Source organism: Gossypium hirsutum, chromosome A13 (assembly GCF_007990345.1).
Source record: "Gossypium hirsutum isolate 1008001.06 chromosome A13, Gossypium_hirsutum_v2.1, whole genome shotgun sequence".
Lineage (NCBI taxonomy): Eukaryota > Viridiplantae > Streptophyta > Magnoliopsida > Malvales > Malvaceae > Gossypium > Gossypium hirsutum.
Window position 1 is genome coordinate 4,575,979 of NC_053436.1, and position 144,179 is coordinate 4,720,157.

Genomic DNA, 144,179 nt, shown 5'->3' on the forward strand with positions numbered 1-144,179 from the left:
TTTGAGGGATTTCAAATGTCGTATCCTAACATACTGGATATGGTATTTTATTCCTTCGGAACGAGTGAATCTTAAATTCCAGCTCGAGTTATTCAACCACTCTTTAAGAGGGAGTGTATTTTAAACTTTTCAAATTTTCGGCATTAGGGCATTAGTTAATCAATTTGGTACCAATTTTGGGTGTTACGAGGGTGCTAATCCTTCCTCGTATGTAATCGACTCCTAAACCCGTTTTCTTGAATATTGTAGGCAAAAATTTTTTTTATAAAACAAAATGTTTTATAAGGTGATCTGATCACACCTAAACCAAAAGGATTGGTGGCAACTCCATTTTCTTTTTAAAGTTGATCCCCATTTTTTAAAATTAAAAAGGGTTTCGACAGTTCACATATTGTGTTTTTGTTGGAAATGTAAGCCCCTATCATTAATCTTTCAATTCCTTCTGCTTTTAGTTTTCGGATCATAGCCAAAGAGTCACCCTCAATCTTTACTATTGGAAAACCCAACTATAAGCCCATCTCTACTGCCTTAACACACACCATCGCCGTTGCTGCAAAAGGAGAAGCTATATTGACATGCATTATAGGTTTTGACCAAAGAACAATACCAGAATCATCCCGTAAAATAATCCCTGAGCATGATTTGTTATTTTGTTGACAAAATCCTACATCAAAATTTATTTTGACAGAATGTTTTTGTGGCAGTTGCTGGTAAACAAGAGAAACCTAACAGGTGGTTGGTTTTTCTTTCACACCATCCAGTTCACCCAAATTTTTTTTATAAAGCTCACAATCTCTGATGTTGTAGAGTTTTGACCTTCATGCAAAAACTTATTGCACATAGTCCAAATCCCCCACATTGCACAGCAGAATACACAAAAAATACATAGAGTTATAGCCAAAATATTGGTAAACCCAATCTATAATTGATATCTCAGTTGTCGCTGTTTGTCTCACAATACCAAGTTGACACCAAATTTTCTTTGAATGCAGGCAATCTGGGAACACATGTTCTACAGTTTTGATTCCATTATGGTACTGGGGGCAGACTACAGAATCAAGCAACCTCCTATAATTCAGATTAGAATAAGTAGGAATGAAATTGTTAATAATCCTCTAGATTGTAATTTTAATTTTGGAGGGTAGAGCTATTTTCCACAATCTTTTGAACAATGTTGTATAGGGTTGGGTAGTGTCATCGGTAGAATTCCCGTAATTATTATGTAATAACCACCTATAAGCACTACGCGTAGTATATTCACCTATAGCTTCCCCACTCCAAACTCGAAAATCATCATGTGGAAAAAGAGGTAGAATAATAGATAAAATTCACCTGGCATCATCTTCAATAAAGGTAGAAAGAATAAGGTATTCTTTCCATTTCCTTGTATCAGAATCAATTAAATTTGCTACTGTTTGGATAGAATTATTTTATAAAGAAGACTGAATTTTTTTATTTGGATTTCCAGGTACCCAAGCATCCGATCTCACCATCACTTTTGACCCATTGCCAATCCTTCAACACAAGCTAGCCTTAAAGATACATTTTGTGGCCCAGACACTCTTCCAGGTATAAGAAGGTAGATGCCCTAAACTCGATTCCATAAAACTTGTATTAGGAAAATATTTTGCCTTTAAATTCCTTGCTAATAACAAATTCGGATAACAAAGCAACCGTCAACCTTGCTTTGCAAGTAATGCTGGATTGAATTTTGATAAAGATCGAAATCCCAATCCCCCATAATTATTTAACTCGCATAAATGCTTTCAACTACACCAATGAATGCCATGTTTATTACTACTTTTACGCCACCAAAATTGAGCAATGATACTTTCAAGATCCGCGCATAAAGTATTTGGCAATAAAAAACATAACATCGAATAAGTAGGAATCGCTTGGAGAACATATTTTATAAATACCTTCTTTTCTCATTGAGAGAGATGCCGAAAAATCTAGCCACTAATTTTAGCTTTCAATCTATCATTCAGTCCTCTCAAAGCCTTTCATTTTCCTACACTGACCACATTCGGTAACCTCAAATATTTCTCAAGTTCAATAGACACACGAACATTTAGCAACTGAGAAATCAAGTCCTTACATTCATTTGAAGTATTAGAACTGAAAAAAGTTGTAGATTTATCAAAGTTAATACATTGCCCCAAAACTATTTCATACTCTTTGAGGATACCTTTCAACACATCTGCACATTCTTTAATTGCATCCCTAAAAAAAATGCAATTATTAGCAAACATTAAATGAGTGATATGTGGTCCTCTTTTGCAAATTCTTGCTCCATGAACAATACCATTCTGATTCGCTATACATATTAAAGTCGAAAGCCCCTCCCCACAGAATAAAAATAAATAGGGACTTAAGGGGTCCCATTGTCTTAAACCCCTTTTAGGCTGAAAAGACTAACTCGAATTCCCATTGATGATAATTGAATAAGAAATTGAATTGACCCATCTCATAATAAAATCCACTCAAGATCTTGCAAAACCCATTTGTAACATAATCTATTCAATAAAAGGCTATTCAACCCATCCTAGGCCTTGCTCATGTCAAGCTTTAAAGCCAGATGCCCTTTCTTACCAGTTCTTTTCTTTTTAAAAGCATGCAATACCTTATAAGCTAGAAGAACGTTATCCATAATAAGCCTACCAGGCATGAATGCACTCTGTGCCTCATCGATACAAGAGTCAAGAATTTTTTGAAGCCTTTTAGCTGCTGTTTTTGCAATGATCTTATACAGTACTGAACACAGACTTATGTTGAAAGTCTTTCAAACTGGTGGGGTGATCAATTTTTGAGATCAAAACAATATTTGTTTTGTTTATTCTTTCCATGTACGAGCCTTTATTTAAAACCTCTAAGCAAAAGTTAGTAACATCTTTTCCAACAATGTTCCAATAGCGCTGGTAAAAAAAAGCTAGAATACCATCTTCTCCCGATGTTTTTGTCAGACCCATTGTCTTCAATGCTCCATACACCTCATCCGTTTGAAATTCAGCCATCAATAAATCATTTATACAATCTGTGACACATCTCTTAACACCTGCCATTAAATGAGATGTATCACTAATACCTTTTTTAGAAAAAAGGTTTAAAAAGTAATCTCGCGCTACATGTTCCATATCAGTAGACTCAATGACCATTTGCCCATCTCCATCACACAAACCCATAATCCTATTAATACATCATCTCTATGTAGCAAAATTGTGAAAAAAGGAAGTATTCCTATCACCCAATTTTAACTAGTTGACCTTAGCCCTCTGTTCCTAGTATCGTTATTCTTTTTCTGCCTTAAAATTGAAATGCATTTTAACATCAACCATCTCAGCTAACAAACCATCAAATCTCTCTTAGCTATCCAGTTCCTCAAGTCGTTTGCTAAGCTTCTTCGTTAAGGCTTGTCATTTTGCCTTAATGGATTCCCCCTACTCCTTTAGCCCAACCATTGTTGCTTTTAACCTATTCAGTAAAGGGTTTCTATTAGTCTGCCACAAATTTTTAATCTTTGTCTCACAAGAATCCTCCATACACCACCAAGCTTCTAATTTAAAAAATTATTACGCTTTCTAACACTTTCATTATCAGTGGTGATAAATAACGGATAGTGATCAGAAAATGAATGAGATAAATGACGCAAAGAAAAATCCAGAAAAAGTTATCCTCACTCAGCCGTAGCAGCACCTCTGTCTAGACGTTCCCTTATATTTGTCTCCGGCAGATTTCCACGTTCCCAAGTAAACCAAGGCCCTATATTACCAATATCCGCCAACTCGCAATCTTCCAACACTTTATGAAACTCTTCTATCCGCCGTTCACCCCTTGGAAGACCACCATTCTCTTCATGAGAAAATAAAATCTCATTGAAATCACCACTCACAAGCCATGGTAAATTCTAATATCTTTCAAGCTTTCTAAGCAAATTCCACGTCATTTCTCTTTCTTGTCTATACGGGGAACCATAGAACCTAGTCCATCTCCAAATTGGACCTTCTTGATTTTTTTGAACTTCAACATCAATATGGTCTTTAGAAAAACTTCTAAGGGTTATCGAACATCCTACTTTCCATCCTAAACTTAAACCTCCTCTCGAACATACTGCCCTCACATCGACACCACAAAAATAACCACATTTCATCCGCACCTTTTCCATCCTGCTAGTAGAAATTTTTGTCTCCATAAAAAAGACAAGTTGGGGATTGTGTAACTTCAACATGTGTTGAGGACGATGAACACTTTGCAGATTCCCCAAATAGCGAATGTTCTAACTGAGGATTTTCATGGCGTCAGGCCAGCCTGTTCCTTGGCAGCCACCAATATCTGTAAGGCTTGCACATCCTCATCATCATTAAAAGTAGTCAAACGAAAGTTCATTCCTTTGAGTATCGGGTAATTGGGTCTGGGCCGTTTCTTACCCTCACTCACTTGAATTGGATTTTCCTCCAAATCATTTTCCATAGTATCGAAAATCAATCCACTAGAATCACCATCTTTTGGTAACTCATTCCTTTTGGAAAGTCCTTCTAAATTTACTCCTAAAATAGGATTAAATTGCTACCAATTTCCTTGCTTTCTATCCGCCCCCAAAATCACTCATTGGATTTTGAGTTTCATAATTTTCGCCAGCAAAGACACCTTCCCCTTCTTCTCGCAACTAGACACTTCTTCTCACGGATGCCCTCCTCGGTGGCACCCTCAACGTAAGATTCTATCCTTGCGGCATCTCTTCGCCACCATAATTGAGACAACTTGGACAAAAACTATCTCCATGGCCTAATACACCACAAACAAAGCAAAACAAGGATAATTTTGCATATTTAAAATTTGCATACGTGGTTCTTGTTGGAAAGATTATTTGCTTTTTCTTCCTTTTCAAAGGTTTTCGCACATCTATCTGAACACGAATTTTCAAAAAATAATTATTCCTTATTAATTGATTTTTTAACTAAATTACATAATATTTTTCATAATATCATAATCTCTAACTATAAATTAAGGATTTTATCATTACAAATATTATTTAGTCAAATATTACAAAAATTTCCATAAATAAAATTTCCAAACCACTATAAATAGCAGGCATGCATTGGCATTGTTAAGTAAAAAACCTATATTGTTTTCCTAAATTGAAGATAATGTTGTGATTGTTTTTAATATTACTGGTTTTTTACATCAATTTTATTAATTACATTGGTAATATTTAATTTAATGCAGGGAAAATACAGAAAACAATGATGACTAAATCCTAAACCGTAAAGCCCAATATTATAATTAAACTTAACTATTTTAATCGATAATATTACTATATATCCAGTGCATAATCCACCGGAGGAGCTACCAACTGTGATGCAAGAAGATAGGGATAACCACACTATAGCTTGAGAAATTGTGCTTAAAATCTTTAGTTTTTCGCTTTCTTATCAATTTTTTTAAATGCAAATTGCCATTAATGCTCATAGTGTAATATTAATGCTAGATCTATATCAATCAACTCATGTTGTTATTTGATATATTAAATTAAAAATGCATAGGTGAGTATAAGGTTGCCTATATGAATACTTCTTTTTTTTTTTAAATCAACTCTTAAATATTAAGTGTTATAGGCCAATTTTGGCCCAGTCCATTTACAAATAACCCAATTGTTAAACATCCCAAACCCAATGGTCTATTACATACCCAACTCACAAACCCTAAACCTAGCCCACTAGTACTAAACATTTTCCAGCAAAAAGAGAAAGGAAGAAACCCTAGCCACCTAGCCAGTTTCCTACTTGCCCCATTTTCCTCCCATTTTTGATATCCATTGTCTGCCACCATCACCTACAAAAGAAATAGAAAAAGAAATAATAGAAAATCATGTAAACGATGGCTATAAAAAGCCATTCAAAAATCATGTAAAAAAAAGAATTTTTGGCTATCAACACAAAGAGGATTTTTTTTTGCATCAATAGTAGTAGGTTAAAATACAAGAATAATTCCAAAATACCAAAACAGTGCAATGTCATCAAATCAGATCAAACCCTAAGGTGAATCTACTATTATTTTTATTTTTATTTTTTGTTCATTTTCGAATCTTTTTTCTTTCCTATCTAAATACATAAATAGAAATAAAAACAATATTTTAAAACATAAAAAAGAGAGAAAAAATTACCTTTTCCGGCCACCGGTGACCGGCCCATGGCCGAAAATCTCCTTCCCCCTCCCTTCTCTCTTCCTTCTCTCTCTTTTTTTCTTTCTCTCCTCACCAAATGATTTTTTTTTGTAAATTTTAGCCCTTTTATAGCCCCCAAAACGACATCGTTTTGGGGTTGGCCTTTAAACCCCAAAGCGATGCCGTTTTGGCCTAACCCGTTTATTGACCCGGCCCGCTCCAAGGATCCGCGTGTTTTTCATTGGAGGGGCTAATTGCACTTTTAGCCCCTCCGTTTTTTCATGCTTCTACAATCAAGTACTTTTTCAGTTTTTTTAATTTGGCCACAAAATAAGTAACGCTTGGTGATTTAGTCCCTTTTGTTGTGTTGTGTTTTGAGGGGAGGAATATGTAATGAACCGAAAGTTACGGTATCGGAAATTGAGTCTTGAGTACTGTTTCCGTGAAATTAATTCATGAATATTTATTAGAAATATTTATGAATTATAGTTGAATGGTTATTTAGTGTTTAATTAAGTGAAGTAGCTTGAATTTAGTTTAAAGGACTAAATTGCATACGGTATAAAAGTTTAATTATAGATTAAAGATTAGTAAAGGGACTAATCTAGCAATTAGACCCTAAGTGCCATGTGTGTGAATGTATGATATAACATGTGTAATAGTTGGTAAAGATATTAAATGTGTTAAAGTAGTTTTTCTTATAGATTAAGTTATTTTATTAGAATAATATTATATTATTAATATTATTATATTGAATATAGATTTATGAGTAAGTTAAAAAGAAAGAAAGAAAGAAAGAAAGAAAGATAGAAAGAGTTACAGAGAGCAAATGTGAGAAAGAAAGAAAGAAAGAAATAGAAAAGGGAAATTTGAGGATTAAGGCCCTAAAGCTTGATTGGTAAGATGTTTTAGCTTATTTTCTTATAATTTTTATGTTTATGGATGCCTAATTCAAAGTTCTACATGTATGAGGTTAAAATGAAGAAAAATAGAAAATTTTTAGATATTGATTTAGTTGAATAAATTGATGTTTTATGGGTTAAATTGATAGAAATTGAAGTTAGAAGTGAAAATTGAGTGATTTATTAAAAGAATTCTAAGTTAGGTTTAAATAGGGATTAAGTTGAATAGAGCTCAAAATTTATGTTTTATAATGAATTTTATGAGCTAGAAATTGTTAATGAGTTGATTAAAAGAGAATATGAAGCTTAAGTTAAAGAAAAAAGATTAGTAATGGAAAAAGGATGAAATTGGAATTTTTGTAAAAGTTTGATAGAAAGTGAAAATGTGTTTTATGAATTAGTATATTGATGATTTTTAATTGTATGATTGTTAGTAGCAAACGTAGCACCGGATACGTCATCAAAGAAGGGAAAAGAGAAAGTGAACGAAGATATCGATTAAATTCGATAAATAGTGGTTTGTATTTCTATAAACCGAGCTTAATCGTTATTGCTATATTTGATATTTATATTGTATGAAAATGTGAATGAGGTAAGTATTTTTACCATACTGAAATGAATGTGATTTTGAATACCCTATTAACAGTGTCGGGCTAGTCAGATATAGTTGACATGTCATAGGAATTGGAAGTATTGGGATATTCCGACATTGAGTCGATGAGACACTATGTGTCGACTACTGTTAAAGTTCCGGATTTGTTCCGATGAAGTACTTTGCGTACTATAATGTTAAAGTTTCGGATTTGTTCCGATGAAGCACTATGTGCTTATCCCGGAGTGTGGGTTGGATCCGTGTATCTGTTAGTGTTCGAGTTAAGTAAAGATTATTAAAGTACTGATTGATACTGAATAATAGCAATAATGTGTTTGAATTACCATGTTTTAAAGTTGATTAAGCTATTGTTTATAGAAATACCACTGAGAGTATTCTCAGCGTACGGTTTGTTTCCGTCCGCAGGCTAGGTACGAAAGTATAAGGACTCAGCATACAAGCTGATCCCCGAACTCAAATTGGTGAAGTTTCTATCTTTTTGGAAAATGGCATTGTACCTAGGATGTCTTTTGGTCATTTTGAAAGTATCTAAGTTGTTAAGTGATATTTTGGTATGTTTTGTAAATGTTACCAAAACCTTAAGTATGGTATGTTTTGATATGTTAGTGAAGAGTAATAAGAGGAAGTGTTGGTAAATATTGTAGAGAGAAGAAATGAAGATGTTATAAACTTAGTTATCAACATTTTATACTAAAACAGATTTGGACAGTAACAGTAGTCCAACTTTGAAAATATACCAAAAATAGTATAAAGTGAATTAGATTATGAATAAAATATTTAATTTGAGCTTAATGAATCTATTTTTATATGGAAGAAACAAAATAGGTAAAAGAGTTGTATTTTATGAGATATTTACGTTTTGGTGAAACAAGGTTAGAGCAATTTCTAGATTCCCTGTTTTGACTTTAGAAATTCACCATAAATTGTGTATTAAGAATTATGACTCAAAATTTATATGTATGGATTCATTATTGAGTATATTTTTAATTGAAATAAATTACATAGTCATTGGATTTCTGTACAGGAAGAAATTTGATTCGTAGTACACAAGGGTCAGAGTAGCCGAACCCTGAAATAGGGGAGACTTTTTCTAATAAACTATACTAATTGGCCTGACCAAAAATTCTAGAAAAAAATTAATAAGTAGATATATGAGTCTAGTTTCAGGGAAAATTTACGGAATTGAATTTTTAGTTTTGTAACTCGAGATATGATTTTTTTAGCGACCGTGACGCAGATGGATAGTTTACTACGAAAACTATTTAAGTGCTAAGATAAGTTTTGTAATGTCTCCTGCTTGACTCCAGCAACGGTCTTGGGTAGGGAGATGTTACAATATTGATTGGTATTAGAGCTAATTAGGTTTAGTCGGTTCTAGGACTAAATCGAATGTTAATGTGAATCTAGAGGTACATGCCATTACTGAGTCAAATTTGAGTTGGGATTGGATGCTGATATGTTTGTTGAATATTTTTGTTTTATAGCATTAAGAATGTCTGATAAAAGCATTGAGGATACTGATCAAGAGATGTATAGTGAAGATGATGAACCGTATAATGTGAATGAATCGGAGTCTGCAACTCCAAGTGTGAATCCAGTAGGAAATCAACCGAATGTTAGAAGTGATAATACTGAAGTCTTTAGAATAATCACCGATGCCCTTCAAAAAGCGGTAGGAACTATGCTTGCTACGTCCTCTATCCCTACTACCCGAAGAGCTCCAATTAAAGAATTGAGAAAATATGAAGCTACAAAATTTTTGGGTGCAAAGGGAATTGATTCGACTACTGCTGAAAATTGGTTAAAGACTACAAAGAGAGTTCTGAAGCAACTTGAATGTACACCACAAGAAAGCTTAGTGTGTGTTGTCTCATTACTGCAAGAGGAAGCTTTAGTATGGTGGGAATCAGTGATTCAGAATGTACTTGAGGAACAGATAAGTTGGGACTTCTTTCAAAAAGAGTTTCAAAATAAGTATTTGGGAGAAATGTACATAGAGGACAAAAGACAAGAGTTCTTAACACTGAAACAAGGTGAGATGCTTATAGTGAATTATGAACGAGAATTTCTGAGATTGAGCATATATGCCACTGAGTTTGTACCGACTGAAGACGACCGATGTAAAAGATTTTTAAGAGGATTACGTGATGAATTTAGACTACAGTTGATGCCTCTTAGAATCACTGAGTTTACGGATTTAATGGAAAGAGCTAAGATGATTGAACAAATTCTTGGAAGGGATAAAAAGTCTGAAGTTGCTCGTTCGACTGAAAAACGTCCCGGAATGGTTAGTTCAAGTCCGCAGCCTAAGCGGTCAAAGGAATCACGAGGTAATTGGAGATTTAGTTCTCGATCGGAAAGAAGTGATCGAAGTCGGAAAAGACAGAATACTGTGTCTACTGGCAGTATCCGAAGTCCAGTTCAGAATACTGAAATTCCAATATGTGAGCATTGTGGAAACCGACACAAAGAGGAATGTAGAAAGTTGACTGGAGGTTGTTTCCGTTGTGGAGCTACCGATCACTTTATTAAAGATTGCCCAAAGATATCTGGAACAACACCGACAGTAGTGCAAAGATTTGAATTTGCTTCCAGAGGCCGGGGATCAGGCCGAAGTAGTTCGTTTGCTAGAGGTGGTACTAGAAGAACGAGTGAGAGTGCTACACAACAATCTAAAGCTAGAGCTCCAGCTCGAGGGTATGTTGTGAGGACTCGAGAAGAGAAAGATGCTCACGATATGGTGACAGGTATATTCTTATTGAATTCAGCACCCGTTTATGCTTTAATAGACCCTGGGTCATCACATTCATATGTTAATATGAAAGTAGTTGAGACAAAAAAATTAGAGTCTGAATTGTCTAAAGTTATGATAGAAGTGTCTAGTCCACTGGGAAAAACTACTTTAGTGAACCATATATGTCAAAGATGTTCGTTAATGATTCAAGATAGAATATTCCCTGTTTATCTGTTGATTATGCCATTTGGCGATTTTGATGTTATTTTGGGAATGGACTGGTTATCAGAACATGGAGTGATTTTAGACTGTTATAAGAAGAAGTTTATTGTTCAGAATGAAAGTGAAGATACGATTGAAGTAAATGGTATTCGGACTAGTGGATCAATTCGTATTGTTTCGGCCATTAAAGCTAGCGAGCTTCTTCATCGAGGTTGTAATGCTTTCTTAGCATATGTGATTAATTCGGATTCAGTTGAAAGTCAGTGTAGTAAAATTCGGACTGTATGTGAATTTTCTGATGTATTCCCTGAGGAATTACCTGGATTACCCCCTGATCGAGAGGTAGAATTTGTGATTGAAGTCTACCCAGGTACAGATCCGGTATCGATACCTCCGTACCGTATGGCACCTATTGAGCTAAAGGAATTAAAAGTACAATTGCAAGACTTATTGGACAGAGGTTTTACACGACCTAGTACATCACCATGGGGAGCTCTAATGTTATTTGTTAAGAAGAAAGATGGGTCGATGCAGTTGTGCATTGATTATCGACAACTCAACAAATTGACTGTCAAGAACAAGTATCCACTTCCCCGAATAGATGATTTGTTTGATCAACTGAAAGGAGCTTCCGTATTTTCAAAGATTGATCTGAGGTCGGGATACTATCAGTTGAAAGTAAAAGAGTGCGACATATTGAAGACGGCATTTCGTACGAGGTATGGGCATTATGAATTCTTAGTAATGCCATTTGGACTGACAAATGCCCCTGCTACTTTTATGGATCTTATGAATCGGATTTTTCAGCCATACTTGGATCAGTTCGTAATAGTTTTTATCGACGATATTTTGGTGTATTCCAAGTCAGAAAAAGACCATGAGCAACATCTCCGGATTATTTTGCAAATACTACGAGAAAAGCAATTGTATGGAAAATTGAGCAAGTGTGAATTCTGGTTATTAGAAGTTGTGTTTCTTGGTCATGTCGTATCAGCGGATGGAATTAGAGTGGATCCAAAGAAGATTGAAGCAGTTATTCTGTGGAAAGTTCCTAAGAATGTATCAGAGGTACGAAGTTTTCTCGGATTGGCTGGTTACTATCGAAGATTCGTCAACGGATTTTCAAAGATAGCCTTACCGATGACCAAGCTACTATAGAAGAATATTCCATTTGTTTGGAATGAGTAATGTCAGAAAAGTTTTGAAGCATTAAAACGAATGTTAACAGAGGCACCGGTGTTGACTTTACCAGAATCAGAAAGAGATTTTGTAGTGTACAGTGATGCTTCATTGAGTGGACTGGGATGTGTACTGATGCAGAACGGGAAAGTCATTGCTTATGCTTCACGGCAACTGAAACCGCATGAACGCAACTATCTAACTCATGATTTAGAATTAGCAGCTGTAATTTTTGCCTTGAAGATTTGGAGGCACTATCTTTATGGTGAAAAGTGCTATGTTTATACGGATCATAAAAGTTTGAAGTATCTGCTTTCGCAAAAAGAATTGAATCTGAGACAAAGGCGTTGGATAGAGCTTCTGAAAGACTATGATTGTGTCATAGACTATCATCCAGGGAGGGCTAATGTAGTAGCCGACGCACTGAGTAGAAAAGCTGCGATTGAATTACGAGCAATGTTTGCGCAACTTAGTATCACTGAAGATGGAAGTCTTTTGACTGAATTAAGAATAAAGCCAGTAATGTTTGATCGAATCAGATCAGCACAGTTAGAAGATGATAAGTTGTTAAAGAAAAGAGAGATGATTCAGAATGGTACAACAGAAAATTTTAGCATTGATGGAAATGGTTATCTAAGATTTCAAAATCGACTTTGCATTCCAGATAATTCTGAGTTGAAAGAGTTAATTCTTCGAGAAGCTCATAATAGTCCATTTGCATTTCATCTTGGAGGTATGAAAATGTATCGTCATTTACGTGAATTGTATTGGTGGTCGGGAATGAAAAAGGATATAACTGAATATGTGGCAAAGTGTTTGACTTGTCAACGAGTGAAGGCAGAACATCAAGTTCCATCAGGATTACTTCAACCTATCAATTTTCTTGAATGGAAATGGGACTGAATAACGATGGACTTTGTGACGGGATTACCGACGTCTACAAGTAAAAAGAATGCTATTTGGGTAATAGTTGATCGACTTACGAAGTCAGCTCATTTCTTAGCTGTGAGAACCGATTGGTCGTTAAAGAAACTTGCTGAGGTTTATGTTCGGGAAATCATTAGATTACATGGTATTCCAAAATTAATAATTTCTGACAGAGATCCAAGGTTTACGTCAAGGTTCTGGAAGCAATTACATGAATCTTTCGGTACTCGACTTCACTTTAGTACAGCTTTTCATCCACAGACTGATGGTCAATCTGAACGGGTAATACAAATTTTAGAAGATATGCTTCAAGCCTGTATGATTGATTTTGAGTCTAACTGGGAATATTATTTGTCATTAGCCGAATTTGTATATAATAATAGTTTCCAGTCAAGTATACAGATGGCACCGTATGAGGCTTTGTATGGACGAAGATGCCGATCACCCGTATGTTGGACAGAACTGAATGAGAAGAAGATGATTGGACCTGAATTAGTTCAAGAAACGGAAAGTACAGTTAAGAAAATTCGGGAAAGATTGAAAACTGCTTTTGATAGACAGAAATCGTATGCAGATTTGAAACGACGAGATATTGAATACTCAGTCAAGGATAAAGTATTTTAAAGGTTTCACCTTGGAAGAAAATTCTAAGATTTGGTCAAAAAGGAAAATTAAGTCCTCGCTTTATTGGGCCTTACGAAGTTATTGAGAGAATTGGACCAGTAGCGTATCGATTGGCCTTACCTCCTGAGCTACAGAAAATGCACGATGTCTTCCATGTTTCTATGCTAAGAAGATATCGATAGGATCCTTCACATGTTATTAAGACCGAGAATGTAGAGATTCAACCTGACTTATCGTATGAAGAAGAACCAGTTGAGATTCTAGCACGAGAGGTAAAAGGATTACGTAATAAACGTATTCCTTTAGTAAAAGTGCTATGGCAAAGTCACAGTGTTGAAGAAGTTACATGGGAACCAGAAGAAACGATGAGATCTCAATACCCCCATCTCTTTTCAGGTAAATTTCGAGGACGAAATTTATTAAGGGGGAGAGAATTGTAATGAACCGAAAGTTACGGTATCGGAAATTGAGTCTTGAGTACTGTTTCCGTGAAATTAATTCATGAATATTTATTAGAAATATTTATGAATTATAGTTGAATGGTTATTTAGTGTTTAATTAAGTGAAGTAGCTTGAATTTAGTTTAAAGGACTGAATTGTATGCGATATAAAAGTTTAATTATAGATTAAAGATTAGTAAAGGGACTAATCTAGCAATTAGACCCTAAGTGCCATGTGTGTGAATGTATGATATAACATGTGTAATAGTTGGTAAAGATATTAAATGTGTTAAAGTAGTTTTTCTTATAGATTAAGTTGTTTTATTAGAATAATATTATATTATTAATATTATTATATTGAATATAGATTTATGAGTAAGTTAAAAAAGAAAGAAAGAAAGAAAGAAAGAAAGATAGAAAGAGTTACAGAGAGTAAACGTGAGAAAGAAAGAAAAAGAAAGAAAGAAATAGAAAAGGGAAATTTGAGGATTAAGGCCCTAAAGCTTGATTGGTAAGATATTTTTAGCTTATTTTCTTATAATTTTTATGTTTATGGATGCCTAATTCAAAGCTCTACATGTATGAGGTTAAAATGAAGAAAAATAGAAAATTTTTAGATATTGATTTAGTTGAATAAATTGAGGTTTTATGGGTTAAATTGATAGAAATTGAAGTTAGAAGTGAAAATTGAGTGATTTATTAAAAGAATTCTAAGTTAGGTTTAAATAGGGATTAAGTTGAATAGAGTTCAAAATTTATGTTTTATAATGAATTTTATGAGCTAGAAATTGTTAATGAGTTGATTAAAAGAGAATATGAAGCTTAAGTTAAAGAAAAAAGATTAGTAATGGAAAAAGGACGAAATTGGAATTTTTGTAAAAGTTTGATAGAAAGTGAAAATGTGTTTTATGAATTAGTATATTGATGATTTTTAATTGTAAGATTGTTAGTAGCAAACGTAGCACCGGATACGTCATCAAAGAAGGGAAAAGAGAAAGTGAACGAAGATATCGATTAAATTCGATAAATAGTGGTTTGTATTTCTATAAACCGAGCTTAATCGTTATTGCTATATTTGATATTTATATTGTATGAAAATGTGAATGAGGTAAGTATTTTTACCATACTGAAATGAATGTGATTTTGAATACCCTATTAACAGTGTCGGTCTAGTCGGATATAGTTGACATGTCATAGGAATTGGAAGTATTGGGATATTCCGACATTGAGTCGATGAGACACTATGTGTCGACTACTGTTAAAGTTCCGGATTTGTTCCGATGAAGTACTTTGTGTACTATAATGTTAAAGTTTCGGATTTGTTCCGATGAAGCACTATGTGCTTGGATCCGTGTATCCGTTAGTGTCCGAGTTATGTAAATAAGCGTAAATAAAGTAAATATTATTAAAGTACTGATTGATACTAAATAATAGAAATAATGTGTTTGAATTACCATGTTTTAAAGTTGATTAAGCTATTGTTTATAGAAATAACACTGAGAGTATTCTCAGCGTACGGTTTGTTTCCGTGCGCAGGCTAGGTACGAAAGTATAAGAACTCAGCATACAAGCCGATCCCCGAACTCAAATTGGTGAAGTTTCTATCTTCTTGGAAAATGGCATTGTACCTAGGATGTCTTTTGGTCATTTTGAAAGTATCTAAGTTGTTAAGTGATATTTTAGTATGTTTTGTAAATGTTACCAAAACCTTAAGTATGGTATGTTTTGATATGTTAGTGAAGAGTAATAAGAGGAAGTGTTGGTAAATATTGTAGAGAGAAGAAATGAAGATGTTATAAACTTAGTTATCAACATTTTATACTAAAACAGATTCAGACAGTAACAGTAGTCCAACTTTGAAAATATACCAAAAATAGTATAAAGTGAATTAGATTATGAATAAAATATTTAATTTAAGCTTAATGAATCTATTTTTATATGGAAGAAACAAAATAGGTAAAAGAGTTGTATTTTATGAGATATTTACGTTTTGGTGAAACAGGGTTAGAGCAATTTCTGGATTCCCTGTTTTGACTTTATAAATTCACCATAAATTGTGTATTAAGAATTAGGACTCAAAATTTATATGTATGGATTCCTTATGCAGTCTATTTTTAATTGAAAGAAATGGCATAGTCATTGGATTTCTGTACAGGAATAAATTTGATTCGTAGTGCATAAGGGTCAGAGTAGCTGAACCCTGAAATAGGGGAGACTTTTTGTAATAAAATGTACTAATTGGCCTGACCAAAAATTCTAGAAAAAAATTGGTAAGTAGATATATGAGTCTAGTTTCAGGGAAAATTTACAGAATTGGATTTCGAGTTTCGTAAATTGAGATATGATTTTTTTAGCGACCGTGATACAGATGGATAGTTTACTACGAAAACTGTTTAAGTGCTAAGATAAGTTTTGTAATGTCTCCTGCTTGACTCCGGCAACAGTCTCGGGTAGGGGGACGTTACAGAATAATTGTGTTTTTAGCCCTCATCTGTTTTGTGCGCGTCCAATTAAGTCCTTTCTTTTTGTTTTTATCGCGAATTCGCCCCAAACTTTCTGTTTTAATTTCAATTTAATCTTTTTTTATGGTTTAGCTATTTTGTCGTTAAATTAGTTAATTTTATCATTTTTTCTATTATTTATACTGCTGTTTCCTATTATAATTATTGTTACTAATATCAATCTATTACTATTATTAATATTACTATGTAGTAATGTATATTTTACATACGTATATGTATATATATATTTATATATGTTGTTAATTTATTACTTTATTTTAATATCTTTATTATATTTACTTTTTATATTTTAGTATTATTATTATCATGATTACTATATATTAGTATATATTTTTTATATTTTTATATATATGTATATATTTTTAATATATTTATGTAGCATTATTATTAGTCGTTTTTATCCCTAATATTTATGTATTATGTAAATATTTTAATATTATATTATGTATATCTATATATTTTTCGTATATATTATGTATATATGTTTTCAATATTGTATGTTATATATATTATTGTGTATATATTTTAACATTATTAGTTATACATCTTTTATACTATTTTATATATATTTCTAATATCATTGTATATTTCTAACATCATTATTATTTATATATATGTATGTATTTATATAGCGTATGAATAGTTTTTATATTATTATCATTTCTAATATATATATTATATGTATTTTATAAATTATATATATATTTTAATGTTATTAGTTACATATAATTCTTATGCTGTTCCATGTATATATTTTTTATATCATCTTATGTACATATATAAATATTATGTTATATACATATATGTAATATGCTTTTTAATACCATATTTTGTACGTATTATTATATCTATTTTTATCCCTATTATATTTATTGTTAATACTAGTACATATATTTTATTATATGAGTATATATATACTTTTATATATAGTATTATTTTCATACATTATCATATTTATTATTATACCTATTATTTTCATTATTATCACTTATTATTTTATTTTAAAATTATTATATATATTCATATATGTTATGTACATATTTTTTTTAATATCTATTTTATACATATGTATATATTATATATATCTTAACATTACTAGTTATATTTTCACTATTTTATGTATATACTTCAAACACTATATATAGTATATTTCTAACACTATTACTATTTATAAATATATATTTATATATTTTACGTACATACTCTTAATATCTTTATTATGTATATATTCGTTGTTTTTATTTCACATTGGATACTATTATTACGTTTAATATATCGCATGCATTGTTATTGTTTTAATATTGTTGTCATATTTATTATTTGTTTCAATGTATTTCCAACTCATTTATTTTTGTCTCCCGCCTATTTTATATCATTCTGTTGTTCATTACTTTAAAGATTTTTATTCATGTTTTTACTAATTTCAATAAATAAGGCAATATTTCGCATTTTGGAACATCGAAGAATTGTGCCCTAACTTACGGGGTTTCGGTTCTCTTGTTGGTTCTAAATAGCTAAATATCCTTTTGAGTTTTGAAATACACGGATTTCCAATTTAAATTAAAAGACGACCTTGTGCTCGGGAATTCATGGTATTGTGTCCTAACTTACGGGATGTGATACTCCGATATCTTGAGATAAGGAAATTTTTAAACAAATCGATTTAAGCTAATTCAAGAATTTTAAAATCAGTATTAATAGAAAAGATCGTATTTCAAGTCCCTTCCCGATTTTTAATTTTCAACATTAAGACACTAACTAATCAATTCGGTACCAATTTTTTGGGCGTGTCGAGGGTGCTAATCCTTCCTCGCACGTAATCGACTCCCGAACTCATTCTCTCAAGTTTCGTAGACCAAAGGCCCTGTTTTAGTAAACTAAAATTGATTTATTAAAACAAAGGCGATCCGATCACACCTGATAAAAGATTGGTGGCGACTCCCATTTTAATTTTCACTTTCAAACAAAGTCGATCCCCGTTTTCAAAAGAATGGTTTCGACAGCTTGACGACTCCACTGGGGAGCTCGAGAGTCGAGCCTTAAATTGATTATTTTTGTCTTTTGTCAAAAATTAAAAATCGATTTTAAATTTACTGCATTGCATATTGTCTGTTATTTTCGCGACTCTCTTCATAATATGCTTGATTTAAGTGGTTTAATTCTTTGAGGTATCTTTGCATATCGCATCGCATTATTGGTCAATTTCAACCTCTTAAGTGGAAGTGAAAAACTACTCCTTCGTGAGGTCTTCACCTCCGTATAGGATAGTGGATCGCTTTCGGGATACATCCGTACCTGCGTCTTCGTGAGGTTTTCACCTCCGTATAGCTGTAGGGAAATGTATTCCTCTGAATCGAACTTGGTCTGTATGAACCTATAATGGGTGAGGATCGAGGAATCTGCTGGTTCAGGTACCTTTACTTTAGAACCAAACTACATGTAATGAGCCCTAGGAGCCTACCCTAGGTAGAACCACACCAAACCCTAGTGCTTACCTGATTAGGTGCTTATTTACTCACTATTTGCTTTGAATTCTATTCTTTGTATATAATACTAACTTGTTGTATTTTGATCATTTTCGCATGACATTTCATCATAAAAGGGTGTTGATTTACGTTCGGTTACTAATTAGAATAGTTTAACATGGAAAAAGGATTTCTTGATAGAATGGAGGATAATGCGGCCGTCCGAGTGTGGTCTGAGAGAATGCAACAGGAGAAAGGAGATAGTTTGACCGAGGGATATGAATCGGAGTTGTGGGATTTCACTCGCATCAGTGTGACTCAGAACGACCTGCAAGAGTTAAGGGATATATGGAATAGTTGGAATGGCGAAGTCAAACAACTCTTTTACTGTAACTACGGTGACCTACCCTATTTGCTCGATGTAAAGGTGGACAAGTACTTGTTCCGAGCCTTCACGCAATTTTGGAACCCCGCTTACAGTTGCTTCACTTTAGGAGGAGTTGATTTAGTACCTACGGTGGAGGAATACATGGCGTTACTTAATTGCCCAAAGATTTAGGCCGATAGGGCCTATTCAAGACCTGTTAATGTCCCTCCCTTTTTGAAGAAATTGATGAATATCACAGGGATGAGCGAGCAATGGGTTGCGGCCCGCATCAAGCAAAAATAGGATAATAAATGTATTCCTTGGAGGAATTTGAGGGATTTTATTCTTGCGCACCCGGATTCGAAGAAAAGGGTTGATGTTTTTGCCTTAAGTCTCTACGATTTGATCATCTTTCCTAAAGCACTTGGACACATAGATGAAGTTGTCTCAGATTTATTCGATCGACTTGATAAAGGTACCACACCCGTCCCGGCAATCCTAACAGAAACTTTCCGATCCTTGAATACATGCCAGAGAGCGGGTGAGGGAAGATTTATTGGTTGCGCACAGCTTCTTTTGGCTTGGTTCCACAGTCATTTTTGGAAGGTGGAGAAGGTCTCCTATCGGGTATTCTCTAATAATCTCCATTAAGAGAATTAGTGGCCACATCGAGGCGGGACGACATCTCCGAAGAGAGGTAGATAACTATTCTCCAAAATTTACGGGCTGAAGACGTTGAATGGAGGGCTCCGTGGTTGATTCCTGACGAGATCTTATATAGGTGCGGTGATTTTGTCTGGGTCCCTCTGGCTGGAATATGGGGAGCCATTGGATACGCTCCACTGATGGTGTTAAGGCAGTATCATCAAGGCAGTTTATACCGGTGACACAAGGGTTGGCACAATGTGAGTTCCCCTATAACGACAACAATTATAAAAAGAGGGTTCGCGAGATATCAAATGCATGGAACCAAACTCGAAGAATGAAAAGATTCACTGCAGGCCCGATGACGACCCCCGAGTATGAATGGTGGTGGGGTAGGAGAGTCAACGACAACATCCCTAGGCCGAATCAAGGAAACACAGAACCGATAGAGGAGCATTTACGGGTCATCCCATCCAAGTTAGAGATCATTAAGTAAGATTTTGAGAAAAGAAACTCAGAGTTAGGGAAGAAGATAGAGCAGCTAGAAGAAGATAAAATGAAGTTGGGGTTAGACGTCGATATCCACAAGCTAGAGGTTGAGAAGTTAAGGAAAGGAAAGAACGAGGCCGAGGAAGATTTAGATAGTCTGAAAACCGATTACAAGAAGCTTCATATAACGATAAAAACTGCCAGATTAGGTAAAACATCAGAGCAATGACATCAAGAGATTAAAGAGGAAAAGACTAGAGCCGACCATTGGGAGAAAAGATTTCAAGATGCCCGAGTACGAGAGGACACTCTGAAGAAGAGTTTGTTAGAAACCCAAAACGAGAAGGAGAAGTTACGAGCTCGGGTGGCTGAATTGGAAAGATTACTTCAGCAACATCGTAGTCATAATTCGATAATTAAGCTAAAGGCTAGTCTGAGCAGGATCGAAGAGTTGAAAGGGAAAATAGAAGAACTCGAGACCGCACTGCGAGATAGCAAAATTCGAGTGGAACTTCTTGAGACAAACAACGACCATTACGAAGAACAGCTTCACCACTCTCAAAACCAGATTAGAGATAGAGACTATGTCATGTGCGAAGTTATAGCTCAGGTTCGGGAGATAGATGATCACTTGCAAACCTTGGCAGTTCAGGCTGATATATTGAGCTTAAAGTACGAGTCAGAATCAGACTGAGGCCGAAGCTTAGCTTGGCTTCTTAGGAAAGTTAAGACTTTGGGCATTAGGGCGAAGTCGTATATGTAATCATCCGTTCTATGTAAAGAAAATTTTCTTCTAGTGAAGTTCTTCTAATAAAATTGAATTGGAATTAACGCCTCTTTTTGCATTCATTCATTGTATGTACATGTCCCATAATTATTCGCTAAGGTTAAAACATACAATTTGCAGTTGTAATACCACAAGACTGGAACCACGTCATTCGTATAGAACGCGCCGACAAGCTAGAGTAATGGAGGCCGAATTCAACGAAAGGATTGAGAGGATGGAAAGAATTCAAAGGGAATTACAAGAACGACTGGCCAAATCGCAGCAAGAGACAAGAGACTTAATGGTGAGATCCTGAGAAGAATCGCTCGAACAGAAGGATCAAATGGCCAAGATAATGGAAATGATGTCAGCTTTAGTTAAGGGAAAGGGACTTATGAACCCTGACGTTGTGGAACCACGGTCAAGGGGTAATCTCGATCAAGATCCGCCCCATCCGCCAGGATTTACTCCACCGCACGCCCACGCAACACAAAGAGGATACACTCAATGGGAACCTACAGGCTCGGAGCAACGACCTGCACCACCTGTTAACTTGGGATAAGGAATGTTCGTGTCGAACCCAGGGGCTAGTCCTGCTGATCCATTAGTTCCAGATTTGGACGACCCAACAGAGATAGCTAGGTTGAAATTAGATAATCATGACGCAAATAAGAAGTATAGGAGTCTAGAGGAAAGACTCAAAGCGATAGAAGGTACTGAAGTCTTCTCCGCACTAGGTGCCAAAAAACTCAGTTTGGTACCCGATCTAATTTTACCTCCGAAGTTCAAGGTGCCTGATTTTGAAAAGTATGATGGGACAAGATGCTCAAAAACACATCTCATCATGTTCTGCCGGAAGATGACCGGTAATGTGAACGAAGATAAGCTACTCATACATTGTTTTCAAGATAGTCTAGTAGGATCGGCTCTATGGTGGTATAACCAGCTTAGTAGGGAAAAGATCCGATCCTGGAAGGACTTGGCATCAGCGTTCTGTGAGTAGTACAAGCATGTATCGGATATGGTGCCAGACCAGATGACCTTGCAAATGATGGAGAAAAAGTTGTCAGAGACCTTTAGACAGTATGCACAGAGATGGAGGGACGTATCGGCCCAAGTAGAACCCCCACTAACAAAAACGGAGATAACTGTTCTCTTTATCAACACCTTAAAAACGCCGTTTTATGATAAACTAGTGGGAAGTGCCACGAAGGATTTTGTGGATATTGTAATATCTGGTGAGCTCATAGAGAATGCCGTCAAGAGTGGCAGAATGGAAGGTTCAGAAGGTTCAAAAAGGATGGTGCCCATGAAGAAGAAAGAACCAGAAACCCACATGGTGGGAATGGAAAGCTGTTATGCCCCTAATCCATATCCAAACCAACCCCGACCTCGAAGTTATCCACCTCCAAATTTCTATTATCCCCCTCAAAACCCTTACTACCAAGCACCACCTCCTTCCTACCCCATATACGCCACGAACAACCAAAGACCCGTCACCACATTCCCACAAAACATGGTACCCGCTCAAAGCCAGCCCAGAAATGAACCAAGACCAGCAATGCCTAATCCCGAGAAACCACAATTTACTCCTATCCCTGTGTCGTATGGGGAATTGTACCCAAAACTTTTGGAAAAACAACTGATTTCTCCCCATTACATGGCACCCCTTAAACCTCCAGACCCAAAGTGGTACGATCCAAACGCTAGTTGTGCATACCACGCGGGGAACCAGGGGCATTCCACAGAGAATTGCCTAGCCTTTAAGAGGAGAGTTCAATGACTCATTGACGCGGGTATCCTACGGTTCGATTGTACCAGTAACGCAACTGGGAACCCTTTCCCTAACCATGCTGAAGGGAATGTGAGCACAGTAGGGAAAGAGGACTAATGGAAAGTCAGAAGATGTGTTTCAGAAATAAGGACGCCTCTGCAGAAAATCTAGAAGGTACTGGTTAAGAAAGGATTGCTTTGTCACCCCGATAGAATTCTCGGAGAAGAAGGTCAAAGTTTTTGCAATTTTCATGGAATTGTAGGACACGACATTCAGTCGTGTGAGGAATTTAAAAGGTTACTTCAAGACCGGATGGATAATAAGGAGATTAAGGTCCTTAACAATAGGGAAGAGACCAACGAAAGAGAAGTATGCACCTCTGACAACCAGTCATCTGGTCTCCCTTATAGTGCGGATCGACCGTTAGTAATTTATTACGACGCGATGAAAGAGCCGGTGAAACCAAAAATGATAATCGAAGTACCGTCTCTTTTTCCGTACAAGGACGACAAAGCCGTACCATGGAAATATGACATCAATATCGTCACACCGAAAGATGAAAAGCTCAACGCCATAACTGGAGATGTTGGAGAGGTAGGTCATTTTACCCGAAGTGGAAGATGTTATTCGAAAGAGGTCGAACCAGTGAAGAAGAACAGTGATTGGAAGCAAAAAGGGAAAGCAGTGATGCATAAGGCCGAAGTCGAGCAAGAAATTCCACTCGTGCAAGAAACTAAAAAGCTTGTGGATAAGGAGGAAGCACAGGAGTTCTTGAAATTTATCAAACACAGTGAATACAATGTGGTGGAACAATTGAATAAGCAACCAGCATGAATCTCGGTTTTATCTCTGCTGCTAAATTCGGAGCTACACCGGAACACTTTGCTGAAGGTGTTGAATCAAGCTTACGTGGCAAACAATATATCCGTGGAGAAGCTGGACAGATGGGTGAACAACTTGAATGCGGATAATTTCATTTCTTTTAGTGATGACGAAATACCACCCAATGGTAGAGGCTCCGTGAAAGCACTACATGTTACGACTCGTTGCAAGGGCTACATAATACTGAATGTGCTTATCGATAATGGCTCGGCACTCAATGTCATGCCTTTGGCCACGCTTTCCAGAATTCTGATAGATCTGTCCTATTTAAGGCCCTGTCATTCCACGGTAAGGGCATTCGATGGGACAATGCGTGAAGTTATGGGAAAGATTGATATCCCTTTAGAAGTGGGCCCTTACATTTACAATGTCGAGTTCCAAGTCATGGACATCACACCCTCGTATAACTGCCTTCTGGAAAGGCCCTGGATCTATTCTTCTGGAGTAGTTCCATCCTCTCTCCATCAAAAAGTAAAGTTCATCATGGATGGTTGTTTGGTCACTGTCGAGGGAGAAGAAGACATTATCGCATCTATCTCTGCTGATGCGCCATATCTTGAAGTAAGCAAAGACGCAGTGGAATGTTCCTTCTGATCCCTTGAGTTTGTCAATGCCACTTTTGTAGCTAAGGGAAATAGAATTTGGGTGTCAAAACTGTCGAGAAATACCAGAATGGGTGTCAAGTTGACTGTAGGAATGGGAGCTCGAGCGAGAAGAGGTTTAGGGAGATAACTGCAAGGAATAGTCAGGGCTCTAAAACCAGTGCACCACAAGGCCCGATATGGTTTAGGGTTCCATCCGGACATACGTTAAAGAAGAAGACAGTGGAAGAAAGATCAGGAAAGAAGGATCGCGAGAACCTTAGGCCGATAACCAGAATGGGAGCCTATGGAATTCCATCATTTGTCAAGAACATTTACGTTTGCAGGAATGATATACCCGAGGCAGGACAATGCACAAGGCACAATGTTAATGATCGAAAAGGGTTTTCAGAACATCAGTATAAATGTCATTGACAAAGGAGCTGACACAAGTAAAGATGTCTCAAGGATACGCTTTTGTCCCTCGGGTTTCATGTTGAACAATTGGACTGCCGATGACCTTCTTGTAGTTTATAAGTCTTTAGAGTAATGCTCAAACATTAACATGCTATTGTGTCCTTAGATATAATAGAATTCTTTTGTAAGAGTTTGCATTCGTTCTTTATCATTCAAATGAATATCAATGAAGATGCATTTTGTCATGATCTTTCGCATTATCACTAATTTCATAATCATTTTCTCATTTCATAGCCTGTCCTCACATTTGCCTCATGCCATGCCATAACATTTCGTTTGTTGGTTCCAATACTTAGATGCCCCTCTATAGTCTCCTTTTTCATTCAACTTTCAGGTGCTCAGATGTCAACAGCATGAACAAACCCGTTACGAGTCCTGAAATCGATTTTGAGAAGGCTGTTTGTTTAGGAGAATTCGAAGCCGAAGAAAATGCTGAAGACTATGTCTCGCCTCCTGACTTGCTAAGAATGGTGGAACAAGAGGATAAACAGATTTTTCCTCATCAAGAATCTGTTGAAACAATAAATTTGGGAATTGAAGAAATGAAGCAAGAAGTGAAGATTGGGACCTCTATTTCATGGGGCACCAGGCATAATTTGATTGCGTTGCTCTTCGAGTATAAAGATGTATTCGCATGGCCATATCAAGAAATGCCAGGATTGGATGAAGATGTAGTGGTTCATAAGCTCCCGTTAAAACCAGAATGCAAACCCATTCAGCAAAAGCTAAGACGGATGAGACCTGAGATGCTGTTGAAGATAAAAGAAGAGGTTAAAAAGTAATTCGATGCGGGTTTCTTACAAGCTTCCAAATATCCAGAATGGGTGGCTAACATAGTCCCGGTGCCAAAGAAAGATGGCAAAGTATGAATGTGCATGGATTATCGTGACCTGAATCGAGCAAGTCCTAAAGATAATTTTTCCTTACCGCACATTGATATGTTGGTAGATAACACAGCAAAACATTCATTGTTTTCTTTCATGGATGGATTCTCGGGGTATAATCAGATCAAAATGGCCCTTGAGGATATGGAGAAAACTACCTTCGTAACAATGTGGGGAACATTCTGCTACAAGGTGATGCCATTTGGGTTAAAAAATGCTAGGGCAACATATCAGAGGGCTATGGTGACGTTATTCCATGACATGATGCATAAAGAAATAGAGGTCTATGTCGACGATATGATCGCTAAGTCCCGAGGGGAAGAAGAACATGTGGTGAACCTCAAGAAGTTGTTCGAAAGGCTGAGAAAGTTTCAGCTAAAACTTAATCCAGCCAAATGTACGTTTGGGGCTACCTCGGGAAAGTTGCTAGGCTTCATTGTCAGTGAAAGAGGTATCGAGGTTGATCCGGATAAAATAAAAGCTATTCAAGAGTTACCACCTCTGCGCACGCAAAAAGAAGTTAGAGGATTTTTAGGGAGGTTAAACTACATCGCCCGATTCATTGCTCAACTTACCAACCAATGCGACCCAATCTTTCGGCTTCTTCGAAAACATAACCCGGGAGAATGGAATGAGGAATGCCAGGTGGCCTTTGATAAGATAAAACAATATTTGTCTAGTCCTCCAGTGCTAGTACCGCCAACTCTGGGAAGACCATTGATATTGTATTTGACTGTGTTCGAAAATTCAATGGGTTGCGTACTGGGGCAACATGACAAGTCAGGAAAGAAAGAAAATGTGATCTACTACCTCAGTAAAAAGTTCACTGAATATGAGGCAAAGTATTCATCCATTGAAAAATACTGTTGCGCTCTGGTTTGGGTAGCTCGGAGACTCAAGCAATACATGTTGTAATATACAACATGGTTAATTTCAAAGTTGAATCCAATAAAGTACATGATGGAATCACCGGCACTCTCAGGAAGAATAGCATGATGGCAGATCTTCCTATCGGAATACGACATTGCCTATGTAAGTCAGAAGTTGATAAAAGGGAGCGCAATAGTTGATTTCTTAGCTGCTCGAACGACAAAGGAATATGAGCCCTTGAGATTTGATTTTCCGGATGAAGACTTGATGTGCATTGCAGAAAAAGAATACGAGTCATCAAAAAAGAAGTCATGGAAGATGAGCTTTGATGGTGCATCGAACGCATTGGGGCATGGGATTGGAGCAGTCTTAGTATCACCAGAAGGGAACCATTACCCACTCACTGCCAGGCTGAACTTTTTCTGTACCAATAACATAGCAGAATATGAGGCTTGTATCATGGGACTTCGTGCCGCAATTGGACGAAACATCAAAACTTTAGAGGTATACGGAGACTCAGCCTTGGTGATATATCAAAACTTTAGAGATTGGGAAGTGAGAGATTCGAAACTGGTCAAATATAGTGATCTAGTGGCAGAGTTGATTAAAGAATTCGAAGAAATAACTTTTAATGACCTCCCACGAGAAGAAAACCAATTGGTTGATGCCCTGGCCACTTTGGCTTCAATGTTCAAAGCAAACAGAGAAATAGAAATAATGCCTCTTTAAATGAGCATATATGAAGTCCCTGCACATTGTTTCAGCATTGAAAAAGAGCCTGATGGACGGCCATGGTTCCATGATGTCTTAGAATATATTAAGAATCAAAAGTATCTCGAATAAGCAAATGAGAACGACAAAAGAACAATCAGAAGAATGGTAGCGAGATTCATTCTTGATGGGGATATCTTGTACAAAAGAGGAAAAGATCAGGTGCTCTCGAGATGTGTAGATGCTGTTGAAGCCAGAAAAATACTTGAAGATGCCCACGAGGGAATTTGTGGGACACATGCCAATGGTTTCACTATGGCCAGGAAGATTATGAGACTCGGTTACTACTGGCTGACGATGAAAAGCGACTAAATTAGTTTTGCAAGAAAATGCCACAAATGTCAAATTTATGGCGATAAGATTCATGTAGCCCCTTCGCCCCTTCATGTCATGACTTCTCCATGGCCCTTTTCTATGTGGGGCATGGATGTTATAGGGCCAATTTCCCCAAAAGATTCTAATGGACACCGGTTCATTTTTGTGTTTATTGATTACTTCACAAAATGGATAGAAGCTGCTTCGTTTGCCAAGGTGACAAAGACTGCAGTTTGCAGATTTTTGAAAAAAGGAAATCATTTGTCGATATGGTTTGCCTGAGAGAATCATTTCAGATAACGCCTTGAATCTGAACAACAAGATGATGAAGGAAGTGTGTGAGCAGTTTCAAATAAAGCATCATAACTCGTCACCCTATCGCCCGAAAATGAACGGAGCTATTGAAGTAGCCAACAAGAATATTAAGAAGATTATTGGGAAAATGACTGAGACATATAAAGATTGGCACGAGAAGCTACCATTTGCTTTGTATGCATATCGCACATCTGTACGGACATCTACGGGGGCAACTCCTTTCTCCCTGGTCTTTGGAATAGAAGCTGTGCTACCTATCGAAGTTGAGATCCCCTCTTTACGAGTCTTAATGGATTCGAAACTAGAGGAGGCAGAATGGGTTCAAGCTCGATATGACCAGTTAAACCTTATCGAAGAAAAACGTTTAAAGGTAATTTGTCATGGACAGATGTACCAGAAGAGAATGATCGCGGCCCATGACAAGAAAATACGGCCAAGAGAATTCCACGAAGGAGAACTCGTGCTGAGAAAGATTCTTCTAATACAAAAGGACTTACGAGGAAAATGGGCACCAAATTGGGAAGGACCATATGTCGTAAAGAAGGCATTCTCGGACAGAGCTTTAATTCTCATTGAGATGGATGGGAAGGAGCTACCTAATCCAGTGAGTTCAGATGCTGTGAAGAAATATTATGCCTAAAAAAAAGGGGGGATCAAGTTGAAAACCCAAAAAGGGCATCTTGATTAACACAAAAGATTAGGATGAAAACCCGAAAGGGCATTCTAATGAAGCAAACCCGGGCTTAAAGAGTAAGGCGGTTGAACGATGGGTTAAACAGCGAAACTACAGCATTTGAAGCATTTTTCAATAGCTCGAAATCTTCTACGCAAGAAGCCATGCTAGAAAAGATTCTTGATAAGAAACGTGGAAGAGTTCGTGTGTTGAATATCTAGAGCATCTGTATCCATTGAATGTGATCCGTTTTCTCTTTATTACACTTTCTCATTATCATTGGTTAACTTTCTTTGTTTGCCACGTTTGAAATAAATAAATGTGAGGTATCCCTTTGTCCCTACCTGACCATTTTCATGCATCTCATTATGTCATTTATTTTCATGATAAATAGTGAAATGACATACTCTAAACAAAAAAAATGTTAAGTATTACCTGGATAAGAACTTGATAAGTACAAGAGCCTCAACGCAAGGACAAAGTTCAACCAGGGGCAAAAGAGTGATATCTGAGAAATGTAGATTACTCATGAAGCTTGAGGATGGGTACAGGGCCTAAATAGAAAGTCAAGAGTCAAAGCAATGAACACAGATCATCAAAAATCATTACGAAAGAGGACATAAGACAAACATGCCAAAGGCGCATAGCATAATCATGTAGGCATAAAGGCATTTAAGACAAACATATGCATATCATGATAACGTTATGCATGACATCTACAGGCACTCCAGTAGAGCGAGAGGATGTGATGATAGCTGTACTGAATCATAAGAAAAGACACCTGAGTTCCAACAGTTGACATCTTTTGGTATTTTGATATTTTTTTATTTCTGTTTCAAAAAAATCAACTCATATTGCGATAGGTGAGTTGAGCCTTAAGACACGTTGATGTATTTTCAATCTATTTTTCAAAAAAATCAACTCATATTGCGAGAGGTGAGTTGAACCTCAGGACACGCTGAGGTAGTTTTAATTTTTGTTCATCAAAAAAATCAACTCTATTGCAAGAGGTGAGTTGAACCTCAGGTCACATGTCAAGGTGTTTACAATTTCCGTTTTTCAATTTATGTTTTTCAAAAATCCATTCATATTGCTAGAGGTGAATTGAGCCTCAGGATCACATGCCGAGGTATTTTCAATTAATGTTTTTAAAAAAAATTAACTCATATTGTGAGAGGTGAGTTGAGCCTCGGGACACGCTGAGGTATTGTTAATTTTTGTTTCAAAACTCAACTCATATTGCGAGAGGTGAGTTGAGCCTCAAGACACGTTGAGGTATTTTCAATCTATTTTTTCAAAAAAATCAACTCATATTGCGAGAGGTGAGTTGAGCCTCAAGACACGTTGAGGTGTTTTCAATCTATTTTTTCAAAAAAATCAACTCATATTGCGAGAGGTGAGTTGAACCTCAGGACACGCTGAGGTAGTTTTAATTTCTGTTCATCAAAAAAATCAACTCATATTGCGAGAGGTGAGTTGAACCTCAGGTCACATATCGAGGTATTTACAATTTCCATTTTTCAATTTATGTTTTTCAAAAATCAATTCATATTGCTAGAGGTGAATTGAGCCTCAGGATCACATGCTGAGGTATTTTCAATTAATGTTTTTTAATTTATGCTTTTCAAAAAAATCAACTCATATTGCGAGAGGTGAGTTGAGCCTCGGGGCACACTGAGGTTTTGTTAATTTTTGTTTCAAAACTCAACTCATATTGCGAGAAATGAGTTGAGCCTCAAGACACGTTGAGGTATTTTCAATTTCTGTTCAATTTATGTTTTTCAAAAATCCACTCATATTGCGAGAGGTGAGTTGAGCCTCGGGGCACACTGAGATATTTTCAATTAATATTTTTCTAAATTTATGCTTTTCAAAAATCAACTCATATTACGATAGGTGAGTTGAGCCTCGGGTCACATGCCGAGGTATTTTTAAAATCTGTTTTGCAAATTCTGTTTTCAAAAATCAACTCATATTGCGAGAAGTAAGTTGAGCCTTTGCTCACGTGCTGAGCTATTTTTTTCAATTTCTGTTTTTAATGACTATTTCTACGGAATCAATTCTATTGCGAGAAATGAGTTGAGATCAGGATCACATGCTGAGTAAAGAATAAAGATTGGAGCTGATTGAAGACATCAGATTTTGTTCCCTTGAAGTTGCAGAAGAAAAGACCACAAACCTTATCTCACTGAAGCGATAGAAGAGCAGACTGAAGTTGTAGATCTCACCTTTCAGAAGTTACAGTGAAGCAGATCGAAGCCACAAATTTCATACCCTCGAAACTACATCGGAGTAGGTTGAAGCTACAAGGCATATGTCAGAAGATGCAGTGGATTGAACCAAAGCTACAAGATGCAGTGGACTAGTATGAGGCTACCTGAACAAGAAGAGCACCAGAGAAATCAATACTTGGCAAGACCGGGCAAAATTGGCCTTTCTTTATGTCTTTGCTCTATTCCTGTTACACGATAATAAGCAAAGATTAAGTATTTAATACACAATACACGATTAATGCCATTAAATTAAACGAATTTATATGAATTTATATTAATTCACTTTTATTGTAAACCAATACCTATTTAAAACATTATAATAAAAAAATTACAAAATAATTAAATATTATTTTGATTCATACATATAACCAATTTTAATATATATATATTGAATGCCACATGTTGATATATTGACTCTTGCAGCAAGGGAAGCTGTTGTCTTGGTAATTGACAGTGTTTTTGTTTTTAAAATGTTTATGCTTATGATTTTGTATGAAGTGTGTGAATCAACGGACAGATTTTTTGCATTATTTGTACTATAATTTTTGTTGGCCAGGCAGGAAGATGGAGTAACTGCTACTACAATGATCAATTGCCATCACCATTTGAGCCTCTGCAAAATATCACTGCCAAATTCACATCAAAGATTCTTCCCCAAACATCTCAGTTACTTATATTAAAAAATTGCGGGTTTAGGTTGGTTTTGAGCTTAAGTTTGGGTTATATGGGTTGGGGTTAATTTTGGATTTAGGGTTAACTTCTAAGTTTGAATTATTTCATGTTGACGCTATTTCAAGTTCAAAATCATTATGATTCCAGGTAAACTAGATTTGTTAATTAGATTTTTCAAAACAAGGCATCTTAAATTCAAGTTTGAAATACTTCTTCAATTCATTTTAAATTTGAATATTTTGAATTAGTCTAAATTCATATTTTTTTCAAGTTTATATTGTTAACTATGATCAAATCGAGTTGAGTTGATTTTGAATTCAAGTTAATTGGATCAAATTTTTGACGAATTTTGGATTCAAGTTAATTGAATCAAATTTTGAGTTTAGGATCAACATTGATATATCTATTGTTAAATTTTCATTTTTCTTAAAATATTATAAAATAATATATTAAAATTCAAGAATTAAATCTAGAATTTAAGCATAATAGAGAGGTCAAAATCAAATTTTGACCAATATTTATTTTAATTTTTTGTGTTTCTTTTTTTTTCTCAATTCATACAACGTGTCAATTTTTCAATTTCATATGTGGAATTAAAAGTTTTCACCACAAATTTATCAAATTATTTTATAATATATATAACACATATTCAAATTTTAAAAACGATATTATTAAAAAGAACAGTTACAAACCCTAAACATGAACTATAAAATAAAGATAAAGAATACCAATATATATATAATTGTATATGTATATGTATATGTATAAGGACGGATGGATTGAAAGAGGAATATAAAGAAAAGCTGTAAGATTCCTGAAAAACCTTTCGTACAACCTCCATGCAGATATTTGTCTTGTGTCATTCACAAGCACCCAGCTTTTTTCTATACAATATCAACCTTTTCTGTGTGTTTTTAGGTTTTGTAATATAAATTATAATTATACGATTACATAATTTATATTTTAAAAAGTAGTAATTACTATAAAAAATTATTAGTAAGATAAAAAATCTAAATAAGTAATAAAAATTAAAATTAAATTATCATATGTAATATTTTAGTCTAAGAAAGTAGTTGATAATACCATTACTAATAAAAATAATAAAATCATATGCAATTTTATCTAATTTCTCTAGTTGTCCATATTTGTGGGTTTATTCTCTATTTACATTTAACATATACTCCTTATCATCATATATTGGTCCTTGATCGAGTTCTTTTTTTAAGTATAGCAAATGTTCTCTCAACAACATTTAGAAGTTTTGAACGTCTCAAATTAAAGAGTTTTTGAGTCTTCTTTGATGCTAGTGTTTAGTTTTATTCTCTCAAATGATATCGTACCCCACAATATAAAGCAAGAAAACCCTTTGTATTCGCATAAGTAGCATCTACAACATACTATTTAGGTTTACGACACAAACAGTCTATAGCTTTGATCATAAAAGCTTATATAAATTTAATTTGATGAAAGACTTATGCTAGGTGCATTTTCATATATGTAAATTAGGTAAAAATGTCTAATAACTTTCATAAATATAAATTTTGATCATAATTTTATAAATTTATTTTTATAAATAAGTTATGAAAAATTTATAACATTTTTTTACAAATAAATATATTATTTTTATTATATATATTATGGACACGTAAATAAGTTATACTCATGCTTTTTAGTCATATCTTTTTATAAATAATCACATTCTAACATGTTTTTGTAACATTTTAATGACACATAAAAATTTTTTTATCATAACTTTAGAATTCTTTGATGTTTAAATAATATAAATTTTTGTTATAACTTTATAAAATATTCATAATTATTTTTTATTAATATATATTTTAAGGTTTATAATATAATTTTTAGAATTTTTCTAACATAATCTGTTAGAAAATTTGGACATCAAATATATAATAAGGATAATTACATGTTATTATTTACTATCATGATAGGTTAGCCCAAATTAAAAGTGATCTAATTTGGTTAGAATTTTATTGGGCTTTTAATTATTAAATAAAGTATGGGTCAAATATGTGTAGATACTCTTCTAATCAAATTCTAATTAATGATGGGCTAATTAGAATTTGATTACAACTAATATGCTAAGGTTATAAATATTAGGGTTATGGTCCCCAAATTATACACAATATATCTTTTCTAATATCCCATCATTAGGAAAGAGAGAGCAGATATTTTCTGAATTTCTTGTGTGCTAATTTGGAAGATCAAATCCCCAAGTTCCAGAAAGGAATCCATGAATTCAGGTACGCTTCCGCATCTAGTTTTGTTCTTGATTTATTCTTAATGATTTGACATGACATATACTGGTTTATTAAGTTATATTGTAGATTTATTTTAAAAATTTTTAACAAGTGGCATCCGAACCTTGTCATATCGAATCATTGGGAATTGATTCAGATTCTTCATTTGAATAATTGATTCATGAAATTTCATGGGTTTTATATTTCGGATATATATGTTGTTTTTTGAAGATTTATATTAAAGTTTTTTATTATCTTGAATTAATATAAAAAAATTGGGTGATTTTCAAATTAATAGATTCAATTATAAAGTTCAAAATATTTGTGTAATATTATTTGATACCTACGTTTTTAAGCTTTATTTGAAAATATTGCGATTCAGTTCCTGTGTATTTGCAAGGCATGTGATTATTATTATTTTAATCCATATGAAATTTATATATATATATATAGAAATTGATTCATATATATGTTTTGTTTATTTATATAAATATATAATATATGCATGCTTTGATTGGTTTAATGTTTTGGAAAATTATATAAATATATATATGTTTTATCTTTTAATTTGATTGAAAGAAGAAATTAAGATAAATATTTTGGAACAACTAAATTCAGATTTTGGCTTTAAATTAAGGATATCTATTATTTTAAATAAATTAGTTGAAACAAAATGCCGCCAAAGTGACCTCTTTTGTGTAGATTAATTTATTTAAAATATTAAGATGGTTATATGTTTTTGTAATTCATGCGTTTATTGATTGACCCAAAGGTAAGTTAATATTTGACAGAATTACAACGACATCTGTGGTGATAAATGTGTGACAGTTATAAGGTATTTTATGTGAGTAATAAGTTAGTCCAAAGATTAATTCATTGCTTGACATAGTTTATTGTCAATGTTTGGTTGCTACAACAAGAGTACCGCTTACTGTTAATATTACTGTCCAAAGACTTGATATTAATGTAGTGTTTGGTATCTTGAGATGGGATTAGCCATTATCTTGAATTTATTGTTTACTTATGAAGCTTGTTTTTGGTCTCTATTCAGCTAATTCATCTTCTACTGCCACAATATCTGCTAATATAAATTATATACCCATGCTTAATGGAACTAATTTTAAAGAATGAAAAAGACATTTACTTAAAGTGCTTGGCTGTATGGACATAGACCTTGCACTAAGGGAAGAACAACCTGCACCTCTCACTGCGGAAAGCACCCCTGATATTAAGAGGGACTTTGAGAGGTGGGATCGTTCAAATCGCATGAGTCTAATGATCATGAAACACAGCATTCCAAAAGCCTTTAGGGGCACAGAATCTGAAGAGATTACTCAGGCCAAATGTTTCCTTGATGAAATTGAGAAACATTTTGCTAAAAACGATAAGGTTGAGATGACATCACTTTTGACTTCTTTGATGTCTATGAAGTATAAGGGTCAAGGAAACGTAAGGGAGTACATTATGGAGATGTTCCATACTGCTTCAAGACTTAAGGCACTTAAGATCGAGCTTTCTGAGGAATTACTTATTCTTATGGTTTTGGTATCGCTTCCTGCACAGTTTAACCAATTTAAAATTAGTTATAACTGTTAAAATGAGAAATGGACTATATATGAGCTCATTTCTCATTGTGTGCAAGAGGAAGAAAGGTTGAAGCATGATTAGTTTGAAAGTGCTCATTTGGCCAATGTCCTTAAGGACAATGGCAAGAAAAGAAAATATCAAAATAAAGCTGCTAAGGGTCCAGCTCAAAAGAAACAACAACAAGCTACAGAGAGTTGTTTCTTTTGTAATAAGTCTGGACACGTAAAGAAAGATTGTACCAAATATCATGCTTGGCGTGTAAAAAAAGATATAATTCTTAATTTGGTATGTTCTGAGATTAATTTAGCTTCAGTACCTAAAAACACTTGGTGGATAGATTCTGGTGCTAATACTCACATAAGTGTTTCTGTGCAGGGTTGCCTGAGTTATCGAAAGCCAAGTGATGGTGAAAGACACATCTTTGTGGGCGATGGAAAATCAGTAGAAGTGGAAGCAATTGGGTATTTTAGGTTGTTATTAGGAACTGGTTTTTATTTGGATTTAAAAGACACTTTTTTTGTACCGTCATTTAGACGGAATTTAGTTTCTGTTTCTTCGTTGGGCAAATTTGGATATTATTGTTCATTCAGAAAAAATCAATTTAATTTGTCTTTAAATTTAAATGTTATTAGAACTGGTTATTTAAATACTTATGACAACCTTTATTTGCTAGAAACAGTTGCATCCTATAATGAAACCTTGCATGTGGAATCACGTGGTATTAAACGTAAATTAAATAAGGAAAATTCAGCATTATTATGGCATAGGAGCTTAAGTCATACCTCAAAAGTTAGAATTGAACGCCTTGTGTCTAATGGTATTTTAAAGTCCCTTGACTTCACAGACTTTGATGGTTGTATCGATTGCATCAAGGGAAAACAGACCAAAACCAAGAGATTGGGTGCCAACAGATCTTCAAACATCTTAGAATTAATTCATACAGATATTTGCGGGCCATTCCCTACGGTATCATGGAATGGTCAACAGTATTTCATAAAATTCATAGACGACTACTCACGTTAGGGGTACCTATATCTCATTCATGAGAAATCTCAGTCTTTGGACGTGTTCAAAACTTATAAAGCTGAAGTTGAGAATCAACTCGACAAAAGGATTAAAAACGTCAGATATAATCGTGGTGGTGAGTACTACGGTAGATATGATGGCTCAGGTGAACAATGTCTAGGACCATTTGCGAAATTCCTAGATGAATGTGGTATTGTCCCACAGTACACCATGCCAGGATCACCAAGTATGAATGGTGTAGCTGAAAGACGAAACAGAACTCTTAAGGATATGTTAAGGAGCATGATTGCTCATTCTACCTTACCTGAGTCCCTCTAGGGAGAAGCATTAAAGATAGCAGCTTACATTCTGAATAGAGTACCCAATAATGCAGTTGCAAAAACACCTTATGAGCTTTGGACAGGTCAAAAGCCTAGTCTAAAGCACTTTTACATTTTGGGATGTCCAGCTGAGGCAAGGCCTTATAGGCCACATGAAAAGAAATTGGACTCCAAAACAGTAAGCAGCTATTTTATTGGCTATTCTAAGCGATCTAGGGGCTATAAATTTTATGATCCCATAATAAGGAATATTTTTGAGACAATAACTGCAACATTTCTTGAAGATGTTGAGTTTGGAGGGAGAAATAAGGTTAGAGACATTGCTTTTGAGGAGGAATTGGATTCTAACTCGATTCCTACTATCACTTTTGACGATGTTTAGGTTTTTATACCTATCATTGATCAAGAAGTGAATCTAGAACCTCTACAAGACAATGTTGAACAATTTCCTATTATAGAAGAACAAACTCAACAACCTCAAGAATAAGTGCCATTAAGGATGTCCACAAGAGAAAGGAGAAATGCTATTCTAGATGATTATATTGTATTTCTCCAAGAACATGAGGATGATAATAGAATGATGAGAGATGATCCAATCAACTTTTATCAGGCCATGAAAAGTTTTAATTCTCAAAAGTGGATTGATGCCATGAAATATGAGTATAAATCTATACAAGACAATAAAGTTTGGGAACTTGTCCCATTACCTGAAGGTGCAAAACCAATTGGTTGTAAATGGATATTTAAAACCAAGAGAGATACAAATGGTAATGTGGAAAGGTATAAGGCACGTTTTATAGCTAAAAGATATACTCAGAAAGAACGCATTGATTTTACAGAGACCTTCTCTCCAGTTTCATCGAAAGACTCTTTCAGGATAATCGTGGCACTTGTTGCTCATTTTAATCTTGAGTTACATCATATGGATGTTAAGACTGCGTTTCTTAATGGCGACATTGAAGAAACAATTTATATGGTGCAACCAGAAAATTTTGAGTCGAAAGACTCAAAGAATATGGTTTGCAAATTGACAAAATCCATCTATGGACTCAAACAAGCTTCTCGTCAATGGTACCACAAGTTCCATCAAATAATTATTTCGTTTGGTTTTGAGATGAATATTGTTGATGATTGTGTGTATCACAAATTCAATGGGAGTAAGTACATATTTCTGGTTCTATATGTTGATGACATTTTGCTTGCCACTAATGATATAGGCTTATTCACGAAACCAAGAGATTTTTATCCAAGCATTTTGAGATGAAAGATCTTGGGGACGCCTATTTTGTTTTAGGTATTCAGATACATTGAGATCGATCTTGAGGTATTCTTGGATTATCACAAAAGAGCTATATCGATAAAGTACTCAAAAGGTTTGGCATGCAGAATTGTAGACTAGGTGACACCCCTGTCGCTAAAGGAGACAAATTTAGTCTTACTCAATGCCCTAAAAGTAACCTTGAAATTCAGGAAATGCAAAAGATTCCCTATGCATCAGCTGTTGGGAGTTTAATCTATGCTTAAGTATGTACGTGTCTAGACATTGCGTACATTGTTGGGATGTTAAGTAGATATTTAAGCAACCCTGGTATAGAACATTGGATAGCAGCCAAACGGGTTATGAGATATCTTCAGAGAACAAAAGATTACATGCTTACCTATAAGAGATCAGATCTTTTGGAGGTCATAGGGTATTCTGATTCTGATTTCGCTGGATGCCAAGATAGTAGGAAATCTACATCAGGAGATATTTACCTATTAGCCCGAGGGGCTATATCTTGGAAAAGTGTCTTCGTCCACTATGGCAGCAGAGTTTGTAGCATGCTATGAGGCATCAAACCATGGAATATGGTTCGGAACTTTGTCACAGGGCTGCGCATTTTGGAGAATGTAAAAAGACCACTCAAATTATTTTGTGAAAATAAGTCAGCAGTGCTGTATTCCAATAACAACAGGAGTTCATCTAAGTCAAAGCATATTGACATAAAGTTCCTAGTTGTAAAAGAAATAGTGCAAAATGGTCAAATATCCATAGAGCACATTGGGACAAACTCCATGATAGCGGATCCGCTTACAAAAGGTTTAGCACCCAAGGTCTTTTATGAGCACACTGCTCACATGGGTGTCACATTGTTTGAGGATATCATGATTTAGTGGGAGTTTATATTTCAGACATTTATGTATTTGGTTATTTTCTGATCAGGAATGAAGTATTCAGTTTATTCACTCTATTTATTATTTTGAAATTGACCTCACTTAAGTTTAAGGAGGACCAGTTGGAAATAGACATGTTTAGATCATATTGCATGTAATTTCCATGCTACACATCCATACTTGATCTATGTCATTTGGTTGTGTTAATATATGTGATCATGGATGGATTTAGTTACGATATTTGTAACGAAAGTCGCCTTGGTTCTATGTTAACATAATTAATAGACGAGATTGTACAGAATGCCTTTTGAATATGATAGTAAAATTTTGAGCTCATAAGGTTATATAATGATATGTAATTATAAAGTAATTAGTATATATATGTGGTCCAAGTGGGAGATTGTTGGAAAATTTGGACATCACATATATAATAAGGATAACTACATGTTATTATTTACTATCATGATAGGTTAGCCCAAATTAAAAGTGATCTAATTTGCTTAGAATTTTATTGGGCTTTTAATTATTAAATAAAGCATGGGTCAAATATGTGTAGATACTCTTCTAATCAAATTCTAATTAATGATGGGCTAATTAGAATTTGATTAGAACTAATATGCTAAGGTTATAAATATTAGGGCTATGGTCCCTAAATTATACACAAGATATCTTTTCTAATATCCCATCATTAGGAAAGAGAGAACAAATATTCTCTGAATTTCTTGTGTGCTAATTTGGAAGATCAAATCCCCAAGTTCCAGAAAGTTTTAAGGAATCCATGAATTCAGGTACGCTTCCGCATCTAGTTTTATTCTTGATTTATTCTTAATGATTTGATATGACAGGTCCTGGTTTATTAAGTTATATTGTAGATTTATTTTATAAATTTCTAACATAATCATCCTAAACACTTATACATATTCATGCTTATAATATAATACTTTATAACTTAAACTTGTATAAAAGTAATTTTTTAAAGTTAAATCTTGCATGAGTATTTGGAAACCCATAAGATAATTAGATTTGGGTGTAATTATCCGCGTAATTACTTCAATTTTTACCCTCCCTTAAGAATTATAAAGTGTAATTGAGATGCTTCAATCCTCAATTACACTTAATTTAGTGAGACCCACCAATTACAATAATTACCCAAACATGCTACCCTACATAATTATAAGTAATTACACACAAATTTAATTATCAGATAACTTTTCAAGCACTACCTTAATATAAGAATTAAACAATAAAATATTACATTATGACTATAAAACTTGCATATCTCAACGTATAAATTTCACTTAATGTTTTATATTATATATTTATATCAATTTTTATCAAATCTATATTATATTTAAATTTTGCTTGAGTTTGTATCACCCATTACCAAAAGTATCTTATTTTTACAAAATAATAAATATCATTTTGAGAGTAATTTCATCTTTTCATATAAAATCTACTAATGTGATTAAAACTCAAAACTTTATGATTTTGATCTGAACTTTACCTGTTCAATAAAATCATTTTCTTATTATTATATCAATTTATTTTAAAATTTGTTACGCACATTTTTCATTTGCATAATGAGTACGCTATAGTGTATAATACATATTATATTTTGTAAATTTAAAAAATCTTATTAAAATATATAAAAATAAAAATGAAGCATTTAATTAGACTTGTTTATACATTGGTGGCATTCTTAGCTTGATAGATTTGGCACCAACTTGAGCAAGCAAGTTCAAACCATATATATACTATAGTAATATATGAAGTTACAATTTAGAAAATAATCCAATTTAGCACAGTTTATACGGAATAATTTGGCACTTTAATAACTTGACATGTGTATTTATATTGCAATGTAAGCGGTTTATATATAACTGCGAAATTAGAGGGTTGGCAGAGGTCTTGTTCCCTTTAAATTAATAAAAGGTAAAATTACACTTTAACTCCTTTAAAAATATAAAAAATTAATTTAACCTTTTAAAAATTATAAAGATATAGTCTATTAAAATAATAAAATTATATTTTTTTCTATCGTAAAAATTATATTTTAATTTCGCCCCTCCTAAATTTTTCTTTTTAATTTCACGTATGTACATAACCATTTAGCAATATGTTAACTTTTTTTAAAAAGAAGAAATTATTAAATATAATTTATTTAATGCATACAACAAACATGTGCGAGAATGCAAACTAATTTAAATTAAATAAATTTAAATATAATTATTAAATTAAACTTTTATTATTTTATTATTTTTAAACAATAAAAAATAGGCTATATGGAAGGGCGACCCTTGCACAATCCTTTTTTTCCTTTTTAGAATGAATAAGGCTATTACTTTACTCTAGACAGCTCTAATTTTTAGAAAACCTTAAAATGAATCTTGAAAATTTAAAATTAGATTCATGACACGCACCATGATAGGGGCGAAAAAATTTATATAATAAATATATTTATTAAAAATTTACATAAAAATCAATTAATGTTTTAGTTATAATACTAAAGTTAATTGTTTAAAATTCACAAAAAAAAAATTCAATTAATGCTTTGGTTATAATGATAAAATTAAACATTTATCATATATGGTGTTTCGATTTCAAAACTTATTATCAACAAAATTTTATTGATTTATTATATATAAAAAATAAAAACACCATTATAAAAATATAACTTAATTTGTCACTGAAAATATATTTTTAATAATTTTATAATTGAGTTAATGTCCAATTGAGATAATAGGAAATTTAACCTTTGGAAGCGCATTTATTGGGAGGGTTATTTTTTACATTTTCTTATAAAAGTAAGTAAATTTAAATATTTGTTAATAATTTGATATGTGACATATACTATAAAACATTTATTAAAAACCGTGTATAAACTTAAACTTTTGTAAATTATAAAAAAATTTGTAAGTGATGGAATAATTGACTCAAATGTAAAATTTTTTTTTCTCTTGTCTTTTTTTTTTTGGATAGAAAAGAACAACACTAAGCAATTACATTGAACAATCAACCCCTTATAGAGGCATTCCTATCAGCATGCAAAACCCCTTATACTGAACTTGGTGGGTCCTTAAGTAAATTTGGGGTACCATTGTTTGTGTAGTTAGTCATTTGATCAGCAGCATTGTTTTGAGACCTTTGGATATGGCGAAGTCTTATTCTCCAATTTTGTTGGAAGAGGCAACTAATTAAACGTAACTTCACCAACCTACTACAAGCAAGTCCACCAACTAGCAAAGTCTCGACTAGAAGTGCATTATTTAGAAGTGCATTATCACATTCTAGTTCTAATTGCCTGAATCATTTCTCCCATGCTATGCGCAATCCTTCAAGTATGGCACGTGCTTCAATTTGAAAATTTGTTTCCTTGCTTACCGTCATAGAAAATCCACATAACTACATCCGCATCTTTAAACATGCCTCTTATCAACGCCCAATTGCTAATGTATGACATTACTCCATCTGTGTTGAGTTTAATCTATCCTTCCTCGGGTGGTGACCACCATGTATCCGACACCAAAAGATTCGGTTGGGCGCAAGCTAAATCTGATTTTGCATAACTCTTTGTCCAAGTAATACCTGTATCTACAAGTTTTTGTACACAATTATGTCTGTTACAAAAAAAAAACAAAAAGGTTATGATCCTTCCATAGCAGCCAACATAAGATCAAGAAAATGGACTGCCACTCAAATTCCTCAGACCTCCATCTTCTTGAACTCTTCAAGTTACATAGCAATCAGTCACCAAGTGGCAATGAAAAGAACGAACTTTGAGCATTTTCTGGTACCACAAACAGCCATACCATTCTTGAGAAAGAGCAATCTCTAACGGCATGAAGTCTTGATTCCAACATTGCTCTGCATCTAGGACAATGTCCCTCATTAGTCATATGTCTCCTTGCCCTTTCACCATGCCATGTTATTATCATTTCTATATTAGCAAATATTCTATTTAGATTATAGGGAAAGGATTGTATGAAACAGTGACGCCATGTCATCTATATCCCTTTCCAATAGTTTTATGCCACATTAGTACTCTTATCCTGAATAAAATCAAATCCAAATTAAAATACTAAAATTCTGGATAAAACCCTGAAATTCAAGATAAGAATACTGATGTGGCATAAAACTATTGAAAAGGGATACAGATGACGTAGCGTCACTGTTTCATACAATCCTTCCTCTTAGATTATAATAATATAATAAAATAATTTTTGGTAACTCTTTGTTAAAAATCATGAAAAAATAGATATAGTGATTTATTTGACCCTCCAACTTTATTAAAAAAAATCATTTTGTCCCTCCATTTAATTTTTTGCTTCTTTAGATCTTAAACTTGTGTTGTTTGTTAAATCACCCAAAATAGATAAAAAGTTAATTTTTGTTAACTTTACTGATATGGTACCCACGTGTATGCCATGTCAACAATTAATTATTTTATTAAATTAAAAAAATATAAAAATTACTAAAAAGCATAAAATTATTATATATAAATTATTTAGTAATAAAAAATATAATAATATTATATAATTTTAAAAAAATTAATTAATTGTTGACGTGGCATACACGTGGATCGCCACATCGGAAAAGTTAACAAACGTTAAATTTTCTATCCATTTCGAGTGTTTTGACAAAAAAAAACACTAATTTAAGGGTTAAAAGAGACAAAAAAATTAAATGAAGAGCTATTGAACAACTAAATAAGTCATTATGCCTATAAAATATAAATTTTAAATATTTTTTAAATAATTAATATAAATTGTTTGTAAATCTAATTTAAAAATATAAATTACATTTATAACTTATAGTTAATATAAATATAAATAATGGACAAATTTTTAGATTTAACAATCAAATCGATTTTAAAGAGCCAAAAGTTAGAATATTCAAGTCTTTTTATTTGGCTAAAAAATCAATTTGAAAAATTGGTTCGACTCTCGAAAGTTATTTGTTTATTATTATTTTTAGTTTGATTTTTTTGGTAAAAAGAAACAATATATTGTGATTGCAGAAAAATAAAAATATTAAAATATAGCAGCGACAATATTATTCCAAAACTGAACTCGGAGAATCCTTAAATATTTACACATTATTTCTAGTGTCATTTGCAATATTTGCCATATGATCAGTAATTTTATTTTGGAATTGAAGAATATGATGAATGCACACATTCCAATTACGGTATAGAAATTGATGAATTAACTCCAATTCCTGCCATCTGTTATTGGCTGCACCTCCAACTAGGAGAGTCTTGAAATGTAATGCTAAACAATGCTTTAGTCTCAAGTCTAACGTGATTTAGAGACACACTGAGTTTACATAAAAAGTATCAAATGTCTTAAAATTTTAAGAGAAAACTCGTGTTTAAACTTTGAAGATAATATTATTATGAGGGAACAATAAATTTTAAAATAATTAAATTAACATAAAACATACTTTGTAAAAAAAAAACCCAGAAAAGGAAAAACACATCCCAAATTCGATGGACAACTTAACACCGAACAACACGGAGCGGAACTCCTTCACACGCTCTTTTGCCTTTTTCCCTTACCTTTTCTTCTTTTTGCCTTTTTGTCCATCTCCTTTGAACACCATTTTCTCTCTCTCTCTCTCTCTCTCTCTCTCTCCCCTAAATCCTTTAAATAAAGCCATTAATTTTTTTTAATAATTTAGTTTTTCATTTTCATGATCCAATTAAAACTTGTTACAGAAAACCAAAACCCCATTTCTCCAATCACTAAAGAAACAAAAAGAACCCTTCAAAATATTCTAATATTTCAAAGAAAGTTCCTTTTTCTTTTTCCTTCTTTGGTGATGTCTACACCATTAGAACAGCAGCAGCCACCACTCGTGGGAACGACCCAAGAAGCCTACACGGCCCATACGGGTCACGGGTCTGTCGGACCCGTCATAGCCGTAGTAGCAGTGATCACTATCCTCGGTATCATAGCTGGCATGATCGGGAGACTCTGTTCCGGGAGACCCATCATGGGTCATGGTCACTACGATTTTGAAGGTTGGGTTGAGAGGAAATGCTCTTCTTGCCTTGACGGTACGGTGGTAGACCCGCCTTCGTCGCGTCCGGCGGATGAGGAGGAGGAGCACGCGGCTGTGCCTGCAGAGGAGACCCAACAAGAGATCAAAGATGAAGAGCACGATGAAGCACAAAAGCAACATGGAAGTAGCAGTAAATCTTGATTATTGTTTCTTCTTCTTTTTTATTTTTTATTTTTTTTACCTTCATGGTTATACTCTCATTGTACGTGCAAAAAGAAAATGGATTCTCTTTTATTTTTCATTGGTTTTTTTATATATAATTTTATTATATCTAAATTTAAGACTTTCAGTAGTTGGATATCAGCTGGAATATCTTTAAGGAGGATGACATGAAAAAAAAAATCCTAGCTTATTATTTTTCGCCTATTACTCACTAAAATTCTATTTAATAGATTAATAATTGTCATTTGTATTAAGATTAAAATTTTAAAATTTAAAAAGTATAAGGAGTTAAAATGATCCAATTAAAGAATATAAACTAAATCTATAACTGTACGTATAGTATAGGATTAGTAATTGAATTTAACCATACAACTTTATTTGTTACAATTTGGGTCATGACTAAAATTTCAAAAGTCAAAAAGTACAAGAGCTAAAATTGATTAAATTAAAATACAAAGACTAATAATAGAATTTAACCTTTTATATAATGAATTTGATTTAATTATTTCAGATACTCTTTCAAACTTTTAAAATTTAATTCTTTTACTTTTAATTTTATGATTTTAACTTTCCTATTTGTTTGATTTAAAAATTAAAATCTAATTAATTACACTGTTAAATTTTAATATGCAGTTGAATTTTAACTTTTAAATATTAAAATGTCATGTATTTAAATTTCAATATATTTCATTAATGACATTTAAAATATATTAAATCTAACCATAAATGTTACATTAAATACCAGATATAAATTTAGTACATCAAATCAAAATATCATTTAATTGCATCTTCACTGATTTATTTGCATACCTCATTATAGTCTTTCAGTTTTTATTTCTAGTATATAATAAAATAAAGAAAACATAATAGTTACAAAAATTTTGATTAAATTCAAAGTTAAATTGACTTTCGTTTCATTAACATCTTGTTGAGATTAAGTCAATAACTTGTGTCGCGACGAGTAACTTTAAAAGTCGTAATGTCAATTCTATAATTTATAAATTTTACAATTTGATCCTAATTTAATTTCCAGTTAATAAAAGAGTTCTCGTAAGCACACATGAGATTCCGAAATGATTGTATAACATATTCAAAATGAGTAATATAAATATTAGCATGTATTCATAGTTGTATTGAATTATTTTTAATTGTAGTTGTTTTGATAATGAGTATGTCATCTCGTAGCTCGAACCTGACAACCAAATCAGATATGAGATATTATATAATTAATTGTTATTTTTTATACAAGCCTCAAACATATAAACTTATCTAAAGAAAAATCAAAATGGTTAGGATTCATAAGGTGTCAAATAGGTTCCTTTTCTCTCTTTTTTTTTTTAGTAAACTAATAGATTAATATTTTAAATAAATAATTACATTCCTTTGGTAAGAAACATGTTGGGTGTTAAAGCCAGTTTTAGGATTTTTTGGGTTCCCCAAAACCAAGACAATATAGAGCCATTAATAAACAGTGGTGAAAAAATGGTGTTGCATGCCAATGCTTTTTAGATAAAATACAAATCTGGTTACTTCCAATGTAATATGCTTTATTCTTCCTAAAAATGTCTCCAATTTTATGTAAATTTCTCCTTTCCCAATCATATGCAAACAAATCATGGAAAATATCTAGGTCAAATGTCTTGAATTCTTTTGAAATTTAATTTATTATAATAAGATTATGCATATTTAAACAAAATTTATATAGTATCTTGTCATACTATACGTCAATAATGACAATAGGAATGATCGCAAAGTAATAATAAAGAAAAAATAAGAATAATCAGATTTTACGTGAAAGATCCTCATCGAGAAAAATCACGGGCAGAGAAGGAGAAATTTACTAATGTTGAGAAACAACAATACAAGAGGCTTTTTGCTACACACATTTTAAGGGTTAAACAACCCTTCTATAATCAAAGTCGAATAAAAAAAGTATAGTCCTATATGGATTCAATTTGCGCGACAAAGTTTGTACTCTCGATCCTTTTCTCTCACAGATATCCAATTTTACCTCTCTATTTCATTTCTTTAATAAGTGAGTTGCACACAACTCTAACATATCTTAAATGCAATTATAACTTCACACAAAATTCTTTGGTTAAGTTTTTCTTTCAACATGGAAATATTTGGGTAAATGTTATTATCAAACTTAGTTAATTAGTGTAATTTTTAAAATTAATTGCTCACATCATCACATGTGAAACCTTATAGTAAAGCAATAATGTTTTTTTGCTTCACGTGAAACACTAGGTTTTAATAGAAAGTAGGTTTTGAATTTATATCATATAATATAAATGCAAATATATTTCAGTTACATACTTATAAAAATGTTTATGTGAAAATATAAAAATTAAAATTATTAATTAAATTTGATAACTTAAATTAAATCATCAAATTTTAATTTTTAAATGTAATTATAAAAAATTAAAATAGTTAAAATAAAAATATTAGAATGTTATTTTAACTAATACAAATCGATATTAATCGAAACACATCTAACTTAAACAATTTGATATTGATTTAAAACCAATATAACTAGTACTAAAACGGTACCTACTACCATGGTTTTACCTTATAAGGATTAATTTTGAATCTGATGTGATTTAGGCCCCATTCCACATTGCTTATTGGGGTCAAAAAAATGTTTTGAGTTTTAACCTCAAAAGTAATGTTAAACACTTGATTTTGGGGTTGAAAATGGGGTGATTTTTTTTTCACCCTTGTTTATGTGCTTTTAATTTTTGTGTTTTGAAGCTCAAGTTATCAAAATATTTTTATTTAAATTAACTATTTAAAATGTATTTAATAATATATATACTAAATATGTATTTAAAAATTTTTAAATATGTAAATTATTATATAATTTATCCTAAATATGAAAACCTAATTTTCTTTTATTAAATCCAAGATTTTAGAACACAAAACATGTTGGTTAAAAAAAATGGTTAAATCATTATTTGGGACTTGAACTTGATAACTATTTTCACATTGAGATTGAACTTTTTTTTGTTCAAGTTAAACTTGGTTAAACTTGAATTTGGCAATTATTCTCACATTTTGTGGCTTGAACTAGGCAACTATTCTTATATTAGGGTTTGAACTTTTTTTGTCCAAGTTAGATCATGAACTTGACAATTATTTTCATATTGAGGCCTGAACTTTGAGTTTTCAAGAAAATATCAAGGATTAATTTGAACAAAAAAATTTCAAGCCCTGATGTTAAAACAATTGCCAAGTTTAGGGCTTAACTTGGAGAAAAAAATTTAAATCCAATGTGAGAATAATTGCTAAGTTAAAGTCTAACTTTAACTAAAAAGAAATTCAAATCCCAATATAAGAATAATTAACAAATTTAAAGCGATTTAACCAAAAAAAAACACAAAACAAGTGGGACATGTTTGCCTCAAAAAGGATTAAAAACAGTGCGCGAGAGTTAAGGTAAACTACATCAACGGTCACTCACAAATAAAGCCATTTTTATTTTGATAACTCTAACTTTTTTTTTCAATTTATTCATTTTAATTAAGATAATTGCTCAAATTAATCATTGCTATTAAAACTTCTATTAATCCACTAATGGATTGCCAACGCGATATTTTTTTATTTTTTTTTACTTTTAACTAAAGACAGGGACCTCTCTATAATTAGTCTAAAACATTTTTTTTGTTTATTTGCAACATAAAAATTACCAATCCTCGTCACTGTCCATCTCCTGCTCCCCATCTTTATCCCTCCTCACTCTGCTGCATTCGCACCATAAGAACCACCTTACATGATTGCTTCAACATAAGTTATACAAGTGTTTAATGTGTATTGTTTTTGTTTAGTTTTATAGCTTTTGTGATTATTAGATATGTATCTAAGATGTGTTTTTTTTAGTTCAGTTTTAATGGATAAAAGCTCACAGATCCTCTAACAAAACCCAACATTAAAACAAATATTAGCTATTGGGTCTATTAAATTTTAGTTAACTTAGATGTTTATAAATCTAGAAAAAGAAGGAATCTTTTTAATTGCTTTACATAGAGTTATTAATTTCAGCTGTTGGGTCTTTAAATTTTAGTATCTTACTGTTTTTAGAGTGTAACACCCCAAACTCGGCCTAGGAGTTTAGACCGAATTCAGAATGCTACATTGATAACCAAAGTGATCTTGAGAAAATCTTATAAAACCAGTCGACCTTAGTTCCATTTCCAAAAGCATTGATACCAAAGTATTTAAAACCAGAATAGTAAAGCATTTAAGACTTAAAACAGAGGGGTACCACAGTATTAAAAACCTTACATTTCAAAACTGAGTATCAAATTGAAACTGAAATCACAAACTTATAATTTATTTCCCTCTAAGACTATCCGAAACCTCCGCATACTGAGTCCATCAACAGAATCCAGAACTGTACCTGAAAGGGGAAATAGAAGAGGGGGTGAGCTACTCGAGCTCATTGTGAGATCAAAGCCAACTACTATAGAATCAGAAACAATATGTATGCAGACAGATCAGATGAACTGTGCAATGCAGAAGACCGCGGTATAAACATGCAGTATGAACTGTCAAATCAGATATATTACGCAGCAAGGCTAGCGTATAAGCTGTACTATGCAATGCGGTAAACCGCAGTACAGACGTGCAGTATAAACTACCAGATCAGATAGTGGTACGTAGCATAGTTAACGTACATGCGGTACAGTGCAATGCAGTAATCCGCTATACCATTATCAGTAATGTCCACGACCCTTAGGGTATTAGGACCGCCCACAACCTTCTGGGTAATAGGGCTATCAGTCATCAGCAGATCAGTTGCCAGTTTCGTAAATCTCCCTTCTCTTCAAAATCTCACCCAAAATAGTTCATGCAAATGTATGTATGCAGACAGATGCACAAAACTTAGAATACCAATTCCAGATAGTCAATTAGAGATAGTCACTCATATTCAGTTAATCAGAATCAGAAATGTACACACTCATTACTTGAGTTTAGTATCAATTACAAAATAATCTCACATATCAATGACACGTAGTCAGATGGTCAGATAAAAACTAGTTGAACGCACGCTCACCTAGCTAACCGGGTTAAGAATCAACCATGTCACACAACCAATCACAAATATGCATTATCCAAACTCAAATCAGAGTTGTAAACACCCTTACTAAAGCTTAGCTAAGGGTTTAAACACACAAAGTCCCTATCGCACTTACATATGCCTTAAAATCAAAATATGGCGAAATAGGGCAACATGCCCGTGTGCCCTGGCCGTATGGGGGTCCAAACGCCCATGTGTAGGGTAGCACACGACTGTGTGCCTCGGCACACGCTCGTGTGGCCGTTAGGAAGGTCATGAAACCACCCTAAAACAGCACCGAAAGCACCACTTTAGCCACTAAACCATCCCCAACTTAAGTAATATCGAAAACATGTCAACAATTGGAGTATTTCTCTCACTTTCAGCGTTCAGAAAACCAAAACCAAAGCGTTAAAAATACTCAAACACAATAGGTCAAATCAGAATTCAGGAAAACTAAAATAATGCAGAGAAAGTTCGAATCCCACACCTGTTTTCGACGACGAAGGAAACAACAGAGGAGCGAAACTCCAAAATCCGCAATTAGCTCATTTTCATAGAAAGAAAATAGAAAAAAGAAAAAAACGAAGAGGGGAAGAGGAACACAAAAGAACGTAAAAAGGAAAAAGAATAAAATTAAAATTAAAATTAAAAATGAATAATAGTAAATAAATAAACTAAATAAGTATTTTAACTTAAAACAGAAATAAATAAAATGTTTTCCAAAACACCTACATAGAGACTCGAACCAAGGATCTAGAGTCAAACTAACACACACAAAACCACCAAACCAACAAGCTCATTTTAACATTAAAGTGCAGAGCTAAACACATATGTGCAACCTTCTCACTGTCACTACACTCAAAAACCCAGAACTTCTAGGCCCAAAATTTAGGGCATTACATAAAGCTAGAAAAGATGGGTGCTTTCATTACACTATGCTTAGGGTTATTTATTTTATTGATGCAAGTGTATTGACCTCTGTGGAATGGAGTTGACTTGAATTCATGGCTTTTTTAGCTTATGAGATTAAGTATACAAAAATTTTAGCAGTTGGGCTTTTGTTTTTAATGCTAAAATTCATTTGATAACTGCATCACTCTTATGGGTGAAGTAGTCGTGTAAAGTTGTTTTTATGGTGTGGGGCAGAGGAGTAGTTTTTATGGTTCTTATGGTTAGTGTTGAGTAGTGATGATAATCGGTAGTTCTTATGTTGTAAAAAAATCGAAAAAGGTATTTTGAAATAATTATAGAAAGGTTCTTAATTTTAGTAAAAAAAAAGATACGTTAACAATCCTTTAATAGATTTAATGAGATTTTTAGCAACAGTTATCAATTCAAATAATTATTTTAATTAAAGTGATTAAATTTAAAAAAACTTTAGGATAATAAAACTAAAAAAATTGCTATTTTAGAATGATTGGTGATATAGGTTACCATTATAATTAATAAATTGTCTTTTCATATGCAATTTTGCATGCCCTCTTCTTTCTAGTCAATCTTTTGTAGAAAGAAAGGAAATAATGACAAATTTGACTTAGAAATAACCCATTTTGGAGGATGGGCAAGCAATGGCAGTACTTCAATATAGCATCACGTGGCTATCAGGCCACCAAAAAAAAGCATGTGATTTGGGCAGCTTTTGTCTCAGCTACTACAGTCTCCATTATCAACTATCTACTCAATGGTCTCAAAGGTGAAGTCTCTCTCATTCACCTCCCATCCTTACCTCAAATGATGAGGAGTTTATATCATTTTGAGTTTAAATTTTATTAATAAAAAATAATTTTGAGAGAATTTTACTCTTAGTTAAAAATTTGTCTTAATTTTGATTCCAAATTTACTTAAAATCTAATGTCATCATTGAATATCGACATGTCAAAGATAATTTTTTTTTCATGGTACAAACGTGTACTGCATCGGTATGGCATGCCCTTTTCCATGCTTAGAGCCTTTAATTATTATTAGGATAAATTACACTTAATATTATTAAACTATTAATAAATTTATATTTTAGTCACTTAATTTCAAGTTATAAAATAATCATTAAATTATTTAAAAAAATTTCATTTAAGTCACTGAACTATTAAGTTCATCTTTATTTAGGAGGTCTTTCCCCTTTTTCTTCTACAATTTAATTTTTCAACAAATTAATGAATCCAGCGTGAATAAAAAAGGTTATACTAAGTATAATGTAAATAGTTGTGTACTTTTTCAACAAACTTGAAAGCGAAAAAACAGGTGTACGCATCTCCTTTCCAGGGGATGATTTTAATATACGTAGGCATAGATAGATGTGTCTAAGAAAGGAAATTGGGCTTTCTTGGCTGCTGCATGTCTTTCTTCTTCTACCCGATTTCAACATTCTAGTGGCATTTTCATTGCCCTTATATATAACCAACCCTAGATTTATTCAAGAAGTCGGATTATTTTTTCAAATCTAAAGATACGTCTGTTAAAACATTAGGTCTGAAATTGGGTTTAGAAAAAAATAAATTAAGCCTTTTGATATGTAAACTAAACTTGAGTTGTAATATTTAAATTTGTTCAAATCAATATTTGTAATACAATATTAGAAGTAGGAGATTGAATCACATGGTTCGAATATGTATCATTCTTTTTTCAAGTTTATAATATGCTTTATATATATATTATGTAATTTATATATGAAACTGTTGATACATAGTATCAACAGAAGTGGAGAAGGAGGGGACAGTGTCGAAGGAGGCCAATTCACCCATTTTAGGGCCAAGAGGAAAAAATGTAGCAGGATGAATTCTTAGTGCATTAGGATTTTGAGTGGAGAGGAGTCCCCCTACTATGTTGCTACCTTTGGGTATTTACAAGATCAGTGAGGGCCTAACGGAGGGTCCAATTGGGTCCAAATTATAGTAGGGATATAACAATAGTCTCCCCTAGTTGAGAGGTAGGTGATAAAGTGACATTGACTTGAAACTATTCGCAAGTTCTCCTCGCGGGTGGTAGTTGTTGCAAATAAAGTAACGAGATGAAAGGTACAATTATAGGCCCGATGACCTGTGAATATATGATATCATGTAGGGCTATTGGAATTCATGTGCACCCTTTTAGATAATGTGTTTACGAATGGTATTTCTATTCATAACTAACTCATATAAATTTCACTTTGTGATTTAGCGGGTAGAATGCCCATTGGCTCGACAATCCAAAAATGTATAATGTATGCTCGAGTGGTGTAGTTGTCAATTAGAAGATCCAAATTTATACAATGAAGACGTGTCGTATGTATATGGCAAATGCGATTATTGAAAATGTAAAATATAAGAGGTCTAAGCTATCCGTTGGTAATGTAAAATGTAAGAGATTCGGCCCGTTAGTTGGTACTATATAAAATGTAAGAAATGCATACTATCCTTTGGCGATATAAAACGTAAGATGTGTGAAACCGTTCATTGATAGTATAAAATGTAAGAAGTGCAAATTGTTTGTTGATGATATAAAATGGAAAGGGTGTAAACCACTCATTGGTGATATAAAATGTAAGCAATGCATACTGTTCGTTAGAATATGAATGTAAGAAATATGGACTATCTATTTGAAATGCATACTCATTGGTAAAACATAAGAAATGCATAATGTCCGTTCAAATGTAAGTAGGAGGATTATTCATGTTATAAATAATGTTAGCCAATGTAGCTTTTGGCCTTTAATTTTATACAAGTATTATTAAATAAGTGTTTATGAAAGGATGGCGGATGTGGCAACCTAACCAAGTTGTTGATGAGTATGAAGACTTGACTAGTAAACACAAGGATGACGAGTGTGGTGACTTGGCTAGGTTGTTGATGAGTATGGCAACCTGACTATATTCTTGACGAGTATGGTAGCTCAACCAAGTTGTTGACGAGTTAGGCGACCCAATTAGGTTGTTGATGACTATGACAACTCGACCAAGTTGTTAATGGGTGTGGCGATCCTACCAGTAAACTTAAGGATGATAGATGTGGAAAATCTATAAGTAATAAAGTGACTCTGCTTCCAGATGCATGGGGAGAGGCTTACGAAAAGTAATAAAGTTACCCTGCTCCAAGACACATGAGGGGAGGCTTACGAAAAGAAATAAAATGGCCCTACTCTAGATGCATGGGGGGAGGCTTAAGGAAGATAATAAAATGACTTCTCCCAAATGCTTGGGGGGAGGTTTATGAAAGGTAATAAGATTACTCTGCTCCCAAACGCATGAGAGAGGCTTACAGAAAAGATGGTGGTGCTTTTTCGCACGTGGTAGAAGGCTTACAATAGATCATGCTCCTAGATGCATTGGGGGAGCCTTATGGTAAGAATCATAAATCGATTCACTATTATGGCTCTCGTAGCCTGTAATAACGTAGAGAGTAAGGTCCTCCCACATTGAATCACAACCGCTAGCCAAGTCAACTCCGCTTGGATTTATGTGACGAAAATTGTATCAAATCACTACTATTGACCAAATCAACCCGAATTATGTGAGGCATGTAGAACTATAGGTATGATATGTAGAATTTATAGTTATGATATAAAGATAAACAGTGGATGTGAATATGGATGTGAATATCCTAGAAGTCTTTCGTGGGCTCCCTCTTTAACAATATACACTATATGAACATACATATATGCAAGAGGGGTATAACTACTCGTGGGGACCCTTCACGGGTTCTCCTTCTCAAACTCATATAGATATGCATGTATATGCAAGTATAAATAAGTATATTAGGTGTTAACTGTCCATGGGGTGTAACCCCTTATGGGTTTTGTTATAAACCTTTCACGGGCCTTTGCTTCTTCTGTAAATGTGATCAAACTACCCTCCTACTAGAGCAGTCAGGGAAAATAAATAGAAACCTGAACAAATGAGCAGAAAAATCATCTAAAGCAACGTACCAATCTTATAACCTCCATGACAACAAGTTCGCAAATTTCACAAACTTGTTATATCCACTTTAGGTGAGAATTGTATATAAGCACACGGTGAACAAACTTGGGTGTTTTAATTGATGGAAAAGCTCCATAAATTTGTCAATGAACCCATGAAACACATAATTATAAATGTGTTGGTCACTTCAAAACAAAGGAAAACAACAACAATTTCAAAATAAATGAGAAAAATTCAAATAACTGGTAATATCAGTGTAACATCCTTATTATGCCGCGGAGCTACGTACGGTGCTATGTCGAGTTAAGAAATATTAGTGAAATTTTTAAAAGAATAAACCATGAAATTTGAGTGTTAATCTAGAAAGTAGTTAAAGACGATAGGAAATTAGAAAATGCTTTTTAGATGAGAAAACTTAATTTAAGATATTGACCAAATTGTAGAAGAATACAAAGTGTTGTGGCAAAAATAGGAAATTAAAAAGTTAGGAGAGATTCCATGGAATTGGTGGAAATAAGGAAGAATTAGAGATGAAATTTTACTAAGTAGAATATGATTCATATATGGTGTTATGAAAAAGATAAAGGATATAATAGTAATAGGTTAAATAAGATAATTATGGAAACTTAATGATTAAGGATTGAATTGTGCTAAAAGATGATTGGAGGGTCAAATTGTAAAAATTAATATTTAATTAGAAGATATTTTTAAAGAATTATGTAGAAATATAGAGAAAAGATGAAAGGCTTTTATCCTTGCTTGGGAAGCCAACAACATCACAACCCATTAAGCCTTCTATCAAACTTTTATTTTTATTCCAAATAGGTCTTTCCACCATTTTTGAGCCATTCTGAGCTTAAATTCTTCCATTTCTTTGATGTTTTCCTAATAAAAATAATAGAGAAGACTAGTAGACAGCTTATTTTAATGAGAAGAGTTTCTATAGATGTATTGGAGGAGAGAGAAAGTAAGAATTAGGTTTTGATTTCAAGAGACCAAGGTAAGATATGATGAAATCTTCATGAATTCATGTTTATTTCAATAAAATAGTATCAAATTGTTATTTGACTGTGATTTTAACATGTAAATGTTATGTGTTTTGATATGGAATTGAAGAAAAAGAGAGAAAAGATAAGGATCAAATTGAAAATAAAGGAAAAGAGGTGATCAATGAGTAAAGAGAAAGAAAAACATATCATCCAAGCCTTGGTTGTAAGTACTTCAATAATTTTACCTTGCCTAATTCCAATTTAGTTATATATTATGTTAATTAAATAGTTTAATTACTAATCTATTAATGTCATGTGTAGAATTCATTAATGAATATTAATGGGCGTGATTCAAATTTTAGTTTATGTTCTGAAATTGTAGTAATTTATGATGATGGTGGAAAAGGGACTAAATTGTAAATTAAACAAAAAATTTTATGATATTTTAAATGTTTAGAAGAGGGCTTAAATAAAGAATATTAAAGATATGATGTTATGGACATCAAATGTGTAATGAAATTTACAAATTATAATGTATTTATGCAAATGGGGACTAAATTATGAAAGGTGAAAAGTTATAGCATATTTGCTAATTGAGTAAATGTTATGGTCCAAAAGCATTGCCTACTAGATGAGATAAGAACCATTAGGATATAGGTGGCATGTCATTAATGGAAATATAGTGCACCCTCCGTTCTGTATTACACTATGGTGCCCTCTTTTCTAATATAGCACTTTGTGTATCTCTGTTCTATTAACGCACTTCTGTGCAGCTCTACATATGTTCTGTATATCCTAACTTTCTACAATGGGCAACGAAATAAAAGAGTGAATAACATGAATGATTAGTGTGGTAAGGCAAGTTAAGGTAAGTTTTTACATTGAAAAGAATTAATTTAATGATGGCATTGAGTATAGTTGATGTATGAAATGTATTATGAAATAAATTATATTAATTGTTACTTTAATGGTTTTAATTCTTGTTGTACTTACTAAGACTTCACCGACTTAATGCGTAGGTTAAAGATAGAATTCGAAAGTTAAGACCGAGGTCGTGGTTAGTTCATCTCATCACATCGCCAAGTTTGGATAAGAGTATGACACAAAATTTTGGTCTAGTTTGGCATGTACATAGGCTAAATAGTGTGAGAATGTGTATGAAAGACTAAAATGCAAACTTTAGTAATTTGAAAACTTAATCAAAATCTCTATGCTTGTGGTGTATGATATTATGTTAATGTTATGAGTGATTTATATGCTTAAATTGTAGATTGGTTTAGTTTAATTTGACAAATTGAATAGGGAATGAAATGGGAAAAATATGAAGGATTAATTGGGAAAATTATCCCTTAAATTTCAAACTTAAACACGGTTCTTGAAATCCACATGGGTCAACCACACGACCATGTGACCCACACGGGCTAACCGCATGGCCATGTGGATACTGGAAGAAAATATTGTTGAACCACACGGTCATAGAGATCCACACGGCTTGGGGACATGACCATGTCCCCTGATTTTCACAATAGTCCTTATTTCACTTTATATTGTTCTAAATAAAAAAACGGTTGAAAATTTTTATCCTTAATATATTGAAATAACAAAATCAATGTGTAAAATATAATGCTATATTTATTTTGATATTACTATTAAAGTTTCTTACAATCAATGTTGCATTTCTATACTTGATCCGGTAGTTGGGCCGAGTATAGGGGTTTTACAATTGGAAACTTCAAACACAAGCTTAATTAGAAAAAACATGCAAATGTCATGAGGCTAGAACTTTAGTTTGGCAAATTGCGCGGCTTTAGACGATTCCTTTACTTCAAATCCGCTTAAGTTAGTCTATCTCTCAAAAATGCAAGAATTCTCGAGGGAAATTCTCTAACGTACCAAAATAAAGCGGAAGTAAACTCTCAAGCGAAAAAACAAAAAAATGAACTAAACAACCATAGGAAAAATAAGCAAACCAAGTGTTTGAGTAAATGCTCTCAAAGTATTTCTATTAATTTTGAAGAATTACAATAGAGTGATTTCAAATGAAAGGGAGGACCTCTATTTATATTTGAGTTCCCAAATCTAACGGTAAGATTAAATTACATTGATGGCCGAGATTAAAGCCTATCTGCAAGATGAGAGTCTTAAGAGATTTAAACACTATACAATCTTATCCTTTAGGATTACAAAATATTAATCATGATAACTCTAGTTTTATTGGAATGTTTAACCAGGCCACCAAAGCTTAAAGTAGATGACTTTCTCCATATGTTTCATGAATTAGGCCAATTAAAATGGGTCAAATGAGCCCCATTTAATTAGTTGACCTCCATAAGACATTTTGTGTGCATTCATCACAAGTTTCAATCCATGGCTCATGACACAAGGCTCTCGATGACCAGACCTTAGATAATAGTCTTGTATAAACCTTAAATTTAAATAATATTTTTAAGAAAATTAAATATATATTGATACATGAGTAATAAAAATTAATTATTATTCAATTATTAAATATGAAAAAAATTAAATATATACATATGCATATATTGATAATATTTAAGTGCAAGCAACTGCATTACAATTGTGATAAGAATGGGTTACAGAACTATAAATCTAAATCCACACAAAGTTATCACTAAACTAGTGTAATTAGACACCATATCAATAAATTTTTAATTTAGAGCACAAATGGTAATTTGAAAATGAAAATGTGCACTCTGGGACATAGCAAAAGCATGCATAATAGGGGGCCGTCCATTTGAAACCATAAAAATCATTAAAAATGATGATAGGAGAAGGATTTTTTTGAATATGAAGCTCATACGTATCATTATGTCAATGATGAAATTATAAAATCAGAGAAACTATGAAATTAAAGGACAGAAATTATACACCAAATTTCAGCACAGTAAAGAGGCTAAATGGAGTGATATATTGTTGCAATATGATCAGCAGCTGTTGGCAGCTTGAAAAGTTGATTGATAGGGAAAAACAAGCCTAAAATGCCACCACCAATGTTAATATCAACGATGTGGAACTAAAAAGCATCGCAGATTGAACCGAAATAGAGTATGACGTTGATCTCAAGGCATTGAAATTAAAGTTGGATGCTGTACCTACTGACTCATAACAGTATATTCAAGATGTTGGTTTCAACATGGAAAAGAATATATGAGGGTCCCTTTGTTTAATATGAGTGCATGCAAGTTTCCAATCAAACCAAATTTCTTAATATATCAGCCTAGAGAGCAGTGAGAACATCAGAAAAGACAGATCCTTCAAAACAAGATGTTATTTATTAGGAAACATTATGCCAAAACAATAATTAGTTTATTAATTATCATAATTTCCCACAAATCTTGAAATACCAATGAAAGTGGAAAGTTCATTGTCATCCCCTCCACTCTCTTGTAAAAGGCAATAGGGCATGTTAGAGTCAAGCTTACGTGGACTCAATATTCACATTCATAACATAGGCCATCATTATTCATAAGTGGGCAACAAGCAAAGTTGTTAAAACCCTCCACCACCTAGCTAATTGTAAATCGGGTTAGCCTTTGTTTTTTTGTTTTTTTCCCGGCTTTTTGCCTTTGAAAGCCCCCACAATTCCACCTTGGGTGGGCTTCCCATTCAATCGCATTCCACTACGTACATATACTTTTGACAATACGATTAGGTTAAACCATGACAGTAGAATCAGATTGGATTGAGATTTAAATCACTTAAGTTGGATATTGGGTAGTATACAAGATAAAAATGGACGGTTGAATTAGTTAAATTAATTTTTATAATTTATAAATATTTTTATATTTTATTTAATTAAAATCAAATTAATCATGTTGGAATTGAGAATTGATAGTTTAATTGGTTGAATCACTTGTTCGATTTTTAAAATCATGGATTAAACTAGTACGTTACCTCATGTTTCCCACTGGGTTACTTTCTTTTTGTTTTTTAAAGTAAAAAGTTGAAAGTTAAAAGTTAAAATAGGTTTCAAATCCTTATATTCTTGGTAGATTTGAAATTTGGTCACTCATATTTTTATTTTTAAGAATTTAGTCATTTACTTTTCAGATTTAAAAATTCAGATTTAGTTGCTAATATTGTTAGTTAAAAAAAAGATATCAATTTTTTTATGAAATCAAAAGATAAATTATTGTTTTAGACATAGATTGTTTTAGGTCAAATTATGGTCATGATCCCACTACTATGTTTAAATTTTGGATTTAGTATCTATATTTTAATATGGTTCTTGTACTTTTATAATATCAAGTTAGTCCAAAGAGTTGATCCCTTTAATTATTTTAATTAAAATACTCATTCCGACTTATCATATTCGAAATAGATTTTTTTTTTGTGTTGAATAATGCTTTTAAAAAAAATTTACGTCAATATTTTAATTAGAAAAATTAAAGATGTTAACAATTTGGATTAACTAATATCATTGTAAAAGTAAATGACGAAATTATATCAAATTAAAATATAAATACTAAATTCCAAATATGAGCATAATAAAAGGATCAATGAGAGAAGTGGGCATTCTTTTTCTATATAGATACATAAATTTCCCCTCTAAAAACATCTTTTTAATATATACAAATATCTATATCGCCACCATAAGTTAAAATGTTCATTTTTAAGAAAAAGTTAGCTTCATTATTTTAACCGAAATAATTAGAGATAATAGCTATTTGAACATATTAGTGCCATTATTTTTAAGAAAACATTTTTTAGAGCTTTAATGTTAAAACATATTAAATTGAAATATTATTTTTTTAGGAAAGACCCAAAATTAATTTTTTTATTTAATCGAGTGGTTAAAATGGATTAGATTAAAACATTATATTTTAAGAGGAGTTAGAAATATAATTAAACCATGTAATTAAGTGGTTTTACGAAAACAAATCGTTTAAAATTGAAGTCATTTTGGGTTCGAATATAATTTAATTATTAAAAAAATTATAGAAAAAGCCAAAAATGTGGCAGCTTATCCAAACATCTTACATTGACATATTAACAAACATGTTGTGCGCAAAATTCCAATCAATTATAAGTTGATTATCTGAAGCTGACAATTTTGGTGTAGGGTTTGATGAATTAAAAATCTATCAACAAAATCAAAAACAAAATCCCAAGATTTGTCTTTGCGTACAAAGTACAATACAAAGCAGAATCTCTCAATCATGCTGACATCTCTCCGTATGCTGCCTGTCCTATGAGGTGTAAAAACAATCAAATCATTTATAGAAGGTAATCAATGCCCCCTGAAAGAAAAGGAAATACATAAAAAAGGGGTTAATCAATGAAATAACAAAGTGCAATGTATTTTATTGTTCAATTATTTTATACACAAAAAAAGAAAAAAAAATAAGCAGTGAGAGAGAGAAGGGGGAGCCGCAGACCAGTGCCTCGCCGAAACTTCAAAGAGTCACAGACCCCAATTTTTTTAATGGATAATAAATAAATTAAAAAAAGAGAAAATAATGGGACTAGGGTTTTACAGATGGAAGTCTCTGGAGAGAAAGAGTAGGTAATTATTTATTTATTTATATATGTGTATGTATGTATGTATAGGTACAAAGAGAGAAAGAAAGGAAAGAAAAGGGAGATTATTATAGTATGAATATGATGAGGAGGCAACGATGTTATTTGGATATAAGCATTGGAGAAGAGCTTGAGGGAAGGATAATAGTGGAACTGTTCAATGATGTAGTACCCAAAACTGCAGAGAATTTCAGGGCTCTTTGCACTGGTGAAAAGGGCATTGGCCCTAACACTGCTGTTCCTCTCCACTACAAGGTCCCTTATTCTCTTTCTCTCCCTTTTTGTTTTACCTTATTGTAAGGATTTTGCTTTCTGGGGTCTTTGCTGGTTTTGCTTATGGTTGTATGAAATGGCTTTTGTGTCTTTGAACTTGTCCAAAGTAACGGGGTTTTCTTTTCTTTGTGTTCTTGGAATGAGAGATTGATTTTTTTCCAGATGTTGTATATAAGTAATTCATGCTGTTTATTTGTTGTCAACTTGAATCTTGTTGTTGTTGTTGTTACTTGTTTCCTGATTTTGCTGATGGATCTTTTGAACAAGAAAATCTGGAATCACTTGGAATTTTGTTTTGGTTGTTTACTTGTGTCAATCTCCAAGTTTTTGAGGTTTTTCTGTGATTGTTTCTTCATTCTATAGTAAAAGCTTCAATCTTTTTGATCATCCTCAACATACCTTGACATCAGTTTCTGGCAACCAGCATGTCATTAAGGTTCAATTGTTCTCATCTTTTTTGCTTTAGTAATGCCATGTTAACTCATCTTTAATCAGATGGAAGAAAGTAGAGATGTCATCTAACTTTTTGTGATGCTACCAATGGTTTGTCTATGAAATGCTCTTACGCTGTAGTGCTGGTTTTGAGACCTAGAAATAGAAAAACTTAGGGGGTACTTGCTTTGACTTAAATCATATTCATGATCTTGATTTTAATTTCCATTTTCCAGAAAAGTTATTCCATATTCATTCTTGGACTCAAACAATATGATATAAGCCTGTACTTGTGATCTTCAAAAATTGGATATGTCATTGTAATGCAAGTAGCATATTGCATAAAACGTGCATGAATAGGAATTTCAATGTTAAGTGATTATGCATGACTTTGGATGGGAATTTTATTTTTGTTGGGATTGAACGATATATATGTTTTCATTTCAGGGAGGTCGTTTTCATCGGGTTATTAAAGGATTTATGGTACAAGGTGGAGATATATCTGCAGGAGATGGTACTGGAGGAGAGTCAATTTACGGTTTGAAATTCGAAGATGAAAATTTTGATATGAAACATGAAAGGAAAGGGATGTTATCAATGGCGAATGCTGGTCCTAACACAAACGGTTCTCAGTTCTTCATCACTACAACTCGCACTTCTCATTTAGATGGGAAACATGTTGTATTTGGCAAGGTTGTCAAAGGAATGGGAGTCGTTCGTTCAATTGAGCACGTAACTACTGGTGAAGCTGATTGTCCCACCGTCGATGTTACAATTGTCGATTGTGGAGAAATCCCAGAGGGGGCAGATGATGGGATATCCAATTTTTTCAATGATGGTGATGCTTATGCCGATTGGCCAGCTGACCTCGATGAGAGCCCTGATGAGCTCTCTTGGTGGATGACTGCTGTGGATTCTATCAAGGCTTTTGGAAATGAATATTATAAGGTAATGGGATTATGCATGCTTATGTTATGTGCCTTGGCATAGGATCCAGTCAGAGGTCTAGACGAGAAAGAATTTTTGCTTCGACCTATGGTTACTCAAAAGGCAGATTCGTCCTTGACTGAATCCCCTCTCAAAATAACATTTCTTTATGATAGAATAATTGTTTATCCCTCTCAAAATAACATTTCTTTATGATAGAATAATTGTTTATCTCTTTATTTCATATTGGCAAGAAAAGAGTCCTAATAGAATTCATAACTTAGAGTTTATGAAGGAAATAAAAACTTAATATAATATAGAAAATAAGTAAAAGTAAAAGTCTTAATAAAACTTGATATAATAAATAAATAAAACTGAAAACTTCTATTGCAATAAAAGCGTCCATATCAGTTTATTAGTGCAGTAATGGGTTAATTGCCACATAGCAGTTGCGCGCAACCTTCTTGCTTAACTCGAAATTTCAAGATGGTCTCTTTTTGTGCTAATGGATGTCCTTTAATAGAAACAAGACTACAAGATGGCACTCAGAAAATACCGAAAGGCTCTACGCTACTTAGATATCTGCTGGGAGAAAGACGGGATCGATGAAGGTGATGTCTATTTTCTTTTGCTCTACATGGTATCATCTTTCACTTATTAAGTAGTATGAATCCTAACGCACCATGGTCGTTCTATGTATATTATGTTGTGGCTTTGCAGAGAAGACTTCAAGTTTGCGGAAGACAAAATCTCAGATATTCACAAATAGCTCTGTAAGCTTCATTCTTCACTCTTTGACTGAATCCATCAATTGTTGGGCACTATATTTACTTTCTAAATACCATGTTAGAAAATAACTTTATTCTTTTCTTGTCCGTCAACTTGTAATTTGGACTGATGGTAGTCATCTTACAACATTTTTTCTAATACTTGGTAAGTTATGTTGCTTTAGGCTTGTAAACTGAAACTAGGGGATCTTAAAGGTGCACTGTTGGACACAGAGTTTGCTATGCGTGATGGGGAAAACAATGTGAAAGCCTTGTTTCGCCAAGGCCAGGTTAGTATCTCTCCTTGGTAATAGTTTTTGATCCCTTGGATGCTGTCGGCTTTGGTGCATACTTGGTCTGAGTTCATCATGTCAAGGGAAAAAAATGTTTAGATGCATAACCATAGACCTTCCTTAGAAGCTACCTTTACGGGTTTGCTACTTGGTTATGTTTTTTATGCTCTGCACTTTTGGTCCATTCAAGCACATTACGGTCCTAATGATTTCCAAAACTTTCTGCAGGCAAACATGGCACTTAATGATGTTGATGCTGCTGCTGAAAGCTTCAAGAAAGCTTTGCAATTGGAGCCAAATGATGGTTAGTGGTGAACCTTGATTTGGCTACAATCGTTTCATTTCCTGTTTTTTGAACTTTTTGAATGCGAAATGGGATTGACTAGATCAAGGCAGCTTGTATCGTTATGTTGTTGATGTTGTTAATTTGTGGAACTTCTCGAGACTTTTTTTTACGACTTCTGCAATATATTGTGTTTCAGGTGGTATAAAGAAAGAGCTTGCTGCTGCTATGAAAAAGGTTAGCAAATAAAATCGAATTACTCCCATCTTGTAGCATTACATATTTTACAAAACAAATCTGTTTATGCAATAAAACTTGATGAGCAGATCAATGATCGGCGCAATGAGGAGAGGAGGCGATACCGTAAGATGTTCCAATCAGACACCACTGGTACGTTTTGTCTGTCGGCTCTTTGGCATGCTTTTATTCTTGTCATGTCTTGTGATGGATACCTGATGTTATCTGGGAATGCGCAATGCAGGTGCAGATAACCAATGATAGTTAAGAGCTTCAATTGTCTTTTTTGCCATTTCGTATTGAGATAGTGTTGCTTGGTTCAGGCTTTATTGATTAGGATCTCTTTACCTAGGTATGGGTTTTCCAGCTAATGAAATCGCAGACGAATAATGAAACCGTAGCCCTTTATCGTAGGTGTCATGTTGATTTAACTAAATCTTCCTCGGGTTTCAACGGAAGCAGAGGAAGAATTCCAGCAAAACTCAAACTGTACAAAAATCCGAGGCTTGAACCAATTCTTGATTCTAATGAGGCATTTCATACATAGGAAATTTAGACCCAGACTGATCAATTCCTTCTGTCTTTCTTACAGAATTTGGTATAAAATGTAGAATCTTGACTTGGTATGAAAATTTTATAAAGCCTGCTGTTCTTTTAGCACTTGTTGGCCATGAATTATATAAGGCCTGCTTCTATTCTTTTAGCACTTATTCAGGTCATTTGGGTTAGGTTATTTCAGGTTCAAGTTAGACGAGTTTGGGGAGAATGATAAATTTTTCCTTTCTTTTATGTTAAATCGAATTCGAGTTGGAATTGAAATTTTCAAGTCAATTTTAGACATACACCTTGGATAATAATGAACATTTAAGACCTTATATAACTAATATAATCATACAAGGTGGAAAAGCAGCTTGCCTACTATCAACGTTTCTATACAGTTTTACATACATATACCATAACAATGAAAACAGCTGCCACACAAAACGCAACACGAGTAGTGCCCCCGTTACATACATACATACATACATGCTACTCAATCACATCCACAGTCAGAAGTCTGAAACCACATTCCTCTTCTGTAAAAAACCTAGTGTAGCCTTCTTCACACATGATTCATATTTACAGCTATTTTCAGTAACGGCAAGGGGAAGGGCATAAACATGTTACCGATCATAGAAACTAAGTTCCTTCCCGTAAAAGTTCAACAGTTGCTACCTGCCTCACACGTTGCATAAGTTGCCTTCTGCGATAGATGCCGACCAAACGCAGGATGAGTACTAGAGTAATGGCCGAAAAATCAAACACTCTTCCGATTCCAACGCCCCCTGCAAACATCATATTCTAATGTAACAATAATCATCAAATCGTCTCCTACGGTTGATAAGTGTCTCAGTTTTAAAAGAGGATACCTGTTGGAAGGAAATCAAAAGGTGTGGCTCTGTAGATGATACTTAATAGCATCTGCAAACATGACAGATAGATGAAAAGAGTTTTAAAAAGCAGTAAAAACAGTCATGAAGCTTGTTTTAGTGACATGACCAACTCATTCAACGTAAATACGCATGATGCCTATTTTGACCGATACATTTACAGAAGAAAAGGAAATTTCTGGTAAATATTGAATCAGCTTAACTGCAAAAAGGCGCATCTCGGCAATATATGTGTCATTTGCATCAGGATCCATCAATCCTTGGAATATTTTCTTCATGAAGAATGGTAACTGACGTAGTTTCTGCTAAGAAGAGAAGGAAAAGAAATGTTAGTGGCCTGCTTGCAATGAACAAAACATTCTCATAATGTGGCGAAAAATAAACAACAAAATCACTTTGCAAACTCAACCTATTAAAGGCTAAAGACTAGCAGAAATACCTGAATGTATCCGAGCGCACCTCCTACAAAGAGAAGGTTATACCTCTGTACGCTTTTAAGTACCTGAGTAACTTCTTGGTCCTGCTGTTGCTGCAGCGATGCCTCGGGCATCAAGTTAACAATCTTGCAAGCACACATGGGGCACTTGCATGGCATAGATGCTGATGAATAGTTCCAGAATTGCAAAATGCAACTGCCTGCCAACACCAGAAAGGAGTGGGGACAAGTTGAAAGAACCGAATTGAGGAAAGTTGATTCAAGATCATATATGTATATCGTTCCCTGATCGGGAGTATTTATGGACAAATAACTCAACCCTTTACTCCAAAAGCAAGTCCGAGTTTGCTATAGCAATAACTATGTCAAATGAACAAGCTTTTGGTAGAAAAATGACAGCAATGTCAAACACAGAACGCAGCAACAACTCAGTTAAATACAAACAGCGCAAACGCCAAACTCTGTGACACCTCCCCTTCCTCCTATGATCCGTAAGTTGTGGTAAATTTCTAGCATCTAATCATGTTCACATGATTGAATGTCAATCCCATTAAGTTACACGGACTCGAATGTATCTGACATCAGCATGGTTAGAATTTTTAAAAATTTTCCGTGTATTTGAAAGATCTTGGAGGCCCATGGTCATATCTTTATATCCATATGTCTAAAAATGTGTCGAACGCGGATGCTTCAAGAAGAAATGAAGAGTCCAAGCAAGAGAACCAATATATATAAAGAAAAGGAAACAAATCCTCGCTGAAAATGCTCGTACATTGTAACTTATACGAGAAAGAAATATGCAGGCAAAGGTCCCATAAAAAGCGTCCACCTTCTCTATAATTCTTTAAAAAGTTCTTTTTTTTAAAAAAAAAAAAAGGAGAAAGCAATGAGGCAAAGGAAACTTGTTTCCTAGTAGCACGGATTCTTTTCTTCAAGCAATGTACCGCCTTATTCATGCCGCAAACAGGACATTAGCCCATAAATAATATGACAGCAAATTTAATATTCGAGCTTGAAATTTTAAGATCACATAATGTCTATACTATGTATGTATTTTCTCCGAATTTTATCTTGGTTTAAGTCTTCTCATGCATGTCATGTCCGGTGATTATTAGTTTGGAAGCTGATCTTGGTTATCAAAAAAAATTTTGTTTGAGAATGGTTTCCTACAGGTAGCTTTCTATGAATTCAAGATGTTTAAGTAATACGAGAAAAACTCTGATGAAAAAAAAAAATATTTATATATATTCACGAATCTTAATTCATGCTTGCAACTAAAATTTGAACATCACTTGCAAATTTCATGGCACAAACCCTATTTCCTTTGAAAATTTTCTCAAGGACCAAACCTAAGACATGTAACATCCAAATAAAAAGAAGAAGGAAATAGAAGAATTACCACAATACCAATGGCCACAATTGGATCGACAAGGAACGGTGAAAGAACCAAAGCAAATTGGGCAGCAATCATCATCGGGAGGGGTTTCTGTAAACCTCTTGTTCCCTCTAGATTCCTCAAAGTTTCTTTCTTTTACCTCTGTTTCCATTATCCTCTCTGTTCTTTCTTTCTTTCGTTTTTCTTTTTCTTTCCGCTTTCAAAATGTCTTGCGCAAGATATTTTCCACCACTTTCTCAGGAAAATGCGGCGTGCTAAATGTAAGGAGTGTAAAAATGTAAAATGCGTGCCCCTCCATAGATATATTCCCGAGTTTCCGCTTAGAATCGCGTAAGAACTGTTTTGGCCTTTTGGTAGGCAATGCCAAATCTGCTCTTTCTTTTCCATTATTTTTTAGTATTTGCATAATTTAATCCTTTGGCGGATTTTTTACTATGGTCAATTTTTTATACAATTGCTTAAAAGTAATTATAATTCTTCTCGATCCTTACATAGAAAGATAAATGCAATTCAGTACGCTCAAATTTATGTCATCCTATATTGACAGCAATGTCGATGCCAACATATATACTATATACTATATGATATATATTAGTTTTTGTTTGTTTATCTCATCTAGGGGTGAGTATTCGATTGAGTCGAGTTGAATCGAGTCAAAAAATTTCGAGTTAGTCGAGTTGACGAATCCTATTTTTGCAACCGAATTCAATTTGAAATTTTTTCAAATCGAGTCGGATCGAGTGAAAAAATTTCGAGTCGAGTCAAGTCGAGTTAAAGAATCCTATTATTTATACTCAATATTACGTTTATATGGACCAGTTATTTAACTAGTAAACGAATTACAATATTATTTAACTACATAAACAATATAATTTACTAAATAATTACATGTAAAGAACTATTTTAGGTATGCAAAATAACTATATATAACGTTCTAAGATGATCATTGTAGCCAAAATTTGAGTCAACTACATAAGCTATTACACCACACGCATAATTATATTTACATAGTGCATAATTATGCATCAAGAACTATCTTATATACAAGATAGCAAAATGATATACCAAAAGCATGATATAGGGATACTTGTCACTACTACACAAAATATGATATAACAAAATGATACACCAAAAGTATAATATAGATCGTCATGGTGTGACGCTCCAAGACTCGAATTCAACAAAATAAATTCAAGCTTTGTACACAACAAAATCCAAAGTTTAACCAACTGTTTTGACCAAATCAAAGCAAATTCAAGGTTGAAGTTTTCATAAGGTTTAACAAAATATCTATTCCAAAAAGTTAAAATCAAACTATCTTCAAGCTTCATCTTCTTCAAACACTGTAGATAGTACCGACAATTCTGTAACAAAAATAAAAATGTATTCTTAAACTATGAAAATCTTTACTAGAAAAATTAAAAATAAACATTCAATTTTGTGAGTTGTAGTTAAGTATGTTACCATCTTCATGTTTCGATAACTTTGACAATTCTAATAAATATCAAAAGAGAAAAATGTTAGTTAAATTGTGAGAATATTTATAAAAATAAATAAAATAAGCAATTAACCTTTTGGATTAAAGTTAGTCCCTTACCATCATCTATATTTTGAAGTTCCTCCACATACTCCTCAAGGTTGATAGGATCTTTTGACCTTCGAAGCCAATCTTGTGTGCAAACCAAAGCTTCAACCATAGAAGGAGTCAAAGAACTTCTAAAATTATCTAGTACACGTCCACTCGTGCTAAAAGCACTTTCGGATGCAACAGTTGAGATAGGAACGGATAACACATCTCGAGCCATTTGCGCAACAATTGGGAATCTTGGACTATTAACTTTCCACCATAATAACAAATCAAATGAATCTGAATTATTTTCACAATCTTCTCCCAAATATCTATCCAACTCCGATTTACTTTCCAAGCCAACACGTTGTTTTTTCTTCATATATTGTTGCATGATTAAGCCTATCTTCGGTTTTACTTGATCTATTTCATTTTCACTTGAACTTGGAGCTCTAGTAGGAAAATTACTTTCAACTTCAACGTTCATGTGATGATTTCCCTCAATAATTGCAGAATATTCATCAAACAAATAATGCAATTCTCTATTGACCATCCTTATAATGTCATCTGCAATAGTAGGAAAAAGCAAGTTGACTCCAAATGCAAGAAAATTAATTTTGCGTCTTGGGTCAAAGATAACTGCTAGATAAATAAGCAAGTTCATCACTTTTGAATCACCCAAGTACTTCTTGTACTTGTCATTCATTTTTGAAGCCATAGACATTATGTCTAAATCCCCACAATGTCTCCACCCATCAAGAAGACAATGCACATCTGTGACTACTTCAAAAAAGTATTAGAGGTGACATGTAATGATCCAGACACCTTCAATGTAAGTTCATGAAAAGGCTCAAGCACTTTTGTAACTCTTCGAACATTTTCCCAATCATCACATGTGGGGACTCCATATCCAGCACTAAGGTCAAGAAAAAAGTTATGATCATCATGAACATAAGCTTCAAACACACATTCATATTTTTCAGCCACATTTAACATCATATAAGTTGAATTCCATCTAGTAGGCACATCTAGACATAAATGAGCCTTAGTACCTACCATTTCTTCTTTTGCCCGATGGTTAAATTTAAATAACCTTGATGGTGATGCTCTAATATATCTCACAGCTCCTCTAACTCGGTCCACAGATATAGAAGCGTCCTTAACCCCTTCTTGAACAATGATATTAATAATGTGTGCCGCACATCTCATATGTATATATTTACCATTCGCAACACAAGCTTTTCGATGAACCAACTTCTTTCTCAAATAATCAACAGCAACATTGTTAGAAGATACATTATCAACAGTAATTGCAAAGACCTTCTCAATCCCCCAATCCCGAAGACATTTCTCAAGGGCTTGACCAATGCTCTCACCTCTATGAGCAGAAATTGGGCAAAAGTTTATAATTCTCTTTTGTAACTTCCACTCATCATCTATCCAATGAGCTGTTAGAACCATGTAGGATATCCTTTGCAATGACGTCCAAGTGTCTGTCGTCAAACAAATTCTACTTGTCTCTTTTTGAAAAGATTGCTTTAATGTATTCTTCATGGAATTAAATAAATCAAGACAACCTTTTCTAATTGTCCAACGAGATGGAAGATGAAACCTTGGGCATGCTATAGAAATAAAGAACTTAAAACCCTCCCTTTCCACAAAATTAAAAGGCAATTCATCCGTAATGATCATATTAATCAATGCATCTCTAATATCATCTTGATTAAACACCCAAGTTGCCAAATCTACATTTTCTTGGCTAGATTTTGTAAATGCAAGTTCTGCTTGTTTAAGATCAGAGGTATTACCTCGGGGTTTTTTTGAGCAAGTCTTCAAATGGTTATTTAAATTGGTGGTAGAAGCCCCGGTTTCCATTGTGTAGGTGACATCGCAATAATTACACTTTGCCCTATTCTCCCCATCTTCTGTTGAGTATTTGCTGAAATGTTGCCAACAAGGTGCCCTTGGTTTGGTCTTTCTTCGAGTATTTCCCTTCTTTGTTATGCAAACAACTTTAGTAGGAGAAGTAGGTGTAGCTTCTTGTAATGCTTTTTTGCTTTGGGACTTTTGGGATGATATTGAGTCATTCATCTACAAAAATAAATATAATCAATTAAAATTACAAAATAGTCAAGGGTCATAATTCCATCAAAGTTTTATACTAATAGATATGTTCCACACAAATATCCATCAACAATTCAAATTAAAGCGTTCAAAATTAACTCAAAACAAAAACAATGGAGTAACTTCAAAATTAACTCAAAACAAAAACAATGGAGTAACTTACTTATAAATATACTAATTTAACTTATTGAATATATTAACGAAACATATAATTGAGCAAACGTAACAAAATTTTTTAAAAAATGAGAATAAAAAGCCAAAATTTTAAAACTCTTATTTAAAGAGTTGTGGTTCACATAAATAATAATAATAAAATAAAGTCTACAATAAATAATATAAAGTAAATCAAAAGTCAAAAATGAAAGAAGCTATAAGTCCATAACACTTCTTTTGAGAGATTGGGGTGAGATTTCCAGTCATTTCAACTAATATTTGTAATGGATAGAGATTAACAAATTATTTTAGCCTACAAATCATTCACATCCACATGTTTAAGAATAGAAATTGAATGAACTAAAATTCCATCACGTTTGTCACATACTGTTTAAATAAAAGTAATAACCATAACATTATGAGGCATTAACAAGTTAAAGCTCTGTTTTTTTGTTCTTTTGCAAAATTAATTTAATTTTAATTGGCTTTTATAATATATATATATCTATATATATGTATAATATAATATATGCATGGCTTAAATGAAGCTAAATGGAATATATGCATAATGCATTAATATATATATATATATATATGCGTATGACTTAAATGAAGCAAAACATTATATATATGCATTAATATTAAATGAAGCTAAACAGTATACATATGCATTAATATATATATATATGCTTGGCTTAACTCAAGCTAAACCTGCTAATTATGATATATATATGCAATTATGCATGACTTAAATGAAGTTAAATGGAATATATATGCATTATGCGCATGACTTAAATGAAGCAAAACATTATATATATGCCTTAATATTAAATGAACCTAAACAGTATACATATGCATTAATATATATATATGCTTGGCTTAACTCAAGCTAAATCTGCTAATTATGGTATATATATGCAATTATGCATGACTTAAATTAAGTTAAATGGAATATATATGCATTATGCGCATGACTTAAATAAAGCAAAATTTTATATATATGCCTTAATATTAAATGAAGCTAAACAGTATACATATGCATTAATATATATATATATATGCTTGGCTTAACTCAAGCTAAACCTGCTAATTATGGTATATATATGCAATTATGCATGACTTAAATGAAGTTAAATGGAATATATATGCATTATGCGCATGACTTAAATGAAGCAAAACATTATATATATGCATTAATATTAAATGAAGCTAAACAGTATACATATGCATTAATATATATATATGCTTGACTTAAATGAAGTTAAACCTGCTAATAATGGTATATATATGCATGACTTAAATGAAACTAAACCTATTAATAATGGTTAATTTAATTGACCTGGAATAATAGAAGACAGGCAGTTTAGTTTGATTAGTAAAAACATGGAAAAATACAAGACAGGCAAAAACATGGAAACTCAGAAACATAGAAACTTTGATTAGTAAAAACTAAAACCAGACCCTTAAATCATACAAGGCAGCAGACGAGGTTATTACTTTGATTAGTAAAAACTAAAACCAGACCCTTAAACTAGACCCACTACCTCAAGCTCAGGACCCTTTCGACGTTGCACAAAAGCCATTACTTTACGTTCAACTAGCAGTGGAATAGTTATGTATGTTTTCGATTTTCTATTTACTCTTTCTTGCTGTAAGAAGCAAGAAGAAGATTCAAAAAGAAAACAATAATTGTTTTTAGAATGTAAAGGTGAAAACTAGAAACACTCACTCACAGACTTACTCACATGCACAAAGCTAAAAAAAGAATACAATCTCACCTTAAACAACTGACGTTGGTTGTGGCTTGTGGAACCTTGTTTGTGGCTTGTGGAACTGTGGTCGTGGCCTCGTGGGACAAAGCATGAAATCAGATTCTCAGAAAAGAGTAAACAAATGGAAGGGGGGACGTTAGGTGTGGGGAAGGAATGAAAATATTTGAGTAAAGAAGAAAGGAAAAATTGGGGGAGGGGTGGGAATTTGGACCGAGGAAAAATTGGGAGAGGGGGTGGGAATTTGGAACGGCAGAAAGAAACTAAGCTTAAGCTTAACTGCTTAAGTTATGAAAAAAAAATTAAATTTAAAAATTAAAACTTATCAAAACGACGTAGTTTTGTCATTTCTTATTCGGGTTTTCGGATAACTCGAATTTGTATTTTATATCCGAGTTAAACCGAAAAATTTAAATTTTTTTTGAGTCGATCCGAATAACTCGAACTATTTAATTCAAAATTTAAATTTTTTATCAAATTTTTCGAATCGAGTCGGATTTTGCTCACCCCTAATCTCATCTATGAGTAGCACGTTGTCAATTGTGATCCTCGCCAATATATGCAATACTCGAAAAATGGAGTGTCTCTATTTACCTCATCAAAGGTAGTTGTTTAGTCTGTCCCTTTCATGAAGCACATGTGGAGCCTCATCAAACCCACATTAGTCCTTTTGCTTCTCTTCTCCACCTAGCTAGAAAGGATATCTTGTATCTCATATAAGATAGATCACAACTAGTCCAAGTGCCAAGATTTGGTGCCAAGGCAGTCAACCTTACTTATAAATTCCCTTCATTAGCCTTAAAAGAAGGGCTTTCTTCTACTTCAGAAACTTTTCTTCTTAATGATGGAATTTTAATCTATCTTCTTACTGAGTGGCTTTCAGCACTTCACCCCCGTATGAACAACCATTCTCCATCATCTTCTTTAGGCCTCAACAATTTATGCAGTGACATTTATGACATGACTCATCTGAAGTGATCATCCCCCAAAATCCTATTGCAATCACTAATCCCACCACCCAACACACTAGCCAAACCAACAATCCCCAACCGACATGCCTTTACAACGATGCATATGAAAATTGTACCACCAGCAAATTAGGCATCACACTCTATCCCCCCTCCCCAAATATGCGTGATATCAACTTCGATGAAACTCTAATAAAATGGAAAAACAAATATTTGGGATAAATATCAATTTTATACATGAACTTTTGTAATGCCTCAAAATTCTAAAATGACACGTGACATAATTTCGGGCTTGAATATTGATGAGAAAATTTATAGAATGACTTAGATGAGACTTTTATGAAAGAAATTTGATATTGGAGATAGAAGCATGTGAAAAGAATCGCTAAAGTGAAAATATAACAAGAAAAAGACTAAATTGCAAATTTTGAAAACTACAAGGACTATTAATTATTATGGATTATTTGACATGAAATGGATTATAATGTGATTTGGTGTGATGAAAATCACTTTTGGGATTAAATTGGAAAATTTGAATAGTACAAGGACTAAATTATAATTTTCTCATTTTTGTTGGAAAAAGAGTCAAAGTGAGATTTTCATTACTCATGGAGTTATAATGAAGATTTATGATGAATTATGAACTTAAGTTTGTCTAAGTATTCAATTTTGAGAAGAAGTCCCTAAAAAGGGGCAAAATAATAATTTTGTTGAAAAAAGATAATTTAGTCAATTCTCAAGTCTTCAATAATGGAAATAACATTTAAATATGATATTTGGTATATTGAATTAATGGAAACATGCACCCAAAGCCCATTGTTGGTATTTTAAAGATGGAAAAGAAACCCATCAACTCATTATCTTCTTCTCTAACGATAGCAGTAAAAAACATGGAAGCTTCCACTTACTTCTTCCATTTACTTGCTTATGTCATTAATTAATCTCAAAATTTCCATTATCCACATTAAGATTTTGATAAAACCTCTACGAAAACTACTTCCTAAACTACTCATCATCATCATCATCAATTTTACCAATTTCAGCTTAGAGTTTATGGAGCTTTTGTGAGAGAAGATGAAGCTAGAGTAAGAAAGCTTTAATAATGGTAAAAAATGGTTTCCTACACCTCCATTAATTGATATTTGTTGAGAAATGATGTGAAAAAGCTTAGAAAAAGTTTATATTAATTATTGGTTATATTTTTGGTTTATGAAAAATGAGGAAATGGTGGTTAGCGAATGTTTAAGCTTGATTTATGATGGAATAAAACTTGTGGAGGCTTGATTTAGTGTTGTAAAGCATCCATTAAATATAATGGATACTCATCCTTTTCTTAAGTTATTAAGCTTAGGTTATAAAGTAATATTGTAATTAAGTGTTTAATTTTGTTAATAATAATGTGAAATTGATGTGTATAATAAAAATCTAAAATGTAGAAGCACTACAAGAAAACAGACATTTAGCGGCGTTTTTAGTGGCGTTTTAATGAAAAACACCGTAAAAATTATACATTAGCGGCGTTTGAAACAAAACGCGCTAAAAACTGAGCAATAGTGGCGTTTTTATCCAAAACGCCGCTAAAAACTGAGAAATAGTGGCGGTTTTTTCAAAATGCCGCAAAAAACTGAGATATAGTGGTACTTTTGTTCCAAACGCCACAAAAGGTTGAGCTATAGTGGCGGTTTTGTAAAAGTGCCGCTAATATTTATTATTTTAACTACTCTATTTTGTTATCCCCAAAATGCCTTAGTATTTTTCCAAAATTAGTTCCCCCTCCCCAATATCAAACTTAATCAACTACTTTTTAATGCATTGATTTTTATTTTGAATCTTATAAAATTTAATCCAACTTAAATATTAAAACTTTACGTCTCAAATTACAAATTCAACTTGAATTCGAGTTTTTACAATCTCAATTGAATCATATTAAATTAGGGACATAACTACGGGGTTGAAAGGATTTCGGCCCCCCTAAAATGAAAATTTTTTCATTTAAACCCTACCATATACAGACTAAATCCTTATAAGGGTCTAATTAAACCCTACATAAACATTAAAACTCTAAACCCTAAAAATAAATTATAAATGGAAAATTATAGGGACTTATACTGTTCCAATATGAAAATGATCATCAGATTGCATTTTCACTTACAACTAAATTTTTGCCCCTAAATGCTAATCCCAAAACCTTAAACTACTTTAAACCCTAAAATATGAAGCCTAGCCCTTAAATCATAAACCCATGACCGCCTAACCCCTAAATCATAACCCATGATCTAAACTATAAACCTTTTTTAAACCCTAAACTCTAAAGCAATATCCTAAAACCTTAAACTACCTTAAACCCTAAAATATAAACCCTAACCCCCTAAATCATAACCCATGACCTATAAACCTTTTAAACCCTAAAATTAATCCAAACTCTAAAAACTAAATCCTTAAACCTTTATACGTAAAATTATAAACCCTAAATTTGTAAACCCTTAAAACAAATTTCACAAACAATAAAAGAGGAAAAAAAGTGAAATGGCAAAATGATGCATTTCACAGATGGATGACTAATATATCAAAATGTTAATTGGTCTCCTTTTGAATTCAATATATATTTCATGTTTACTTTTAGATTTATGAAAAAAATTATTTTGGAATTCATAATTATCTCTCTTAAATTATGGTTAGCAATATTCTAATTTAGTTCTTTGAAAACATTTTATTTGAGTTATCGAATAACAAGTGTCTTAACAATCATATTCTTCTGTCATTTTAGTTGTTAGCTTTGGGCATTAAAATTTGGCTATCTAGATTAGGGTATAACGTGAATGAAATTTTAATTAAGTTAAACAATAGATAAAAACGCCACTAATATGCATTAAAAAGATATTAGAACGCTACCGTTTAATGCTGTGTAATTAGTGGCGTTTTCTACAAAATGCCGCAAAATGTTAGCCTTTAGCGGCGTTTTTATTCAAAACGCCACAAATGTGTATCACGAGTCCAAAAAATGACACCGTATTATCCTTGTTTTTAGTGGCGTTTTTCCAAAATGCCGCAATAGGTCATACATTAGCAGCAAAACGGCACCGTTCTATGTTTTGTTTTTAGTGGCGCTTTTTACAAACGCCACAAAATGTATTACGAGTTGAAGAAACGACACTGTTTATCCTTGTTATTGGTGGCGCTTTGACAAAAACGCCGTAAATTTGTGTTATCTGTTTTCTAAACGGCGCCATTTTATTCTTTGTTTTTAGTGGCGCTTTATATAAAACGCCGCAAAATTGTATTCAAGTTTCAGTAAACGACGCCGTTTTGGCAATGTTATTAGTGGCGCTTGGTTCCAAACGCCGCAATAAGCTATATATTACTGGCGTTTTATCCGGAAGCGCCACAAATATGAGTTAAATGTTTACAAAACGTCTGCGTTTTGTTATTTTTTTTAGTGGCGTTTTATTAGAAACACCGCAAATTGATTCAGTTTTACGAAAACGTCGTCATTTTTTTCCATCCAGTATATCCATAACCCTAAACCCGAAATAACTTAGTTTTCCCCCATCCAAATTTCCCCAAATCCCTAACTTTTCCCCTAATCCCTAAATATTTCCCCAAATCAAAATCAAAATATCCTTCTGCCGTTGAAGACTCCGACTGCCGTTGAAGACTCCGAGTGGACGACCTGCTGCATCGCCGTCTCCTCTACTGCGACCGTCACTTTCGCTCTTCTCTACCGCTACCAATCGGTAACTTTCAGTACTTGTTTTATATCTTTCCCTCTTATTCAATTCCAAAAATCTTGCTTTATAATTTTAGTTTAACGATAAAATTGAATTTTGAACAATAAAAAATGTTTTTGTACTCAAATTGGTGGTCAAAATGGTCACAGTCATCTATTCTTAGTTCGATCGATCGAACTGTCAATTTATTTTCAATTAAATAATTTGTTATAATTCTATAAATTTTAAAAATTTATAAAATCTGGTTCAGTCATCAACCAATCAAATTTTATCCCAATTCATATGGGTTCTTTCCCTTACTTTGGATCGGTATACTATACTATTTCTGACCCAATTTATTGATCAGCTGGTTAGGTCCGATTTTCACAACATAGACAATTAATGGTATTTATTTCTCCTTTAAATGGGAAAAAATTGTTTATTTTGTTGACGATGGTTTAGATTTTAGGATTTAGGTTTGAATATGTTTTGATTATCAATTTAATTGTATTTTGTAATGATTTATATTTTGATTATAATTATTTGAATGTGCTATTTAGTTCTAAACGGGATTGTACTGGTAATATCTCAAAAAAAATATATTTATTTTAAGTTTTGCTTTTTATAATCGAGCAAGGGAATGAAGTTACTTGAAATCAAAATATTTTAAGTTAATTTTATAAATTTATGCTTTGATGTATTATCAATGCACACTACAGCAAAACATTTGCAACAACTGCTGCATATTTTTGGGCTGAGAAGTTTATTTTGACTGAATTATATCACAAAACTGACATGAAGTTTTACTAAGGAAATGTCATTGTCTTTCAATTCTCCATCACTTGATCTTGAACATTGACTGGATTACTCACATTATGCCTTATATCAATTTTCAATTTAGATGGTTGTAGTTTGAAGATGATCTATTTTGGTACAAATCAATTGGATTTTGCTGACATTTAATTTTTAAACTTTTTCAGGGTCATTCTTCTGTATCTGTTTCTGAGACCAAGTAAGTTTTTTACTTAATTACTTTTACATTTATGTTCTGTGTATTGAATCTAATTTGATAAATCAATGCATTCCAGGGAGCAATTGAAAAAATGATCAGCCATTCAGATTGATAATTTTTGTATCAGTTTGTTAGCATCCTTATCAAGTATCAAATGCCTATCTGTTACTTCTTGCACGCTGCAGGTTGGTTATATAATTCCTTCTTGTTTGGGTTATTCTGTCAAGATTTACTTAGAAACTGTTCTATTTTACAATATTAACTAATGTACTAAACTTCATGATACCGAGTACCTGTTACCAAATTAATATATCATAGTATTTGAATTAATTTTGTACAAAAATATTTTTTTGACTGCTTTTAACCAAAACCTAATTTTTTCTTCCCTATTTTTGTACTATGACGATTGTTAATAAATTTAATTATTACTATAATAATTATATGAAGTAATATATATGAAGTAATATTATATTGTATACTAAATATGGTACATATACTTTAATTCCTTGTGTTTTGACTTTTAGGATATAGTTCCATGTGTCTGTATTAGTGAATTAATGTTGTACGTATTTCAGTTACTGCTTCCTGCTCCTCCTGCACTATTGGTTCAACTGAAGCTGCCATTTAATCTTCGAATTAATATTTGGTACTGCTATAGATAAAGTTTTTATATTTGCTTAAACTGAAATATATTTGGTGCTACTCTTATAATCTTACATCTGTTCTAGGTACTATCGAGCACCTGAATTAATATTTGGTGCAACTAAATACACCACAGCCATTGACATCTGTTCTAGGTACAGGTTTCATTGCTAAATTTTTTTCCTTATTTCTATGCATTTTCACTTTAAATTACTTAACAAATATGCATTTGTGGTTGTTATAATTCGGCTCAAGTGAATTAAGTATGGTTGTTGGATGTGTTTTGGGTATGGTTTATTATTGAATTACATTTTGACTATAATTTATTTATTTATTTATTAGTTTGGGAAATGGCAGTGATGAGCTGTTATATTTGGTTGATGATAGATAAATGAATACATATGTACTTATGTCATGAATTTTGGTGATTTGGGATGTAAAGGTCAAATTGTTATATATATATATACATGTTATTGTATGTTCGGCTATGATATTTGACTATTTATGTTTGGTTTACGATGGCAAGAATGAATATGTTTTAACTGTTATATTGAAGTCATATTAAATGACCGAATATATATAAATTGATTTACTTGTGTATATGAAATTTCAGCATGATTTATAGCATATGAAATTGACATGTTTTGATTTGGCTAAATGACATGAAAAATGATTAATGTTAGTCAAGTGAGCAATGTATGAATTGGTTAAGTTGCAAGTGAAATTTGGTTATTTAGATATGCTTGTCTGTGTATGTACAATTTTGCTTACTTAACCATGAGGTATAGTTCAACTTATAGTAATATGCGCATGTGGGATATCCTTTATGGGATAGAAAAACAAGCACACCCTTTATTTCATAACATTAATCAAATGTATGAATTGCAGCCCTTTAAATGTATGAATTGCAGCCCTTTAAATAAACTTGAACCAGACCTGATTCTTGTAGCTTAATTATTATTTGAAGTATGAATAAGTTTTTATATTTGGTTCAACTTAATTATTATTTGATTCAACTTAAGTATGAATAAGTATGAATTAATTTTATTACCATGTAGCTTGCTTGTCCATTAAAATTACAACAATAGCTGACCTTCTCTCCAACCTTATTTTAAATATTTTAAAGATTCAAAGTATATAGGCTGGAAACCTGACGGGTTGCCTTATATCGAGCTGTAAGATGTAATGGATCCTCCCTAGGTGTAACAACGCCACGTATGATGAATCTTAAAAAATTCAAAAAGACTTGAAAAAAGTTCTATCGAGCTCATTTACTATTGAATATTTATTACCATGTAGCTTGCTTGTCCATTAAAATTACAACAATAGCTGACCTTCTCTCCAACCTTATTTTAAATATTTTAAAGATTCAAAGTATATAGGCTGGAAACCTGACGGGTTGCCTTATATCGAGCTGTAAGATATAATGGATCCTCCCTAGGTGTAACAACGCCACGTATGATGAATCTTAAAAAATTCAAAAAGACTTGGAAAAAGCATTTATCATATAGTTTAAAGTTACATAATTTACATAACAACTTACATAACTCATAAAACTTACATAATTTACATAACTCACATAACGTACATAACAACTTACATAACTTAACTAATACATGTAGTTTAATCTAATAATTTCCTTAAAAGCATATAGTTTAAAGTTCAAATTTCATAACTTGCATAATCTACATAGCTTACATAAAACATAAAAATATATCATATCAAGACTTACATAATAAACAACTTACCCGTGTAACTTATTGCCAACTTTAGACTTCAACAACTACGAAATGGATAGGACTTGGATGAATTTCTCAAGGGCAAGCAACGAGTATCAAAATGGAGTGCAATCTTTTTTAGATTTTGCATTTCACAATTCAAGCCAAGAGAATATGATTCTTTGCCCGTGTAAGAAGTGTGGCAATATCTATTGGCATTATCGTGAAGTTGTCTACGAACATCTAATTGTTGATGGCTTCATTCGGGGGTATAAAAATGGATTTTCCATGGAGAGTGTACACCTAGTGGAGCCTCTTCGACGATTAATCCGGGTTATCCTTATAGTGGTTACAGTCAGTATGTTAGAGAAGATGACATGGAAGGTATGATACGGAATGCATTTAATATGCGGAGTGAAGGTTATCATTTCCACCAAACTATGTTGCATCCGATGATTATAATATCGGTGGGAATACTTTTATGGAAACAAGAAGAAGTGTACCGGATGAACAACCGAATGAAGAAGCGGCGAAGTTCTACACGTTACTTGGTGAAATGAATGAAGAACTTTATGAGGGATCAAAATTTTTGAAAATGTCATTCTGTATTCACCTTTTCCACTTAAAATGTTTGGGAGGGTGGACCGAAAACTCTTTGACAATGCTGTTAGAGCTTTTGAGAGAAATGTTCCCGTTTGCAAAAATCCCTCAATCATGTAAAGACATGAAGAAAGTGATAAAAGATTTGGGCCTTGGGTACAACAATATTCATAGTTGCCTAAATGATTGCATGTTGTATTGGGGTGATAACAGTCTTGTCATGTTTGCGGTAAATCTCGTTGGATGAATAGAGATGCAGAAGATGTTAATGAGGATGAATATGGGCCACAGTCAATAAGGAAGCCGAACAAGATTTTGCGATATTTCCCGCTAATCCCAAGGCTTCAAAGGCTATTCATGTCGTCAAAGACAGCAGAGTTTATGATGTGGCATCATGATCAACGAACAGATGATGGATTATTAAGGCATCCTACAGATTCTTTAGCATGGAAATCATTTGACAATAAATTTCCAAGCTTTGTAAGTGATCCTCGGAGTGTAAGGCTCGGGTTAGCATCTGACGAATTTAATCCTTTTAAAATCATGAGCACCTTGTACAGTACTTAGCCTGTGGTCCTTGTTCCTTATAATTTGCCTCCATGGCTCTGCATGAAGCAATCTTGTTTGATATTATCTATGATTATCCCCGGAGAGAAAGGCCCTGGAAATGATATTGACATATATCTGCAGCCACTTATTGAAGAGTTAAAATAATTATGGGCGGGTGTTGAGACGAATGATGTATTGAAAAAGGAGAACTTTTACCTACGTGCTGCTTTGCTGTGGACAATTAATGATTTCCCGGCATATGCGAATTTATCTGGTTGGAGTACCAGAGAACGTTATGCTTGTCCTTGTTGTGCTACTCAAACGTGTTCACAGTGGTTATATAATGGGAAGAAGTTCTGCTATATGGGGCATCGTCGGTGGTTAGATGAAAATCATAGCTATAGATTTCAAAGGGCTTTATTTGACGGTACTGAAGAGTTGAAAAAAGCTCCTGAGCAGACCATTGGATCTGAAATCAAGCACGATGCACTTGAACAATGACGCAAGTAAGTTCTAGAATATGATAAATATTCATATTTTTTTTGATTTGTTTATTTTTTAACGAATTAAACATGTTTTTAACATAGTGAGTACAAACAAGTCTTAAGATCTCGTTCACGCTCACGAAGATTACAACATCGCAAGATTAATAGGTTTTTCGCAGAATCTTTTCATGAATGGTTAAGCCAAACGATATGCAACTCAACATTTTATAGACAAATAATAATGTTTTCTCATAACATTTACAATTACTCAATTTACTTTTGATTCAATAGGTTTGAAGTGGGAATGTCGTTAATGACGAAGTTAAATGGCTTTCCCAAGGTCCGAATCGAGTAGTAAAAAGATATAGTGGCTTCATCATGAATGGATTCAGATTTCGTACCAAATATCGCGAGAGATTGAGGAGAACTCAAAATTGTGGAGTAGTTGTTAATTCTTTAATTACAAGTTACGCTAGTGCTAGGGACAGTAATCCTGTCGAGGGAAATATGGAGTATTACGGACTTCTAACCGACATTATTGAGTTGGATTACTATGGAAAATGGAAAGTTGTCTTATTTCGATGTGATTGGGCTGATGCTAATACTGCTCGCGGAATTAAAAATGATCAGTTTGGTTTTACAATGATGAATTTCTCTCGATTAATTCACACAGGAGAACATTTGATAGACTAGCCGTATGTATTTTCTTCTCAAGTTAAACAAGTTTTTTACTCGAAAGATCCAATTGATGAGGGTTGGTACGTTGTACTCCAAAACACCCCTAGAGACTTGTTTGACATGGGGAATGGAAGTAGAGATGACATCGTTGAAAGATCAGAAACTTTGCCTTTTCCAGAACAAAACTTAAATGAAAATATCCCTAGTACTAGTACACAATTTCAATGGGTTCGTCAGGATGTGGACGAAGATATTTACGATTTATGATGTAGTAAGATTTTATGATTTTTTATTTATATGTAATGTTATAATTTTAACATTGGTCATGTTATATAATTTAACTATTTTATATTTACTATTGTTGTTATTTCTTACTAAAATTTTAACTATTTTATGTGTTGCAGGAAAAAGTAAGTACTTAAGAGATCTTAGTATTGTACAGAATACTACAAATTCGGAAGAAGTAAGTACTGAACAGCAGACAGTTGTTGGATCTTCAAGCGTGCCGGAGAACTTTGACGAGTCTGTGGAATTTCAAAGTAATGTTAAGTTTATTTTACAAATTGTATTAAATTTTATTACTGATTTATTTTTAAATTTCAATATAGTAATAATATATTATTTTTCAGCTGAAAATGGTGGGACACGCAGAGGTCGAGGACGTACGCTCCTAACAGATTTATATAACTTAAATTCTGTCGAGCGTGTCAAAGTAACTAGAAACAGCCATGGTCAGCCTGTTGGACAAGAAGCTCGACTTTAGCAGGCTATTTGGGCATTATAGCACGAAATGCCAATATGTTGCCCATCAACTATGAATCAGGGCATAACATGCCTGATAGCAATAAAAATCAAGCTCTCTCTAATATTAAGGTAACAAAATGTTAATGTAATTTATAATACTTTGGTTTAAGTTTCATTTATATTTAATTCCTAAACCTGTGTTTTTTAGGAGAGGTTTGCTTTTGAGGTCTCTGATACCTATATCAAGAAGGTATTGGGTAAAAAATGGAGAGACCATAAAAGCAGTTTGAAAAAAGAATATTTTAAAAAACCCATAAGCCTCGAAGAAAAATTGTAAAATGTCCCACCGGGAATGCTGAGGTACCAATGGGAAAATGCGGTTCGATTTTGGAATTCGTAGAAAGGAGAGGTATTATGTACTTGCAAACTCTTATAAATTTTTTGGTTTATAGTATTTACTATATACATAATAATAATTTCATTATGTAGGATCGTGAGCGAGTTGGAACAAGCAGCAGGCAAAAACAAAAATTTACGCACACGGCAGGGTCGAGAAGTTTTGCTTGTGTAGCTCAGGCCGCGGTACTATGGATTTATTAATTCTATCAAGTATTAATGACTTTTTACTATTAAATAATATTTTTACTACTATATTGTAGGAAGCCTCGTCTGGTCAAAAAGTTGGACGCCTTCAGCTTTTTGACATTACGCATAGGAAAAAAGATGGAACTCCGATGACATCTGAGGCTGCAGAAATTATGGTATATTTACTTAATAAAATTTGATTCATTATAAATATTTATAATATTTAATTATAATGTTATAATTCGTCGTTTTTATTAGTTTAATTTAAATAATGTTATGTTGTATTCCTTTTTATTGTATATTTCGTTTCTAACTCTTTGACTGATTTTTTAGGAGAAACTAAAGGATAAGAAGGCAGAGTATGAAGCGACTGCTTCGACTGATAGTTCTGTTAATTTTGAGGATATTGATAACAGAATTATTAATGAAGTTTTGGGTCCTGAAAGGTATGGTCGGGTTAGATTTCAAGGATCTGGTGTTAACCCGACCCAATATTTTGGATCCACCTCGCACCAATACATGCCTTCCGGGAGTCAAAGTCAAGCTGAAGTTCAAAGGCTAAAAGATTAGATAGTTCAGATACAAGCTACCACAGATGAGCAAATTTCTCAACTTAGAGCGGAGGCAGTAGCGCGGGAGGCGGAGGCAACAACGAGGGAGTCGGAGCAGAACAGAAAATACAATGAACTCCAGCTACAGCTTCAGTATATGATGACTATGTTCCAGCAATTTCAAAATCCGCCATCTTAGACATTTGTTTTCTTGTAACTTTTAATATTATTGTAAGAATATTTTGAATCTTCATTTACAATTTATATAATATATTTTTCGCATAATTTTTTATTATTTAAATTTGCAGGTTTTGGTTGGATTTCATGGTATATTTGCTGTTTTTGGTTGAATTTCTTGCAAGAGGGTTGGATATAGGTGCAACATACATATTGCAAAACTGGGCAAATTAACGGCGTTTTTTATAAAAGCGCCGCTAAAGGTCCCTATCTTTAGTGGCGCTTTCTATAAAAACGCCGCTAAAAGTCATGATCTTTAGCAGCGTTTTTTAAAAAGCACTGCTAAAAGTCTTGGTCTTTAGCAGCGTTTTTTTTAAAAAAGCGCCGCTAAAAGTCCTAGTCTTTAGCGGCATTTTTTTAAAAAGCGCCGCTAAAGGTCATGATCTTTAGCTGCATTTTTTCAAACAAGCGCTGCTAATTTTAGCGGCGTTACATATAGCGACGTTTCAAAAAAAAAACACCGCTAAAAGTCTGTTTTCTTGTAGTGAAGAAAAATTATGAGTGGCCATGTGATGTTTTGTTAATCAACTATGAGAAATTAAATTCTTGAGTGTCATGGAAAAATTCTAGGCATGTTATGGTATTAGTGAACATATATAAACCTTGTCACTAATATGAAAAGATTGAATAATGCCATTAGTTAAAATGTAAAATCGTGGTTAATTTCGACAATAGTTGATACAAGCTAAAATGTGAAATGCAATGTATATGTGAAGCCATTTGGGTGCCTAAAAGTGGTGTTAGGCAAAGGATTTGCTTACCTACATTATGAGCTCTGAAAACTGAAATAAAAGATTCTAAGCAACCATAAATTATGTTTATAACTGAAATGAATATATACATATCATGAAAAATGAAAATGACTACTAATTTTCATTTTAATGGCGTGAGCCATGTAAATTTCATTGATTTAGCACAAGCCACGTGATCTTTACTGAATTATGGTTTAGTGACAAATTTCATGAGAAGTTTGTACTGAAATTGAAAATTAAAATAAAGTAGAAAACTGTACTAAAATTGATAATGATTTGATATTAAATCTTCTGATAAACTAAATTAATAATACAAAGCTCTGGTAGCTTAATGAGTTAGTTAGGATACAATTAACATGTTAATAGGAGACTTCTATTACTTTTGATAGGAGATGCGGTTTCGACCATGGTTTATCCTTCGGGCATAGTACTTTTGTTATTAGTACTTTAGTACTTCTGTTACTGGCACTTCTGTGCTTCTGTTATTGGCACTTTGGTGCGGTACTGCTTTTATCTTCGAACACTAATGCTACAATATTTCTATTATTATGGTGTGTTGGTTGGTTAGTCCTGAGTATTCAACCTTTGTCTCTAAGTCTACTTGGGGCGTAATTAATTACAAACTGATTAATAAGATGGGCCATGAACACAAGAAAATGAGTACCAATGATGTTACATAATAAAAAGCTAATAAGCTATATGAATTGTAAATAACTGAATAGAAATATAAGCCACTAAGAAAGTGGTGTAAATGGACGACTTAACAAATTGTGGTATGATTGAAAGCCTTAATGCGTTATTAAGGTGAGTTAATAATTGTATAAGATCTTAGGATGAAAATTGAAATTGAAAGTTAAATTCAAAAATGAATCAAATTTCAAAACTAGAGTATATGCATAATAAAAATGGTTAATAAATCATCAAGCTATAAATTGAGGCTTAACTTGAAAATTCACATGAAATGGTTAAATTAAGAACAATGTGGCTTAAATAAAATTAAAAATGATGATTCATCTAAAGGGCTCAAGGTTGTTAAAGACTTAGGATAAAGTTTGATTATCCTTATTACTTATTGAGCTTTATAGCTCACGCATTAGTTGTTTAAAATGCGTAGGTACAAACTTGTTGAGAAGTTGCTATGATAGTTAGGGAATATCGCATCACCTAATGATCCTATAAGGTTGTTATTTTTAAATTTTAAAGTGAAATTTGTATTATATTAGTGGCATGTATACTAAGTCTCGTGATGACTATAAAGATTGTAATGTGAATGGCATGTACTTAGGGCATCAACGTATATAAAAGTGTTTATTTCATATGTCAAATAGTGCTTGAAACTTGGGTCATAGTGTAGTGGTTGAAGGCATCATAAATTAGTTAAAGTTCAAGAATGTACAAAATTGTAAAAAGTTTCAATACCACTAGAGTGGCAGCCTAATGGAATTAATATTAACTACATTAATGCTTGAGCAGTGGCTTGAGCCGCCTAAGCAACTCCTTGGCGGAAAAAAGAACTAATAACTCCAATACCATCTAGGTGGGAACTATTGACGCTTTGGTGGCAACTTAACGTACTTTTACTCTTTTTGATTTTACTTATTTTCTTATAAATTCTTTAAGGGTTTAAGTAACCTTTAACAAATTAAGTAACATTCATATATTTTCCAAATTACCTAGTTCTTTTGTTTTAATTGGCACTATAAGAGTTTTTTTTACTTTGTTTTGAAAGCATAAAACTCATTTTGAATAGAATTTAAATAATTTTTTTATTATTTTATAGAAAAAATGTTTTATCATTTATTTTCCTAAATTAAGTATTGGTTTTGCTCCGAAAATGTCCCGTTAGCGTTTTACGTACGTACCGACCATCGGAACAGGCGAGAGACGTTACAACTTTAGTATAATGTGCAATTTGATACATGAAACTTTGATTTTGATTCAACCATACACATTTAAAGAAATAGATACATACATTTATTTTCATATCGGATTAATATAATTTTTTGTATGCAATATATCAATATAAAATTGTACTAATTCGATAATGTTATTAGTAATTTGTGAAAATTGAATCAAATCAAAATTTCATGTATAAAATCGTACAAAATCGTACAAAATCAAAGTTCATATATGACATTGCATATTTAATCAAAATTAATATATAATTTTGATATTTATCAATAAATATTTAAATATTAAACTTCTGAGTAATATGACATTCTTCAAAATTGATAGAAACAAACTATATACAATTTAATTTTTATATAATTTAATATCAAAATAAAAAGCATCTAAATTAGATGTATATTAAAATAAATATTACTTGTTTATTTTTTAAAGATTGTATATTTAATTTTTATATGTTGTAATATATAATATTAAAAAATAAAAGAAGAATATTATATTATAAAATTAAAAGAAAGGATTGGCATGTGAAGGTAATGTTTACTTCACGTACAACGAATACGACTGCAGATTCAATGGCAGCATTAGGAAGAAATATTCCTCTTAGTTTGAGAATTTATAATGTTCCCCTAAGATAATCGAGATGAAGATTCTACAAAACAGTATTAGTGTCTGATATAATTTCTGTTATGGCTAAATAGATTTAACTTCCTTAACTACTAAAAAAATTTTAAAAAAAGAAACGGGTTTAAGTTGAGTCAAGTCTAAATGGTTAGAGCGACTTATAATATAAGACCCAATTTCTTGTTTGAATACTTTTAAATATTAAATTGACTTTTGAATTTAAACGAATAACCTAATATATATATATAATTTTTATATATGTTAAAGTAAATATTAAAGAATTATTATATCGTTTATTCCCAAAAGCACATTGCGTGATTTACGATAACAAACTTTTCTAATATTAGATTATTGCCAAACATGTCAATAAGTTGAAAAACAGGAAAAAAATATGGGGAAAATAAAATAAAATAAAATAAAATAGGTAAAAACTAGTTATTAGTCCTTATACTTGAACGAAGTTTGAGATTTAGTCCCTACTTCAATATTTAATAATAAATTTAAAATTTAAATTATTTAAATTTATTCAATTTAAAAATCCTAGTTTAATTGTTGGCATAGATTTTTTTTCTTTCAACATTTGCCATCAATAAATCCATGCAAATCATACTAACTGCTAAAGAAATATATTATGGAATTAGGGTGAATTTGGATGAGTTGTATGTTTATTTGTGGTTAGTGTAAAAACAGCAGTGGTGATGAGATTAGATACTGTAGTGTGAAATAAAAAAATAAGCTAAACGCACCGTACTATACCCCACCACCCATTAAAATTTTTTAAATAATTTTTCTAATATTAAATTTGACACCTTAATTCAAGTAATACACATTATTTTTAAAAAAAAATTATCTCTCATGTTTCTATTATAGAAAAATAATGACCAAATATGTTTTCATTATTGAAAACAAAATTTTGTTTCTGTTTATCAAATATATTTTTTAACTTTTAAAAATAAAAAATAAAAATTAATTTCTAAAAATGAAAAATAGAAAATATTTTCAAAAGTAAGAAGGAGCCTTAATTTTTACTTTTTTAAGTATAAAAAACAAAAATATTAAATTTTACTGAAATACAAGGACCAACTGTGTATTTTGACCAATCAAAATTTTCTTTTAAAATAAACGAGAAAGTAACCATAAAGAAAAGTGAATGACTTTTGAGAAAATGTCAAAATAAACCTCTAAATTTCCTTTGTTTTTCAGTTTCTAAAAATTATTGCCTACCAACGTTTGAAAAGGTTATTAATTTGGCAGTTTCACACTCTTCCTTTCCCTATAAATTCCCTGTCTGCTCATCCTCCAATTGCATCAAACAAACACCCAAGTTTTCATCCACTTTCTTTTTGGTCTTAAAACTTGATTTTTTTTTCCAAAAATGGGCTTCACATTTGCTCATCAAAGACTTGTTTTGGTGCTTGTTGCTGCTTCCATGGTGGGAGTAAGCTTAGCAAACAAGGAATGGGGGAGCTTGGGTTCCCATTCTCATCCTCATCATCCCCACAACCATACCAATGGCCCCAAAAGAATCATTGTTGGGGGATCCCAAAACTGGCATTTTGGTGTCAACTACACTGATTGGTCACTCAAAAATGGTCCCTTCTACATCAATGATACTCTAGGTAACTAAGACAATCCCAAACTTTCTTATTTCTCAAGTGTTTTTGGTTCAATTTTGATATCGTTCCCTCTGCCATACAGAAATTTTATCTTTAGTCTTTATATTTTAATTTCACATAAGTTGGTCATCTATTTCTATAATATTAGTAGATAGTTCAAACAGTATTGTTAACTAATTTAAATAAGATGCTAACGTGGACTATAAAATACAGGGACTTTTCTAAATTTGAGCATAGTAGGGACCAAAACCATAATTTGACCTTTTGCTAAATTTGAGCATTGCTTATGTTGACAATTTTTTTTTGTATTGTTGGGAGGGATACTTTTTTAAAAAAAATTAACATAAACTATTTGAATTAATTAATCATATTATAAAAATAAGTGGATCAAATTCTAAATTTGAGGGACCAAAACTATAATTTAACCCCTTTTTTCTTTACTAGCATTGCTCAATGTTTGTAATTTTTGAGCAGTATTCAAATATGATCCACCAAGCAACACCACATTTCCTCACAGCGTATACTTGCTACCCCACTTAAAGAGCTTCCTCAACTGCAACTTAAGAAAAGCTAAGATGATTGCCAACCCAACTCAGGGAAGTGGTAATGGGTTCGAGTTCGTGTTGAAAAAGTGGAAGCCCTACTATTTTGCTTGCGGTGAACGTAATGGTTTCCATTGCAAGGTTGGCCTCATGAAATTCGCCGTAGTATCGCCGCTCCGTCGCCGCCATTGATGGATCACTTAAGCCTTCAGGGAAGATGCAGTGCCTGTGTTTTCTTTCACTGCCATTTTTGTTCACGACAACGTGTTGAATGTTGAGCCTCTGTTTTTTTTAATATTGTCCAATAAGTTAGAGGTTTGGGATCTTAGGGTTCAATTCTGGCCATGTTATTTTGTCTTTTTGCAGTAATTTGTGATTTCTTTTTTACAAAGGAATACCATGTTTTGTGTTTTGTTAACATCTTGTTTTGGTTTCAATTTATTTCGTTTGGGATGTTTCATTTGTGTCTAGCAACATTCTTGACTTCACCTCGTATAAGCTAACATTGATTGGAATTGGATCTAATCGAAAATGTCAAGACCATCGACACTTATTTTGAGCAATGGTTAGAGCTTTCATCAAGTCCCTGGATTATACAGATTCAAACTCTTCCTCCTTTAATATTGTATTGATTAAAAAATGTTTAAAATAACTTGTAAATTTTTGAAGATTGTGAGTTTGAGCGGATTAAGACATCTAATATCCTCAGTTGAGTATAAATATAAATAATTTAAGATTTGAGGTTAAGAGTAAATTATAAAACGAGCTTATATTGAGAAGTTAGTTCATCTCCTTAAATTTTTCAAAATTTGATTCTTGTAACTTTACGAGAATTGAACAATTAGTCCAATTGTTTGACATTATTGAATCTTGCCATTAAATGCGACATAGAAATTAACAATTCAATAATTTATATGTAAAAAATTAACAAAAATCAACAATTTAAATTAAAAGAATTAAACAAATATGAGACATTAAAGTAAAAGAAAATCAATACTAAAATCCAATGAGAGTCAAAATTAAGATATTTCAAAAAAAGAAAATAGATTATAAAATATATTGGTATTTATCTAATCACAAAGTTATACTATAATAAAAAGTACTTGTTTTTTGGGTCAAATATAATAAAAAAGTGCTTAAACCATGAATGAGGTAAAGAATGTTGATTCCCACCTAAAAGCCAAAAGCCTTTCAATAAAAAAAATTTCAACTGGATTGACAGATGAAATTGATTGAATGAGAAATTTTCAAGATTATTTCAATTTAATGAGAATTAAGATAATATAAGGTTATCTTTATCTTAATTATTATCTCGGTCTCAACAATATTATATTTAGAAAGTAAAATAGTTGAGGATACTAGTGGTTATATACCCCCAAAAATTAATCTTTTGTAATAATATTATTTAGCACATTATTGAATATGTTATAGTATTCAATTATTTGATTTATTTCGTTAGGATGTGAGATTATATTTGGTTCATTAGGTTGGATTGTAACAATTGTTCTTGTACTATAATTCGGATTGTATTTTGGTCCCTCCATTGGAAAAATGAGCGAAACAATTCCTACATGTTAGGTGTAGAAAAATACCCCGTCGGCTAAAATTGTGTTGTCAAATGCTTATTTTGGTGTTTTTTGTATAAGGTATAATAACAAATTTAACTCTTAACCTTTACATCTTTATGCAATTTGCCCCTACTCTTTTTATTTGAAGCAAATCGTCCTTCAATCTTTCATTTCTAATGTGACACTATTTTATCTAATATATCATATTAGAGGGTTTTTTACCTAAATAAATTTTAAAAAAAAATTAAATACCTAAATAGGTTGTCAGTAGGATTATATACGAAAATGTTATTTTTTTTGGATTGCGCCTATCTGACAGGGGCTAGGGGTGAGTATTCGATCGAGTCGAGTCGAATTGAGTCAAAAAATTTCGAGTTAGTCGAGTTGACGAATCCTATTTTTGCAACCGAATTCAATTTGAATTTTTTTCAAATCGAGTCGAATCGAGTGAAAAAATTTCGAGTCGAGTCGAGTCAAGTTAAAGAATCCTATTATTTATACTCAATATTGCGTTTATATGGGCCGATTATGTAACGCCCCAATTTTCGGGAATCCTGTGAATGTTGGCATAGGTTTAATTATGTTAGTGGGCCTCTAGAAGGCCCAAGCTTAAGATAGAACCCGGTAATTTTAGTTAATTTTTGTTTCATAAGAAAAATGGAGTGAAATTATGAAATAGGACCTATGTGAAAATGTTTGAAAATGCTATAGGCTAAATTGAAGTGGCCAAATAAATAGGAGTGCAAAATAGGAGGATTTGCATGACAAACCTCCCATTTTACATGAAGTGGCCAGCCATCATGTTGTTGTAGACAAAATGTGCACTTGATATCCATAATTTATGGTACAAATTGATACAAATTGATAATAGGTTAGGTAAATGTTCCATGATAATGAGTTAGGTAAATGTTTCATGATAAGAATTTCATGTCTTTTGTATTAAATAATTAAATGGATGAAATATGAAGTTTTATTAAAAGAAAAAGGGGTGAAAAGAACAAAGTTTTGTCCATCTTTGTTCATGATAGCTGAAAGTTAGAGAAGAGAAAGGAGAGGAGAAAGCTCTTGAGTGTTCGGTCACTTGGGGAAGAAAATTGAAGGTAAGTTCATGGTAGTTGGCTTCTATCTTGATGTTCATGAGTTCTTCTTGATTCTACCTTAACTCTTGAAGCATATTTTGGTTTTTAGTTGTGTTGTGAGCATTTAGTCATGAATTAAGATGAAGGAAATGGTTGTTGTTTCATATTCTTTTGATGAAAAAATGGAAGATAGGTGAAGTTGAGCCAAACAAATGAGCATGCATGTGCCTTAGATGTTAAAGGGAAAAATCAGCTAACATGTTGTGCTTTAAAATGATGAAATGGAGATTATTCTTAAGTAAAATCATAGATATGTGATGATTAATTGGTGATATACATGTTTAAATAACATGCATGCAAGGTATGTGTGAAAGAGTGATTTGGTAATAAATCTGCTTGGGACAGCAGCAGTAACGTGACTTTGGAAAATCACCATAAATTGTGTGAGATGAATTAGAAGCTGAATAAATTATGTAATTAAAGCTTAATGAGTCTAGTTTCAAATGGAATAAACAAGAACATATTTTGAATTCTGTACAATGAGAAATTTGATTCGTAATGAAGAGTGGTCAGATTAGTCAAATAGTGAAACATGGGAAACTTTGAGAAAAATCTGGTATTAATTGGCTAAACCAAAAATTCTGAAAATTTTATGGATAGAAGATATATGAGTCTATTTTCAGGGAAAATTAACGGCACTTGATTTGGAGTTTCGTAGCTCCAGTTATAAATGATTTAGTGACTGTTGCTCAGGATGACAGCTTGCAGTGAAATTATGATTATGTGGTAAACATTGACAAAAATTTGTTAATGAGTTGCTTATTGTTTTCTTATAAGCTTACTATGATCTGTAGGTGTGGTTGGCCGAATATTGTAAGGTGTTAATACGTAGTTCGTATTTGAATAGTTAGATTAACGTGTTAGTAATCCAATTGTAGGCGGTTCGTGTGTGGATCTCGTCAGCATATCGTCGCAAACAGGTGTGTAACTAACACCCTCTTTCTTAGTCTGGATCGGCAAAAGTCTAAAAGCCGAAATGCCGAAAATCGGTATTTTGTAGATTTGTGAGTGTGCGAATGCTCGTGAGGTAAATCGATTAATGTTTTTGGTAAGCTGCAAAATTTCGACTGCAAAGTGCATGATTTCTGTGCCCTTGATATTTATGGGCTTAATGGGCCAAAATTGGAATGATGGGCCAACGGGCCCAATTCGGTAAGAACCCACGGTACGTAATTTTGTTAGTACGTGAAAGGTAGGAATATGCATGAAAAACCCTAAAATAGATAAATTACTGAAATACCTTTAAAAGTGGAAAATTTACAGTTTTACCCCTAGTAGATAAATTACCGAAATACTCCTAGGGTTAAATTGACCTAAATGCATGTTTGACTGTTGTTATTTACTGCATGCCATGTTGTTATTATCTGATGCATGGGATTGGGATATTGACGGAGGAAGTACTGAAAGTGGCTTGTCCACGTACTGGAGGCTTTGCCTCAATTTACTGTTAACTGAGCAGCAAGGCTGCAACTGTGGAGTGTTGGGCTGGGTGGGTTGAGCTATCCCCACATAGAGTGTATGGCTGGTACGGGTGGAGTGTAGTGGTTGGTGGGTTGAGTAGCCTCCCCAAATGGGCTTGCATATGTTATTGATGTTGCATGTATTTTGAAATGGGCCTATAGGCCATACTGTTATCTGAATAAGGGGCTAAGGCCCAGTATATTGTAATCTGAAAAGGGCTCTGGTCCAGTACCACTGTTACCTGAATGGGCTTAGGCCCAATAGGCTTGAGCTGACTTGGGCTTTGAATGGGTTTTCCTTACACACTGAGTTTCCCCAAACTCACCCCTTTTATTTTCATCCACGCAGGAAATCCCCAACCATAGTGGGCTTGGAGCTGTGAGGGAATTCGGAGTGGCCACCCGTTCTGAAAGTTTGATTTTCTTCTGGTGAACTGGACATCCTTTTATTTACGTTTGAAGTTTTTGGGCTTTTAAATGTAATAAGGCCGCTTAATTATTTTTGATGGTTTTAATATGTGTTACTAAGATAGGTATTACTTATTTTAACTGTTGAAATTGGATAGCTTTAGGGCGCGTTTTCAAAAACAACAATTGATTTCAAAATAACACGACAACAAGCAAAGCTTCCGCAATGAAAGTACTTTCCAAAATTAATCACTTTTCCTAAAAATGACTTAATCAAATCGGTTTCCTAGAAATATCCATGACGTTAAGGTGTGGCAATGGCGGTATGCATGTCTAGGATTGGATCCGAAGGGAGCTTGGTACTTAAGCAGTCCGATGGACTCACCACCTCTTTTCTGGTTTCCTACCTAGTGCACAGCTTCCATTCACTTTAACCTATAATGAAATTAATCTTTTGAACATCAAGTACGATTTTCTGGACTTAGAATGGAAATTTTTTTTAACGTTTTTGATGTGGCATGCCGGATCCGGCCATAACTTCTGGGCTGGGTTTAGGGTGCTACAGATTATTTAACTAGTAAACGAATTACAATATTATTTAACTACATAAACAATATAATTTACTAAATAATTACATGTAAAGAACTATTTTAGGCATGTAAAGAACTATTTTAGGTATGCAAAATAACTATATATAACGTTCTAAGATGATCCTTGTATCCAAAATTTGAGTCAACTACATAAGCTATTACACCACTCGCGTAATTATATTTACATAGTGCATAATTATGCATCAAGAACTATCTTATATACAAGATAGCAAAATGATATACCAAAAGCATGATATAGGGATACTTGTCACTACTACACAAAATATGATATAACAAAATGATATACCAAAAGTATAATATAGATCGTCATGGTGTGACGCTCCAAGACTCGAATTCAACAAAATAAATTCAAGCTTCGTACACAACAAAATCCAAAGTTTAACCAATTGTTTTGACCAAATCAAAGCAAATTCAAGGTTGAAGTTTTCATAAGGTTTAACAAAATATCTATTCCAAAAAGTTAAAATCAAACTATCTTCAAGCTTCATCTTCTTCAAACACTGTAGATAGTACCGACAATTCTGTAACAAAAATAAAAATGTATTCTTAAACTATGAAAATCTTTACTAGAAAAATTAAAAATAAACATTCAATTTTGTGAGTTGTAGTTAAGTATGTTACCATCTTCATGTTTCGATAACTTTGACAATTCTAATAAATATCAAAAGAGAAAAATGTTAGTTAAATTGTGAGAATATTTATAAAAATAAATAAAATAAGCAATTAACCTTTTGGATTAAAGTTAGTCCCTTACCATCATCTATATTTTGAAGTTCCTCCACATACTCCTCAAGGTTGATAGGATCTTTTGACCTTCGAAGCCAATCTTGTGTGCAAACCAAAGCTTCAACCATAGAAGGAGTCAAAGAACTTCTAAAATTATCTAGTACACGTCCACTCGTGCTAAAAGCACTTTCGGATGCAACAGTTGAGATAGAAACGGATAACACATCTTGAGCCATTTGCGCAACAATTGGGAATCTTGGACTATTAACTTTCCACCATAATAACAAATCAAATGAATCTGAATTATTTTCACAATCTTCTCCCAAATATCTATCCAACTCCGATTTACTTTCCAAGCCAACACGTTGTTTTTTCTTCATATATTGTTGCATGACTAAGCCTATCTTCGGTTTTACTTGATCTATTTCATTTTCACTTGAACTTGGAGCTCTAGTAGGAAAACTACTTTCAACTTCAACGTTCATGTGATGATTTCCCTCAATAATTGCAGAATATTCATCAAACAAATAATGCAATTCTCTATTGACCATCCTTATAATGTCATCTGCAATAGTAGGAAAAAGCAAGTTGACTCCAAATGCAAGAAAATTAATTTTGCGTCTTGGGTCAAAGATAACTGCTAGATAAATAAACAAGTTCATCACTTTTGAATCACCCCAGTACTTCTTGTACTTGTCATTCATTTTTGAAGCCATAGACATTATGTCTAAATCCCCACAATGTCTCCACCCATCAAGAAGACAATGCACATCTGTGACTACTTCAAAAAAAGTATTAGAGGTGACATGTAATGATCTAGACACCTTCAATGTAAGTTCATGAAAAGGCTCAAGCACTTTTGTAACTCTTCGAACATTTTCCCAATCATCACATGTGGGGACTCCATATCCAGCACTAAGGTCAAGAAAAAAGTTATGATCATCATGAACATAAGCTTCAAACACACATTCATATTTTTCAGCCACATTTAACATCATATAAGTTGAATTCCATCTAGTAGGCACATCTAGACATAAATGAGCCTTAGTACCTACCATTTCTTCTTTTGCCCGATGGTTGAATTTAAATAACCTTGATGGTGATGCTCTAATATATCTCACAGCTCCTCTAACTCGGTCCACAGATATAGAAGCGTCCTTAACCCCTTCTTGAACAATGAGATTAATAATGTGTGCCGCACATCTCATATGTATATATTTACCATTCGCAACACAAGCTTTTCGATGAACCAACTTCTTTCTCAAATAATCAACAGCAACATTGTTAGAAGATGCATTACCAACAGTAATTGCAAAGACCTTCTCAATCCCCCAATCCCGAAGACATTTCTCAAGGGCTTGACCAATGCTCTCACCTCTATGAGCAGAAATTGGGAAAAAATTTATAATTCTCTTTTGTAACTTCCACTCATCATCTATCAAATGAGCTGTTAGAACCATGTAGGATATCCTTTGCAATGACGTCCAAGTGTCTGTCGTCAAACAAATTCTACTTGTCTCTTTTTGAAAAGATTGCTTTAATGTATTCTTCATGGAATTAAATAAATCAAGACAACCTTTTCTAATTTTCCAACGAGATGGAAGATGAAACCTTGGGCATGCTATAGAAATAAAGAACTTAAAACCCTCCCCTTCCACAAAATTAAAAGGCAATTCATCCGTAATGATCATATTAATCAATGCATTTCTAATATCATCTTGATTAAACACCCAAGTTGCCAAATCTACATTTTCTTGGCTAGATTTTGTAAATGCAAGTTCTGCTTGTTTAAGATCAGAGGTATTACCTCGGGGTTTTTTTGAGCAAGTCTTCAAATGGTTATTTAAATTGGTGGTAGAAGCCCCGGTTTCCATTGTGTAAGTGACTTCGCAATAATTACACTTTGCCCTATTCTCCCCATCTTCTGTTGAGTATTTGCTGAAATGTTGCCAACAAGGTGCCCTTGGTTTGGTCTTTCTTCGAGTATTTCCCTTCTTTGTTATGCGAACAACTTTAGTAGAAGTAGGTGTAGCTTCTTGTAATGCTTTTTTGCTTTGGGACTTTTGGGATGATATTGAGTCATTCATCTACAAAAATAAATATAATCAATTAAAATTACAAAATAGTCAAGGGTCATAATTCCATCAAAGTTTTATACTAATAGATATGTTCCACACAAATATCCATCAACAATTCAAATTAAAGCATTCAAAATTAACTCAAAACAAAAACAATGGAGTAACTTCAAAATTAACTCAAAACAAAAACAATGGAGTAACTTACTTATAAAATATACTAATTTAACTTATTGAATATATTAACGAAACATATAATTGAGCAAACGTAACAAAAAATTTTAAAAAATGAGAATAAAAAGCCAAAATTTTAAAACTCTTATTTAAAGAGTTGTGGTTCACATAAATAATAATAAAAAATAAAGTCTACAATAAATAATATAAAGTAAATCAATAGTCAAAAATGAAAGAAGCTATAAGTCCATAACACTTCTTTTGAGAGATTGGGGTGAGATTTCCAGTCATTTCAACTAATATTTATAATGGATAGAGATTAACAAATTATTTTAGCCTACAAATCATTCACATCCACATGTTTAAGAATAGAAATTGAATGAACTAAAATTCCATCACGTTTGTCACATACTGTTTAAATAAATGTAATAAACATAACATTATGAGGCATTAACAAGTTAAAGCTCTGTTTTTTTGTTCTTTTGCAAAATTAATTTAATTTTAATTGGCTTTTATAATATATATATATCTATATATATGTATAATATAATATATGCATGACTTAAATGAAGCTAAATGGAATATATGCATAATGCATTAATATATATATTGTAATACTCTGAAAATTTTTACAGTAAGATATTATCCTTGATATAGTAAAATAAGGAAATAAAGTGACAAAAAGGGAAATTTTGAGTTATGTCAATATTGAGAAGTATATTATGATATATTAATTCTAGAAAGGACTAAATTGTAAAAGTGAGAAAAGTTTTGTTGCACAAGAGTAAATATTCAAAATTTGAGGGGTTAAAGTGTAAATATGAAAAAGTTGAAGGACCAATAGTGTAAATAATTTAAGAGTGGAATGCTCTAGAAACTAAGGAAAATGGATGAATTAGGACCAAATTGAATAGATGAAGAACTATGAGGGACTAAATTGCAATTTTACCAAATTAAATGATGACTCAAGGATGGAATTTTAAAAGATAATGAAGGGCAAAATGGTCAATTGGAAGAGAGAGAAATCTAGAAAGTAATAATGATGCTAGAGATATTTTGATATTTTATAATTATTTAATTAGATAAATATTATTTTATTAATATTTTAATAAGATATTTTATTAGTATTTTATTAGTATATAAAGAAAGAAAGATGAGAAATTCTCATCCATATTTTCCCATGCACTAACGTGAGAGAAAGAGAGGAAGAAAGAAAGTCTTGCTTTCTTTACAATTTGGTCCTTTTACCAAAAATTCATCATTTTCACCCAAAAATCAAATGAATTTCCATAGCTACCAAGAGACAAAAATGTTAAGGAGAGCATGGGGAGTTAGAATGTCAAGTTGGATTCAAGAAATAGAAGCTGGAGGAGAGAGAAAATCAAGTTAAAGATTAGTATCAATAGAACAAGGTAAGTATATCAAGATTTCAATATGTTTTTAAGTTTGTTATTATTGACAAAGCATGGAAATAATGTTATAGTAGAGTTTTCTTACATAAGGTCCTATGTTTTTGATATGTTAGTGAAGAGAAAATAAGAGAAAGTGATGAGAAATGGTGTAGAAAAAGAAAATAAGGGTGTTATAACATGGTAATTAATAGCTTGCACAAAAGCAGTTTGGACAGTAGCAGTAGACTAACTTTGAAAAATCACCGTAAATTGTAGAAATCGAATTAGAAGATGAAAAAAGATATGAAATTAAATCTCATTGAGTCTAGTTTCTCATAGAAGAAATATTTTAAGCAATGAATTTTTAAATTTTGAGATATAATGAATTTTGTGAGACAAGGTCAGAATGAATTCGGGTTCCCCTGTTCTGACTGAAAAATCATAAAAATTAGAATAAAAATAATTATGGGCTTAAATTTATATGTATAAAATCCTGAATGAGTCTATTTTTAATAGAAACAAACAAGAACATCATTTGAATCCTGTATGAGGAGATAATTAATTTTTAGTGAAGAAGGATCAGAACTGTCAGACAGCAGAACAGGGGTAACTTTAAAGAATAAATTGTACTTATTGGCTAAACCAAAAATTCTGAAATTTTTATGGTAAGAATATATATGAGTCTAGATTAAGGTAAAATTATAGGATATTAATTTGGAGTTCTATAGATCCAGATATAAATAATTTAGTGATTATGGTGCAGATAGACAGCTTGAATATTCATAAAAGTAAATAATAAAAATTATGGATAATGTTACTTACAAGTGTGTTATCTACATTAAGAATGTGTAATGGAGAGGAGGAGGAGGAAAAATATGTATGAATATTCATCTAGCATGGCTAATTTGCATATTTTAGGCTCAGGGACTAAATTGAATAAAAGTAAAACTTTATGGGAAATTTTGTAAACATGTCAGAAATGACCAAATTGCATGAAATGGATTATTTTATTATTTAAATTATAAAATTGAATGAAATTATTAATTTAGTTCAAGATCGGGGGAAAACATGTTTTAGGGATTAAATTGAAAAGTGTTGAAATTATGAAAAATTCTGATATTTTATAGAATTCATGGATTTTTATCAATATATATGAGAATAATAGCTGGAAATAAGGATTAAATTGCAAGAATTTTATTTTCCTGACCCTAAGGATGAAATCGTCATTAATTAAAAGTTTAGGGGAAAAATGATAATTTTGCCTAGAGCATTAATTAAATGCATTAGAATATGAAATGAATGAAAATGACGACCAAATTTATTTATAAAGATCTGGACGACTCAAATATGAGACTTGATTGTGGAAAAGAAAAGATATCAGATTAATGAAATTATAAACACAAACAAGCAATGAGGTAAGTTCGTGTAACTTGAATTATATTCTTAAATGCTTGAGATTGTATGTTATTGATGTGAATATGATTTGAATGTTCATTGTATGAAAATTTATGAAACATTGATATATTTGATAAAATGGGAAGAAATCCCGGTTAAAAGAAAGGAAAATTCGATGGATCTCTGAAAAAGAATTGACGGTAAAAAGGATCTAGCCCGGACGGGTGATCCTATCTTGATATAGCCCTCCCGAAGAATATGTGTAAAACAGATTTAGCCTGGACGGGTAATCCAAATTAGTGTCTGAATTTAGCCTGGACTGGTAATTCAGATCCACGCTCATTAGAGTAATTGTCGTTGCAGGGGATTTAGCCTGGACTGGTAATCCCGACAATACTCTATGAGTTTATATTACAGGGGATTTAGCCTGGACTGGTAATCCCACTGTAAGGATGAAGTTCGCGGGAGTGTGCTCTCTGATATGAAATGTGTAAGACCATGGTTGAAAGATACCATGGCAACCTGTGTGTAAGACCATGGTTGAAAGATACCATGGCAACCTGATATGAGATGTGTAAGACCATGGTTGAAAGATACCATGGCAACATGACAGAAAATGAGTAAGACCATAGTTGAAAGACACTATGGCATCACGTCAAAGATAAATAAGACCGTGGATGGGAGACGCTATAACATCTGTTGAACAATTGATATTCAGGTAAAATGTATTAGATGAAGAATGGTTAAATGAAATGGTTGTGTGAAATGTTTACAAGAACTGGTCATATGGAAATATATGTACAAAAGCGTTGTATGAAATAATTATGAAAATGGATAAACGAAATAAGTATAAGTACATGGAATATAATTTATGTTAAGTTTGATATAAGCTATTACCAGAATAAATATACATAAAATATATGGAAATGATGGAGCATAAAATATTGATCTAATGAAATGAATGATATATGCTTGTGAAGAAACGGTAAGAGCATGATATGTTTCATGACATGTACATATATGATTATCTTTGATATGTTGATACAAGGAAATTATGTAAGTTGAGACTATTATTAAACTAAAGTGCGACATGTCGAGAAAATAGATATATCAATGTTGAATTTATATGAGATATGAGCAAGTATACTAACAATGTTGTTGTTTGATGCTTATACAAGTACCAAACTGTTGATTGAATGGTAATATATTTATTTTATATGATGCATTAAATCGGTAAGTATTTTAATTTTTTTTAAGTTATCTGCAAATGGTAGTAATGCTCTGAAACCCTGTTCTGGCAGTGGATACGAGTTAGGGGTGTTACATATATATATGCGCATGAATTAAATGAAGCAAAACATTATATATATGCATTAATATTAAATGAAGCTAAATAGTATACAAATGCATTAATATATATATATGCTTGGCTTAACTCAAGCTAAACCTGCTAATTATGATATATATATGCAATTATGCATGACTTAAATGAAGCAAAACATTATATATATGCCTTAATATTAAATGAAGCTAAACAGTATACATATGCATTAATATATATATAAATATATATATGCTTGGCTTAACTCAAGCTAAATCTGCTAATTATGGTATATATATGCAATTATGCATGACTTAAATTAAGTTAAATGGAATATATATGCATTATGCGCATGACTTAAATAAAGCAAAATATTATATATATGCATTAATATTAAATGAAGCTAAACAGTATACATATGCATTAATATATATATATGCTTGGGTTAACTCAAGCTAAACCTGCTAATTATGGTATATATATGCAATTATGCATGACTTAAATGAAGTTAAATGGAATATATATGCATTATGCGCATGACTTAAATAAAGCAAAACATTATATATATGCATTAATATTAAATGAAGCTAAACAGTATACATATGCATTAATATATATATGCTTGGCTTAACTCAAGCTAAACCTGCAAATTATGGTATATATATGCAATTATGCATGACTTAAATGAAGTTAAATGGAATATATATGCATTATGCGCATGACTTAAATGAAGCAAAACATTATATATATGCATTAATATTAAATGAAGCTAAACAGTATACATATGCATTAATATATATATGCTTGACCTAAATGAAGTTAAACCTGCTAATAATGGTATATATATGCATGACTTAAATGAAACTAAACCTGCTAATAATGGTTAATTAAATTGACCTGGAATAATACAAGACAGGCAGTTTAGTTTGATTAGTAAAAACATGGAAAAAATACAAGACAGGCAGAAACATAGAAACTTTGATTAGTAAAAACTAAAATCAGACCCTTAAATCATACAAGGCAGCAGGCGAGGTTATTACTTTGATTAGTAAAAAATAAAACCAGACCCTTAAACCAGACCCACTACCTCAGGCTCAGGACCCTTTCGACGTTGCACAAAAGCCATTACTTTACGTTCAACTAGCAGTGGAATAATTATGTATGTTTTCGATTTTCTATTTACTCTTTCTTGCTGTAAGGAGCAAGAAGAAGATTCAAAAAGAAAACAATAATTGTTTTTAGAATGTAAAGGTGAAAACTAGAAACACTCACTCACAGACTTACTCACATGCACAAAGCTAAAAAAAGAATACAATCTCACCTTAAACAACTGACATTGGTTGTGGCTTGTGGAACCTTGTTTGTGGCTTGTGGAACTGTGGTTGTGGCCTCGTGGGACAAAGCATGAAATCAGATTCTCAGAAAAGAGTAAACAAATGGAAGGGGGGACGTTAGGTATGGGGAAGGAATGAAAATATTTGAGTAAAGAAGAAAGGAAAAATTGGGGGAGAGGTGGGAATTTGGAACGAGGAAAAATTGGGGGAGGGGGTGGGAATTTGGAACGGCAGAAAGAAACTAAGCTTAAGCTTAACTGCTTAAGTTATGAAAAAAAAATTAAATTTTAAAATTAAAACTTATCAAAACGACGTAGTTTTGTCATTTCTTATTCGGATTTTCGGATAACTCGAATTGTGTATTTTATATCCGAGTTAAACCGAAAAATTTGAATTTTTTTTCGAGTTGATCCGAATAACTCGAATAACTCGAACTATTTAATTCAAAATTTGAATTTTTTATCGAATTTTTCGAATCGAGTCGGATTTTGCTCACCCCTAATAGGGGCAACACCATTTTTTATATTAATTTTTTTGTTTTTTTAAATAAAATATTATTATTTTATTTTATTAAAATATTTAAATTTATATACAGGTCAAAATACGGTCAACGGGTCAAAATACGAGTAAAAAATATCCAAAATAGGCCGCGCATGTCAAATAGGCGCAACTGATCACGCCTGACAGGTAGGCACAACTGCTGTCCAGCTTAGCTCCCCCCTGCGCCCCTCTGCTGCCCTCTACCACACAGCCCCCCTGGCGCTCTCTACTGCACAACACTACTTGGAAATGTGTAGTCCTTTCAAGGGAAAAAAATTGTAAATGGGGGACCTTATAAGCATGGTCCCCCAAGTTGAAGCACCCACCAGAAGAAAGAAAGAAAAGAGAAGAAAAGAAGAAGAAGAAGAAAGAAAAAAAAGGGTAATGTATTATTTTAGTAAATAATTTTGTCTATAATTTAAAGAGTTAAATTAAGATGTTGTGAATTTTTTTTGTTATTATTTATTATTTATAAATTGATTATGTTTAGTGTTTATGGTTTTGGGTTAATATTTTGTATGAATGTAATTTTTTTATAATTATTTTAAAATTAATTTGTTAGTAATTTAGGATTATGCTATAAATTGTTGTGTTTAGTTTAGTATTTGGTGAGTTTTTAGTAATGTAAAATTATTTTGTTAAATATTTTGTTAGTAATTTATTATAAATTTTTGTGTTTTGTGAGTTTTTAGTAATTTAATTTTTAAAAAAAATAATTTTATAGTTATTTTGTTAGTAGTTTATGATTAGGTTATAAATTGTTAGTGTTTTGAGTTTTGTTATAGTTATTTATTTTGTTAATAATTTATGGGATTAGGTTACAATTTGTTAGTGTTTAGTGGTTTAGGGTTTTGTGATTTTTTTAGTAATGCAAATTTTTTTAAAAATAATTTTATAGTTATTTTGTTAGTAATTTATGATTAGGTTATATAAATTGTTAGTGTTTAGTTATGTGTTTTTGATTTTTTAATAATGTATTTTGTAAAAAAATAATTTTATAGTTATTTTGTTAGTAATCTATGATTACGTTATATAAATTGTTAGAGTTTAGTTTAGTGTTTTGTGATTTTTTAATGTAATTTTTATATAATGTAATTTTATATTATTTTTTATTTATTTGACAATTTTTATTGATTTATTAAAATGTTGATTAAATTTGTTGTTATATAACTTTATAGGTTGTTTGAAAGAAACTAATGAGGTATGTTTCAATTTCTATTTTTATTTTTTTAATTTGTATTTTTTTATGTTTAGATAGTTAAATTTATTTTAATTATATTATTATTGTAAACTAACAAACAAATTTTATTGTAGGTAAATTATAGGAAATTATGAGATATTTACCGTGTTTTGTTTCTGAAATTTAAAATAATTTGTTGTATTTTTTAAAACAAATTAAATGAATTCTTTTTTTTAATTACAGATTTGCAACAAATGAGTTCTTTGATTAATAATAATAATCACATATCAAGTACTATTAATGAGATGGTAATGAAGCTTTTATTTGATACTCATGTTATTTGCGGAATTAAATTATATTGTATTAACTATTTTGTGCTAATTTAATAATGCCAGGGCCCGTATTGCGTATTGAGGGGCCGTGTTAATAGTGTAGGGTTTCTGCCTGATGAACTCCTAATGCCATACTTGGAGTTAGCCGGGTTCGGATTAGCGACATTGATCCGGACTTTTGATCTGCAATATGACTTGATTTCCACTTTAGTTGAGTGATGGCGTCTGGAGACCTACACATTTCATTTTTTGTGCGAGGAGTGCACCATCACTCTAGAGGATGTTGCACTACAGCTCGGGCTCCCTATCGACGGGAATGCGGTCACGGGCATAAGTTTGATCTCTAGGCCACCTGCCTTTTGCTATTACTTACTTGGACGCTCGCCAAGTGAGGGGAAATTATGGCTCCAAACACAAACATATGCTCAACCCAACATTGTACTTATAACTCTATTACAAACCATTCACAAAATAACTATCAATTTAAGACATCCTAGGTACATGCCATTACAAAAGGTAAACATCACCACATTTGAGATCGCGATCGTTGTTGGATGCTAAGTCGGGATCAAAAGAGAAGTACCTAACCTGCACACAGAAAACAAAACCTTACGATGAGTAAAACTCAGTGATATTTTTATAATATAAACAATTAAAGACATAAGGATACAAGAGTGAATAATTTGAATTATACAAACATATTATTGTCTAAGTTACCATTACTATATACCATCATTTCAAGTTCATGCATATTACCATATCAATTCATACTATACTCAATTTTCACATACAATCATATTTGATTGGTTAAACAAATATCTCAATTCACATCACTTGCTATATAAATAGCTTTTCACATATCAATCCACATTTCATTTAATCAATGGCATTATCCATTCCATATTCAATTCTTGAGTATATAACTCATATATTCCATTTGTTCACAACATATTTCACATTTCATTTTCAATCCACTATCTCATTTCCATTTCACATGCTATGTCATTTCAATATCAATTATAAAACTTTATTATTTATTTACCTCTATTAACACGACTCGGACTCGGACGATACACGGATCCAACCAACATACTAGTTTCGCACCCAATGCCTCATCAGATAAATCCGAAGTAATAACTGTGCCCAGCGCTATATAAATTGACACCTATTGTCTCATTGGTTAAACTGAAGCAAATTGGCACCCTGTGCCTCATCGACTCGAGGTCAAAGTAAACCCTAAACGTTTCCTATCCTATGGCATGCCATCTATATCTAACTCAGCCCGATATAGTTAATAGGATTTCATTTCACTTTTCAAATACAACCAATATTCAATTCTCATATTTGCACATTATCACATTTACACATATATTCATTTCAATTAAAATAATCAATACATTCATAATATACATACCAATTTAATTCATTTCAATCAACTATAATTTTAATTCACTATCAAAATGCCAAAATACTTACCTCAACCACTTACCATATGCATTAAATCCAAATACAACAATTAACAGCTAGGTTCGGGTTAGAGAAATACAAACTGTGGATTCCGAGCTATTCAAGATCGATTTTATTCTTGCCTTTTTTAGTCGAAGATTCCGGTACGATGTTAGCTACGGAATTAAAACAATTAAAATACATCAATACAACACAATTCAATTTCACATTGAATATTTCAATTTTTTACTCAATATTTGCTTAAATTCCAATTTAGTCCCTAAAGCGAGACTAATTTTTATTCTTCACAATTAACTCTATATTTTCACATAAATTTCATTTTAAACTAAATTTAACTCCCTATTTTCAATTAAACCCTTAAATTTTGAAATTTTCACAATTTAGTCCCTATACTCAAAATCAAGAACTAACATTACTATTTAGTCCTTTTTCACATTATTCATTGAAATCTATCAGTTTAATCCCTAGTATTTGAAATGTTCAACAATATTAACATCCAAAATTCTAAGCAATACTAAAACTTACAACATTGGTCGACTAGCCCTAGGTACCGAAATTCCAAAAACATAAAAATTACAGTACTCAATTGCACAACCAATTGATCTTAAACCCTAACCGTGAGTCTTTCTCTTCTAAATCTTCTTTCTTTTATTTCTATTCGAATTGGATGCTTTCCTTCACCTTTTCCACTTACTTTCTTTTTATCTCATTTATTAATTCTTTTATTTTGTTTTTATCATATATTATATAATACATATATACATACTTTAACTTTTAACTATTATTTAAGTTTACATATAAATATATAAAATCATCATTAATGCCTTCCACTTAAAGAAACAAAGGTATAATTGTTTCTTTAGTCCTTTTAATTATTTTTAAATCATAACTCAACTTCTACCTTATACGCGATTTAGTCCTTATATTTAATAACTTTTAATTTCACAAAAATTCACTTAACCAAAATCTAATTAACTACATAACTAACTTCGTAAATATTAATTAAAATATTTATGATCCAATTTACGAGAACGGGGTCTCGAAAATACACTTTCCGACAACCCTAACTATCGGGTCATTACAGTTTCAAAAAAAAACTATTTTCTCTATTGATATTTTTTCAACATATTCAGATAATTTTGCCATATTATTTGTCCTATGAAAAATCAAGCTATTATTCCCAAATGGATTTGGAAATATGCCATTGACGCCAACTCTCTCTTACGCAAAATAGTCATTTCAAAATATGGAGTTAATCTTTAAAGTAGTTGCCAAGATGGATGAAAAAGTTAAAATTTTGTTAGTTTTGCTTACCCGACATCTATGTGAAAGTTCATATATATGTCAATTTCTTAAAAATTTTAAAATATATTTTTAATTTTGTACTTTTTTTCTAATTTTTTATAATATTTTTTTTAAATTTTTTATATTTAAAAAATTAATTAATCGCTAATGTGACAATCCACGGTCAACAAAGTTAACAAATGTCAACTCTTCCATCTATTTTTGGGAGATTTAACAAGTAGTGCAAGTTTAAAAGCTAAAAGAAGCGAAAAATTAAATGAATAGCTAAAATGACCTTTTAGTAAAGTTAGAGAGTTAAACAAATTATTTTACCTTATGTAAAAGTAAAATTAATTACTAGTTTATTAATTATTATGTTCAAGACAAAAATATTTATAACTAATAAAAAGTTAATTACTAGTAATGAATTTAAATAATCCTTAAAAATATAAAAGTAACAAAAAAAATTCTTTTCAAATTTTGTTTTTTTTAAATAATAAACATAAAAAATTATATGAGGAAAATTCTTAAGGGATATATTTGGATAATTTAAATAATAATTTTTTTATATTTTATTATTTTTAAAAGGATAATAAAATTTAAAAAGGATTTTTTTATTCTTATATTTTTAAGGGCTATTTAAATTTAATTTCAAAATAAATTGGCCTAATATGCAAATAGACATTTAATTGGTGCAGGAGAGGAATGGCGTCACTCCTATTTTTCATCTAGTTTAAAAGGATAATTGCTTCATCGGGTCCCTGAATATTTTATATAATTATCCTTCAGTTCGGTGCCGCTAATGGCAACAGTGACACCCAATTTTTTTTAAACTAGAGGTGGTGACACTAATAATAATAACGTCACTGACATTTACTGCTCAAAACGGGTCATTTATATACATAATTTTCAAAATAAGTCATTTTTATAAATAATTAAAAGTTTTAGGTATTTTTAAGAAAAAAAAACTTAAGTTTGATGAATGGCGTCAGCCATGATCTAGGTCTACTTAATACGAAAACAATGGCTTGGTTTTGTTGGTCAAAAGAAAAGTACGTTTTGGGTATTGCCTTGCCCAAATGTTAGCAAAGTCTTTGCATGCATTTGTTTGATTGGAAAAGTGAGAAATACATGAACATGGTACGGAAAAATTCTATAGACGTTACCATATCACCAATCAAATTTAGTTATCTTTTTAATTTTTTTTTTCGCGTATTACAGAAAAAAGAAAATTCTAACAGCGCCGCCATTAACGCGACTTGAATCAAATCATATCTTAGTCAAGTGACGGGTTTATTTTAATTTTTGTTTATAAAAAAACATCTTGCTCATTGAGGGCCCTAGTAGCATGTATTGAATAATAACTAGAAGTCGAATCCTGCACGCTTCCCATTTCTGTGCTAAATAAATGGGACAAAATGACGTGAACCTTGAAGAGGGACAAGTGTAGTCTCTTGATGCGAAATGTGTTGACTGTCACCTTGCAAAACCCAGATTACCATAACAGATGCAAAATCTGATCGGTGAAGATAAGAAAATGGAGACCATGGGAAATCTTCTAATCCTGTTTACAGCTTCTTTATTGCTCTACCTTTTCGTTGCTTTACTCAATGTTTTCTACAAGTATTGGTGGATACCTCAGCGGGTACAGTTCATCATGAATTCACAAGGAATCAGAGGACCTCCTTATGAATTTATCCATGGAAACAACAAAGAAATTGCCCAAATGTTCATGGAAGCATCTACGAAACCTATGGCCTTGACACACGATATATTTCCCAGAGTCGTGCCTCATGTTTACTCCTGGATCAACAAATACGGTGAGAATATGTTTTTTTATTTTTATTTTTTGGGTAGTATTTTCTGATTAACCTCCACTTTCCATGAAGAGAAATCATTTTTCTTTCAGGGAAGACTTATCTTAGTTGGAATGGAATTCGAGCTCGACTGCTAATTACAGACCCAGAACTGGTCAAAGAGGTCCTTAAAAACAGTGAAAAAGCTTTTCGAAAGACAAAGGCTTCATATTTCTTCGACAAGCTAATAGGCGACGGGCTTGCTTCAACCGAACGTGAGAAATGGGCAAGGCTAAGGAAACTGGCCAATTATGCCTTTCATGGGGAGAGCTTAAAAGTAAATCATCTCTACCTTCTAATCTAATTATTGTAGTGGGACATTTACAAACTTGATACTTTTTTGCAGAATATGACTCCAGCTGTAGTTGCTAGCGTTGAAACCATGCTTGAGAAATGGAAAAGTAAGGAGGGCAAAGAGATAGAAGTGTTCCAAGAGTTCAGATTATTGACTTCAGAAGTGATATCCAGAACCGCCTTTGGTAGCAGTTACTTGGAAGGGGAGAAGATTTTTGACATGTTGACGAAGTTGTCAGTAATTGCAGGCAGAAATATTTTTAAAGCAAAGATTCCCATCATCAGGTAACTTCATCAAATCTTTACTTTGTTAATCAACATACTGCAGCTGCCAATGGGTTGATTTAATCTGGTTGTCCTTTTCAGCAAGTTTTGGAAATCTGCTGATGAAATTGAATCAGAAAGAATTGCCAAAATGATACATGATTCTGTGATGAGCATTGTTGAAAAAAGGGAAAAGAGGGTAGTGACCGGAGAAGCTGATAATTTCGGCTGTGATTTTCTGGGATTACTTGTTAATGCTTATCATGAGGCGGACGAGAAAAACAGACTTTCGATACAAGATTTAGTAGATGAGTGTAAAACTTTTTATTTTGCTGGGCAAGAAACAGTCAATTCCTTGCTTGCATGGGCAACCCTGCTTTTAGCAATACACACCGATTGGCAAGACAGAGCAAGAGCAGAGGTGATTGAGGTCTTTGGTAATCAAAACCCAAATTTTGAAGGGATGGCCAAATTAAAAACGGTAAGCAAACTATACAAATTCAAAAGCTTGAAACTAACAGTGACCATTTATATTGCCTTTTGGATTTCTTTTTCTCCAACAGATTACCATGATTATCAATGAAACTTTACGGCTCTATCCTCCTATAAGTGGCGTGATAAGAGAAGTAGGAAGAGAAGTCCAATTAGGAAAACTTGTCCTGCCTACACATTCAGAGGTCGACATGCGAATCATAGCACTTCACCATGATCCTGACTTATGGGGAGATGATGTTAATCTTTTCAAACCAGAGAGGTTTGCTGAAGGGATAGCGAAAGCTACTAAGTACAATGCAGCTGCATTTATGCCTTTTGGATTGGGACCTCGATCTTGCATTGGCATGAGCTTTGCAATCACTGAAGCGAAAACTGCACTTTCCATGATTCTACAACGCTACACTGTCACCGTCTCCCCTACCTATGTTCACGCACCTGCACCACGTCTTACACTCAAGCCACAACATGAGATGCAGTTGTTGTTTCATTCACTACATTATGATGCGTAAAATTCTAGGTTGTTGGTCTCCAATATAGTAATATATAATAAAATGTGGATGATACTGTATTTTTCAACCATAGATGATATATGGTTTGGGGATTGGCATATATAATAACAATAAATAAAAGAAGAATATCATATTATAAAATTAAAAGAAAGGATTAGCACGTGAATGTAATATTTTTTCCACCAACAGTGAATATAGTTGCGGATTCAATGGCAACATTAGGAAGAAATGTTCCTATTGGTTTAAAAATTTATAATGTTCCCTCTAAGATTATCGGGATGGAGATTTTACAAGATAGTATTGGTGTTAAATATAATTCCTATTATGATTAAATGTATTTAGCTTCTTTGTTTATCAAAAAGAATTTAAAAAAAAAAAGAGACGAGTTTGAGTTGAGTTAAGTCTAGATGACTGGAGCCTTAGCTTGACTTATAATATAAGTAGACCCAATTTTTTTTTGTTTAAACTCTTTTAAATATTAAATCGACTTTTGAATTTAAATGGGTAAGCTGAAATATTACAATAATTTTTATATATGCTAAAGTAAATATTAAAAAATTATTATATGGTTTACTCGCAAAAGCACATTGCGTGATTTACGATAACGAACTTTTCCAATATTAGATTATTGCCAAACATGTAAATAAGTTCGAAAACAGGAAAAATATGGGGAAAATAAAATAAAATAGGTAAAAACCAGTTGTTAGTCCTTATACTTGAACGAAGTTTAAGATTTAGTCCATAATTTAATATTTAATAATAAATTTAAAATTTAAATCATCTCAATTTATTCAATTTAAAAATCCTAGTTTAGTTGTTGTCATAGTTTCTTTTTTTTGTCTTTCAAAATTTGCCATCAATACATCCATGCAAATCATACTAACTTCTAAAGTAATATATTATGGTATTAGAGTGGATTTGGATGAGCAGTGCGTTTATTTGCGGTTATTGTAAAAATAGTGATGATAATAAAATTAGATACTATAGTGTGAGACAAAAAGTAAGCTAAACGCACTACATCGTACCCCATCATCCATTAAAATTTTTTTAAACAATTTTTCTAATATTAAATTTGACACCTTAATTCAAGTCCATATAAATGATTTTTTTTTTAAATTATCTCTCATGTTTCTATTATAGAACAATAATGGCCAAATATGTTTTCATTATTGAAAATAAAATTTTATTTCTATTTGCCAAACATATTTTTAATTTTTAAAAATAAAAAATGAAAATTATTTTCTAAAATGAAAAATAGAAAATATTTTCAAAAGTCAAAAGGACCCTTAGTTTTTACTTTTTTAAGTATAAAAAACGAAAATCTTAAATTTTACGGAAATACAAGGACCAACTGTTAGGACCCTTAGTTTTTACTTTTTTAAGTATAAAAAACGAAAATCTTAAATTTTACGGAAATACAAGGACCAACTGTGTATTTTGACCAATCAAAAATTTTTTTTAAAAAAAGAGAGTAAACCATGAAGAAATGTGAATGACTTTTGAGAAAATGTCAAAATAAACCTCTAAATTTCCTTTGTTTTTCAGTTTCTAAAAATTTTTGCCTACCAACGTTTGAAAAGGTTATTAATATGGCAGTTTCACTCATTCTTTCCCTATAAATTCCTGTCTGCTCATCCTCCAATTGCATCAAACAAACACCCAAGTTTTCATACACTTTCTTTTTGGTCTTTAAAACTTGACTGTTTTTCCAAAAATGGGTTCCACATTTGCTCATCAAGGACTTGTTTTGGTGCTTGTTGCTGCTTCCATGGTGGGAGTAAGCTTAGCAAACAAGGAATGGAGGAGCTTGGGTTCCCATCCTCATCCTCATCATCCCCACAACCATACCAATGCCCCCAAAAGAATCATAGTTGGGGGATCCCAAAACTGGCATTTTGGTGTCAACTACACTGATTGGTCACGCAAAAATGGTCCCTTCTACATCAATGATACTCTAGGTAACTAAGACAATCCCAAACTTTCTTATTTCACAAGTGTTTTTGGTTCAATTTTGATATCGTTCCCTCTGCTATACACAAATTTTATCTTTAGTCTTTATATTTTAATTTTACATAATTTGGTCATCTATTTCTATAATATTAGTAGATAGTTCAAACAGTATTCTTAACTAATTCAAATAAGATGCTAACATGGACTATAAAATACAGGGACTTTTCTAAATTTGAGCATAGCCGGGACCAAAATCATAATTTGACCTTTTTCTAAATTTTTGACAATTTCTTTTGTAGTGTTGGGAGGGATATTTTTTTTAAAATAACATATACTATTTAAACTAATTAATGATATTATAAAAATAGATGGATCAAATTCTAAATTTGAGGGACCAAAACTACAATTTAACCCCTTTTTTCTTTACTAGCATTGCTCAATGTTTGTAATTTTTGAGCTGTATTCAAATATGATCCACCAAGCAACACCACATTTCCTCACAGCGTATACTTGCTACCCCACTTAAAGAGCTTCCTCAACTGCGACTTAAGAAAAGCTAAGATGATTGCCAACCCAACTCAGGGAAGAGGTAATGGGTTCGAGTTCGTATTGAAAAAGTGGAAGCCCTACTATTTTGCTTGCGGCGAATGTAATGGCTTCCATTGCAAGGTTGGCCTTATGAAATTCGCCGTAGTATCGCCGCTCCATCGCCGCCATTGATGGATCACTTAAGCCTTCAGGGAAGATGCAGTGCCTGTGTTTTCTTTCACTACCATTTTTGTTCACGACAACGTGTTGAATGTTGAGCCTCTTTTTTTTTTAATATTGTCCAATAAGTTAGAGGTTTGGGACCTTAGGCTTAAATTCTGGCCATGTTATTTTATCTTTTTGCAGTAATTTGTGATTTCTTTTTTTACAAAGGAATACCATGTTTTGAGTTTTGTTAACATCTTGTTTTGGTTTCAAGTTATTTCGTTTGGGATGTTTCATTTGTGTCTTGCAACATTCTTGACTTCACCCCATGTATGAGCTAACATTGATCTAAACGCTTGGAATTGGGTCTAATCGAAAATGTCAAGACCATCGACACTTATTTTGAGCAATGGTTAGAGCTTTCATCAAGTTTGTAGATAATACAGATTCAAACTCTTCCTCCTTTATTATTGTATAGATAAAAAATATTTAAAATGACTCGCAAATTTTTGAAGATTGTGAGTTTGAGTGGATTAAGGTATTTAATGTCCTCGGATGAGTATAAATATAAATAATTTAAGATTTGAGGTTAAGAGTAAATGATAAAATGAGTTTATATTGAGAAGTTAGTTCAACTACTCTAATTTTTCAGAATTTGATTCTTGTACTTTACGAGGATTGAACAATTAGTCCAATTGGATGACATTATTAAACCTTGCCATTAATGTGACATAGAAATCAACAATTCAATAATTTATATATAAAAAATTAGCAAAAATAAACAATTCAACAAAAATCAACTGTTTAAATTCATATATTTATCATCAATCCAATTAATTTTTATAAAGTGAAAAGTACAAATATTGAGAAATTAAAGTCAATACTAAAATCCAATGAGAGTCAAAATTAAGATATTTCAAAAAAGAAAGTAGATTATAAAATATATTGGTATTTGTCTAATAACAAAGTTATACTATAATCAAAAGTACTTGTTTTTTGGGTCGAATATTATAATCAAAAAGTACTTAAACCATGAGATAAAGAATGTTGAGATTCACCTAACTTCTTTAATTAAACCATGAGGTAAAGAATGTTGAGATTCACCTAACTTCTTTAATTCCCACCTTAAAGCCAAAAGCCATTCAATAAAATAAATAAATAAAAATCAACTGGATTGACGGATGAAATTGATTGAATGAGAAATTTTCAAGATTATGTCAATTTAATCAGAAGTAATATAATATACGGTTATCTTTATCTCTCGGTCTAAACAATATTATATTTAGATTGTAAAATAGTTGAGGATACTTGTGGTTATATATCCCAAAAAATTTATCTTTGGTAATAATATTGTTTAGCACATTATTGAATATGTTATAATATTCTATTATTTGATTTATTTCGTTAGGATGTAAGATTACATTTGGTTCATTTGGTTGGAATGTAACAATCGTTCTTGTACTATACTTTGGATTGCATTTTGGTCTCTCTATTGGAAAAATGAGCAAATTGGTTCCTATATGTTAGATGGAGAAAAATAGTCCATCCGTTAAAATTGTGCTGTCAAATGCTTATTTTGGTGTTTTCGTATAAGGTATAATAACAAATTTAACTCTTAATATTTACATCTTTATACAATTTGCCCCTACTCTTTTTATTTGAAGCAAATTGTCCTTCAATCTTTCATTTATGATGTGACTATATATCAATAATTGAAGTATATATCAGTTGTATTTATGTATAATAAACGTGTGCATACCTTTGACTCGGTTACATTTTGTAGCAAACCCATCGTTAATCAGCTTTAATTTTATAGGGTTTGAATCGCATTTATTGAAAAGTAGAAGAAGGATCAAAATAGGCCTGGCATCATGACGAGCAGGTAGCGCTTGTCGAGACAACGCGATGTAAAGCCTAGGCAAATATGGCATTGACGTTGTGATGAGGAGAGTCGGCACGTCACGACATGCTCTCCTATTTGGTAACTGTGTTTTAGACTTCAATCAGAGTTGCTTCTTCTAGCTGGACTCTAATTATTTCAGGAATATTTTAGTATGATTAGAATTCTAATCTAAGTCTATTTGAATGGACCATTGTATCCCTGTTTTGACACGTCAGTCAATAAGGGCTTTTCTTGAGGGCAGTAAGATGTAGTCGTAGATGAGTTTTGCTGCGAATTTTCGTGGTAACTATGGAGAAAATTATGTTTCCGAGTGAGGGCTTTGTTTTCGGGGTTTGGGTAATGTACGTTTAGTATATTTAAGATTATTCTCTCCATATTGTACTTTCATTTGTTTACTTAGTTAATGAAAAGCCAAAGCCTCCTTTACCCGAGATTTTTATCTACTTCGGAGGAGTTTTTCACGTAAAATATTTGTGTGATCATTATTCTCTATTTTACTTATTCATTTATACAGGTCAATCTCCAACAAATTTCTCTGTGTGTAAATCTAAATTCAAGCTTTATAAGCTTAGTCATCAATTTCATGAAACTCATTGATGAAAAAGAAAACACAAGAACAACGTTGAATTTTAGTTCACATTTTTCATTTTTTTTTAAATTTTATTATTTTGTGATTACTTAGGTATGTATAATTCGATCTTAAATTATTTTTTAATTTTTTTTAGATGCAAGTTACTTAAGCTTTTATTTGGTTACCAATTAAAATTTAAACAAAAAATATTACCGTAAGTTTTATTTGGACAAAGTGATAAAGTAACGTGGGCAAAAATAATTATGTACTATATTTAATTAAAATTGACTTGAAAATTAAATAATACTTTAGTTGAAATGGTTAAAGTTGAAAGAAAAAATGTTATGATATCTGAGGAGCTTGATAGCATAACCTTTTGTAAAATTGAAGTTTAAGTTACATTTCAATTAGAGACTGTATAATCCCCGTCAATTGGGACCTTAAGTTGCAATGTGATCCAGTTTTTCAGGTGATGACTCCATTCTTACACGCCAGATGAAATTCGTAGGTCATCCAAATCTACAACACCACCGTAGATTCAAACATACCTTAAAACTGTAACAATGTCTATCTTAAACACAGGAAAAAATAAATCTACAAACTTCTAATTTCAAACCGTAAGAAAAAAAATTTAGCAAAGTGAAAACACATCTCGTTTTTATGAAAGAAAAGAAAACGCATTCTACAAGGCGCGTTTTCTTTACCAGATAAATACTGTAAATAGGAAATTTTAATAAAAAAAATCTAGTTTCTCCATTGATATTTTTTTTCAACATATTTAGATAATTTTGCCCTATTAGTTGTCTTATGAAATCAAGCTATTCTTCCCAAATGGATTTGGAAATATGGGCAATTTTATTAATCTAACTCAAAAAATTTTGATATTTACAAAAATGACTCGGGTTTAAAAACAATCACTAAAATGACCTGAAATGAACAGTAGAATGGGGTTTTGGAAACTCAATGGCCGGCACTACCTAGTGTTTTGGCCCGATGATTACCTGATGATTGTGTTAGGCTTTAAAAAATTCTTTTTTTTTACTTTGGGAACCCAATGGCCGACACTAGCGTTTTTTTTTTAAAATCGTATCATACTGGTATACAAAAATATCAGTATTTAAAAAAAATTAGGTGCATGCCATGTAATGACTGGCATCAGAGATGTAAAAATAAAATAAAATTTAGGTGTTGGCCAGTAGATGGCCGGCACCAGGTACCTTTTTCGTGTCCCAATGCAATTTTTTTTTTACTTTGGTACACTGATGGCCGACACCAGATGTAAAAAAAAAAATTTGAGTGCTAGCCAGAGATGTATTTTTTTTTGTGTGTGTTGGCCAATAGATGGCCGGCACTAGGTACTTTTTTCGATCCCCAATGCAAATTTTTTTAACTTTGGGACAATGATGACAAGCACCAATGACATTTAAAAAAATAAATTGGTGCTGGGTAGTTGATAGCTGACACCAAATTTATCATATGTATATAGGTGTTTTTACTTCTATTTGAGCTTTTTTTTTTACTTTTTCTTTGCTTTATTAGTTGAAAATATAGATTAAAAATATTATTTTTTTTTGTTGAGAAGGAAGCAAAAAAAATTTAAGATGAGTTCCCAAAATTTGTTTGTTTATGTTTATTTTGATGGAGAAATGATAAATACAACTGAAGAAGGGTGTGTATTTCAAAGTCGGAGTAAAATAGGAATGAGATTCAACAAGCGTGTTTCGCTAGCGGATTTAAAACGAAAAATCAATACAAAGATAGCAACCCGTTGCGAAAAGCAAATGTTGAGACTGTTTTACAAATTTCCGGTTTCAACTGATCTACACAAGTTCTCAGAAATGGAGCTTCAAGATGATGATGATCTAGTGACAATGATAGCACTTTATTGCCCCCCTGAGATAGAAAATCCCAGCCCGGTTGAGTTTTTCGCCGAGATAGCTGAACCGGATCCCATTTAAGTTGTAATTCCAGCAAGCCAACACTTTGGAATTAATTTTAATCTTAATGTCTCCTAGGAAGATCAGTTGGGTTTTAGACGGTCAATGGCAACTCCTGAAAATCCAAACACCGGAGGATGTTCGTATAACATCCCAAACTCGTGTACTCGTCTAGAGATCCATCTAGAGGTGTTGGCCACCATAGAAGATGGTGATGAAGGGTCTAATAATGATGATCAGTCACATTGTGATCCCAACGATGATTTCAGTGACCCCGATTTGGATGACATCCCTGAAGGCATAGATGAAGAAGGGTTGGTAGAGGGTGAAAATACAAACCCCCACTTGGCTGGGAACACGGGCCCCGGTATAGTTATAAGAAATAATCCAAGGTCCTTCATGACCTATATGGATCCTGATGCAGCTCTTGTATGCGAGTTCCTGGAATATACAAACATTGTACCGGATAACCTACTTGGTGGTGAATTCGGTGATGAACAATTTTTTGTAAGATAACAATTCGATAACAAAAAAGACTGTTTACATGCTATAAAACAACTTAGCTTAAAGTTAGGTGTGAATTATAAAGTAATGAAGTCGACGTGGTTTTTGTACATAAGAGAATGTTGGAAAGCGTCAAGTGGTTGTAACTGGCGTGATCGAGCCGCGTTAATGCAGCAGACACAGATGTGGATGATAAGTAAACTAGAAGGTCCACACACATGCATGTTTGCTCGTATGTCGCAAGACCATAGAAAGTTAGATGCAAAAACTATATACAACTACTTCATCCCTTTGGTGAAAAAGTCGCCCACCATCCAGGTGTCGGTACTTATTGCGGACATGCAAGCTTGATTCAAGTATAAAGTTTCATACTGAAATGCATGGTGGGAAAAGAAAATGACGATGTGAGAGTTGTATGGTGACTGGGATGTGTCATATAACGAGCTTCAAGGGTGGATAGTCGGGATGCAGGAGTATGTGCTTGGGACAGTGACTGATTTTGAAAATATTACTGTATAAAGGCACGGACGGAAAGATTCAATCAGGGAAATGAGTTTTTCACCTACTGTTTTAGACGTTCAAGCCGTGTGCTAGGGTCTTCCTTCACTGCAAGTCGATGGTGCAGATGGACGGGACATTGTTGTATGGAAAATACACGCAAATACTCCTGATTGCTTTCACCCTCACTGCAAATACAAGCATCCGAAATGTACTTCCGATCGCTTTCGCCATTGTGGAGCGTGAGTGCTTCGAGTCTTGCAAATTTTTCCTCAAAAATATGCTGAAACACATTGTCAGAGAAAATAACATTTACCTTATATCAGATAGATCAAAAGGATTACTTGCTGTGATAAGGCGATCGGGGGTTCCGTGGAGGTCTGTTTATCACATCCAACACATAGCGACAAACTTCCACAAAGATTAGAAGAATAAAGATTGGAAAAAAGAACTCGTGAACATGGGTAAAAAGTTTTTGTTTGTATTTATTGCAAGAATTACTTTTCAAAAATTTCCAGCCTGTAATTTTTTAAAATGATGATTTCAAATTAAATATGCAGCTCATGAGTTAGAACAATGAAGATTCAGGCAGAGGTTCACGAGGCTTGAAGCTTAGATGTCATCTTTACCAATAAATCTTCGGACATAGTTGGGCAGCATGGAGAACTAGCAATGGACTCAAAAGTTACGATGAGGGGTTTCAGTATGGGCAGATGACGACCAACCGGTAGAGGCGGTGAACTCTATATTGAGGTGCACACGTCATCTGTCGATTTATGTTGTTTTTGATGACGTCACGAACTAACTAAAATACGATAAAGACAAGCGCACCTATCGAATGGTAGTATAGATACGGTGAGTTAAGAATATCGTATCCACGAGGACTAAAAGTACTAGTAATTACTATCTTTTTATTATCTAGCCTATAAATTGAAGGGTTGTTTTTAATCTAAAATTAAACTAAACTAATTACTAAGCGACAAAGAGCAAATTGGAAAAATAATTGAAGAAAACTTATGAGAGAGACAATACCCAGGAAAGAATCCACCTAGACTTCACTTATTATTCTAAATATGAATTAAACGATTTATTCATTTGACTTGATCTGTAGAAATCCCTAAATTATATTAATATCTCTTTTGAGAATAAAAAAAACTGACTCTAAGTTGATTAATTAAAGTCTCTTTCTAATTAAAACCCCTATCATCACATTAACTCGATCTATGGATTTTCCTATTAGATTTGACTCTAATCCGGTAGATTTATGTCGTCCTATTTCTAGGGTTGCATTCAACTCCACTCAATTATGCGAGATCTACTCTTAAACAGAGACTTTTGCTCCACTGAATAAGCACATCAATCATGAATTAATATCCTGAAACATTAAAAACATGAAATAAGAACACATAATTGAGATCAAGAATAAATATTTATCATGTAATTCAGAATAAATCAAATAATAAGATCCGTCTTAGGTTTCATCTTCCCTAGGTATTTAGGGAATTTAGTTCATACTGTATGAGGAAAACATATCAAAAATAGGAAAACAACAAAACATAAAGAAACCTAAAAACTTCAAGAGAAATTGAATAGAGATCTTCAGTCTTGAAGGAGATCCTGCTTCTGAGTTGAACGTGTTTGCATTCTTCGAGTCTTTTCAGCATTCTACTCTGGATCTCCCCTTAGGTCCTCTTCTAGTGTGTATTTATAAACTTTAGAATACTCAGAAACCCCCAAAATTGGCTTTTTCCGTACGTGTTTTGGAAACAGGGAGCGATATTGACACGGGCAGGCACATGGGCGTGTGGCCAGCCCATGTGGGATTGGCTTGGCCGTATGGATCTTAAGACAACCTATTTTGTCCGATTTTGGCCCGTTTCCCTCTCTTGTTGCTCCCTTATGCTCACCTAAGTATATAAACATGAAATTAAAGGATTAGGAGCATCAAATTTACTAATTTATGTAATAAATCATCCAAAAACATGCCAAGCATAGGATTAAAACATGTTACATTTATGTTTTATCAGTTTTCTTGGCAACATTCTATAGGTTGGCCACATTGATGCCTAGGGTAGGATTGAAACAAACTAAGTAGATCGAGGCCGGGCACGTGAACATTGAGGGCGTCCAAAAGGCCATGGCGGTAAATAGTAGAAGGGCACAAACAATGAACGTAGAATTATATTCGCGCGACTTAGAGAATTTCCAAGTTCAAGAGTACATCGATCGTCGTTCGGGTCTTCCACCTAGGTCGTACGCAGTTAATCTGTGAAACATGATATGCGAGTGCGAGATCTTTCAGACTTTTCGATATCCGTATGCACATGTTCATGCAGCGTGTGCGAGAGCAAATTTAAATGTTGAACAATTCATAGACGAGATCTACACGTTGCAACGTACATTGCGTATATGGGGGAACGAATTTCCTGTAATGCCCGATGTCTTAAACTGGGAAGTTCCACCGCCTGCTTTCGAGATGGTACCTGACCATAGTCTCCGTAGACATCCTAAAGGTCGACCACAATTGACGAGAATTTGAAATTATATGGATGTCAGGGAGACGGGCGAACCCAAATTGTGCATTGCGTGTCAATCATCCGGACACAATCGATCAACATGCCCACATCGTGTCTATGTTTCTGGTCAATCGTCTCGTAATGTCGGACTCGAAGATGACGAATGATAAATTATTGAGCGCATGTTCTTGAAAAAACATTGTAAAAATATGAAAAATTAGATAAATGATATACTTTATTCAAATTATACACTTGATTAAATATAATACAATATACATACATATTTAATTTAAAAGACATTAAAATGAAATAAATATAACAATGAGAGAAAAATTAATATGAAAAAAATGTAAATTAAAATGGAAAGAAAGATAATTTAAATGAAATGAGAAAAAAAATAAATTTAAATTAAAATAAAGATAATTTAAATAAAATGAGGAAAATATTAAATTTAAATGGAAAAAAATAATATAAATGAAATGAGAAAAAAATTAAATTAAAATGAAATGAGAGATAAATTAAATGAAATGAGAAAAAAATTTAAATTTAAATGAAATGAGAAAAAAATTAAATTTAAATGGAAAAAATAATATAAATAAAATGAGAAAAAAATAAATTAAAATGGGAAGATAGATAAATTAAATGAAATGAGGAAAAAATTAAATTTAAATGGAAAAAATATAATTTAAATGAAATGGAAATGAAAATGAAATGAAAATTGAAATGAAATGAAATAGAATTGAAATTGAAATGAAAAAAAAAAAAAGGTGATATGACATTTTAGGCAGGCCCGTGCCAGCCTCAGAAATGGGCTAGCATTGGCCGGCACTAGAGGAATAAATAAATAAAAAAGTGAAATGACAGGTCTGATAAATGGCCTGGCATTGACTGACACCAGCACGAAAAAAATTTAAATGAGAATTGTTTTTTAAAGCGAAATAGCCTAAATTTTATAATGGAATGATATTTAAATTGACAAAAAAATTTAAATAAAATATAAAAAAATTTAAATAACCCTGATTAATATGAAAAAATATAAAATGAATTGAAAAAAGATGAATTGAAATGAGACTACTTGTGATTAATATAAAAAAATTGTATGTTAGAAAAAAATAAATTTAAATGAAAAAAATTAATAAAATAAAATGTTAAATGAAATATGAATATGAAATGAAATGTAATTTATAATGAGTATGAAACGAAATGAAATGAAATGGTGATTATGAAATTGAATAAAAGTTTAAATGAAAATAAATTATAAATTTAAATGAAAAAAATGAAATAAAAAATTGAAATGATAAATAAATAAATTAAAATGGAAAATATAAATTTAAATGAATTGAAATGTAAATTAAATTTGAAATTCAAATATAAATAAAAAAAATCTCTTGACATGACATGACATTACATGGCTAACACACAATTTTTTTTTTTACATTTTTGGTGCCAAGCATCAGTGTACTAAAATAAAAGAAAATTGTGAGACACGAAAAAAATATCTGCTGCAGGTCATCTACTGACCGGCACCCAAATATATATTTTTTTACATCTCCGGTGCTACCCATCTACTGGCCAGAACCAATATTTTTTTTTACATCTCTGGTGATAGCCATTATACATAACCAGTACCCAATTTTTTTTTTATATCAATGGCCAACACTCAATTTTTTATTTTTTTTACATCTTTGGTGCAGACCATGCCAAATTTTTTTTTAACATCTCTGGTGCTGGCCATCAGTGTCCAAAGTAAAAAAAATTTGCATTGAGACACGAAAAAGGTACCTCGTGTCGGCAATATACTGGTCAGCACCCAATTTTTTTTTACGTCTCTAGTGCCCGCCATTACCCAATTTTTTTAAATACTAGTATTTTTATATTCTAGTATTATACGATTTAAAAAAATACCCTAGTGTAGGCCATTGGGTTCCTAAAGTCTAAAAAATCAATTTTTTAAAACCTGGCACAATCATCAGGCAATAATGGGGCCAAAACACTAGGTAGTGTCGACCATTGGGTTCCCAAAACCCGATTCTATTGTTCATTTCAGGTCATTTTGGTAATTATTTTTAAACCTGGGTCATTTTTATAAATATTAAAATTTTTTAGGTTAGATTGATAAAATAGCCGGAAATATGCCATTGATGCCAACTCTTTCTTACGCAAAATAGTCATTTCAAAATATGGAGTTAATCTTTAAGTGGCTACTAAGATAGATGAAAAAGTTAAAATTTTGTTAATTTTGCTGACGTAATATATATGTGAAAGTTCATATATATATCAATTTCTTAAAAATTATATATTTTTAATTTTTAACTTTTTTAAATTTTTTTAAATTTTTTTTAAAAACTTTTTATATTTAAAAAATTAATTGATCGTTAATGTAAGAATCTATAGTCAACAAAGTTAACAAATGTCAACTCTTTCATCCATTTTTAGGAGATTTAACAAGTAGTAGAAGTTTAAAGTTAAAAGAAGTGGAAAATTAAATGAAGAGCTAAAATGACTTTTTTGTAAAGTTAGAGAGTTAAATAAGCTATTTTATTTTATGTAAAAATAAAATTAATTACTAGTTTATTAATTATTATGTTCAAGACAAAAATATTTATAACTAATAAAAAATTAATTACTAGTAATTAATTTAAATAGTCCTTAAAAATATAAAAATAATAAAAATAAATCTTTTTCAAATTTTATTCTTTTTAAAAAAATAATAAGCTCAAAAAACTATATGAGGAAAATTCTTAAAAGATATATTTGGATAATTTAAATAAGAAATTTTTATATTTTATCATTTTTAAAAAGATTTATTTTTTCTTAAATTTTTAAAGACTACTTAAATTTAATTTCAAATAGGGCATGCTTAATATGCAAATAGACATTTAATTGGTGTCCAAAAGGAATGGCGTCACTCTTATTTTTCATTTAGTTTAAAAATGATAATTACTTTATTGGGTGTCTAAACATTTTATATAATTATCTTTTAATTCAGTGTCGTCGATGACGACAACTACACTCAAAAAAATTATTATTTTTTTAAAATTAGAGGTGGTGACACCAATAACAATGATATCACCGACATTTACTGTTCAAAAACGGATCATTTACATACATAATTTTCAAAATAAGTTATTTTTATAAATAATTAAAAGTTTTGAATATTTTTAATAAAAAAACTTAAGTTTGATGAATGGCGTCAGTCATGATGTAGGTCTACTTAGTACAAAAACGACGGCTTGATTTTGTTGGCCTAAAGGAAAGTACCTTTTGGGTTTTGCTTTGCCCAAATGCTAGAAAAGTCTTTGCATACATTTGTTTGATTGCAAAAGTGAGAAATAGATGAATATAGTAGGGAAAAATTCTACCTATTTTACCAATTTAACTTAAAAAAATTGATATTTATAAAAATAATCCAGGTTCAAAAAAATTACTAAAATAATTTAAAATAAATAGTAAAATTAGGTTATGGGAAATAGATGGCCGGCATTACTTTTTTCTATTAAAAAATAATTTTTTGGATTTTAGACATTAGATGGTCGGCACCATGTATTTTTTTTAAATTTTGGGGGTGCTGTACACTAATAACCGGCAACCCTTTTATTTGATTAAAAAAATAATTTTTTTTGAAATAGTGGTACCGGCCAACAAAAGCCCAAAATCACTGAACAAAAAAATTGGTAATATTGCAACATATCCCCTCCTTGTTTTTATATCTTTTTTATTTCCCAAGTTTAATTACATATTTTATATTTTAAAACAATATTGAACTACTTATCATGTTTTTTAATTATTATTGCATCATTCATAATATTTTATAAAATATGTAGTTCAATATATTTTAAATTAATTTTTAAATTTAATAATAACGTGAGTGATGTAATAATAATTAAAAAACATGATAATTAGTTAAAATATTGTTTTAAAATATAAAATATATAATTAAACTTAGGAAATAAAAAAGATATGGAAACAAGGAGGGGTTATGTTGCAATATTACTATTTTTTTTGTTGGATGATTTTGGGCTTGTGTTAGCCGGCACCATCATCTCCAAAAAAATTATTTTTTTAATCAGATAAAAAGAGTGTCGACCATCAATGTATTAGCACTTAAAAAAATTTGAAAAAAAAATACATAGTGCTGGCCATTTAGTGCCCAAAATCCAAAAATTATTTTTTTAATAAAAAAATGTGATGCCGACCATCTATTTCCCATAATCTAATTTTATTTTTTATTTCAAATCATTTTAGTGAATGTTTTTGAACCTAGGTTATTTTTATAAATATCAAATTTTATCAGGTTAAATTAATAAAAATTCTAGACATTACTATATCACCTATAAAATTTAGTTATCTTTTTAATTTCTTTGGCGTATTATAGAAAAACAATTTTAGAGTAAATTTCTAACCACACCGCAATTAACACGATTTGAATCAAATCATATCTTAGTCAAGAGACAAAATCCTGTTATTGAGGGCCCTAGTAGCAGGTATTTAATAATAACTAGAAGTCAAATCCTGCACGCTTCCCAGTTCTGTGTATTGCATTGGCTGTAATTTTCAAAGAAAAATATACTAAATAAATGAGAGAAAATGACCTAACCTTGAAGAGGGACAAGTGTAGTCTCTTGATGCGAAATGTGTTTGACTGTCAGCTTGCAAAACCCAGATTAATATAACAGATGCAAAATCTGATCAGTGAAGATAAGAAAATGGAGACCATGGGAAATCTTCTAATCCTGTTTGCAGCTTCTTTATGCCTCTACCTCTTCGTTGCTTTGCTCAATGTTTTCTACAAGTATTGGTGGATACCTCATCGGGTACAGTTCATCATGAATTCACAAGGAATCAGAGGACCTCCTTATGAATTTATCCATGGAAACAACAAAGAAATTGCCCAAATGCTCATGGAAGCATCTATCAAACCTATGGCCTTGACACACGATATATTTCCCAGAGTCATGCCTCATGTTTACTCCTGGATCAACAAATACGGTGAGAATATGTTTTTTTTTTCTTTTTTGGGTAGTATTTTCTGATTAACCTCCACTTTCCATGAAGAGAAATCATTTTCTTTCAGGGAAGACTTATCTTAGTTGGAATGGAATTCGAGCTCAACTGCTAATTACAGACCCAGAACTGGTCAAAGAGGTCCTTAAAAACAGTGAAAAAGCTTTTCGAAAGCCAAAGACTACATATTTCTTCGACAAGCTAATAGGCGACGGGCTTGCTTCAACCGAACGTGAGAAATGGGCAAGGCTAAGGAAACTGGCCAATTATGCCTTTCATGGGGAGAGCTTAAAAGTAAATCATCTCTACCTTCTAATCTAATTATTGTAGTGGGACATTTACAAACTTGATACTTTTTTGCAGACTATGACTCCAGCTGTAGTTGCTAGCGTTGAAACCATGCTTGAGAAATGGAAAAGTAAGGAGGGCAAAGAGATAGAAGTGTTCCAAGAGTTCAGATTATTGACTTCAGAAGTGATATCCAGAACCGCCTTTGGTAGCAGTTACTTGGAAGGGGAGAAGATTTTTGACATGTTGACGAAGTTGTCAGTAATTACAGGCAGAAATATTTTTAAAGCAAAGATTCCCATCATCAGGTAACTTCATCAAATCTTTACTTTGTTAATCAACATACTGCAGCTGCCAATGGGTTGATTTAATCTGGTTGTCCTTTTCAGCAAGTTTTGGAAATCTGCTGATGAAATTGAATCAGAAAGAATTGCCAAAATGATACATGATTCTGTGATGAGCATTGTTGAAAAAAGGGAAAAGAGGGTAGTGACCGGAGAAGCTGATAATTTCGGCTGTGATTTTCTGGGATTACTTGTTAATGCTTATCATGAGGCGGACGAGAAAAACAGACTTTCGATACAAGATTTGGTAGATGAGTGTAAAACTTTTTATTTTGCTGGGCATGAAACAGTCAATTCCTTGCTTGCATGGGCAACCCTGCTTTTAGCAATACACACCGATTGGCAAGACAAAGCAAGAGCAGAGGTGATTGAGGTCTTTGGTAATCAAAACCCAGATTCTGAAGGGATGGCCAAATTAAAGACGGTAAGCAAACTATACAAATTCAATAGCTTGAAAACTAACAGTGACCATTTATATTGCCTTTTAGATTTTTTTTTCTCCAACAGATTACCATGATTATCAATGAAACTTTACGGCTTTATCCTCCTTTAAGTGGCGTGATAAGAGAAGTAGGAAGAGAAGTCCAATTAGGAAAACTTGTCCTGCCTACACATTCAGAGGTCGACATGCGAATCATAGCACTTCACCATGATCCTGACTTATGGGGAGATGATGTTAATCTTTTCAAGCCAGAGAGGTTTGCTGAAGGGATAGCGAAAGCTACTAAGTACAATGCAGCTGCATTTATGCCTTTTGGATTGGGACCTCGATCTTGCGTTGGCATGAGCTTTGCAATCACTGAGGCGAAAACTGCACTTTCCATGATTCTGCAACGCTACACTTTCACCGTCTCCCCTACTTATGTTCACGCACCTGCACTACGTCTTACACTCAAGCCACAACATGGGATGCAGTTGTTGTTTCATTCACTACATTATGATGCTTAAAATTCTAGGTTGTTGGTCCCCAATATAGTAATATATAGTAAAATGTGGATGATACTGTACTTTGCAACCATTCGATGATATATGGTTTGGGGATTTCATGTTTTGGCAACAAGATTATATGCTTTTTTTTTTTGTTGTTGATATTGTTAAAGGTGAAAAAGGTATTACAGCAAACATCGCCACCGCAGGAGCAGGCCCTACAGTCCTGTGAATAACATAATCAACAACAAAATAGTCCACCAAAGAGAAATCAATTCAAATTACCCCAAAAAGCTGGAACGGCAGCAGCAAATCCAGTCAGCTCCCTGAACATCATACAGAAACAAGAACATCACAACCCAGTCATATACACGCCAAAGCAGTTAGATTCTTTATACACATTCACAACGGAGGCATTATGGGATCTCATCACACAGCTTGGTATATGACCTATCCAGCATTTGAGAAATAGTGAAGATGTCAAGTCCAGGAGCTCCAAACAATGCCTCAGCCGGTGGATCCTATAATTAGGTGTCTTTCTTCCATTACTACTGCAGTAGTGAAGTTTTTATTCCATTCGGTTCCCTTCTTCCAGAGTTTCTGCTTGAAACACTCACTCCTGGAGCCGGCCATTACATTGCTTGTTTAACTTTCATGGAAGGCTCGAAGCTCATTAGACCAGAAACTTTGTTCCTTTGCCTATGTATCTTTTTGACATATTCTCTTAAGGAAGAGCTACTTATATCAAGGCTCCATCTTTTTGAGTCGCAGGGCAAAAGTCCGTTCTCCATGAAAAACTACCCATTTCCACTAAAGCACACCAGCTTTCGCCATCCCATCCGCGAAAAAACCTGAAATGATACACCAGAAACTCCCTTAAGACAGACAGAGCCAAGTCACTTTCTCGCTAATCCCCATTGAACCCTCCAATTAAGCAAAGCCATTTCATATTTAAACCCAATGGCCACCACAATTGCCGTACAAAATTTACAAATTAAAATGCAAAAGTAATACAGAAAAATACACAGCCCAAGCTCCAAAATGCAAGGAAGTCCATTTAAAATATCCATTTAAAATATAAGCCAAATTTAAGTTCGAGTTTAAAAACTTGAATCTAATTCATTTTTAATTTTGTAATATAGTATATTCACTGGAAAATATGAATTGTCAATGTCGAAACAATTTTTAAATCGAGTTTTGGAAAATAGGAATCGACTTTGAGAAAAACGAAAACGGGAGTCGCCACCAATCTTTTTAGGTGTGATTGGATCACCTTATAAAATGTTTTGTTTTAAAACATTAATTTTAGTCTACGAAAGTCGAGAAAACAGATTTGGGAGTCAGTTACGTACGAGGAAGGGTTAATACCCTCGTAACGCCCAAAAATTGGTACCTAATTGATTATCAAGTGTCTTTAATGTCGGAAATTGAAAAATTTTAAGATGTAATCCTCTTTAAAAATATTTTAATTTTGAAAATTGGGGTTCACTCGTATCAAAGTATTGTCACTAAGTTAACCCTTTTTGGAAATTCCTATCTCGAAACAACAAAACGCTATATCCAATAAGTTAGGACATGTTGCTTTGAAATTCCAAGATAGTGGCTTGCATTTAGAAAACCTTTAAAACACTTAAAAGGGTATTTGATTATTCGAACTCAACGAGAAAAGTGGCAACCCAATAAGTTAGGGCACTACTTTCTCGAAATTTCCAAACGCCAAGCATTACCTTTATATTTTTTGAAAACTTTGGAGTCTTGTTTTTTTTTTAAATGATGCATAAGGAATCACATTATCACTATAGAATAGAACATTACAATAATAAGCGAATAAAACGTGCATTTTAACGATACAATAGCAATAATACAAAAATCATATACTAGATGCATACGTGCTTAGAATTACATAACATCATATATACAAAGATACATATAACCTATATTGAAGATGGATAAGCAAAACATACAAACATACATAGCAATAATTAAGAAATGCATGATACACAATTTAAAAGAAATATAATATCGATGTACATGTTCACAAAATATATCATCAAATAATAAGTATAAAAATAACATTTAACACACATGATACATACATAAAAGAATTAATATATATATAAATATAATATAAAGTGAATAATTGTTAGCAAAATATACATATAATACAAATAAAAATATGATATTTAATAATAATTTTAAAATAGTATTTAATATACAATATATATAAAAAATATTTATAAAATAATAATAATTATATATATAAAATATATTGGTTTAAAAGTATGTAAAAGAATCCATAATATAAAAATATTAGTTTAAAATGAAATAATACATAATAAATAAATAATTAATAATTAAAGATGAGTTAAAAATATAATTTAATTTACAAAATTTAAAATTATAAATAATACAATGAATAACATAAACATAGATAATATAATAGATAATATATGATATAAATATAAGTAGTATTTTAATAATAATATATGTATGGTTTTTTTTTCAAAATAAATTAATTATATATGTAAAATAAAATAACAAAATTCAAAAAAAATATAAAATAAGGATTAAAATTGAATTTTAATAGAATTATAAGGCTAATTCGCAAAATAATATAAGTTCTGGGCCTGATTTGCAAGAATTAAAACGACAAAGGACTCATTGGGCAATTTGCCGTAATCCTAAACGACGCCGTTTCCAGAATGTAATAACCGTTGGGACTAAATTGAAACAATTATAAAATATTAGGGCCAAATTAAAATAGAAATAAATGAAAGTACACAATTTAATAAATCGGAAGGATTGATTGGGCAATTTGCCAGTTTATCAAAAACACACGGGTCCTTCCCGGGTAATCGGGTCAATGCGCGGATCCTAAGGCCTTTATACGACGTCGTTTTGAGGCTTATTGACTTAAGCTAAAACGGTGCCGTTCTATTAAGGCTATATAAGCCAATTTCTGTATTTTTTTGAATCATTTGAAACCTGTTCTAAAAAAAAAAGAAAAAAAAATTCTCTGAAAGGTTCCTCGGCCCTCTGAGCTTCGGCCCTAGGCTGATCTTCTCTATTCATCGGACCTCCGCGTTTAGATGCACGCGCCGTCACCGACTCCGCCACACACGACGGTCGGAACCTCAAGGTATTTTCTTCCTCTGTCTGTTAATATATTATATATCGATTGCTTGCGATAAAAATGAAATAAAAATAGAAAAAGAGTAATGAGTCACCTTCGTTTCTTGTGAAATCTTTCTGGTATATTATTCAAGATGTTTGGTATATCGTTGAACGAATTTCTGTAAGTATATTTTCTATTCCGTAAAAAAAAAGGGGGTCCTTTACATTGTTTTCATTCGGGCTTTTATAGCCACTACTATTATTACATAAACTGGGAAAGAAATCTTTTATTTCTTTCCATCTTTGTTTTGTTTGCTTGCTGTTGTGGTTCTTTCCTTTCTTTGCAGGTGCTCGCGAAAAATCCGGTGATGGAAGGGTCGCTGGCGTTGATGGAGGCCTGAAGTCTGGTGGTGGTGTCGGTGAGGCGCTGATTACGGAGGCAGAGCCTTGAGTGATGGCCTCAATTGGGGAGCTGAACAAACGCTCCTCGAACCTTCCAGAACCTGTTACGAAGCGAGGGGAAAAAAAGTTAGGGTTGGAAACCCTAGCTGATAATTTTAGGTTTTGGGCCTCTGCTGTTTGGGTCTAGTTTAGGCCTGGGCTTTGAGTGTATTTGGGCTAAGGTTGTAAGTGGGTCCACTGGGTAGCTTTAGGTCTGCTGGGTAGTAACCGGGTTAATGGGTCTGAAATATTTGATTTTGGGCCCACTGTTTGGGCTTTGTAACATGGACTTGGACTGTTAAATAAACAATTGTTTATTTGTTTATCCCTTTTTATTTAGTTTTCAGCCCGGTCAAATTTGGGCTCTTACAGCTGCCCCTCTTTGTTTATTGCTGTGTAACAGGAATCGAGCAAAGATTTAGAAAGACCAAATTTGACCGATCTTATTATGGTATTCAATCTGCTTTTTGCAAACTCAGGATTGTCATGTTGATATCTTCGATCTGCTCTCCGCCGAACATAGAGATGCCAAATTTGCTTCTTTGATTTGTTCTCTGACAATACAGAGATAACAAATCATCTTAGATTTGCTTTAGTATAAACACGTGAAAGCCAAATCAGCTACATCTTCGATTTGTTCCTTGTAAGCACAAAGATGCCAAATCATCTTGGATCTTGCTTCAGTCTAATCGTTTGAAGGTCAGATCTGCTATGTATCTGCTCTCTATTAAAGTAGAGATGCCAGACTTCGATTTGTTCTCTAACAATACAGAGATGACAAATCATCTTAGATTTGCTTCATCGTAAACACGTGAAAGCCAAATCAGCTATGTCTTCGATTTGTTCCTTGTAAGCACAAGGATGCCAAATCATCTTGGATCTTGCTTCAGTCTAATCGCCTGAAGGTCAGATCTGCTGTGTATCTGCTCTCCATTTAAGTGGAGATGCCAGACTTCGATTTGTTCTATGACAATACAGAGATGACAAATCATCTTAGATTTGCTTCATTGTAAACACGTGAAAGCCAAATCAACTATGTCTTCGATCTACTCTCTGCCAATACAGAGATGCCAAATCTGGTATCTTCGATCTGCTCTCTGACAACACAGAGATGCCGAATCTGCTATCTTCAACTTGTTCCCTATAAACACAGGGATACCATGCTGAAATCTTCGATCTACTTCAATTTAAGCACAGGAATGTTAAATCTTGTTTCTTTGGTCTACATTGTCCCATAAAAAACATAACCTGTAGAATGCGAATGAGTTTATGCCTAATAATGCTATGATCGAAGTGAGTCAATGCAAAATGTTATGAAAATGATTCCTATTTCGGATGTCATCACTCCTTGTTTCATCGAAGTTTATCCTTACTTCTCTTAAAGTCTCATTCCAACTCAACTTGTGGGTTTGTACCATTCTTCAGATGATATGACCCGCTGAAAATGTCTGTAAGATAATCCTCTCCTAGGATCGAATCGTTTGATTTGTTCAATCATCATTTAAACTGAAGAAGAAATTTCAGTTTCCCCGAGTACATCCAACCCTCACATATGGGAATTCCTTAAACAATTATCTTGTTTCAATTTCTTGTATTATCTAGAAATTTCCAGAGTAATATGAAAAACTTCATTTGTGAAGATATTTAGTTCATCTATTATTATTTCAATGCAACATACTTAAAGAATAATGGAAGATGAATAAACTTTATTGGATTAAAATGAATTATCGAAAAGATACAAAAGAAAATAATTTGAAAACCTATCTTTAAGAAGAAATAGAATCTAAAGATAGCAAATAGGACAAAAGTTATGTGCCCAAGATATCGCCGCTTGAGTGTCTATACACCAGCTCTATGAAGTCTCTCTAGAGTTCAACATGTGTTTAAAAGATTCAAAGTACTTTATTGATGCCCCAGTATGTAATGTGCTTCACTCTTTATAGCAAGATCACTGTGTACTCTTCAAACTTTGAGCTGCCCTTTTGGGTTTTCAACTCAAAACCCCTTTGGTCACAAGGTGCCCTTTGCGGGTTTTCACCTTGGCCTCTCTATTTTTTTTTTAAATCTCAAGGCGCCCTTTGCGGGTTTTCACCTTGGATTCTCTTCTCCTTTATACAAAGTATTTTTTAACTGAGGCTGAGTTCACTGGGTTGGGTAAACTCTTCCCATCCGATTCCATTAAGATCAGTGCACCACTCGAGAAGGCTTTCTTCATGACATATGGCCCCTCCCACTTAGGCATCCATTTCCCCCTAAAGTCCTTTTGAATGGGAAGAATCTTTTTCAATACAAGGTCTCCCTTGTGAAACTCTCTTAGCTGAACTTTCTTATCATAAGTTCGTATCATTCGTTTCTGATACATCTGACCATGACGAATGGCTCTTAGCCTCTTTTACTCAATCAAGTTCAACTGGTCATATCGGGATTGAACCCACTCAGCTTCATCTAACTTTACCTCGGTTAAAATTTGAAGAGAAGGTATTTCTACTTCAATAGGTAACACTGCTTCCATCTCATAAACTAGCAAGAATGGAGTTGCCCCAGTAGAGGTTCTAACAGATGTTCGATAGGCTAGGAGTGCAAATGGAAACTTCTCATGCCAATCTCTATAGGTCTCAGTCATCTTCCCCACTATTTTCTTAATATTCTTGTTGGTAGCTTCTACTGCCCCATTCATTTTTGGACGATAGGGAGAAGAATTGTGATGTTTGATCTTGAACTGGTCGCAAACCTCTGCTATCGTTTTGTTATTCAAGTTCAATGCATTGTCGGATATGATCTTCTCAGGCATTCCATACTGACAAATGATCTCCTTCTTCAAGAATCGACTCACAGCTGACTTAGTAACATTCGCATAAGAAGTAGCCTCTACCCATTTTGTAAAGTAATCAATTAACACGAAGATAAACCGATGTCCATTCGAAGCTTTCGGTGATATTGGTCCAATGACATCCATGCCCTACATGAAAAAGGGCTATGGAGAAGTCATAACATGTAAAGGTAAAGGTGGTACATGAATTTTATCCCCATAAATCTGGCTCTTATGGCATTTCTTGGTGTAGTTGATACAGTCCCCTTCCATAGTGGCCTAATAATAGCCAAACCTCATGATTTTCCTTGCCATCATGAACCCATTTGCATGCGTCCCACATACACCTTCATGAACCTCTTCTAAAATTAGCTTAGCTTCCACAGCATCGACACATCTCAAAAGTACTTGGTCTTTCCGTCTCTTGTACAGGATATCTCCATCTAAAACATAGTCGCAAGCTAACCTCCTTAAAGTTCGTTTGTCATTTTCACTTGCCTGTTCAGGGTATTTACGATCTCTCACATATCGCAATATATCTTGATACCAAGGGTTATTGTCATTTCCTTCCTTCTTAATATTACAACAATAAGCTGGAGCCTCGTAGACACTCATTTGAATTGGCTTCATCTCTTCTTCTTTATTCGCCTTGATCACTGAGGCCAAGGTTGCTAAAGCATCTACCATCTGATTTTCGTCTCGTGGTAGATAATTGAAGGTGATGTCATCAAACTCCTGAAGTAACCCCAAAACTACCTTTCGATAACTGATCAATTTAGGGTCCCTTGTCTCCCAATCACCTCTAAGCTGATAAACTACCAACGTAGAATCTCCATATACTTCTAGGGTTTTTATACCTCGCTCTATAGCTACTTGAAGTCCCATGACGCATGCTTCATACTTAGCTATATTGTTCGTGCAATCAAAGTCCAACTTACACGTGAAAGGGTAATGATAGCCGTTTGGGGATACCAAGACTGCCCCAATTCCATTTCCGACTGCATTAGAAGCCCCATCAAAATTTAGCTTCCAAGGAGGATCCTCGGTCATTGCTATGCACATTAACTCCTCATTTGGAAAATCAAAGTTCAATGGCTCATAATCCTCTAGAGCCCTACTGGCCAAGAAATCTGCCACCGCACTTTCTTTTATAGCTTTATTTTATAGCCGTTGACTCCATTATGTATTTCAATGGATCAAGCATTGAGATGAGCCAAGTGGTATGGTATAGCATGTACTGTCTTAATCTCCGAGTTGTCCAAATCAGCGCACAACACAACTTTTCAATCGGTGGATATCTCATCTCACTGTCAGTGAATTTCTTACTGAGATAATAAATTGCCTTCTCCTTCTTCCTTGACTCGTCATGCTGGCCAAGCACACATCCCATGGAATTACTGAACACTGACAAGTACAGTATTAAAGGTTTATTTGGGCTTGGTGGAGATAATACCAGAGCATTCAACAAATACTGCTTGACCTTTTCAAAAGCATTCTGGCATTCCTCATCCCAAGTTCCATGATTGTGCTTTTTGAGGAGGCGAAAGATAGGATCGCATTTCTCAGTCAGTTGTGAAATGAACCGAGTGATGTAATTCAACCTTCTTAGGAATCCTCAAACTTCCTTCTGAGTACGTGGCGGAGGTAACTCTCGTAAGGCTCTGACTTTGTCTGAGTCGACTTCAATTCCTTTTTCACTGACTACAAAACCTAATAACTTTCCTAATCTGGCTCCAAAGGTACACTTTGCTGGATTGAGTTTCAACTGAAATTTTCTCAACCTCAAGAACAATCTTCTCAGGACCTCAATGTGCTCTTTTTCTGTACGCGACTTGGCAATCATATCATCGACATATACCTCAATATCCTTATGCATCATGTCGTGGAACAAGTTCACCATGGCCCGTTGGTATGTTGCCCCTGCGTTTTTTAGTCCAAACGGCATTACTTTGTAGCAAAAGGTGCCCCACAAGGTTATGAAGGTGGTTTTATCCATGTCCTCTAGATGCATCTTTATCTGGTTGTATCCTGAAAAACCATCCATGAAGGAGAACAATAAATATCCCGTTGTGTTGTCTACTAAAGTGTCAATGTGGGGTAAAGGAAAATTATCCTTTAGGCTTGTTTTGTTCATATTTTTGTAATCAACACACATTCGTACCTTCCCATCCTTCTTAGGAATAGGCAAAATCTTAGCTACCCATTCAGAGTACTTCACTTCTTGCAAGAATTCTGCATCGAACTGCTTCTTGACTTTATCCTTTATTTTCAGAACGATATCTGGCCTCATTCTTCGCAACTTCTGTTGGACTGGCTTACAATCCTGTCTTATCGGAAGATGATGTACTACAATATCGGTACTCAATCCGGGCATATCCTGATATGACTAGGCGAAGATATCCTTGAACTCTCGAAGCAACTCAACCAGACCATGCCTTGTGTCCTCACTAATTAGGGTTTCGATTTTCAACTCCTTCCCTTCCTCTAAGGCTATATTCTCTATTGCCTCTTTCTCATATATCATGATTTGTTTCTGCTCTTGCTTTACCATTCTTAACAGATCGAGAGACACGTCATAATCTTGAACATCTTTCAAATCCTGAGATTCCTCTAAAAACATGTCTTGCTCGCTAGAGAAATTAGGAGCTGCAGTATCGGTGCTTATATAATTGATATCTAGGGACCTGTGGGGGTATTAAAGAATATACAAACAATGAATGAATCAAAGAATGATTGTTTATGTGCTATGAATAAAAGAAAAAGAATTGCCAAAGTTTAAAGGAATATTGATTGATAAAAAATGAAGCCATACTCGTTTAAATTGGTAAAAGTTATGTTTTATTTAAATAATAATAGATGAACATAAGCCTCTTTTCACAAACGTAATCTTACTACTCCTAGGCCCTAGAGTAACAAACATGTTTCGATGAAAAATTTTTAAAGACTACAGGAAGGTCCTCCGGCGTCAAATTATTCAGAGAGCTCTCCGGTTCGTAAGGGCGAATGCTCACGAGGTTTCCTTGCTCCGATCCTTCATTGTGTACAGCATTAACTTGATGACTTTCCTCTATCAGCAATCCTCCTGACTTAAAGGATTTGGATATAGGTGGGAATGTCATCTGTTCCCACTCTACTTCTCTTCCATTCAAACGCGCTTTTCTTCTTGCTTGGCGCTTCTCAATTTCTTGCCTCTTGTACTTGTGGTCTGGCTTAAAGCCCAAGCTAAAGTGATCCTTCTTCTCAATCAGTTTTGGGATCTGAATCCCACCTTGCAACTGTCTTCCTAGTCCTTTTACTGGCAACACTCCTTTCCCCATCATCATTTGCAGGGCCATCCTTGTGGCTTTAGACATTTTGGGTACCGACACCTCACTTCCTTCCAAAATGAAAGTTGCATTAATGATTTCTAAAGAGCGGAAAGAACACTCTATAGCCTCTTCATTTACCTCAACATAAGGGGCCTTGTTGGTGACTGTCGCTATGATGTCTCCTCCGCATTGATGGTTATTAAGCGTCCATCTGTCACTAACTTCAATTTTTAATGTAGTGAGGAGGGCACCGCTCCCGCCGAATGTATCCATGGTCTCCCCAACAAACAATTATAGGAGGGCTTAATATCCATCGCCAGGAAAACAACTTCATACGTATTTGGCCCAATCTCCAGAGGGATGTCAATTCGTCCCATTACTTTCCTTTCAGTTCCATCGAAAGTTTTTACCACATTGTGACATGCTTTCATGTGCGAACTATCAATGGGTAATCTGTTTAATGTGGATGAAGGATGTTCAAAGCAGACCCATTATCAATAAGTACACTTGGAAGTGTGTATCCTTTGCACCGAGTAGTGATGTGCAGGGCTTTGGTTGACCCTATCCCCCAGGTGGAATTTCATCATCATTAAAATAGATGAAATTGTTAGAACTGATGTTGTTTACTAACTGGTCCAGCTTGTTAACGGATATGTCATGGGTGACATATGTTTCGTTAAGCACCTTTAACAACACATCCCGATGCACCTCAGAAGTTAAGACTAGGGCTAACACTGATATACGCACCGGCTGCTTACACAACTGCTCGACCACGCTATACTCGCTATGTTCCTCTTCCTCCTTTACCGGCTCATTGATGGGTACTTCAGTCTCTTTCTCCCTTTCAACCTCAACATTTTTCGTCTTTGCGGGCTCTACTCTGATGTTCCCCCCGTCATAACGTTTCCCACTTTGTGTATGGGAACCTTCAATTTGTGTGCCCCTGGCCGCGCTGGCTATACTCTCCCCCTCAGGTATTGTTATACTGCAGTCATAGCTCCATGGCACCCTCTTGTCATCCTGGTAAGGGAAAGAATTGGGTTTATGGATGACGATTTTGGGCCCAGTTTGCGGCCCCGCCTCATTATTCCCTGGCAAGGAAATAATAATTCTTGGTTGGTTGGTTCTTTGTCGTTCATTCTCTAGCACACAAATTTGTCCTTCACGAACATCCCTCAGAAACCTGTAGCTCTTTGTTAACCATAAGGCCTTGTACCATGGCCTTGAACTCTTCACATTTTTGGATCATATGACCCACCTCTCCATGGTTCTCTATTCCTTCATTTCCTTATCTAGAGGTCAGCATACCTATCTTTTCCATCTCCTCTTATATTACTTTCATAGGTGTCTTCACCTCAGCAATATCTTCCTTGATTTTTCCTTTCTTTGTTTCATCGATGGCATTCACTCCTTGATTGCCATGATCTGGTAATGGATTTTCAGTATTAGGGGCACTGTCGAATTTTACAACCCCCATCTTGATAAGCCTCTCCACACCATCTTGAATCTGGGGCAGTTTTCAATTGAATGCCCCGGTGTTCCCGCGTGATATTCGCACTTAGCATTTGCATCATACCATTTGGGGAACGGTGGCTGCAGTGGTTTCAAGTGAAATGGAGAGATGGCATGTGTATCGTATAAGCTTTGATAAAGCTCACGATACGTCACAGGGATAGACGTGAATTGTTTCCTCTCCGAATTCTGTCTTGTACTCGATTCCTGTTTTTGAGTACTTTGTTGCTTAGCTTTAGGTTGACCAATTGTAACTGCTCTCGAGTTAAGGCTATTCACTTCGTTGTCCTTTCTTATTGGGGCTGATCTTTTAGCCACTTCCCCCTCGATCTTACCGTCCCTCACGACATTCTCAATCATCTCACCTGCCATAACTATATCCGCGAAACTTTTCGTGGTACTTCCAATCATATGAGTGATGAATGGCGCCTTCAAAGTATTAATAAATAACATGGTGGTCTCATTTTCCAACAATGGTGGTTGTACTTGCATTGCCACCTCCCTCAATCGTTGTGTATATTGCCTAAAACTTTCATTAGGCTTTTTCTCCATGTTTTGAAGTGTGATCCTATCTGGCGTCAAGTCAGTCACATGATTATACTGTTGCATGAAGGCCTGTGCTAGATCTCTCCATGAACCGATTCTTGCACGGCCCAATTGATTGTACCATCTAGCCGCTGCTCCTACTAAACTGTCTTGAAAACAATGGATCAATAATTGATCATTGTTCACATATCCAGTCATCCTCCTACAAAACATTGTTATGTGTGCCTCTGGACAAGTAGTCCCGTTGTACTTTTCAAACTCTGGCATCTTAAATTTATGAAGAAGCGCCAAATCTGGAACCAAACTTAAGTCTTTGGCATCAATCCCCTGATGATTGCCTGCGCCTTCAAAAATCCTAAATTTATCCTCTAACCACCTGCAACGATCTTCCAATTGTTTCGCGGATTCAGTGGCCATTCTTTCCTTCTCTATCAAATCCAGATCAGGAGTGATAGGGTTGATTGAGCTATCACCCAAATTATTTCCCAACCCAGATGGCAAATTTACGGGGATTCCAGCATCCACTGGCCCATGTTGAGGCCTCACGGTGACAGATGGTCTTTTAAGAGGTGCCTCGGTTTGCAGTGGCACATGAGGCGGAGTAAAACCCGGAGGAGGACCTTCATTCTCCTCTTCAGTGATTGCCATGGGAGCTTTTCCTTTATCAGTGGTTCGCAGCAGCTGAGCCATTTTAGCCATCATGTTCCTCTGAGCCTCTAACATTTGCTCCCTCATTTCATTCTGCATTTTGGCCAACTGCTCTTGCAGTTGGTCTTGCATATCTTTTTGTAATTGCTCGAACCTTTGATCCATACTCTTAGTTTTAGTGCGAGTGCCGTAAGGATGTGTGATTTCCAGATTTTCTTTTCTACCTTTGGAAGTAAACTTTAACTAATCAGGGTCTTTCTATAACTTTGAATGCAAACGATATGATGAAATGCTATGAGATGCAAATGCATGAATGCAAAAAAGATATCAATTCTGGTTCAACTTCATTTAGAAAATTTTATTTAGAAAAAGAATATCTTTACATATAAGAGGATTACAAATACACTTTCGCCCTAAGGCCTAAAGCTTTAACTCTATCTAATAAAAGGGCTAACTCTCGTCCTATATCCGTCAATGGTGAACACATCAGACTCAATACATCAGCTCGAATTGGCAAGTCTTGCACATATTCAGCGACCTCTCGAATCTGGGCTATGGCTTTAGCTATGACATGAGCCCTTTCTCCGACCTGTCCTCTAGCCTGATGAAGCTCTCCCTTCAAACAATCTTCTTGCGCCTCTAGCTGCTCAACCCAGAGTTCACCGTCATGCAATGCCACCTCCAAATCTGCAACCTTACTTTTTAGCTCCTTTAACTCGACCGTAGAATTATGGTTTTGGTGCCAACGTAGGGATCTTCCAAGCTCAATTACCTTAGTTTTTAACCCTTTATTCTCTTCTTCTAATGCCAAATTCTACACCTGCATCTCCTGGAACTTCTTTTCCCAATACTCGGCTCTAGCCTTTTCCTCTTGGACCTCTTTCTGCAACTGATCTGAAGATCCTCCTACTCTCACCCTCCTCAAGGATACGTGTGCCCTTTTGTAATGTTCCTTTAGATAATCTCAATCTTCCTCAATTTTCCTCTTTTCTTTCCTTTCCTTCTTGACCTCCATCTTTTGAACCTCGACATCCAAACTCAAGTACATCTTTTCTTCTTCAAGCTTTTCTATCCTCTTCTCGAACTCCAAGTTCTTTCTCTCGAACTCCTGCTTTATAATTTCTAACTCTGAGGGCCTTACTTGCAAATATTCCTCTATCGGTCGAGTTCCTTCCACGCTAGGCTTAGGGATGTTATCGTTAACCTTTCTGCCTCTCCATTCGATGTATTCCGGTGTGGTTGTAGGGCT

At 33.0% G+C, this 144,179-nt stretch overlaps 7 protein-coding genes and 1 long non-coding RNA gene across 14 annotated transcripts; 6 read left to right on the forward strand and 2 right to left on the reverse strand.

The window, feature by feature from the left end:
* Positions 1-44,340: 44,340 nt before the first annotated feature.
* Positions 44,341-45,189, forward strand: LOC107894966 (uncharacterized). Its single transcript, XM_016820122.2, has one exon. It carries the CDS (start codon positions 44,579-44,581, stop codon positions 45,089-45,091), a length of 513 nt encoding a protein of 170 aa, XP_016675611.1. The 5' UTR covers positions 44,341-44,578; the 3' UTR covers positions 45,092-45,189.
* A 15,997-nt stretch (positions 45,190-61,186) lies between these two features.
* Positions 61,187-65,461, forward strand: LOC107894252 (peptidyl-prolyl cis-trans isomerase CYP40). Of its 4 annotated transcripts, none has more exons than XM_041084555.1 (10): positions 61,187-61,298; positions 61,623-61,847; positions 62,745-63,245; positions 63,748-63,835; positions 63,945-63,997; positions 64,177-64,281; positions 64,513-64,588; positions 64,767-64,804; positions 64,894-64,957; positions 65,049-65,461. In XM_041084555.1, exons 2-10 carry the CDS (start codon positions 61,668-61,670, stop codon positions 65,063-65,065), a joined length of 1,122 nt encoding a protein of 373 aa, XP_040940489.1. In that variant the 5' UTR covers positions 61,187-61,298; positions 61,623-61,667; the 3' UTR covers positions 65,066-65,461. The 4 variants fall into 4 exon arrangements, with proteins under 4 accessions (XP_040940489.1, XP_040940488.1, XP_016675004.2 ...); XM_041084554.1 differs by lacking the exon at positions 61,187-61,298 and having other exon boundaries at positions 61,371-61,847; positions 65,049-65,067; positions 65,157-65,461; XM_016819515.2 differs by lacking the exon at positions 61,187-61,298 and having other exon boundaries at positions 61,371-61,847.
* Positions 65,462-65,655: 194 nt separating this feature from the next.
* On the reverse strand, positions 65,656-68,376 carry LOC107894691 (E3 ubiquitin-protein ligase RNF170). 3 transcript variants are annotated; one of them, XM_041084556.1, is made up of 5 exons: positions 68,070-68,366; positions 66,674-66,870; positions 66,438-66,539; positions 66,214-66,265; positions 65,656-66,129 (listed from the first exon to the last, which is right to left on the reverse strand). In XM_041084556.1, the coding sequence occupies exons 1-5, from the start codon at positions 68,215-68,217 to the stop codon at positions 65,984-65,986; spliced, it is 645 nt and encodes a 214-aa protein (XP_040940490.1). In that variant the 5' UTR covers positions 68,218-68,366; the 3' UTR covers positions 65,656-65,983. The 3 variants fall into 3 exon arrangements, with proteins under 3 accessions (XP_040940490.1, XP_040940491.1, XP_040940492.1); XM_041084557.1 differs by having other exon boundaries at positions 66,438-66,536; positions 68,070-68,360; XM_041084558.1 differs by having other exon boundaries at positions 66,010-66,145; positions 68,070-68,376.
* A 22,365-nt stretch (positions 68,377-90,741) lies between these two features.
* LOC107894964 (uncharacterized) lies at positions 90,742-92,058 on the forward strand. The gene is made up of 2 exons (XM_016820119.2): positions 90,742-91,055; positions 91,527-92,058. The coding sequence occupies exons 1-2, from the start codon at positions 90,812-90,814 to the stop codon at positions 91,784-91,786; spliced, it is 504 nt and encodes a 167-aa protein (XP_016675608.1). The 5' UTR covers positions 90,742-90,811; the 3' UTR covers positions 91,787-92,058.
* A 5,014-nt stretch (positions 92,059-97,072) lies between these two features.
* Positions 97,073-97,691, reverse strand: LOC107894963 (uncharacterized). Of its 2 annotated transcripts, none has more exons than XR_001683335.2 (2): positions 97,535-97,691; positions 97,073-97,301 (listed from the first exon to the last, which is right to left on the reverse strand). It is a non-coding gene; the product is annotated as an uncharacterized lncRNA (long non-coding RNA). The 2 variants fall into 2 exon arrangements; XR_005907383.1 differs by having other exon boundaries at positions 97,073-97,431.
* Positions 97,692-111,407: 13,716 nt separating this feature from the next.
* On the forward strand, positions 111,408-113,484 carry LOC121212199 (cytochrome P450 CYP749A22). Its single transcript, XM_041084560.1, has 5 exons — positions 111,408-111,819; positions 111,909-112,132; positions 112,202-112,434; positions 112,516-112,894; positions 112,977-113,484. The coding sequence occupies exons 1-5, from the start codon at positions 111,507-111,509 to the stop codon at positions 113,415-113,417; spliced, it is 1,590 nt and encodes a 529-aa protein (XP_040940494.1). The 5' UTR covers positions 111,408-111,506; the 3' UTR covers positions 113,418-113,484.
* Positions 113,485-115,131: 1,647 nt separating this feature from the next.
* On the forward strand, positions 115,132-116,247 carry LOC107894690 (uncharacterized). Its single transcript, XM_016819942.2, has 2 exons — positions 115,132-115,375; positions 115,825-116,247. The coding sequence occupies exons 1-2, from the start codon at positions 115,132-115,134 to the stop codon at positions 116,085-116,087; spliced, it is 507 nt and encodes a 168-aa protein (XP_016675431.2). The 3' UTR covers positions 116,088-116,247.
* Positions 116,248-128,510: 12,263 nt separating this feature from the next.
* On the forward strand, positions 128,511-130,685 carry LOC107894247 (cytochrome P450 CYP749A22). Its single transcript, XM_016819509.2, has 5 exons — positions 128,511-128,978; positions 129,064-129,287; positions 129,357-129,589; positions 129,671-130,049; positions 130,133-130,685. Exons 1-5 carry the CDS (start codon positions 128,666-128,668, stop codon positions 130,571-130,573), a joined length of 1,590 nt encoding a protein of 529 aa, XP_016674998.2. The 5' UTR covers positions 128,511-128,665; the 3' UTR covers positions 130,574-130,685.
* Positions 130,686-144,179: the final 13,494 nt, after the last annotated feature.

Bases quoted from the DNA above. Each gene is read 5' to 3' on its own strand.
- LOC107894966 (XM_016820122.2), top strand. From the start codon at position 44,579: ATGATCCAATTAAAACTTGTTACAGAAAACCAAAACCCCATTTCTCCA.
- LOC107894252 (XM_016819514.2), top strand. From the start codon at position 61,668: ATGAATATGATGAGGAGGCAACGATGTTATTTGGATATAAGCATTGGA. The intron at 61,848-62,744 runs GTCCCTTATTCT...TTTTCATTTCAG, and splicing joins CTGTTCCTCTCCACTACAAG to GGAGGTCGTTTTCATCGGGT. The intron at 64,805-64,893 runs GTTAGCAAATAA...CTTGATGAGCAG, and splicing joins TTGCTGCTGCTATGAAAAAG to ATCAATGATCGGCGCAATGA.
- LOC107894691 (XM_041084556.1), bottom strand. From the start codon at position 68,217: ATGGAAACAGAGGTAAAAGAAAGAAACTTTGAGGAATCTAGAGGGAAC. The intron at 66,540-66,673 runs GTATTTCTGCTA...TTCTCTTCTTAG, and splicing joins GTGCGCTCGGATACATTCAG to CAGAAACTACGTCAGTTACC. The intron at 66,130-66,213 runs GTATCCTCTTTT...TGATGTTTGCAG, and splicing joins TTTTGATTTCCTTCCAACAG to GGGGCGTTGGAATCGGAAGA.
- LOC107894964 (XM_016820119.2), top strand. From the start codon at position 90,812: ATGGGCTTCACATTTGCTCATCAAAGACTTGTTTTGGTGCTTGTTGCT. The intron at 91,056-91,526 runs GTAACTAAGACA...ATTTTTGAGCAG, and splicing joins CTACATCAATGATACTCTAG to TATTCAAATATGATCCACCA.
- LOC121212199 (XM_041084560.1), top strand. From the start codon at position 111,507: ATGCAAAATCTGATCGGTGAAGATAAGAAAATGGAGACCATGGGAAAT. The intron at 111,820-111,908 runs GTGAGAATATGT...TTTTTCTTTCAG, and splicing joins CTCCTGGATCAACAAATACG to GGAAGACTTATCTTAGTTGG. The intron at 112,133-112,201 runs GTAAATCATCTC...ACTTTTTTGCAG, and splicing joins TTCATGGGGAGAGCTTAAAA to AATATGACTCCAGCTGTAGT.
- LOC107894690 (XM_016819942.2), top strand. From the start codon at position 115,132: ATGGGTTCCACATTTGCTCATCAAGGACTTGTTTTGGTGCTTGTTGCT. The intron at 115,376-115,824 runs GTAACTAAGACA...GTAATTTTTGAG, and splicing joins CTACATCAATGATACTCTAG to CTGTATTCAAATATGATCCA.
- LOC107894247 (XM_016819509.2), top strand. From the start codon at position 128,666: ATGCAAAATCTGATCAGTGAAGATAAGAAAATGGAGACCATGGGAAAT. The intron at 129,288-129,356 runs GTAAATCATCTC...ACTTTTTTGCAG, and splicing joins TTCATGGGGAGAGCTTAAAA to ACTATGACTCCAGCTGTAGT. The intron at 129,590-129,670 runs GTAACTTCATCA...TGTCCTTTTCAG, and splicing joins GCAAAGATTCCCATCATCAG to CAAGTTTTGGAAATCTGCTG.